Source organism: Bufo gargarizans, chromosome 3, assembly GCF_014858855.1.
Source record: "Bufo gargarizans isolate SCDJY-AF-19 chromosome 3, ASM1485885v1, whole genome shotgun sequence".
In the NCBI taxonomy this organism is placed as follows: domain Eukaryota; kingdom Metazoa; phylum Chordata; class Amphibia; order Anura; family Bufonidae; genus Bufo; species Bufo gargarizans.
In genome coordinates this window covers 358,121,632-358,265,810 of record NC_058082.1, presented here as the reverse complement: position 1 = coordinate 358,265,810, position 144,179 = coordinate 358,121,632, and the positions used below count along the sequence as shown (strand labels likewise).

The 144,179-nt window shown below is 46.8% G+C and overlaps 1 protein-coding gene across 2 annotated transcripts; it reads right to left on the bottom strand.

Moving 5' to 3' along the window:
- Positions 1 to 25,971: 25,971 nt before the first annotated feature.
- L3MBTL3 (L3MBTL histone methyl-lysine binding protein 3) lies at positions 25,972 to 132,195 on the bottom strand. Of its 2 annotated transcripts, none has more exons than XM_044287867.1 (22): positions 132,103 to 132,195; positions 130,717 to 130,819; positions 130,384 to 130,510; positions 130,243 to 130,303; positions 111,203 to 111,374; positions 97,972 to 98,026; positions 89,804 to 89,892; positions 82,745 to 82,849; positions 80,999 to 81,134; positions 78,899 to 78,990; positions 78,636 to 78,787; positions 77,453 to 77,529; positions 73,164 to 73,249; positions 72,721 to 72,831; positions 57,146 to 57,260; positions 47,615 to 47,714; positions 47,356 to 47,520; positions 44,713 to 44,808; positions 41,735 to 41,790; positions 40,122 to 40,288; positions 27,191 to 27,253; positions 25,972 to 26,394 (listed from the first exon to the last, which is right to left on the bottom strand). In XM_044287867.1, the coding sequence occupies exons 2-22, from the start codon at positions 130,804 to 130,806 to the stop codon at positions 26,266 to 26,268; spliced, it is 2,244 nt and encodes a 747-aa protein (XP_044143802.1). In that variant the 5' UTR covers positions 130,807 to 130,819; positions 132,103 to 132,195; the 3' UTR covers positions 25,972 to 26,265. The 2 variants fall into 2 exon arrangements, with proteins under 2 accessions (XP_044143802.1, XP_044143803.1); XM_044287868.1 differs by having other exon boundaries at positions 132,132 to 132,157.
- Positions 132,196 to 144,179: the final 11,984 nt, after the last annotated feature.

Genomic DNA, 144,179 nt, shown 5'->3' with positions numbered 1-144,179 from the left:
GGAGGGATAATATGTCGAGGTGTTAACTTGTCGCCCACCACATCAGAGGAGTGAGACAGAGCATCTGCCCTAATGTTCTTACAAGCCGGACGGAAATGGATCTCAAAATTAAAGCTGGCGAAGAACAGAGACCAACGCGCCTGACGGGGATTTAATCTCTGAGCAGACTGGAGATAAGCCAGGTTCTTGTGGTCCGTGAAGATGTACACAGGATGTGTGGCGCCCTCGAGTAAATGTCTCCATTCCTCCAGTGCCAATTTAATAGCCAGCAGTTCCCTGTCCCCAATGGAGTAATTTCTCTCTGCGGAAGAGAATGTTTTTTAAAAGAAGCCACAAGTTGAAGTCTTGCCCCGGGAAGACTTCTGGGTGAGGACAGCTCCGGCTCCCACCGAGGAGGCATCCACTTCAAGAGACAAAGGCTTGGTGGAATCTGGTCTAGAGAGAACCGGGTGCAGAGGCAAAGGCGGATTTCAGGGACTGGAAGGCTTCCTCGGCTTGGGAAGGCCAGGATTTGGGGTTAGCTCCTTTTCTTGAGAGGGCCACGATAGGAGCTACCAGAGTGGAATAGTGAGGGATGAATTGCCTGTAGTAATTCGCAAAGCCCAGAAATCTTTGTATGGCTCGGAGACCAGAGGGGCGTGGCCAATCCAGAACCGCCGAGAGCTTGGCTGGGTCCATTTGAAGTCCTTGGGCTGAGATAATGTATCCCAGGAAAGGCAGGGAGGTCCGTTCAAAAAGACATTTTTCAAGTTTGGCGTACAGGCGATTTCTCCTAAGACGAGTAAGAACTTGTTGCACATGGACCCGGTGTTGATCCAAATTGGAGGAAAAGATGAGGATATCATCCAGGTATACGACCACGCAGGTGTAAAGTAAGTCCCTGAAAATATCATTGCCGAATTCCTGGAAGACAGCAGGTGCGTTGCAGAGGCCGAAGGGCATCACCAAATACTCAAAATGGCCGTCCCTTGTGTTAAAGGCGGTCTTCCATTCGTCTCCCTCACGGATACGGATCAGATTATAGGCCCCTCGAAGGTCCAATTTTGTGAAGATCTTAGCCCCTCGGAGACGATCAAATAGCTCAGAGATTAGAGGTAGAGGGTAACGGTTCTTGATGGTAATTTTATTAAGACCTCTGTAGTCAATGCAGGGGCGGAGGGAGCCGCCTTTTTTTGTCACGAAGAAAAAACCGGCCCCAGCAGGAGAAGAAGATTTTCTTATGAATCCTTTCTGTAGGTTCTCACGTATATAGTCGGACATGGCAAGAGTCTCAGGAGGTGAGAGAGGATAAATTCTGCCCCGAGGTGGAGTAGAACCGGGTATCAGGTCGATCGGGCAATCATAGGATCGGTGAGGAGGAAGGACCTCAGCTTGTTTCTTGCAGAAGACATCCGCAAAGGAATGGTATGGCTTGGGCAGCCCAGAAGGCGGAGAAACTTGCGGGTTCTGTTTGACCAGAGCAGGCTTGAGACAGCGGTCCGAACAGGAGGAACCCCAACGCAGAATCTCACCGGTGGACCAATTCAGGACAGGACTATGACGTTGAAGCCACGGCAGACCCAGGAGGAGTTCGGAGGAACAGAAGGGAAGGACAAAGAACTCTAAAGTCTCGGTATGAAATAATCTGATGTCCATCTGCAGAGGCTGGGTACGGAACTGCACGGTGGCAGAGAGTCTCTCACCGTTAACAGTAGAGATGAAAAACGGCTTGGGTAGACGGATTACTGGAATACGGTACTTGTCAACCAAGGAGGCGTGAATGAAGTTGCCAGCTGAACCGGAATCCAAGAAGGCGGCTGCGGAGAAAGAGGACTTGGAAGAGATGATCAACTGCACGGGTATGATGAGACGTGGAGAGGAAGAATCCACACCTAGCAACGCCTCTCCCACGTTTACTAGGTGCGAGCGTTTCCCGAACGCGGTGGACGGAGAGGACAATCTCTAAGAAGGTGCTCGGTACTGGCACAGTACAGACACAGGTTCTCGTTTCTGCGGCGGCTTCGTTCTTGCGGAGTCAGGCGTGACCGATCCACCTGCATGGCTTCCACGGCGGAAAACCCAGTAGCGGGTTGAGGTGGACGCAGAAAAACGGGAGCCAGACGAGGAAAGCGATAAGCTTCTGACACCTCTCACCAGAATTTTGGACCACTCTTCCTTAGCAAACTGCTCCAGGTCGCTCTTATTGGAAGGGCGCCTTTTCCCAACAGCAATTTTAAGATCTAGATTTAGATCTGGACTCATTGCTGGCCACTTAAGAACTCTCCAGCGCTTTGTTTCTATCCATTTCTGGGTGCTTTTTGAGGTATGTTTGGGGTCATTGTCCTGCTGGAAGACCCAAGATCTCGGATGCAAACCCAGCTTTCTGACACTGGGCTCTACAGTGCGACCCAAAATCTGTTGGTAATCCTCAGATTTCATGATGCCTTGCACGCATTCAAGGCACCTAGTGCCAGAGGCAGCAAAGCAACTCCAAAACATTTACGAACCTCCACCATATTTCACTGTAGGTACTGTGTTCTTTTCTTTGTAGGCCTTATTCCATTTTCGGTAAACAGTAGTATGATGTGCTTTACCAAAAAGCTGTCCACAAGACGTTTTCCCAGAAAGATTTTGGCTTACTCATGTTCATTTTTGCAAAATGTAGTCTTGCTTTTTTATGTCTCTGTGTCAGCAGTGGGGTCCTCCTGGGTCTCCTGCCATAGTGTTTAATTTTATTTAAATATCGACGGATAGTTCGCGCTGACACTGATGCTCCCTGAGCCTGTAGGACAGCTTGAATATCTTTGGAACTTGTTTGGGGATGCTTATCCACCATCCGGACTATCCTGAGTTGACACCTTTCATCAATTTTTCTCTTCCGTCCATGCCCAGGGGGATTAGCTACAGTGTCATGGGTTGCAAACTTTTTGATAATGTTGCGCACTGTGGGCAAAGACAATCTAGATCTCTGGAGATGGACTTATAACCTTGAGATTGTTGATATTTTTCCACAATTTTGGTTCTTGAGTCCTCAGACAGTTCTCTTCTCCTCTTTCTGTTGTCTGTGCTTAATGTAGCGCACACAGACACACAATGCAAAGACTAAGTGAACTTCTCTCCTTTTTATCTGCTTTCATGTGTGATTTTTATATTGCCCACACCTGATACTTGCCCCAGGTGAGTTTAAAGGAGCATCACATGCTTGAAACAATCTTATTTATCCACAATTTTGAAAGGGTGCCAATAATTTTGTCCAGCCCATTTTTGGAGTTTGGTGTGATATTATGTCCAATTTGCTTTTTTTTCCTCCCTTTTTTGGTTTTGTTCCAATACACACAAAGGGAATAAACATGTGTATAGAAAAACATGTGTTACTGCAATACTTTTCTGTGAGAAATACTAAATTTTCTTGAAAAATTTCAGGGGTGCCAACATTTAAGGCCATGACTGTAGCCATACATGGCAGATAAGCCATGCTGTGAGGAGGGACGGGGAGGGCATATACACACAGCAAACCAAGGGTGTGCATCATCTATAGCATGGAAATACACTCATTGACAAAAAATAAATAATGCACCAACAAGGTTGGAATTGAATTAAACTTCATAAGTGTGAATGTAATGATGATATACAGTATGTAAATGATTACAATATTAGAATGATAGATTAGGTTTATCGAGGAAAACGTTTCAATTAAAAAAAGGCTCTAGCACCCCGTTGAGCCAACTCTAGCTTGGATACAAGATGACATATGGTTGGGCATGGAGAGATACATCTTCAGTGTGGTATCTTGTGGCACATTTGCCTACAGATGTTGCAGCTGGTCTTGTATATCCTGCACACTCTTAGATTGCTGAAGCTGGGTCCCAGTTTATCCCATAAATGCATAATTGACGATAAACCTACCTGGAGACCAGGAAGGCCAAGGAAGTGTTGCAATCTGGTTGAGACATTCCTGAGAAACCCTTGCTGTGTGTGAGTGAGCATTATCTTGCTGAAAAATGCCAGTTTGAAGCCCTGCCATGAGAGGCAACACATGTGGCTGCAGGATGTGCTCCCTAGAATCCCTGCAAAAAATGCACCAAAATAATACGCAACTGACAATACTAGCTAATTCCTAAGGCTGATGTTAAAAGCTGAGAACTTTGCCAATATCTTCCAGTCAGGAACTTATCGGAACCCCTCATGCACCACGTCACGGTGTCTCAGCACGCATGGGGTCCTACCACTCAACTGCCCGTGGTGTGTGAACAGGGTCTGAATCAGTGCTAGAAATCAACTCACAGCCAGGCTCTCACATGCCTCCATAGTGGTATCACCAATGCACTGTGAGGTAGGATAAAGCTGTGAGCCGCACCCACATATCACTGAGCTGGATTCGTCACTAAAGATGATACTGTTCCAGTCCACAGCAGTCCAGGTTTCCCGTTCATGACACCACTGCAAACAACAGTGATGTCGGCTGTCTGTCAATGGCAGGACACTGAAGTGCCTTCTGCTAAGCACCTAAAACCGGTCTGGTCAGAGACAAGGGTGGTATAATAAAGGTGCTACCTGTATCTGGATGGTGGACAATAAAGCTGTGGAAGCTGCTTGTGCTTGTGAGTGGATCAAACAATACTCTCTAGTGGTGGTCTGTCTAGCCCCTTCACTAAGTGTGTATGCCCTCATGTAACCACTGCTATCAACACCTCTCAACAGATAGGTCAGAATGGCCTAGATGGCAAGCAATTAGTCAAAATAACTATCCTGCTTCCCTCAGTCTAATGATGTGCCCCTTCTCAAAGTCGGTCAACTGAGCAAAATGTCTTCAAGTGCATTGTAGAGGGGTATCTAGCAGTAAACAATCTTTCACCAAGAAGTACACTACCCAAAAGTAGCCTCTGAGATACTTTTTATAGGGCATCAGGGGAAGCACTTTTATGCCATTTTGTGGCAAGACCCAGTATCTAATCAGACCTCACCTGTAATAATTTACCTATGTGCCTGAGACATAGGTGCATGCCCAGTTTTGCAGTAATCCATCATTTCTATCTGGGTGCAATAAGTGTAGATTTCAATGCACAACATGTTGGGAAGGTGTTAGGCACAGAAAAATATTTTCTTTTTCTTTTTTTGCAATAAGATATTGTGTATAGATATATTTCCGGCCTTCTGTATCTTTGCCAGACCTCCTCTTCTTCCTTTTCCTCCCACAACCTACCTGTTCAAGACAATGAGTTGCATCTGAGCAGCCTATAAAGTGATACACCTGAGTAGGAAAATAATGTTAGAAATGAACAGCAGCTGCTGCAAGAGCAAGCTTGTAGTTACTGCCCTGAAACTGTGGCTTGATTTGTGGTCTATTCCTACTCTTCCTGTGTTTTGAAATATTAGCAACAATTGTGGGAGCTTAATTTCTACTTTGTCACCTACTGTCTCCCACTTTTTGGTCAAAAAATGAAGCTGATGACAATGGGCAAATCAAAATAGATCCAAATAATAGAGAATCGGCTGCATGTAGGCCTTTTTTTCTCTTTAAATTAAGAATAAAAAAAAATAAAGCATTCTCCCAAACGGAAAGTGAATGGATCCCATTATAGTCAATGGGATCTGTTTTGCTTCATTCCTGTCAGTTATGTGCCGAATCTGGCACTTCCAATATTTTAGTTGTTCTGCTCCTATAACAGAGCAGAAGGATGGAAATTATGAACGCTGATATGAAAGAGACCTACAATTGTCATATAAATACCAATCCAGCCCACATGGGGAGGGAAGTTGAGTATAAATTAGTAATCATAATGAATAATAATAAATACATGCTCTGTAAAACAATAACTTTTACAAATGGGGGGCATAGCCAGCAGCCAAGATGGCAGGATTCATGTAAAAGGAGCTCCACGGCCAGCACCGCAGAACCAGAGAAATCCTGGCCAATATATAGCCATTACAGCCGACACAGACCCCTGATCGTGCCCTGCCGTACATAGAACCCAGTGCAGAATGGAGTCATCTAGTGGAGGCACGGAGGGAGCCCCGGTGAGAGAAGGGAACAGTGAGCCGCATTGGAGGTCTAGTTAGAGGACCTGCAGTGCACCCAGATGCACCAGACCAGTGAGGAGCAAAGGGGGGGGGGGAATATCAGGAGGCAGCGGGCAGGATATCTGAGGTAAAGGAGAGAATACCAGCCACACATGCTGGCCCTCTCGGTTTCCCGCCAGTCAGCCATTTTAACAGCAACTCCGCAGTGCTGGGGGAGGGGGAAGGAGCCCCGGCAGACACAGGCTCCTACTTCAGCAAAGTGCACAGCACCCCCCCTCACTATTTAACGCAGATACACTCTATTGCACAAATCATTAAAGAAGTGAATATAGACTGCCTGACAAGAAAACCAGATTGCTGCTTTGCATACAACAGCACAAGACAACTCCAGGGAGCATATCCTGAATTTGCCAGCAGATTTACTATAGTGAAATACACTGCACTTTCTAGAGCCCTGGAATCTGCCTCTTCTATTGCATGCCAGTTACTATTTTGATATAACAATGGGGCCACAAAAAACACAGCGCACCACTGAAAAACTGTGTGAATTCGCTAGACAACCAGATGAAGGTGCGCGGTCACCACTACCGCAGCAGAATGTGCACACCAGGGCAAGCACAGCATCGGAATTGCCAACTACTATAACTTCCCATGAGGAAGACCATGAAGAGCCCACTCTCAAGCAAGTATCCGCACAAGTCCTGGAAGCCATTACTGCATGTAAGACAAAGTTAAAATTGATCTGGGACTGCTACGCCAAGACCTGCATAACCTGAGACAAAGAGTCCAACACACTAAGGAGCGTATATCACACATTGAAGATGGTACTGCTACTGTTCCAAGATCCATATCTGACCTTAAAGAGGACCTTTCACCTGGAAAAACATTGTGAACTAAGTATCATGACATATACAGCGGCGCCCAGGGATCTCACTGTACTTACTATTATCCCTGGGCGCCGCTCCGTTCTCCCGTTATGTCCTCCAGTATGTTCAGGGATTTGGTTATAGTAGGCGGAGACTTAGGGGACTTGGTTATAGTAGGAGGAAACTGCCCTTGTTCTGCTGGGCGTCTCCTCCTCCTAGGCTGTAGCGCAGAGTTTTTTTTGCTCCCAGGCTGTGAGCTGTGCGCTGCGATTGGCCAGTGCTGCAGCATAGGAGGAGGATACGCCCAGCAGAACAAGGGCAGTCTCGTCCTACTATAACCAAGTGACCGAACATACTGGAGGACATAACGGGAGAACGGAGCGGCGCCCAGGGATTACAGTAAGTGCAGTGAGATCCCTGGGCGCCGCTGTATATGTCATGATACTTAGTTCACAATGTTTTTCCAGGTGAAAGGTCCTCTTTAATACCAAAGCGGAGCAGATGATCTAGAAAACAGGCATACACTAATATCATCGGTTTGCCTGAAAGAGCAGAAGGTAGCGCACCAGATGAGTTTATAGAAAAATGGATGAAGGAACTTTTTTCAGATGCAGATTTCTCCTCAGCATATGCGCTAGAAAGGGCCCACAAAGTACCAGCAAAACCTCCCCCACCTCGTCCCATGCTTGCCAAGTTTCTAAACTGCAAAGATAGGGACAGGCAAGCAATTAAATATGACAACGCCGGTATAAATGTACTTGTATGTATAAATAACACATTGTAACTGAAACACATAATGGATGTTATTCTATGCACATAATATACTTTTTGATACAATGATGTTTGATTTGTATCTGTGGCATGCCTTACTTGTTATACTTCAATAAAACTAGTAAAAAAAAATAAAAAATAAAAATAAAATAAAAAATATATATATATATATATATATATATATATATATATATGACAACGCCAGGGTATCCATCTTTTCATATTTTTCCATGGAGTTACAGAAACAGTGTGCTACCTTCATGGATGTCAAGAAGCGCCTGAGAGAAGCCAACATCCCGTACTCCATGGGCTACCCGGCAAGACTCAGAGTGGTCGACGACAACAGAGCGGTCTTTACCTCTCCTGGAGAAGTCTCTGAATAGCTGGCCTTATGGAGAAGATCCCCAAGACACTGAGACTCTTGGCATTATCTAGGGTCTGTTCAGACGGCATCAACAGACTGGTTTGGTTTACTTGATAAGTTCAGATATATTTCACTGCAGTTTCTTGATTACATCTAATCTTACACTAGCTAATGATATAGGACCTTAATGTCTATATACAATTACATAAATTGTTACACTAATACTGTAGATGCAGCCTGCATACTTCTGCCAATCATCATCGTGGGCAGAGGCATCCTGGTTTTACTGGCCTACAGTCTGGAGTAAGAACTACTCCAGACATACCACTACACCTGCAGTAGCACAAGGTCAGGAATTCTAGGTTGTTTTTCTGGTTTTACAATAACTATGTTTTATCGGTTTAATACAGTTATTTATGATACACCGTCACACGCTGATACGCCCACTGCACTATGGTCTACTCCTGATACAGAAGGGGCAGGAGAATTGGGTGTAGGAGCACCCACAATGTCCCGCAGAGGTGGTCCTGGGAGAGTACCAGTCCAATAAGTATACTAGCAGGTAGAACGGTGGTCTGTAATACTGGAGAATATCTTTGGGTACAGTATTGCACAATAAACCATAAAAGAAAATAAAACGATGTATAAAGGGTTAGATAAAAAAAAATGAAATATTCAGTGTGGGGTTAAAAACAATGCTAAAATCACCAACTGGTGTTGGGAAATATATACTTCTGTACATATATATATATATATATATATATATACAGGGAGTGCAGAATTATTAGGCAAGTTGTATTTTTGAGGATTAATTTTATTATTGAACAACAACCATGTTCTCAATGAACCCAAAAAACTCATTAATATCAAAGCTGAATATTTTTGGAAGTAGTTTTTAGTTTGTTTTTAGTTTTAGCTATTTTAGGGGGATATCTGTGTGTGCAGGTGACTATTACTGTACATAATTATTAGGCAACTTAACAAAAAACAAATATATACCCATTTCAATTATTTATTTTTACCAGTGAAACCAATATAACATCTCAACATTCACAAATATACATTTCTGACATTCAAAAACAAAACAAAAACAAATCAGTGACCAATATAGCCACCTTTCTTTGCAAGGACACTCAAAAGCCTGCCATCCATGGATTCTGTCAGTGTTTTGATCTGTTCACCATCAACATTGCGTGCAGCAGCAACCACAGCCTCCCAGACACTGTTCAGAGAGGTGTACTGTTTTCCCTCCTTGTAAATCTCACATTTGATGATGGACCACAGGTTCTCAATGGGGTTCAGATCAGGTGAACAAGGAGGCCATGTCATTAGATTTTCTTATTTTATACCCTTTCTTGCCAGCCACGTTGTGGAGTACTTGGACGCGTGTGATGGAGCATTGTCCTGCATGAAAATCATGTTTTTTTTTACCTTGCAGACTTCTTCCTGTACCACTGCTTGAAGAAGGTGTCTTCCAGAAACTGGCAGTAGGACTGGGAGTTGAGCTGGACTCCATCCTCAACCCAAAAAGGCCCCACAAGCTCATCTTTGATGATACCAGCCCAAACCAGTACTCCACCTCCACCTTGCTGGCGTCTGAGTCGGACTGGAGCTCTCTGCCCTTTACCAATCCAGCCATCTGGCCCATCAAGACTCACTCTCATTTCATCAGTCCATAAAACCTTAGAAAAATCAGTCTTGAGATATTTCTTGGCCCAGTCTTGAAGTTTCAGCTTGTGTGTCTTGTTCAGTGGTGGTCGTCTTTCAGCCTTTCTTACCTTGGCCATGTCTCTGAGTATTGCACACCTTGTGCTTTTGGGCACTCCAGTGATGTTGCAGCTCTGAAATATGGCCAAACTGGTGGCAAGTGGCATCTTGGCAGCTGCACGCTTGACTTTTCTCAGTTCATGGGCAGTTATTTTGCGCCTTGGTTTTTCCACACGCTTCTTGCGACCCTGTTGACTATTTTGAATGAAACGCTTGATTGTTCGATGATCACGCTTCAGAAGCTTTGCAATTTTAAGAGTGCTGCATCCCTCTGCAAGATATCTCACTATTTTTGACTTTTCTGAGCCTGTCAAGTCCTTCTTTTGACCCATTTTGCCAAAGGAAAGGAAGTTTCCTAATAATTATGCACACCTGATATAGGGTGTTGATGTCATTAGACCACACCCCTTCTCATTACAGAGATGCACATCACCTAATATGCTTAATTGGTAGTAGGCTTTCGAGCCTATACAGCTTGGAGTAAGACAACATGCATAAAGAGGATGATGTGGTCAAAATACTCATTTGCCTAATAATTCTGCACGTAGTGTATATAAATAAATAATAAGATTCTACTCACTTCACAGGGGGGAGTTTACTCGGATAAGCATAATACACCAGGACCGCCTCAAGATGGTGAAAGATGAAGGCAGCCACAGACAGGAAGCTTCTGTTCAACTTTCTTTATTCTAATGCAGGCATGTTCAACCTGCGGCCCTCCAGCTGTTGCAAAACTACAACTCCCATCATTCCCTGACAGCCTACAGCTATCATCCTACAGAAGGGCATCGTGGGAGTTGTAGTTTTACAACAGCTGGAGGGCCGCAGGTTGAGCAGCCCTGTTCTAATGTATAAAATCCAGCAGTTTGCCTGCTCCTGATGAAGGGACACCTGGTCCCGAAACACGTTGAGCTGGATTTCATACATTAGAATAAAGAAAGTTGAACAGAAGCTTCCTGTCTGTGGCTGCCTTCATCTTTCACCATCTTGAGGCGATCCTGGCAGGGAAGGGGTATAGGTTTACCGGTGTATTATGCTTATCTGAGTAGACATGATCTAAACATGATGTTAAACTCTTCTCTAGACCGCTTACTAGATACTAGAAAAAAGAGAGTTCGAGACCCCCAGGACCTAACGTCATCACGAGATATAACTCAAGTTTTAATAATATTAGAATGATCATGAAGAAACACTGGCCGATTATATGTAAAGATCCTATCATAGGCAAAGATCTGCCGAGTCACCCAACCATCACATACCGCCGAGCACGCACCTTGAAGAGCCTTCTGGCACCATCCTGCCCAAAAAATTCTGAGTCTAATCATGGAAACCATAAAATCAACAATGACCTACCATCTAGCAAAGACAAAATTGGATCACACAAGTGTGGCTCCAAGCGATGCAAATGTTGTGACACAATTCAAGATGGTATAGATGAAACAAAGATCAATAATAGTGGGGAAGTAATTAAACTCAAGTATTCAATGAATTGTGGCACAAGAAATGTGATCTATATGTTGGAGTGCCCTTGTGGCCTCCAATATATTGGCCGTACCACAAAAACCCTCAGAGAGAGACTTAATCAACACCGCTCAAATATTAACCAAGGTTATTTAAAACATAGTGTCTCCAAACATTTTTCTATCAAACACAATAATGATCCGAGTAAGTTGCTACTGACACCAATAGATTGGATCCCCTACTCATACGCCCAATTATGTAAGAAAGAAATGTTCTGGATCTTTCATTTTAATACTCTAGCCCCCTTTGGACTTAATGAGTCTCTTGAGTACTGTAATTACTGAAACCATCATCCTTAGTTCTCACCACTTCAGTGAGGTAGACGATAGATGAGGGCTCTAAACCACACCAAGAGATACCAATAAGGAATAACCAATAAGAGGCAAGTCTGTGTATATACATTAAAATTGGGATCTTAACTACCCAATCTTTTATTTCTTTCAGCACCTAGATACAGGACAATATACATGAAATCAATAGATCAATGAATTAATTTTATACTAAAAATGAGCAATGTAACCAATCAATTATGACTTTGTATATTCATCCGACTGAAAAAACATGGGATATTTTTACCTTTTATATTATATTAACTTATGGAGTTTCTTCTTAACATATTAATGTATCCTTGATTTTTAAACGTATACTAATGTCTTTGCAAATAGATTTCTATAAAAAAATATTTTACATATATATATATATATATATATATATATATATATATATATGAGATTTTTATTATATATAAAAAAAATATATATTTTTTTTCATATATTTTTTCATATTTATATACTAATATTTATTGTGGTATCAGTTTCACTGTATTCTCTACTTTTGATATAGATGCTTGGGGTACGCTATTCAAATACACCCCAAGGCAACTTACCAATCGGTAGTCTATACACCTCTTGTTATGATTTTTAAGGGATGAGGCATATCATTTAAAATCTTTTTATTGATATATAGAGAGTCCCATATAATATCTAATTTCAATCACTTGTCCCTTTATATGTTTTAATACATAGTGTATAATTCAAGTTTATGGTATCCTCTGTATATACATATCTTCCCCTTCCTGCATACAGAGGTGCGCTCCTGCTTGAAGCGCACCGCCTGGTTAAAGAATCCTAGCCACCTCCCTCTGCAGGAAGCCGATGTTGTGCGCTCCAGGCTGGAACGCATCATATCTCCAAAGGACCGTGGCCACTCCCCCCGACAGGAAACCAGAGCGGTGCGTTCCAGCTTGGAGCGCATCAGATGACAGCCGGCCACACAGGAAGAGTTTATTACCCAGCATGCAGGATGTAGGTGCGTTCCACAGTGGAACGCACAGTGAAATCGGGGCCCCAGTATTATAATCTGAGGGGGCAGACCCCTGACTGGAATAAGGATCCTTATGGCTAAACACTATGTTATAATAAATATAACCATTAAATCCCTGCATTATAACAAGATTCAATTAGAGCTTCCCAGTAACTCACTTCCTGTTCCGGCCCCGGAGGTCATGTGACCAGGAAGTTACTGCCCACAATGAGATGCCACATGGAATCAACCAAACGAATGATATGCAACATCCCTATTTAAATGTGAGTCTTTTCAGTGTTATGTTATGCTTATATTTGTGCTCTTGATAAAGGGGACTTAGTTGTAATCCCCGAAACGCGTCAAGCTTTCTATTGGAATAAAACAAGCATCCTTGGTTTGAAGCCCTCAAAATTCTTTACCATCACGAGGATGGGGTGTGTATCCATCTTACAGGCGACCTCGGCGAGGGAGGTAAGGAAGACAGGTGTCTTGAGTTTATCCTGTTCATCCTCCTCCCTGGTGAAGTAAGTCCCTTGACTCAACTTATTTCTGATTATAATACCATTTCATTATGGTTCTGTCATATCTTTCTTTATAGCTCTATTATAAACATCAATAGACACGCCATTTGAGCAGTGGTAGGCAACCTGTATATGGTGGTATATACATATATTTCTCTATTGCCACCCTCACAACACCGGTCACATGTAATTGGCGCCCCACTATATTGTTATATGTGTTTTCTTGCATATAGTACACTGCTAGTGTCCCTCTGCTGTGTTTCTTTTTAAGTGGGCAGCTGCCTCACACTGTGGCCAGTCTATCACAAGTTGATAATTTGACGTCAATTTCGAGTTCTCCTTTGGCGCTCTATTTTCCTTTCCCTGTCCCCATTCCCCATTCCATATATCCACTCCAAAAAAAAATTCTTTTATCTTCTACGCTTACTAGATACGGCAGACCCGGCAGATGCAGGGAGCCCCTCGTGACTCAACAGGTTCCTAACTGAATTTAGTGAATGGCTGGATCTCTGGAGATCTAAATACCCCAGGCTCCCTCTGCCACAGCAGAGGTCACAACTCCCTAACCCGAATAGATGCTAAATGTCCAATCTATATTATACTTACCTAGGGGGATATCAGATCACTCACCGATACTAGGTACTAGGTACCCTAATGCGTGGCACTCCTTAAGTAATGTATAGAATGTACATCCATCCATTTTGGCTGAATCTTTTAGGCTCGGCAGATGGGACTTCTTACCAGCTAAACAAGTTCTTGAAAATACATGCAGATGAACCCAATTTAGCCCTAGTATGGGATACCTTAAAGGCGTTTTTTCACGGTTCCCTACACTCCAGTATATCCTATATAAAAAAAAAAAAAAAAAAAAAAAAAAGACACTAAACGCTCAGAGTTGGAGCTGGAATCTCAATGCACTACACTGGAGCGGCAATATATCCAATATCTGACAGACACTAATAGGAATGCTTGGCTCAAAGTAGGCAGACAATATCTAGCAATACTTAAGGACAAAGCAGATAGGAAACAATTTTTTATGAAACAGGCAGCGTTTGAGCTGGGCAGTCAGCTAAAATACTGGCCAATTTAATCTGTCATAATTTAAACTATTATTATTTATTATTAAAGCGCCAATTATTCCATAGCGCTGTACATATGAGAAGAGGTATACATACATAATACAGACAATTGCACTAATCATAAACAAGACGAGTTACAAACTGGTACAGAAGGAGAGAGGGCCCTGCCCGTGAGGGCTTGCAATCTACATGGTATGGGAGAAGGACACAGTAGGTGCTCGTGAAGTTGGTCATGGCGGTATAGAGGCAGCAGGGTCACTGGTTGTAGGCTTGTATGAAGAGGTGGGTTTTCAGGTTTCTTTTGAAGGATTCCACTGTAGGTGAGAGTCTGATATGTTGGGGTAGCGAGTTCCAGAGTGTGGAGGATGCACAGGAGAAATCTTGGAGGCGATTGTGAGAAGAGGCGATAAGAGGAGAGGAGAGAAGGAGGTCTTGTGAGGATCGGAGATTGCATGTGGGGATGTATTCGGAAAGTAGCTCAGAGATGTAGGGAGGGGACAGGTTGTGGACGGCCTTGTATGTATTTGTTAGTACTTTGAAGTGAATTCTCTGGGCAATGGGGAGCCAGTGAAGGGATTGGCAGAGGGGAGAGGCAGACAAGTAACAGGGTGAGAGGTTGACTAGTCGGGCAGCAGAGTTAAGGATAGATTGGAGGGGTACGAAAGTGCTAGATGGACGGCCACAGAGGAGAATGTTGCAGTAGTCTAGGTGGGAGATGATGAGGGCATGTACAAGCATTTTCGCAGATTCAAAGTTAAGGAAAGCGCGGATGCGGGAGATGGAGGCAGCATGTGGTGGAAAGGGCTTGGATGTGCGGTCGGAAAGAGAGGGAAGAATCCAAGGTCACTCCAAGGCAGCGGACTTGGTTGACCAGGGAGAGTGTGCAGCCATTGATCGTGATAGATAGGTCTGTTGGGGGGTTGAGCAACATGGGGGAAAGATGATTAATTCTGTTTTATCCATGTTAAGTTTTAGAAAGCAAAAGGAGAAGGATGGTATAGAAGATAGACGTTGTGGGATTCTGGATAGTAAGGTGGTGATATCTGGACCAGAGAGGTAGATTTGTGTGTTGTCAGCATAATAGTGACACTGAAAGCCATGGGACTCTATGAGATGTCCCAGGACAAAAGTGTAGATAGAGAAGAGCAGGGGTCCTAGAACAGAGCCTTACGGTACACCAACAGAGAGTGAATGAGACGAGGCGGTGGTGCGAGAGTGGGAGACGTCCGGTCTGTGAGGTATGATCTGATCCAGGAGAGGGCCAGGTCAGTGATGCCAAGAGATGAGAGAGTTTGCAACAGAAGGGAGTGGTCAACAGTGTCGAAGGCAGAGGACAGGTCAAGGAGAAGGAGGACAGAGTAATGTTTTTGGGTTTTAGCTGTTAGTAGGTCATTGGTGACTTAGGGCAGTCTCAGTCAAGTGGTGGGGTCGGAAGCCAGATTGTAGCTGGTCAAAGAGGGAGCAGGAGGAGAGGTGAGAGGACAGTTCTGAATGGACATGTTGTTAAAGTAGCTTTCAGGCATACGGAAGAAATTATATGGCAAGCTTAGCAATGAAGAACTCTGCATTTCTTCACACTTTTACTCACTTCTACAAAGACTTATATAGATCCAGCATAACAGTATCTGAAATGGAGATGGCCACGTACTTAGAGGACATATCCCTCCCCAAACTTACTATAGCTCAACAAAATCAACTAGACCTACCAATTAGCTTGGAAGAAATAAAGCAAGCCATATCATACCTTAACAATGGGAAGTCTCCTGGCCCAGATGGCCTCCCAAAAGAGGTATATGCCAGGTATGCAGAGGTACTAGGCCCTCAATTGTTATCCATCCTCCGTTCGGCACTGGAATTGGGACACCTGCCAGAATCATCAATGGAAACTACTATTATACTTCTACTCAAACCAGATAAAAATCCTCTAGAATTCAGCTCCTATAGACCCATAGCACTGCTCAATGTAGATTACAAAATCCTGACCAGAATTCTAGTCACTCGCCTAAATCAGGTAATTCTGTTTTTGGTCCACCAGGACCAGACAGGATTCATGCCAGGGAAATCTACTACTGAAAATATTAGACGCGTTCAGGTAGTTATGCAGATTGGATACTCTCCGAATGCAGACTTGGCCTTGGCATCATTAGATGTGGCCAAGGCATTTTACTCCATAGAATGGACCTATTTGACTAACTGCCTGAGAGGATTTGGGTTTGGTCCACAGTTCCTCAGATGGATTGCTATCCTGTACAGCAACCCAGTAAGCAGGCTATTGATAAATGGGGAATTATTAGAAAACTTCCCTCTCTATAGAGGAACGAGACAGGGCTGCCCCCTGTTGCCGCTCTCGTTTGCCCTTGCGGTTGAGACACTAGCAATCAGGAATAGAAGCAGTAATAATATAACTGGAGTAACCATGTGAGAGAGAAACGTCTGTACAGAATGATATGATTTTATATTTATCTTCAACAGTTACATCCCTTAATAATGCCATGGCTCTGATAGACAAGTTTGGGGAATTCTCTGGTCTACGAATCAACTGGGAGAAATCAGTATACATGCCATTGGGCAGGGCAGATTGGACCAGTCCATTCCATGTGAAACGATTAAAGGTGGTAGATACAGTCAAGTACCTGGAAGTAAATATTACCCAAAAATATTCCCAGGCCCTGTCATTCAATATCCATCACTTAACTGAGCAGATCAGGAGCAAGCTTCAAACTTGAAAGACATTGCCCATCTCAGTAGCAGGGAGTAGGGCTGAAACGATTATTCGAATAACTCGATTAAATCGAGTCAAAAAATTCATCGATGCAGTTTCCCTGCATCGAGGAATCGTTTAGATCACGTGATCACGGAGCGGGAGTGAAATTAAGCGTCTCACTCACCGCTTCCGTGTCCTCCGGAGGCCAGAGAGGCAGGACTGAGCGGCCGGCACAGCTGAGGGAGGAGGAGGAGGGAGGAGGAGGAGGGAGTCTCTCCCTCCCCACTGTGCGCGGCTGCCGCTGAAGACCAAGTAGGAGGAGGAGGGGAGGGACTGAGTAGGAGGAGGAGGAGGAGGGGAGGGACTGAGTAGGAGGAGGAGGAGGAGGAGGAGGGGAGGGACTGTGGCCACTGCGCCACCAATGAATGTGCCGGCCATATCCCACAGGGTCCCCCTCCCCCCCCCCCCATCATTGGTGGCAGTGTCAGTTCCGATCGGAGCCCCAGCAGTGTAATGCTGGGGCTCCGATCGGTTACCATGGCAGCCAGGACGCTACTGAAGTCCTGGCTGCCATGGTATGTTAGTGAGCAGAGAGCAGCGCATTATACTCACGTGCGCTGTGGCCGGCGGTCGCTCCTTCTCATAGGTCTGTGCGGCGCATTGCTAATGCTGTAAGCATTAGCAATCCGCCGCACAGACAGAAGAAGGAGCGACCGGCGACCACAGCGCACGTGAGTATAATGCGCTGCTCTCTGCTCACTAACATACCATGGCAGCCAGGGCTTCAGTAGCGTGACTCCTGGCTGCCATGGTAACCGATCGGAGCCCCAGCATTACACTGCTGGGGCTCCGATCGGAACTGACACTGCCACCAATGATGGGGGGGAGGAGGGGGACCCTGTGGCCACTGCCACCAATGATTAATACTGGGGGGGGGGGAGGGGGGTTTGCGTTACCAGAGGGGGCAGGCAGATCAGAGGCTGGGGGGAGGGGGGGAGGCAGATCAGAGGCTGGGGGGAGGAGGGGGGAGGCAGATCAGAGGCTGGGGCAGGCAGATCAGAGGCTGGGGGGCAGGCAGATCAGAGGCTGGGGGGCAGGCAGATCAGAGGCTGGGGGGCAGGCAGATCAGAGGCTGGGGGGCAGGCAGATCAGAGGCTGGGGGGCAGGCAGATCAGAGGCTGGGGGGAGGCAGATCAGAGGCTGGGGGGGAGGCAGATCAGAGGCTGGGGGGGAGGCAGATCAGAGGCTGGGGGGGAGGCAGATCAGAGGCTGGGGGGGAGGCAGATCAGAGGCTGGGGGGGGAGGCAGATCAGAGGCTGGGGGGGAGGCAGATCAGAGGCTGGGGGGGAGGCAGCTCAGAGGCTGGGGGGGAGCCAGATCAGAGGCGGGGGGGGGGGAGCCAGATCAGAGGCGGGGGCAAGCAGATCAGAGGCTGGGGGGAGGCAGATGGAGAGAGAGTGGTTAATGGAGGCTGCAAGCACCACCTTGGCATGTATAAAGTTATTGGTTTAGAGAGGGGTTAATGAAGGCACCTCCAAGGTGCTTTCATTAACCTCTTCAGACCAATAACTTTATACATGCCTAATGCCAAGGTGCTTCCATTAACCCCTCCAAACCCAATGGGCATGTATAAAGTTATTGGTTTGGAGGGGTTAATGGAAGCACCTTGGCATTAGGCATGTATAAAGTTATTAACCCCTTCAAACCAATAACTTTATACATACCTAATTACGTACGTTATTTTAAGTAGCTTTTTCTTATTAGATTACTCGATGAATCGAGAAATATAATCGATAGAATACTCGATTACAAAAATATTCGTTTACTGCAGCCCTAGCAGGGAGCATTAACTTTATTAAAATGTTCATTCTTCCTAAGGCTCTGTATGCCCTTCAGCACTCAAAGTTGCACATACCTAAATCGGTATTTAGAGAGATAGATTCCCTCACTAGAGTTTTTATATGGGTCAGATCCCGCATTAAACTAAGCGGAAGTATGGCTCACCAATATCTGGTATACATCTGAAGGTTTACCCACCTCAAGTACTTTTTAAAGTGCTACCTAAATTGCTACAAACTATGTTCAGTCCTGGAAATACCCCCTAATTTCCAGAAACCGCTGCTCCTGCTGCATAGACTGGCACAAGTGGTCTGGAAAGAGGCTAAATTATTGACCCAATTTACGGCAATAGTCTCTGAAGTACCTCTGTGGGCTAACCAATCATTGCTGCATTTGCAGGTGGTTATGGGGGTGGATAGACGGCAGTCGGCAGAGGTCAAAACCCTTGGAGATTCGTTTTCATCCGACCATAGGCCCCTCCCTGAAAGTTTTTTCAACCATCCAAAATCACCCCAATGTATCCCCGTCCCCCTCTCCTATGTTCCCTCTCCTGGGGAATCCACAATTTCCCCCTGGGATGGAACATGGTCCCTTTCGTGGTCTGGTGAAATGCAACAAATTCAGGGCCCATCATTTGATCGCCTCGAATTCGTGGCTCTCACCTCTGATACTCCTGTCATTAACCCCTGGCAGTCCCATCAACTTCAACATTTCCTGGCCACTCTCCCGCCAGCAGAGTCATACGTCCGTGACAAGACGGACTTAGAGTCCTTGTGCGACCAATCTCGAGTGTACACTTCGCTGCCCTCTCCACCTGACCAATCTCCTCCCAACTATATCACTCAATGGGAAGCAGATTTAGATATAGAGTTGTCCTCGGATCAAAGGCAGAGGTTGTATACAGTGGCGGAAATAATTATTTGACCCCTCACTGATTTTGTAAGTTTGTCCAATGACAAAGAAATGAAAAGTCTCAGAACAGTATCATTTCAATGGTAGGTTTATTGTAACAGTGGCAGATAGCACATCAAAAGGAAAATCGAAAAAATAACTTTAAATAAAAGATAGCAACTGATTTGCATTTCATTGAGTGAAATAAGTATTTGAACCCCTACCAACCATTAAGAGTTCTGGCTCCCACAGAGTGGTTAGACACTTCTACTCAATTAGTCACCCTCATTAAGGACACCTGTCTTAACTAGTCACCTGTATAAAAGACACCTGTCCACAGAATCAATCAATCAAGCAGACTCCAAACTCTCCAACATGGGAAAGACCAAAGAGCTGTCCAAGGATGTCAGAGACAAAATTGTAGACCTGCACAAGGCTGGAATGGGCTACAAAACCATTAGCAAGAAGCTGGGAGAGAAGGTGACAACTGTTGGTGCGATTGTTCGAAAATGGAAGGAGCACAAAATGACCATCAATCGACCTCGCTCTGGGGCTCCACGCAAGATCTCACCTCGTGGGGTATCAATGGTTCTGAGAAAGGTGAAAAAGCATCCTAGAACTACACGGGAGGAGTTAGTTAATGACCTCAAATTAGCAGGGACCACAGTCACCAAGAAAACCATTGGAAACACATTACACCGCAATGGATTAAAATCCTGCAGGGCTCGCAAGGTCCCCCTGCTCAGGAAGGCACATGTGCAGGCCCGTCTGAAGTTTGCCAATGAACACCTGAATGATTCAGAGAGTGACTGGGAGAAGGTGCTGTGGTCTGATGAGACCAAAATAGAGCTCTTTGGCATTAACTCAACTCGCTGTGTTTGGAGGAGGAAAAATACTGCCTATGACCCCCAAAACACCGTCCCCACCGTCAAGCATGGGGGTGGAAACATTTTGCTTTGGGGGTGTTTTTCTGCTAAGGGCACAGGACAACTTATTCGCATAAACGGGAAAATGGACGGAGCCATGTATCGTGAAATCCTGAGCGACAACCTCCTTCCCTCTGCCAGGAAACTGAAAATGGGTCGTGGATGGGTGTTCCAGCACGACAATGACCCAAAACATACAGCAAAGGCAACAAAGGAGTGGCTCAAGAAGAAGCACATTAAGGTCATGGAGTGGCCTAGTCAGTCTCCGGACCTTAATCCAATCGAAAACCTATGGAGGGAGCTCAAGCTCAGAGTTGCACAGAGACAGCCTCGAAACCTTAGGGATTTAGAGATGATCTGCAAAGAGGAGTGGACCAACATTCCTCCTAAAATGTGCGCAAACTTGGTCATCAATTACAAGAAACGTTTGACCTCTGTGCTTGCAAACAAGGGTTTTTCCACCAAGTATTAAGTCTTTTTTTGTTAGAGGGTTCAAATACTTATTTCACTCAATGAAATGCAAATCAGTTGCTATCTTTTATTTAAAGTTATTTTTTCGATTTTCCTTTTGATGTGCTATCTGCCACTGTTACAATAAACCTACCATTGAAATGATACTGTTCTGAGACTTTTCATTTCTTTGTCATTGGACAAACTTACAAAATCAGTGAGGGGTCAAATAATTATTTCCTCCACTGTACATGCATCCACAAAACGTCAATTGCCAGCAATGTCCAAGAAGCTGGTTTCAAACTTATGTCCCGGTGGTATAGGGTTCCTACTAGACTTAACTCTATTTTCCCTGACAGTCTCGCCTATGTTGGCGTTGTCCTGCACACGTTCTGGAGCTGCCCTCATCTCTCGAGTTTCTGGGACTCCGTGTGGTTGATAACGTCTAAATTCACCTCATACACCCTCCCTAAGACACCTGCTTTCTTCCTGCTCCATCAGTGCGAGATTCCTCTCTCTACTTATAAAAGGTCTGTGGTAAAGCATCTGGTCAACGCCGCAAGGGCCTGTATCCCGGGTCTCTGGAGGCATCCGTCTGCTCCCTCTGTAGCCATGTGGATTAACAAAGTCCAGGAGACCATGAGAATGGAAGATCTCACCTCGACATTAAGACATACTGAGAAGAGGTTTACCAAGACCTGGAGTCACTGGTTGGAATTTTGCGACTCCACAGAATGTAAGGCACTCTTATCTCGTGTGTGAGTGCGTGGTCTGTTGCTAATTGTCTTACCCCCCCCCCCCCCCCTTCTTCTTTGCGTTTCTCATCCCTGTCCCCTCTTCCCTTTTACTTTGATTCGTCTGTCTGTGGTTCAGAACTGGGTTCAGTGATTATTTACCTGACCATTTGTTCTTTGCTACATGTTCACTTTTTCTATGTGAACTTTTGTTCATTATTTGCTCCATGGCTCGCCATGGCTTTGATAACTGAAAAATTTAAAATGCTAAATAAAGAATTTACAAAAAATAAATAAAAAACCCTTGGAGATATATACATACCAAGGAGTGTTAATGACATTTGAGGCATTATCTCAGAAATACAACATCCCCAGTACTCACTTCTGTTCATACTTACAACTTAGATAATCCATACAGAGCAAATTCCCGACCACTAACACCACGTTCTCTAAGTACCCACTCATAGGAATCGTCAAAACTCAAGGACCCAGAGGACTAGTATCAGTAATCTACTCACATTTAGTGCAAGCAAAGATCAGAGCAATTCCCTCACAGTCCTAGATAAATGGAAAAGACTGATACCCACACTTACAGAAGAATCCATAACAGATTTATTGGAATCACATTTACAAGTATCACCAGCAGTTAATAATAAACTGATTCAACTATACATCAGCCATCAAACATATCTCACACCAGACTATATAGAATGGGCAGAGCATCATCCACAGCATGTCCACGGTGTGGGGAAGTGGAGGAAGATTCCTGGCACATGATGTGGAGATGCAGCCCGATTGCCACACTCTGGGGGAAGGGACTGCTTTTCTTTCTAGCTTGCTGCCGGTCCAGGTGGCATGCACTCCTGAAGTGTGCCTGCTGGGAATATTGAGCTAAGATAACCGGGATCATTACATGACAATATTTTTGAGGGAGTCGCTATTTATGGCACGTAAATGTAAAGCTTTGAGATGGTACAACCACAATACACCGAACTTGTCCATGTGAAAATCACAGGATTGTGATGAGGGGTTGTGTTATTTTGTTTCCTTTTCCTCTATATAGTTCTCTAGAATAGATTCTCCTGCAGGTGGAAAGAGGATGGTCCAGACAAACCTGTTCTGAGGAATCTTCTGTAAGTCTACTAAATAACCGAAGAGAGTGATATTTAGGGCTCAAAGGTTCTAAGTTGCAGAGGACTGGGCATCTAGGAGGTAGTGTAGACGACCTCTAACCAGAAACTAATTGGGCACTGGATCTAAGTGAGAACATCTGACATCAGAATTCAGTCTCTCTCTCCTCACGATTGCATCTGGTTCTGGGAATAGTCTCTCTGTGGGACTACGATCCCTGGTAAAACCGGGATGCTTGTTGGATCTTGACGGAGATCTATTTCTCCTTTGCTGCTTCCTTCTGCCTTGAAAGGACTGCAGAAGGGATTTACCCATTTTTTGCCTGCAAGACCTTCCAAGAGCCTATCAAACTATCTCAAAAGAACCTACCTGGCTCATATGGGAGACGACAAAGATGCAATTTGAAAATATTGTTTGAGCCACTCAAGGTTTGAACCAGAGGGAGCGCAGACAGGTTCATGGCTTTAGAAGAAAACTTGACCTGCCAGGTGGCTGTATTGCATAGTAAATTGGCACCTGAAGTTGACTGCCTAAGGGAAGCCAGGATATTATCTCTAGGTACTCCAGAATCTACATCCCTTTCTATTTATAATAGGAAATGAAGTAGACATTTAGAGACCTTGCTAGTTGCAAGCACTACAGAACCATGAGAAGAGGTGGCACAGTAATGCTTTCTGAGAGTGCAGTCAGTGAGACTGTGAATAGGGTCCTGCATCATCAGATGGGACTAAAACACATCAATACCATTTTTCTATAGCCATGTCCACATTGCAAAAACCTCCAGTACAAAAAAACTGTGTGGATTCTGCATGTACATCTGAATACATGGCATAATGTGGAAGATGACAGTAATGTTTGTGGTTGCCCAATTTCCATTTCGTCAGTTGTGTTCCACTTGTGGGTCGCAAAATGGAGCTATTGAGGAGGGTAAATGCCATGGTCCAAATCAAAATAAATCTTAACAGACATTCTAAGGTTCATTGGGCCTTTGCATTGACAGAACACTGCACTTGTCATAATGAAGCTCTTCAGCGATCAAGTGTGATTACCTCATAAAAGGCCTCCTGGACTGCCATTGCACAGTTAAATTGGTTAGTCAGGTATAGAGCCATACACGACAGATAAGCCATGCTGCGTAGAGAGAAGGGTTGGCCAAAAGGCTTTATGGATCCGGAAATGGATTTTAATAGATAATATATTGGAAAAGTTATAAGAACAGAAATAGAATTTTATTTTGCAACATGGTTCTCTGCTAGAGTGTCATTCCCTCCCTTTTGTCCAGTTCCTGTCCCGCACTTTCACATCTGTGTTCTAGGTAATAAACTGCACCTGAACAGATAACTAAGGCCAAGCTCATACTTCAGTTATTTGGTCATTTATTTCTATCAGTTATTGTGAGCCAAAACCAGATTGGGGAGGGGGTAGGGGTGGCGATCAGCTGTTTGAGAAGGCCTTCTTGTTGCTTACTCTAGGCCAGTGATGCCACGACCATCGGTTCTCATGGTCTACTTGCAGCTCAGCCCCATTCACTTGAAAACCCTCAACCGCAAGGAAACAGTGTATTTGTTGTATGTACACCTGGACACAGCATACCATGAAATATAGCAGCAGTGATTGTGGGTGCTTACTTTCTGTTTTGTCAGCTTTTGGGCTGGGTTTTTGGGTTGTTCTGGCAGGGGAACAGCCTGCCGGATGTGTACTAACGCTAGCCCATGTGTGCCGCCGGAAGCCCTGCCCAGCCCCATTCACTATAATGGGGAAAGGCCTGAGGTCCAGCTGCAGCACGGCAAAGATGCCGAAAGGTGGCCGGACAAGAACTGCAGCACGGATGGATGGCAGCAACCATGGGCTAGCGTCAGTACTGATCTGGCGTGATTTGCCATTTTTGTCACATTGTGTCCCCAAAACATTTTTTTTATAAAATGTGATCAAAAAGTCATATGTACCCCAAAATGGTATTAATAAAAACTACAGCTTGCCCTGCCAAAAAAACAAGTCCTCACACAGCTTTGTAGATATATAAAAATATAAAAAGGTTGGGTGTCCTAATATAGTAATGCAAAGAAAATCTTAAATTTTTTAATATTTCAAAAGTTATTTTATTTAAGTAGTAAAACATGATAAAAGCTACATAAATTTGGTATCATCACATCATTTTTGGCACACTGTGAACACCATAATAAGAAAACCCCAAAAAACCTTGAATATGAGGGGTCTTTTTTCCAATTTCATCAGACAAAGGATTCCCCCCCCCCCCATTTTCAAATATAATATATAAATTAAGTGGTGCCATTAAAAAATACAAATTATGCCACGAAACTATGCCCCCAAATGGCTATGTGAACAGAAAGTTAAAAAAAAGTTGTGGCTATTGGAAGGTGGAAAAAATAAAAAAAATAAGAATTGGCCTGGTTATTAAGAGGTTAGAACGCCCATTGGTTATTATTGTTTGGGGTTCTGTTTAAAGGGGTTGTCCGGGTTCAGAGCCGAACCCGGACATACCCTTATTTTCACCCCGGCAGCCCTCCTGAGCCTGGCATCGGAGCATCTCATGCTCCGATGCGCTCCCGTGCCCTGCGCTAGATCGCGCAGGGCACAGGCTCTTGTGTTTTCAATAACACACTGCCGGGCGGTAACTTCCGCCCAGCAGTGTGTTCGGTGACGTCACCGGCTCTGAGGGGCGGGCTTTAGCTCTGCCCTAGCCGTTTTACTGGCTAGGGCAGAGCCAAATCCCGCCCATCAGTGCCGGTGACGTCACCGGGCTGCCTGTCAGCCCCATAGAGAGCCCGGTATGTCACCGGAACTCAGAAAAATGCCTTTGCCCTGCGCGATTTAGCGCAGGGCAAAGGAGAGCATCGGAGCATGAACTGCTCCGATGCTCATGTGAGGGGGGCTGCCGGGGTGAAAATGGAGGGATGTCCAGGTTCAGCTCTGAACCTGGACAACCCCTTTAAATCTAGAAAACCGGTTGCTTAAAATTAGTTACCCACTCTAGTCAATCCCTGAATAAGTTTCCAACCCAGGAAATAAAAAAATAAATAAAAAAAATGTATTCTTCAGTTTACAATAGAAATAGAGGACTTTGAAATAAAGACACAGAGGTGACAACAGAAACATTTTACTTCTTTGATGAGAAAACTGAAATTAACCCCTAGTGAACAAAAAACTAGGAATAAAAGCAGTAAGGCACCACAGCAGCAAATTCATCACGCTCTTCAATGCTAGAGGACTCCTAATCTGCACACTGATGAAGCAGGTTTCATAGCAATGGAGCAAACAAAGCGCACTGTCCAAATAACAGGGCTGATTGCAGTTCAGGACTGTTCAAGTCTTGCATAAAGGTGTATAATACAGGGTCGTCTTTTGTTAGTCTTGTTCTCACTGACCACTGTCTCATTAGTTCTGGGCTAAATTATGGAACATAAGAATAGAGTTGTAGATTTTTAGAGCAGGTCCTAATTTGAGTCCCAAGATCTTCACCAAGTCTGTCTGAGTAAGCAGGAGGAAGGCCTCGCCATCAATTTGCTGTAGGAATCCATAAAATATGAAATTGTGGTTAGAGAATGTTACAACATCAAGCGTTAAACATACAAGTGGCCCTGTCCATGTCATTATTAAAGAGGATCTCTAGTCCGAAAATGACCCACTGTTTAAATCAGGTTTTTATGTTAAAAATCAATCATTTACAGTGTTTTTCAGTGATGCCCATCTCTAAAACCGCCCAGAACAGCGCTATACACTGCCCATTTTTACCGGTGACATCATCGGGCTCACTGCTAGGCGGAATTGCCTGCCTAGCATACTGATATGAAGCCCGGTACGTCACTGGCTCACAACAAACAAACCTTGCCCTGTGTGATGCAACACAAGGCAAAGGGAAATTCGGGACAAGGGAATTCTCAGATGCTCCACTCCTACATGGTAAAGGAGTGAAGGGGCGCTTATGAGCTTATGTCCAAGTTCAGCCCTGAAGACAGACAACCCCTTTAACTCAAGGCATTTTCTATATATATATATATATATATATATATATATATATATATATATATATATATATATATATATACATACTCACACAGGCTCAGAGGCCATGTGATCACAAGGTAACGTGCCGATTGACAAACAGGCACCCACTATGATGACATCTAAGCAGTTAGAAAGAGGGACATGAGAAAAGCGTTACTAATGCATAGAATAAAAGGTGAACGGCATTATATAAAATGCAAAACACACTAGCAGAATTGCTGTGATTTTTTTCCAATGTTATCCCCAAAAATCTTAATCAGCGAGTTATATGCTCATTCATTGTGAAATATTATACCTCTTCTCTGAAGACAGATGCTTGTTCCATACAGCCTGGCAGCTGCTGGACAAACAGAGCAACCTGCAAAATAAAGAAAGAAGAGTAATGATGGCCTTGGCTATAGAGGCTGCGTTCACTGCTATTATGCACTCTCACACAAATTTATTTATCAAACAGGAATCGTATCCGCACAAAATGACATTTAAAATCAGGTTTATAGTCTAAATACATTTGTTTTAACCATTTGTGTTGGTGTTTAATTTTTATTATCTGTCCATGTTTTTTAAATCTTCCAATTTTCACACAGGCCACTAAAAAACAGTAACTCTAGGCTGACTCCTCCTGTTTTTGTAGTTTACTTTTTATCTTTTCAGTATAGAATGGAGCAGGATGAGCAGAATCCTTGCATTATCATTAGAGGGCGGCCATGTTAAAGGGGTTATACCATCTTAGACAAGGTAGGATATGCCCCCATTGTCTGATAGGTGCAGGTCCCAGAGGTGGAGAAACTGAGCGGTGATACTTGAGGAGGGCGCACTGCGCATACACAGCCACCCTCCATTCATTTCTATGGAGCAGCCAAATAGACTAGCACTGGCTCTGCTATTTCCGTCGACCCCATAGAAATGAATAGGAGCGGTGGCCGCGTACGAGTGGTGCGCTCCTATTCACTTCAAATGGGAGAGGCGGGGAGCTGCGCTTGGTGGCTGTGCCCCTGCTCCGTTCTCCTTGTAGGTGCAGGTCCCAGAGGTGGGACCCGCACCTATCAGACAATGGGGGAATATCCTAGCGATATGCCCCCATTGTCTAAGATGGGATAACCCCTATAACCACTTCAACTCCGCTAGCTAAAACCCCCTTAATGACCAGGCCACTTTTTACACTTCTGCACTACACTACTTTCACCGTTTATCGCTCGGTCATGCAACTTACCACCCAAATGAATTTTACCTCCTTTTCTTCTCACTAATAGAGCTTTCATTTGGTGGTATTTTATTGCTGCTGACATTTTTACTTTTTTGTTATTAATCAAAATGTAACGATTTTTTTGCAAAAAAATGACATTTTTCACTTTCAGCTGTAAAATTTTGCAAAAAAAAAACGACATCCATATATAATTTTTTTGCCACATTTATTGTTCTACATGTCTTTGATAAAAAAAAATGTTTTGGCAAAAAAAAAAAAAAAAAATATGGTTTGGGTAAAAGTTATAGCGTTTACAAACTATGGTACAAAAATTTGAATTTCCGCTTTTTGAAGCAGCTCTGACTTTCTGAGCACCTGTCATGTTTCCTGAGGTTCTACAATGCCCAAACAGTAGAAAAAACCCACAAATGACCCCATTTCGGAAAGTAGACACCCTAAGGTATTCGCTGATGGGCATAGTGAGTTCATAGAACTTTTTATTTTTTATCACAAGTTAGCGGAAAATGATGATTTTTTTTTATTTATTTTTTTCCTTACAAAGTCTCATATTCCACTAACTTGCGACAAAAAATTAAAAATTCTAGGAACTCGCCATGCTCCTCACGGAATACCTTGGGGTGTCTTCTTTCCAAAATGGGGTCACTTGTGGCGTAGTTATACTGCCCTGGCAATTTAGGGGCCCATATGTGTGAGAAGTAGTTTGCAATCAAAATCTGTAAAAACAAGATTTTTGTATAACTTACCAGTAAAATCTCTTTCTCGCTCTTTCCTTGGGGGACACAGAAGACCTTGGGTATAGCTCATCTCCCTAGGAGGCGTGACACTAAGAAAAAACTGTTAAGCCCCTCCTCCACAGCTATACCCTCAGCCTGGAGAGAAAGGCTGCCAGTTGCGTGTCCAAGTAGTGAGAAAAGGCAAAGCCCAAGAAGTGGAACCAACAAGCCAACTACCCAACGGGTAAAACAAACTCGGAAACTCGCCTAGATAAAAACAAAGAATGGGTGGGTGCTGTGTCCCCCAAGGAAAGAGCGAGAAAGAGATTTTACTGGTAAGTTATACAAAATCTCATTTTCTCGCCCAGTTTCCTTGGGGGACACAGAAGACCTTGGGACGTTCAATAGCAGTCCAAGAGGGGAGGGACTACAGCACCAAGGCGAAGCACCCGAAGGCATCAAGAAACCGCCGCCTGCAGACCAGGCAGCCCAAGACAGCATCCGCTGAAGCCCGAGTATGCACCCTGTAGAACTCGGTAAGGTGTGCAAGGAAGACCAGTGACCGCCTTGCACAAATGCATGGCCGAAGCCCAATGCCTCCGGCCCAGGGGACACCGACCGCTCTGGTGAAATGGACAGTGACACCAAAGGCAGAACCCTGCCCTTGTGCGGTAACCACAACAATAGCCACTCTGAGAAAGCGGAGGAAGCCACCCTGGAGGCCGCAACCCTTGCACGGACCTCCTAGAAACACAAGAGACCAAACGTCGACAAGAGCCGGAGATCTCCAAGCAAAAACGCAAGGCCCAAACAACGTCCAAACGGTGAAGTGTCCGTTCCCGGGGGCGGGAAGGGGAGGACGAATGCCTCGCGGAACCGAAAGACAAACACCACCTTCAGAAGGAAGGAAGAGACGGGATGGAGAACAGCCCTGTCCTATGGAAAGACAGAAGGCTCGGAACAAGAAGGACCGCCACTCAGGCACCCGTCAGAGACCCGACGGCTACGGAAACACAACCGCACAGGACAGAAGGAGTAGAGAGAACTACTGTAACAGCTCCAAAAGGAAAGATAGGAGCGCCAAGAACCCAGTATGTAGATCCCAGGGCGGTACCGGAGGGCAGTACAAAGGGAACCCAAGAGCCGCTCCATGGAAGAAGGTCTTGACAGGCCCAGAGGGCCGTGGAACGCTGAAAGAGGAGGGACAGCGCCGACACTTGAAGCAACAGGGTCCCAGTCCCAGGTCCAGGCCGGACTGGAGAAAGACAGAACCATGGAGAAAGAAAGGCAGAGAGGGGAAAACGCCCAGCTTCCCACAGAACCCCAGGTAAAAACCCTAAGTCCTACAACAGAACCTGGACGAAACACGGCCAGGAGCGAACACTAACGAGCCCGCTAGAGTCGCCTGGGCAAGCGGGTGAAAACCCAACGAGATCATGCGCAGACCAGTAACACGGCCAGAACGGAAGCCGTTCTACAGTCCCAGTGTGGGAGATCCAAGGGCAACCCTGACCGAATGGTAGTCCTCCCAAGTTACCGAGAAGGTAAATCCATGGCAGAACCATTGCCGAGAATGAAAAAAAAAAAACCTCAATCTGCACCCAGCTGGAGGACAGAACGCGGCAGACCCGGTAAATAGGCACACAGCTAGTACAGCCAGTGCGAACAAGGGAAACAGTACGAGGCCAAAAGGAACACCGGAACCATCCACATGAACAACCATGCTCTCCCCAGAGGGGAGGGCAGCGAAGGAAAGCCTCTGAAGCATGGCCGGGACAGAAGCCACATCGGAGTGAACTGTACCGAGCGGGAGCCAAACAGAGCCGGCGAGAAAAGGCAGTCGAGACAGAGGCCGGCATAACACCCTCCAACCGAAGTGAGGGGTGGGCAACAGGGAAGCCATAGGACAGCTCAAGAGCAGAACCCCGCTACACCGAGACGCCCGGTTCACCGCCCGCAGAAGGCGAATACCCTGAAGAACCCAAGATGGAGGTCCTCCGGACCTGGGTACGCGAGCACCCAAGAGAAGTTGGGTGACCTTCCCGAGAAGAGCGGCCCGAACCTGGTAACAGATCAGACTGAAGCGCAGAGGGCACCAACCGGAAGGACTCACACCACACCGCATCTGAAGAGGAGGAATGGTAGTAGGCGAGGGAACCGTAGTCCCGCCAGAGAAAACGCAGAATTCGAGGGACGCTGCAGACAGCACTCTCGACTATGTGACCAACAACGCAGGGAAACAATGCCGCGGGAGGACGAACGGGTACGCATCTAGGGACCACGAACACACCCCGGGCGGAAGGGACGAAAGGAATGAGTACCACCCAGCTTGGTGCAGTAGCGAACAAGTAGAGCTCGTCTACTTATATATAAGGTATATATATATATACCTTTGAACACATTGGGCATTCATTAGCTGTTTGTTGAACACCACCGTAGGCTCACACAGGTGGACAGAACGAGCTCTTTAGAGAGATAGCGCAAGGCTAGCTGCAAGCATCGTATCTCAAGAGAAAAAAGGTATGTTGCAGGAGAAAGGGAGGCATACGTACGAGTAGCCCCGTAAGCAGTGAGAAGACCAACCCACCCATGGGAGGAGAAGGCATACCCGGCCCAAACAACGGACAGAGCGCACAAGAAAGTCCGCTCACTGCAAAAAAATAGTCACTCAGCGAAGGATCAGCCAGAGTCCAAACGTACCAACGGAAGTGCAAGTGCAACCTGAAAGGCAGTCATGCACAAGACCAGCACGGCATGCAATGGAACGCAAGCAGTCCGCCCAGAAAAGGGGGGAAATGTACCTGGCCAACACAGCAGTCGGCAAGAGTGCAGAAGCCCGCCCCAAAAGGGGGGGATACCAAGGCCAGTACCTACTATGGAAAAGTAGGACATACCATATTCCGCCCAGAAGGGGGCCATGCCCATGGCCGCACATGTCCAGCAGAACGCAGGAAGGTACACTTAGGGAAAGGGGGCATGCACAGGGTTATTCTATCATTAAGTGATTGTGCAAAAATCCACCCAACACCGAATTTCGTGAGAGTGCACCACTCCGCCAATGAAGGGGGACGTGTACCAGTTCAGCACCGCATAAACACGGACAGCCGTGGATCGCGTGAGCGTGCAAAATGCCGCCCATGGAATAAGGGGTGGCCATGCACAAGACCAGCACAGATTCCATGGGAGTGCAAGCATTCCACCCAAGTTAGAGGGCATGCTCATGCCCAGAAATGGGGGTCATGCACATGGCCAGCATCGCATCCAGTGAGAGTGCGAGCACCCCGCCATGGATGGGGCCATGCACATGGCCAGCAACGCACTGGCGAGAGAACAAACACAGTCAGTGAGAGTGTACGTATGTCGCCTGAGGAAAGGAGACATGTCCAAGGCCAGCAGCGAATCCAGTGAGAGTGCGGCACACCGCCCACGGAAGGGGGGGGGTCATGCACATGGCCGGCAACGGATCCAGTGAGGTTCAGTGTTCCGCCTATGGAAGGGGAACGTGCACATGGCCGGCACCGTATCCGGGGAGAGTGCAGTATACCTCCTATGGAAGGGGTTCATACACATGGCCAGCACCGTAACCGGTGAGAGTGCAGTATTCCGCCTATGAAGGGGTTCATGCACATGGCCGGCAGCGAATCCAGTGAGTGCAACGTCCCGCCTGTGGAAGGGGGTCGTGCACATGGCCAGCACCGCATCCGGTGAGAGTGCAGCAGTCCGCCTAGAAAAAAGGGGGGGGGGTCATGCACAAGGCCAGGCCGCAGCCAAAGAGAGTGCAGTATTCCGCCTAGGAAGGAGGGCCATGCACCTGCAGCCACCAGAACTGGGTGACGCATACTGGCCAGAAAAATTTTATGCATGCACTTGGCCAGCGCCGTATCCCGTGAGAGGGCAAGAAAACGCCTGGGAGGGGGAACATGCCCTGGCCAGCGCCGCAGCCGGGGAGCGCGACATACCGCCTAAGAGAGGGGGGCATGCCTACAGACAGCATACCGAATGATGAGGCTGCCGCGTCCTGCGCAGCCCACAAGACCAGTTATTTAAAACAAAATTATAATTTTTTTTTTATATTTTTTTTATTATATTATATTATTATTATTATTTATTAATATTACAGCCTCCCTGAGGCAGAAAGGGGGGCAACCATACAGGGGCACAGGCCGTACGGGCCCATCAGGAGCCGGCCAGTACCCAAAGGGTTAACAGGCATCTGGCCTGTGGGGGGGGGCGGCGCTGCGAACTCTTGGAGGCGGGGGAACCTCCAGGCGGGAAGAATTCGCGCTTGGAGAGTTCCCGCCCCCCCCACAGAGGCCTGAATTTGCGGCCTAGCAGACCGTGAAGCCGGGGCCTAAATTTTACCGGCGCCCGGATGACCGGGCCGCAAGCATTTAAAGTACCGGCCGGCCTAAGCCGGCCGCGGGTGCCCACATACCGGCCGCGGGAGCCCACCCCGAGTGCCAGAATTGCGGTCGGCAGGCCGCGAAGCCTGACAAACTATGCAGCGCCCGGCCGGCCGGAATGCACCGACGGCCGGCCGGGGCCTGTTGGAGCACAGCTCTAGCCAATGCCGGCCGCGGGTGCCCACCCCGCGGCCGGAAGAATCAGGGACCCGAGAGGAGCGTGAGGTGCGGCCCAGCAGGCCGCGACGCCTGGGCCAAAATTTGCGGCGTCCGGCCGACCGGACCGAAGGTCGGCCGGGCCTAGTTGGAGCATAGCTCGCACATGTAACGCCGGCCGCGGGAGCCACCCCGTGGCCAGGAAGAGTCAGGGGCCCGGGAAGGAGCACCGGATGGTGCGGCCCAGCGGGCCGCGAACGTGGACTAAAGTTTTGCAGCTGCCCTGAGCACGCACCGGCAAGCGCCCCCTCTTTGCGCGGACCTCCATCCTGTAGTGAGGCTGCCGCGTCCCTTATGATCTATGGAGGGGAGAGAAGGAATGGGTGAGTGCTGTAGCAGATTGCCGCCTTGCGACACCCCAGGGACCAGCCTAGGTCCAGCCACCCAATAGCCACTCTGCTTGGATAGGCTAAAGTATGGGGTCAGTCACGCAGGAGACCGGGGTGGGGGGAGGGGGTCGTAGGGCTGGAGAAGCCACTCTCTCACCATAGCCGTCTTCACCCTCGGTCCGTTCCAGCAGGGTCGCCCCTTCAGCTACTGGCACCGTAGTGGCAGGACGCTGGAAGAGGGGCTTGGCGTGCGGGCGACCCTTGCGCTGGCGGGATGCAGGGGAGCTGGGCTGCCCTGGTCCACCTTGCCTTCTGTGGGGGAGGCAGCAGTGCGGATGACCGGCACTGGCGCAGCTCGACCCCGAGAGAAACAGAGAGGTCTAGTGCGACTCTGTTGTCCCTGATTGTCTGGAACAAAAAGAAAAGAAAAAGTAAAAATCAAAATTTAAACAAGGAGAAAACAGCCCTGCAGTAGCAGGGAGTGTCTTGCCTCCTTGGACACTAAGCAAAAACTGGCAGCCTTTCTCTCCAGGCTGAGGGTATAGCTGTGGAGGAGGGGCTTAACAGTTTTTTCTTAGTGTCACGCCTCCTAGGGAGATGAGCTATACCCAAGGTCTTCTGTGTCCCCCAAGGAAACTGGGCGAGAAAAATGACCGGTGAAATCCGAAAGGTGCACTTTGGAATGTGGGTCCCTTTGCCCACCTAGGCTGCAAAAAAGTGTCACACATCTGGTATCGCCGTACTCAGGAGAAGTTGGGGAATGTGTTTTGGGGTGTCATTTTACATATAACCATGCTGGGTGAGAGAAATATCTTGGCAAAAGACAACTTTTCCAATTTTTTTTTATACAAAGTTGGCATTTGACCAAGATATTTTTCTCACCCAGCATGGGTATATGTAAAATGACACCCCAAAACACATTGCCCAACTTCTCCCGAGTACGGCGATACCAGATGTGTGACACTTTTTTGCAGCCTAGATGCGCAAAGCGGCCCAAATTCCTTTTAGGAGGGTATTTTTAGACATTTATATCCCAGACTTCTTCTCACGCTTTAGGGCCCCTAAAAAGCCAGGGCAGTATAAATACCCCACATGTGACCCCACTTTGGAAAGAAGACCCCCCAAGATATTCAATGAGGGGCATGGCGAGTTCATAGAATATTTTTTTTTGTTGCATAAGTTAGCGGAAATCGTTTTTTTTTTTTTTTTTTCTCACAAAGTCTCACTTTCCGCTAACTTGGGATAAAAATGTCAATCTTTCATGGACTCAATATGCCCCTCACGGAATACCTTGGGGTGTCTTCTTTCCGAAATGGGGTCACATGTGGGGTATTTATACTGCCCTGGCTTTTTAGGGGCCCTAAAGCGTGAGAAGAAGTCTGGAATATAAATGTCTAAAAAATGTTACGCATTTGGATTCCGTGAGGGGTATGGTGAGTTCATGTGAGATTTTATTTTTTGGACACAAGTTAGTGGAAAATGAGACTTTGTAAGAAAAAACAAACCAAAAAAAAATATTTCCGCTAACTTGGGCCAAAAAAATGTCTGAATGGAGCCTTACAGGGGGTGATCAATGACAGGGGGGTGATCAGGGAGTGTATATGGGGTGATCACCTCATATACACTCCCTGATCACCCCCTGTCATTGATCACCCCTCTGTCATTGATCACCCCTCTGAAAGGCTCCATTCAGACGTCCATATGATTTTTACGGATCCACGGATCGGATCCGCAAAACACATACGGACGTCTGAATGGAGCCTTACAGGTGGGTGATCAATGACAAGGGGGTGATCACCCATATAGACTTCCTGATCACCCCCCTGTCATTGATCACCCCCCTGTAAGGCTCCATTCAGACGTCCGTATGATTTTTACGGATCCACGGATACATGGATCGGATCCGCAAAACGCATACGGACGTCTGAATGGAGCCTTACAGGGGGGTGATCAATGACAGGGGGGTGATCAATGACAGGGAAGTGATCAGGAAGTCTATATGCGTGATCACCCCCTTGTCATTGATCACCCCCCTGTAAGGCTCCATTCAGACGTCCGTATGCGTTTTGCGGATCCGATCCATGTATCCGTAAAAATCATACGGACGTCTGAATGGAGCCTTACAGGGGGGGTGATCAATGACAGGGGGGTGATCAGGAAGTCTATATGGGTGATCACCCCCTTGTCATTGATTACCCCCCTGTAAGGCTCTATTCAGACGTCCGTATGTGTTTTGTGGATACGATCCATGTATCCGTGGATCCGTAAAAATCATACGGACGTCTGAACGGAGCCTGACAGGGGGGTGATCAATGACAGGGGGGGTGATCAGGGAGTCTGTATGGGGTGATCAGTGGTTCATAAAGGGTTAATAAGTGACGGGGGGGGGGGGGGGGGGGGGGGTGTAGTGTAGTGTTTTGTGTTACTTTACTGAGCTACCTGTGTCCTCTGGTGGTCGATCCAAACAAAAGGGACCACCAGAGGACCAGGTAGCAGGTATATTAGACGCTGTTATCAAAACAGCATCTAATATACCTGTTAGGGGTTAAAAAAAAACATCTCCAGCCTGCCAGCGAGCGATCGCCGCTGGCAGGCTGGAGATCCACTCTCTTACCTTCCGTTCCTGTGAGTGCGCGCGTTCACAGGAAATCTCGGCTCTCGCGGGAGGACGCGTATATGCGTCCACCCAGAAGAGCAGGACCGCCGGCAGGACGCAATCCTGCGTACGGTGGTCCGGAGCTGGTTAAGCAACAAGCAAGAAATAATATATATTCTACACAGACACATAACGTCCTGGAGACTATAATAGAAATGTTGTAGACTGCTGCTGTACTGACAATAAGAAATGAAGACTGTGCCTTAAATATGGCAGTCAATGAAGAGGTTTATAAAAAACAAAAAAAAGGTACAAAGTGAAAAAATTACACACACACTGGATATAAAATTATATATATATATATATATATATATATATATATATATATATATACACACACATACATACACACACATATATACACACATATACACAGTACAGACCAAAAGTTTGGACGCCTTCTCATTCAAAGAGTTTTCTTTATTTTCATGACTATGAAAATTGTAGATTCACACTGAAGGCATCAAAACTATGAATTAACACATGTGGAATTATATACATAACAAAAAAGTGTGAAACAACTGAAAATATGTCATATTCTAGGTTCTTCAAAGTAGCCACCTTTTGCTTTGATTACTGTTTTGCACACTCTTGATGAGCTTCAAGAGGTAGTCACCTGAAATGGTCTTCCAACAGTCTTGAAGGAGTTCCCAGAGATGCTTAGCACTTGTTGGCCCTTTTGCCTTCACTTTGCGGTCCAGCTCACCAAACCATCTCGATTGGGTTCAGGTCCGGTGACTGTGGAGGCCAGGTCATCTGGCGCAGCACCCCATCACTCTCCTTCATGGTCAAATAGCCCTTACACAGCCTGGAGGTGTGTTTGGGGTCATTGTCCTGTTGAAAAATAAATGATGGTCCAACTAAACGCAAACCGGATGGAATAGCATGCCGCAGCAAGATGCTGTGGTAGCCATGCTGGTTCAGTATGCCTTCAATTTTGAATAAATCCCCAACAGTGTCACCAGCAAAGCACCCCCACAACATCACACCTCCTCCTCCATGCTTCACGGTGGGAACCAGGCATGTAGAGTCCATCACCTTTTCTGCGTCGCACAAAGACACGGTGGTCGGAACCAAAGATCTCAAATTTGGACTCATCAGACCAAAGCACAGATTTCCACTGGTCTAATGTCCATTCCTTGTGTTCTTTAGCCCAAACAAGTCTCTTCTGCTTGTTGCCTGTCCTTAGCAGTGGTTTCCTAGCAGATATTTTACCATGAAGGCCTGATTCACACAGTCTCCTCTTAACAGTTCTAGAGATGTGTCTGCTGCTAGAACTCTGTGTGGCATTGACCTGGTCTCTAATCTGAGCTGCTGTTCACGTGCGATTTCTGAGGCTGGTGACTCGGATGAACTTATCCTCCACAGCAGAGGTGACTCTTGGTCTTCCTTTCCTGGGGCTGTCCGCATGTGAGCCAGTTTCTTTGTAGCGCTTGATGGTTTTTGTGACTGCACTTGGGGACACTTTCAAAGTTTTCCCAATTTTTCAGACTGACTGACTTCATTTCTTAAAGTAATGATGGCCACTCGTTTTTCTTTACTTAGCTGCTTTTTTTTCTTGCCATAATACAAATTCTAACAGTCTATTCAGTAGGACTATAAGCTGTGTATCCACCTGACTTCTCCACAACGCAACTGATGGTCCCAACCCCATTTATAAGGCAATAAATCCCACTTATTAAACCTGACAGGGCACACCTGTGAAGTGAAAACCATTTCAGGTGACTACCTCTTGAAGCTCAAAGAGAATGCCAAGAGTGTGCAAAGCAGTAATCAAAGCAAAAGGTGGCTACTTTGAAGAACCTAGAATATGACATATTTTCAGTTGTTTCACACTTTTTTGTTATGTAGATAATTCCACATGTGTTAATTCATAGTTTTGATACCTTCAGTGTGAATCTACAATTTTCATAGTCAGCAAGATTAAGCATTTATGAAACCAACTGGGACACCAGCTTTGGCAATCTACAAATGTGCCGCAGGATACAGTACAGAACCTATCTGCCCCCATGCCCAACCGTATCTCATCTTGTATCGAGACTAAAAGGTGGCCCGACAGGGCACTAGAGCCTCCTTTCAATTGTACAGTTTTTCCCAATAAACGTATCTTTTTGCTCTAATATTATCACTTACATATATCATCACTACATTCACACATATAAAGTTGCATTTTATTTTGTCAAGGAGTGCATTATATATTATACATATATTTATTATTTGAGTGCTATTTAATGAAGGCACAAGCTTGTGTACCTTTGCTTGAGAAAGGCTCAGTTGTGAGCTGAAACGTTGCAATTGTTCCACATGGGTAAATAAAGACATCACGTTTTTTTTCAAGTCTTGGAGTGCTGTCCAATTTCATACGTATACACATACATAGATAGATAGATATAGATAGAGAGATATATATATATATATATATATATATATATATATATATATCTCTATCTATCTATCTCTATATCTATCTCACTGCTTGAGAAAGGTTCTGTGGAGTGCTGTGGAATTTTTGTAATATATATATATATATATATATATACATATATATATATATATATATACACACACATACATACATACACACACACATATACATACACACACGGTATATCTATCTCTAGCTAAATAATCAAATTAACCCCTTAGTGACCACCCATACGTGTTTTTACTGACGTAAACAAAGGTGTTTTTCGCTAAATGGCTGGCTTTAATCAATCATTACATGTACTTAATGGTGCATTAAAAACTATAAACTTGTCCTGCAAAAAATAAGACCTCATACAAGTACATTTATGAAAAAACAAAAAAGCTCTAGCTCTTGGAATGTAATTTTTTTTAAATGCGCTTGTCACTAAGGGGTTAAGGCCTCATGCACACTGCTGTTCCGTGCATTGCGGTCCTCACTGCACGGGCAACATCCGTACCACTAAAAAAAAATTGAAAAAGTTATATTTCTTGCGGTGCGGAGGCAGGGAGAGGAACCCCACGGAAGCACTCCGTAGTGCTTCTGTGCCTCCATTCCGCACCGCACCTCCGGATTGTGGACCGTTAAGTGTATATGAGGTCTAAGGGTGTTTTTCAATAGAATGGGCCTCATCTGCAATACAAAGCACAGCTTCTATGTAATGGATAGCGCTGTGCTTGGTAAGCTGTGATGAGATGCAGCGTTCACTGGATTCCTCTGATATTGATGACCTATCCCGATTATAGGGCATCTCTATTAAACACCCAGAAAACCCTTTGGCTTTGTAATCACTCCAAACGTGTCTACTTTAGTAAATACAACAATTCTGAGTTATATTTTTTAGAACTTTCTGCTGTTCTATTCCTCTGTTATGCCACCTGGTAGTTTATGCATATGTTGACCACTGGGTGTTGGCACTTGGGGATGTATCCCTTCCCTACACACTCGGACACTTTACAATCTGTGCTGAAAGTACAAGACTGTGCAAGGACATACCCCCTTTAACAAGAGATACAATAACACCCAGTTGTCAAATTATTCAGACATTTCTAGAAGAATAAAGGAATGACAAATATGCTCCAGAATTATTATGTTATGAGCCATACAAGCATTTACTAAAACAGACCAGTCAGGACTGAAATACGAGACATTTTTCTCTAAGCAATTGCTGGAACTTATTTAATTTCCAGCCTCATCTGCAAGAGTTGGAAGGGGGAAAACACATTTTAAAATAATCTTACTTCTTCAGCATTCCACTTTCTGACAGTCTTGGCAGTATATGCTGACACTTCGGGAAGAAGATGACATTGCTTTTCCCAGCACAGATGAATGCGATGGCTGGGATCAGAGGACAAGGATGTCATAAACACTGATTGATGAAGAGCTTGCTCAAGACTCAGCTCACAATCTAGGGAAAACCACATCACTCAGTACATGAAGAGATCTTAAAGGGGTTATCCAATTTTACAAGCAGCCCCCCCCCCCCCATGTGCCGGGCCTCCCAGAGGGAATATACTTACCCCGCTCCCTGCGCCGCTCCTGGTCCCCTCACCGCCGCTGCTGCTTCTCTCAGCACACGGTTGAAAACATCCCGTGTCGGGGGAAGCAACCAATGGCAGACGGGGACGAGCCTCTCTAGCGTCACCCACAATGCTACAGAGGCTTGTCCCCGTCTGCCATTGGCTGCTCCCCCCCCCCCCCCCCCCCCGACACCGGATGTTTTCATCCGTGTACAGAGAAGCAGCAGCGGCAGTGCGGGGACCAGGAGTGGTGCAGGGAGCGGGGTAAGTATATTCCCTCTGAGAGGCCTGACACATGGGGGGCTGTTTGTGAAATTGGATAACCCCTTTAAAAGTTACAAACTCTGTTATAACCTTAGCACATGTGCATTTGGCAAAAATCACCTAAATTATTAAGCAGTTGCATCAACGATCATTTCATCGTGCAAAAAAAGTATAGAAGATGTGCATTAAAAAAAACAAAAAAAAAACTGAGGAGCATTTGCAACTTTTTGAGCTTCTCAATACTTTTCTGAAGTGGCGGAAAAGGGGTGGGGCTTAGCGGTAGGGAGAGATTTGTAACCACAACACCACTTAAGCCAGTCACTGGATGCAACGGAGCATGTGACAATGCCTATAAAGCCGCCAGATATAAAACACTCCAAGCATGGACAAAGGGGAGGCAGTATTGAGGACTGGGGCAGCAGGGAGCAGGTAAGTATGAATTTTCTGTTCCAGGAGGCAGGCTGTGGGCATTAGATAAAAAGTAATTATTCCCGGACAGCCCCTTTAAGGGGTTAAAGACAAATACACTATACTGATGAATGTCACATGTGATTTTGTTATACGAAGGCTACTTTCCCACTTCCGTTTTGGCTTTCCGTTTGTGAGCTCCGTTCAGGGCTCCCACAAGCAGTCCAAAACGGATCAGTTTGCATTCTAATGCCTTCTGAATGGAAAAGGATCAGCTCAGAATGCATCAGTTCCGTCTCCATTCTGCGTTTTGGTGTCCGTCTGATGAAACTGAGCCAAACAGCACACAATGTAAGTCAATGGGGACGGATCCGTTTTCACTGACACCATAGAAAACTGATCTGTCCTCCATTGACTTTCAATGGTGTTCAAGACGGATCCGTCTTGGCTATGTTAAAGATAATACAAACGGATCCGTTCTGAACGAATGCAGACGGTTGTATTATCTGAACGGATCCATTATCTTAACGCGAGTGTGAAAGTAGCCTAATAAAAACTAAGACAAGCGCAACAAGAAAAACAACAAGTTGCAAAACTTGACTGTCGGCATGGAGTCCTAGCCTAAGGCTCTGACACTAGATACATATAATACAGATAGATACCTGTACCATCTGTTTCCTGTTTAATCAGCTGCAGACGGATATATGTGTGTGCACCCCTAGAAAAGAAAGTTATCAAATTAAACATGGCAATTATAACAAAGTAATGATCATCCAAATATAAACAGTAGGCTTCGGCGTCATTTAAAGTATAATTATAGAAAAACAATGTGAACTAAGTATACAGACATGGAGAGCGGCGCCTGGGGATCTCACTGCACTTGCTATTATCCCCGGGCGCCGCTCCGTTCTCCCGTTATGCCCTCCGGTATCTTCGCTCTGTAAGTTATAGTAGGCGGTGTCTGCCCTTGTCCTGTGGGAGTCTCCTTCTCCTAGGCTGCAGTGCTGGCCAATCGCAGCACAGAGCTCACAGCCTGGGAGAAAAAAAAACTCCAAATAAAAAATTTTTATTGAAAAAATTGTTTGGGGGAGAGTGACGCCAATAAAAACTACAATTTGTCCCGCAAAAGACAATTTATAGCTCTTGGAACGCAATGATTAAAATAGGAATAAAAACGCTTGGTCAGTAAGGCCCAAAACAGGCTGGTCACTAAGGGGTTAAAGGATACCTGTCATATTTTAACTCCAAATTAAAAATGTTCACATATGTAGTTACTACTGAGGTGATAATCCATAATCACTATATTTTTTCCTCACATACCCCATATTTAAGAAAATTCCTTCCATAGCAACCGTTTTTCACCAGACTTCAGTCTGCCTCTCCTCTAAAGATGGCCACTGATGCCCTCACCCTGAGGCTAAGCCCGCCTTCCCTCACTACCCAGAATGCATTGTGCTAGTCTAAGGAACTGCCTCAACTCAACCAATCTGAGTTGTCCACACTTCAACACGCCCTCTTCCTCCTGAGAGCCCATACATTTTAGCAAGTGGCTATATAGCTGCGTGCGATTTCAGCCTGGACAAATAAAAAGATCTCCATCCCTCTGTTCTGAGGAATCCGGACACTGCCACAGCAGCACAGCGCCGGGAGGGGAGGGGGGGACAGGGGAGCTTCCTCACCGTTAACCCCTTCCATACAGCGGTCCCTACGGACAGCCGCAAGAGGTAGGGGTTAAACAGCAGACATCCACTGATGTCGGCCGTTACAGTAGATTGTCAGCTGTATGTTACAGCTGACAATCTACTAAACCGCTCTGCCATCCTGTTCAATTGCAGGGGAGAGGGGGGCTGGGGGGGATGGACTGCCTCCCTGTCTGAAATAACAATTTTCTCTAGCTCGGCCATCCTGAAGGGGAGATCGGGGCACAGAAACACAGCAGCACGTCCCAATCTCAAAACTCACTGAGGGGATCGGAGCCGCGCTGCTGAACTTCAGTGCAGGGGTTTATGTATATTTCTTTTTTTTACACTTGTGGCTGGGTACCTGGTGTAATGCTTAGTAGAACGTGATTTACAGCTCTCTATGCAGGAAGTAACTTCTGGGTTCAGACGGAAGCGAGCACGCAGTGTACGGGACTTCTACATCCGTCTCCCAGCTTCTTCATACAGAAGACGGAGGAGGACACCTAACACTTTTAGCGACAAAGTTGAAATGCCGGAGGGAGGACCGAACATGCAGGAATTACATGGTAATTTAATACCTTGCCAAAAGTATAAACTAGGGCACTAATGTGAACGTAATGAGACAAATCCAATTATATAAAACAATAAAAATATGAAAGTTATCCTTTACAGAAGACCTGTCAGCACTCTTGAAATGTCTGTTTTAGTAAATACTTGCATTCTCACATAATTCTGGAACTGAATGTTGTGCAGTTCCTCTGTTATTTCTCCTATAACTTATGAATACAGGTACAGCTGGGTGTTACCTCCTACTGGTAATAACCACTTGTACCCTTATTCATACATTTCTATTAGGAATTATAAGGGAACAGCACAACAGAGTCATAACAATAAATTGTCCAGAATTATCATTTCATGTGGAATACAATTACATACTAAAACAGAAATGTCAGGAGTGGTGACAGGCCCTCTTTAAATACAGCATAACAGATAAAAAAGTTTCAGCATGCTTAGGTGTCAAACTCCATTCACAGGGACAATTTTGATTGCAGTTTAAAAAGGTGTTATCCTGCCATATATATTGATGACCGACCATCAGGATGGGTCATCAATTTCTGATCGGAGGGAAGGGGGGGGCAGACACTTGGCACCCCAGACAATCAGCTGTTTGAAATGGAGGGAGTACTTTTGATTACACTGAACGGTTGTAGCTTCCGAAACTACGGGCAGTGTAATGAACAGGAAGCAGCGCTGGCATGGAGTGCCACCTCCTCTTCAAACAGCTGATTAGTGGGGGTGCCAGGTGTCAGACCCTGCCGATCAGATACTGATAACCTATCCTGATGAGAGGTAAACAAGCTAGTTTAAAGCTAGTTTTACTCCGCTAGCCGCACATCATGTTCTTATGTACCCATGTAATCCAGAAGAAGATCAAGCTTAGGCCTCATGCACAAGGCTGTAGCAGTTTTTGCTGTCCACAAAACACTGACTTTTTGCAGAACAGTACGTCCTGCCCTCTGTAAGAACTGCCTATTCTTGTCGGCAAAACTGACAAGAACAGGACATTTTTTTTTTTTTTGTGGGGCTGCGGAACGGAAGTGCGGATGCTTTTTGCAGCCCCATTAAAATGAACGGGTCCACGTTCAATCCGCAAAATATGCAGATCAGATGCAGACCGAAACCACGGTCATGTGCATTAAGTACTAAATATTTAGTTGGTACAGTACGACATGACTGCAATTCTACCAGCTCATATGTGTAATGGCAGGTCCCGTATAGCCTACACGTATGATCTACATGGGATTGATTCCAGGTACAAATGATTTTTTCGATAAACCTGTAGTCCATATATACTAATGTATATAATCTACCTACATACATCTGTCTATCTATAACATCTCAGAGGTTGATATGTTTGTCCTTAAAATATAAAAAGGTTAAAAACATGTAACGCTCACTTTTTAATTGATGGCTTTGTGTCCGCTTCATCGTCTAGCCATTCTGCCATCTCCCACATGTTGCCTCTCCCCCACTGCTCATCTGTAGGAGACTTTCTGAACAAGTTGAAAGGAGAAACTGAATTTTAAATATAAATTAAATGCTAACACACTGCTGATACAGCCAATGAGGCTGGGTCTACATGTTGCAGCAGGCCAATTAACACGCGGCACAACTGAATGCATTTCCCATGGTTTTGCTAAGCAGTTTTTTTTACCATATTTTACTTAAAAAAAGGGTAGCTGGCCACTAGCACACTACTGCAACATTTAAACCCATGACATTTCTGTATACCGTCAATGAATTCCAATTATTCCAGCTGCCATAAAGCACACACACATTGCTATACTGATTATACAGATAATTTGGGCAGGAAGTGTGTGCCTCCAATATGGCAATATAGTCACCTTTAGCAGGGCTCCAGACTAAAAAAAATATCTCCTAACCTGAAAAATTTAGGATACCATAAAAAAGTATTGCGATACTCGATACCACGTGAAAAAATAAAACACCAAAAAAGCTGCATGCATTCCAGATTTTACGGAACGTCTGGACCATAATAGAACAGTCCTAACCAAATTTTTGTCGGGACAAGGTGACTAAAAAATGGCAAATTGCCCGTTTAAATTTTTTTTTTCTGTTAAGGTGTTTACCGCATAGGAGATATTTTTTAATATTTAATAGTTCACTTTTTCGGGCGTGGCGATATAAAATATATAAACAATAAAAAAAAATACATATGTATAATTGGAAAAAGGGGGCGATTTAAACTTATTTATTTTTTTACTTTTTATTTATTTAATAACCATTTCCCCCTTAGGGGCTAGAACCTGGGATCTTTCATCCCTTGTCCTATTCACCCTGATAGATCTCTATTAGGGTGAATAGGACTCTACACTCTCCCTGCTGCACACAGCAGCAGGGAGCAGACTATGGCAGCCAGGGCTTCAGCAGCGTCCTGGCTGTCATGGTAACCGATCGGAGCCCCAGGCTTACACTGCTGGGGCTCCAATCGGAACTGCCACTAATGATTATAATACTTGGGGGGGATGGGCACCTGAGGGGTTAATAGCGGCGGATCGCAGCGTGCAGTCATAGAGGCTGGGTGCCGGGTATCGGATATGTGTATTCATTGGTGGCGCAGTGGCCACAGCCCCTCCCCTCCTCCACCCTGCTATTAGCCATTGGTGGCAGCGGCACAGGGGGGAGGGACTGCCTCCTCCTCCCCTGTGCTGTTGAGAAGAACATGGCACATGCTGACAGCAGAATGTGCCATGTCAGTTCCTAGTGTGTGAGAGGGAGGGTCTAGGCGCAAATGGCGACAAGACTACAAAGTCTTGTCGCCATTTAGCAATTCTAACATTTTGTTCGCCATCTGGAGCCCTGTTTAGGGAAGTTTTTTACTTCCCGACACCCCTGCTAATCAGCTGGTTGAAGAGCTGCTGATCTATTTACCTGCTTGCCCCAGCAATTTCAGTGGGGAGCAGGTGTAATTACAAGTATGGTGTCCTCATTCACTTCCATGGGACAGTCTGTAGTATACACTTGAGCAGACAGAGATGTTCCTTAGAAGTGAATGGGGACACCATAGTTGTAATTACACTGTTCACCCTAGCAATTGCTGCGGCGAGCAGGTAAACAGAGCAGAGAAGGCAGCACTCGTATAAGCGCTGCCTTCTCTTCAAGCAGCTGATCGGCGCAAGTGGCAGGTGTCGGACCTTTCCCAATCGGATATTGATGACCTATGTTGAGGATAGGTCGTCAATAGTAAAAAGCGGACAACCTCTTCAATGACAACAGCATTTAAAAAACAGAAAAAAAACAAACAAAAAAAAACAAAACAGGATGATCTTCCCCCCACTGTTTGTTAGGGTCCATTCACACGTCCGTTATTTGTTTCCTGATCTGTTCCGTTTTTTGCTGAACAGATCTGGACCAGATCTGGACCCATTCATTTTCAATGGGTCCTGAAAAAAAACGGACAGCACAATGTCAGATTTTTTTTCAGGGCCCATTGAAAATGAATGGGTCCAGATCTGGTCCAGATCTGTTCAGCAAAAAACGGAACAGATCAGGAAAGAAACAACGGACGTGTGAATAGACCCCAAGTCTGCAGGATTTTTTGCATGTTCCTGAAACAAGCAAAACAATTCCTTCAGAGAACACGGGGTTAGTCTCTTGGTGATCTGCACCATTTTTGACTGGGAACAGACTAAGTGGAGGGGCTTGCGTAATTTAATAAGGTATTTGTCCTACTGCAGGCAGGGCACAGGAAACTCCTGATCCAGACAGTTGTGGAGTTGAGAAGAAAGAGGGGAGGACATGGCTGAGCTCTTGGGTCATAAAGAGATTTATGTTTAATAATAATTATAGTTTCAATATGATGCAAAACAGGATCAAAAGGAACTGAGGTAATTCTGAAGGAAAATGCTAGGATATTTTTTGTTCATTTTGTATTTTTAGTGTTTCTATAAAACATACCCATCATTTTCAAAAACTTGACATGTCATAGTGACATGTCGCAAGCTTTGATGATAGGCACCCTCCAAATATAACTAATTAATCTAAAATTAGATAAATGAGACATTTCCTTTAAAAATTACCTGGAATGTGGAGAATCAGGTGGAGGGTCAGAAACAGGGTTGGGTGTCCCTGATCTCCGAGCCTTTATTGTGTGGTGAGATAGTAGTGGTCGTTCTCCACTAAGACGATCTTGCAAGAAAATCTCTCTGTTGAGATTTACTTCTGAGTAAGGACATCCAACTGCACTATAATAGAACACAGCAAGAAGCAATACAATATTAAAAATACAGCAATGTATCTAGTTCATTATCCTCTTAGCCTATGCAGATGTGTACATACGTGTAATGGGTGCCATATTTTGGTCCTCGCACATGTCCAATACCTTTACATCCAGCAATGGGACAGCCTTGTCCAGGAGCTGGGGATGTGTCTGCAACACCTGGAAGGAAAATGGTTTTCCGAGATTATAAATTTGTTACTTTTTAAACGGAACTTTTCAAAATTTGTCTTATAAACACCCTCCAGAAAAAGTAACTTTTCACTGTAGATTTTTAAAGGGGTATTCCGGTAAAGTAACGTAATTTTTTTTTAAACTACATTAAGGCTGCAAGCTGTGACCCAACCAGTACCCACCTATACATATAACCAGAGCTTCAATTTACCTTGCAATCCATTTGTCTAGCTCCTGTGTGAGCCTGCAACACAGAGTATCATGGCGCCTGATCTTCCCTCACAAAACTACAATCCCCACAATGCCTAGCTTTCTGCTGGGAGTTTATGCTTGTTCATGAGTGCTGATGTTTATTGATTGGCTGCCATGCCATGCCCCCTTTACTCAGTAATCACCAGCACACTAAGGGAGCATTCACACGACCGTGTGAAGGCCGTGCCCGTATTGCGGACCCGCAATACACGGGCACCGTTCCGTGTGCATTCCGCATCACGGATGCAGACACATTCATTTCAACGGGTCCGCAAATCCGGAGATGCGGAACGGAAGCACGGAACTGAACCTTACGGAAGCACCACGGAGTGCTTTCTGAGGTTCCGTTCCGTGCTTCCGCACAGCAAAAAGATAGAGCTTGCTCGGAGGGATTGCAGACCCATTCAATAGGGACAATCCCTATACGGCTGCCACATGGCAGGTGCCCGTGCTTAGCTGACCGCAATTTGCGGTCCACAGCATGGGCACAGGTTTCACACGGTCGTGTGAATGCTCTCTAACACTCTCTTTATTTCACAAGACATTTAGCTAGAAACTGATGGCAACACACAGAGCATGCTCGACCTAACAAAGGCTGAGAACTACAGGTCGATGCCATGGTAATTTTTGAGGAAACACAGTGGGTAACAAAGGAAGAAAACTACTTTTATAGCTACTGAACGGTAAGTATGTTAAATTTACATTATATTAGGTAATTATTGATGATGAATTAGTCTAAAACATAAGTTATATTTATGGTAACTGGAATACCCCTTTCATTTAGATATTGTTAGCATACAATTGCATTTTAACCCCTTAGTGACATAGCTAATTTTAGAATTATGCCTCATTCACATGTCAGTGTTTTGGTCAGTAATTTCCGTAAGTGATTGTGAACCAACACCAGGATTGGCTCTACACTCGGACACGTGCAGATCTTATACCTTATGTCTGAGAAGGCTTCAATCCTGGTTTTGGTTCACAATCACTGACCAAAACACTGACGTGTCAATGAGGCATTAAGGACCAGTAACATTTTCGCCCCTCTGTGTTCCAGCAGTCATAACATTTTCATTTTTAATTCTATTTTTTTTTTGTTTGCTTTTTTTTAAACAAACATTGTGTGGAACATACAGTGTATTAACCCCTTCCTGCAAAATCACATACATGTACGTCGGGAATGTGGTGCCTTACCGCATTCCCACGTGCATGTACGTGATGGGATCGGATGGGTGCAGGGGCTACTGATAGCCGGGCCCCTGCTGCATCCGCCGGCATCGCTGTATGCGGTGATGCCGGCGGATTAACCCTTTCACATGCTGCGGTCAGCGCGCTAACCGGGGCACGTGCGGGGTTTACAGAGGGAAGGGGCTCCCTCTGACTCCATCAGCCCCCCGAGCTGCGCTGGCAGGGGGCCGGAAGACCAGGAGATCCAGCCTGAGGGCTGGGTCTCCTAGGCAACTGTCAGCGTCTTATTACAATACATAATGTATTGTACTGAATTGAAACAGGGATCAAACCCTATAAAAAGTGAAAAAAGTAATTTTTTTTATTATAAAAAAAGTTAAGAAAAAAAACACACCCTTTTCCTAAAATAAAGTAAAAAAAAATTGTAAAAATAAAGAAATAAATAAATAGGGAAAATAAGAAAAGTAGACAAATTAGATATTATGGCGTCTGTATCGACCAGCTCTATAAAAATGCCACATGACCTAACCCCTCAGGTGAACAGTCCAAAAAATAAAATTAAAAACTGTTAAAAAAAAAAGTCGTATTTACATCACTAAAAGTGCAACACCAAAGCGAATCAAAAAGGCGTATGCCACCCAGAAAAGTACCAATCTAACCGTCACCGCAATTCACATTATACCACAACCCGAATCGACAAACGAATGTCAAAATATGAAATTCGCTAATCCCTAATTATAATCAGTAAGTGTCATTAATGGGTATTGCTTATTATTTCACATGTGGCAATAAAATGTAATAAAATAATAATGTAAAAAAATATAACAGGTTTGTCAGTAGGGTCCTTGCTGTGCATTAAAAATGAAATGAAAAAAAAAAAAGAAAAATATAAAATAAAAAAAATGGTCACATCTTTATATGTTACTATGACTTCAGTTGTACACCATATGATATTCAGGAATAGTCATATGGAGTACAAATCAAATCATTAAAATAGATAGATGTGACCATTTTATTTTTTTAATTCTCTATTTATAACTTAATTTTTAGTGCACAGCAAGGACCCTACTGACAAACCTGTTATTTTTTACATTTTATTGCCACATGCAAAATAATACTCACTAATGACACTTACTGATTATAAGTCATTTCAGGTGGGAGTAAATGCCTACTACATGTCAATTGTTTATCTGTGAATATATATTTTACCTGACATTGGGTTAGGTTACTTTCACACAAGCGTTTTAGTTTTCCGGTATTGAGATCCGTCATAGGGACTCAATGCCGGAAAAAAACGCTTCCGTTTTGTCTCCATTCATTGTCCATGGGGACAGAACTGAATGCTCCAAAATGCATTCCATTCCGTTTAGTTGCGTTTCCATACCGGAGAGAAAACCGCAACATGTTGTAGTTTGCTTTCCATCCTGGGATGCAGAGCAAGACAGATCCGGCATGACCCCGAACACAAGTCAATGGGGGATGGATCAATTTTCTCTGCCACAATCGAAAATGGATCCGTCCTCCATTGACTTTCAATGGATTTCATGACGGATCCATCTTGGCTATGTTAAAGATAAAATAACCGGATCCGTTCATAATGGATGCAGATGGTTGTATTATCAGTAATTGAAGCGTTTTTTGCTGAACCCTGCCGGATCCAGAAAAAACGCTAGTGTGAAAGTAGCCTTAGTCAGTCAGTTTGAAAGAGGCCTAATCCATATCCGAAGAAGAGGTGAGGCACTGAACACACTTGTTCTTTCATTCACTGCTGAAGCCAGTGACTGGCTGCAGTGGTCACATGAGCATATGGTTACTGCCACAGACAAGTAAACAGAAGGCCAGTACGGAGTACCAGAGCCGCTGGAATGGCAGGGGAATAAAGTAATGCTACTTTTATGGTTTCATAAATTACACTTCCACTCCCCCATGCAATTTCTGGCTCCATTCAGACAAACTCTTTACGAAAGTATCAGTCGTGCACTTGTTTGTCACAGGGCCACGGACGGAATTTTACCCACTGGAAGTAAACAAAGCTCAATGACTACAAGCAGAATGAGGAATTTTTATGAAGTACATTACAAAATTGTTTAACTTTCAGTACTTGCTGAAATAAAAAAAAATAAAAAAAAAAAGGAGATTTTTGTATAACTTACCAGTAAAATCTTTCTCGCTCTTCATTGGGGGACACAGAGACCTTGGGGTATAGCTATGTCCTCTAGGAGGCGTTGACACTAGTAAAAGCTGTTGGCTCCTCCCCTGGCAGCTATACCCCCTCCAGCCTGGAGAGATAGCTTCAGTTTGTGAGAAGCAGTAGGAGAAGCAAGCTAAGAAAAAACATGGAACACCAACCATGGCAAAGGACCCAACGGGCTCAAACCATCAACTGCCACAACTGTGGCCAAACAACAATACTGGGTGGGTGCTGTGCCCCCCAATGAAGAGCGAGAAAGAGATTTTACTGGTAAGTTATACAAAAATCTCCTTTTCTCGCCCATATTCATTGGGGGACACAGAGACCTTGGGACGTCCAAGAGCAGTCCACAAGGGGGGGGGGGAAACACAGACCCATGGACCCAAGACCAAGCTTCCAGAGGCGGTGCCCGCCGATGCATAAGTATGCACCTGGCAAAATTTAGTGAATGTGCGGAAGGAGGGCAGAAGCCGCCCTGCACAACTGCGCGGCCGAACCTTGAATCATCCGAGCCCAAGAGCGCCCACCCCTCTTGTGAAAGGAGCCGCAACACTGAAGGGTGGAACCCTGCCCCGGGGACAGAATGTTTAAACAAATGTAGACGTGCAATTGACACCCTGGAGGCCGCCAATGCCATGCGAGGACCCTCCGGAAAGACGACAAAAAAAAAAAAAAAAAAAGATGAGCACGTACGCCGGAAGGAACTGGAGGCTGGCAAATAAACAGTCAGAGCCCTGACAACGGCCAATGACCCAACTCCCTTTCCCTAGGGTGTGAAGGGAAGGAACGCAGTGATGGAAGGACAGATTCTTCATTGAGATGAAAACCAGAGACCACCGTCGGGAGAAAGGAAGAACGGCCAAGGGAAGCTCTTATCCCTGTCAGAACCAGGACAGGTTCAAGGGGAGAATTCCGGAGTGCTGAAAAGACTAAGGTCTGATCCCAAGGCGGTAAAGGAGGACGGCATGGAGGAACCGTATGGCCATTCCCTGGAGGAAGGTATTGTGGACCCCGGGTGGGTCAGAGGACGCTGGAAAGGATACACAGTGCCGAACCTACCCAGCCAAGAACTAAAGTCCAAGCAAAAAACCCCGGATCCACCCCTGCTAAGGAGAAGCGCTCCACGGAAACGGAAGTGGTCCACCAATGTCCCCCCAAGCCGACCAGGCTTGTCGGGAGACTGAGAAGCTGCCTGAATGAGGCATGCCCAACCGCAAGCCAGGGAATCAGATTGGATAGTCAAAAGTAGAGACAATATGAGAATCATTGACGGAAGAATTCCGTTAGCGACCGCGTATCGACGGTGTAGCAATACCGCTTGATGGAAGCAAACAACCAAACCAAGATTAGAGAGAAAAAACTTCTGCCTCAAGGAGGAAGAATAGAGGGGGTGTTCCGTTCCAGGAACAAAACTCCATCAACAGACGTGACAGCACCCCCGCTCATCCTGGCGTGGTGAGTCTCATAGTCTAGCCACGGAATGTGCAGTGAAAAGATATGACTACATCGGACTTGCATGCCGACACCAGTCAAGTATCAAGAGAGGTAGTGGTACACACGGGTAGCGCACCCAGGACCAACGGTAGGATTCACCTGTAGAAGGAGGAATATAGGAAACGTCACAGCCCAACAGTCGGTCCGGAACAAGACCGGAAGAAAAAAGAAAAAAACCACAGAACCAATACCCTGCATCCATAGATGAGGGGAAGTAGCAACATAGGAACCACCAAGGTTTGCGGAATGGCCGTGAACCCCGAGCCAGAGAAGGAAGAATGGAAGGAGAAAGGGGGAAAGATGAAGCCCATTCCCCATCCGAGACCGGCAGTATACAGAAGTAGCCACCGGATGATAGCGGTGGTGCCATACTCCGCCTAAGGAGGAGCCTATGCAGCGTACGCCACCGAATACGGAGATAGAAGAATCCGTCAACTGACAAAGGAGCCGTACAGGAGGAGCCAGAGTACGCAATGGCTACTACAGGATCCCCATACCGTAGAGGAATCCGGTAGAAGCCACGGTACCATACTGCCCCAGGGAAGGAGAGCTAACTTTAAACGCTCCACCCGGGAAGGGCGCTGAACAGGAACAACCGCCAAGCAAGCGTCAGGGTAGAACCCCTACCTGATAGAATGCCCCACTGTAGCGACTGCGAACGCTAGTACCTGCACAGGCTGAACAGGCTGCAAAGCTAAACCAGAGTGCCAGCCCAAACACTACCCACATCAGGAATGGTGGAAAGAGTAAGGAGTCAGTGTAACACTTGACCCGTTGGCACGTAATCATCATATGTGTGCAATGGTGTACGCACCACTACTGATGCGGACAATACCATTACCGACTGGGACAATGGAATCCCATGGAGATGGGAGTCTCTAGGACACAAGTGATGTTAGTAAACACCCTGAGAAGACAGAGGAGTTATAATCATACCCAAAACCAGCTCCAAAGGAACACAATGAGGAATAGCCACCATATGCACTGGCGGGACTCATATAGCACTAGAGTAAGCGTACCGAGCACCTTCGAGTACCGACTGTTGCCACACCCCCTAATGAAATAAGCGCAGGCACCTAGAGTCGTGGCGCAGTTGAATTGCAGAATCTGAAGATGTACAGATACTCCCCCGCTAGTGATCACTAGCGAAAGAGGGTAAGGCAAGTAGTAAGAACAGTGACGCGCAACACTCCGCCTAAGGAAGGATAGTGCGACAGTCGGACCGTATCCAAACTGGTGCCACAGGAAAACACCCCACCTAAGAAGGGGGGTTAATACCCACGGCGAGAACTAGTGCATATGGCAATCCTGTACCCTGTGGGAGAGCAATTAGCACCCGAGTAAGGAGGTAATGTATACAGTACACCTTGTAACCAGTGAGAATGGAATCGCTCCACCTATGGAAGGAGCTAATGAGTACGGCAGGTACTGAAACCAGTGGAGGTACAATTCCACCACCTACAGAAGGGGAAATGCACTGAAAATAGTGTTATTGTACTCAGTCCACCTATGGCAGGGGACAATGTATAAAGGTCAAAACCGTATCATAGTAGTGCAATTATTCCGCCTAAGGAAGGGGGTAATGCCCACCACGAGTGCTACTGGCCACCGTAGACGCAATCTGAGGAGATTGTTTCGGATTCACGTCAGGGTCCGAATCAGTGATTCTCCTCACCCCCCCCTCCCTTGGATGGACCCACTCCCGTGAGAGAGGGTGCGCCTGAGCGTGACCCGGGGAGGAAGGGAGGGGGTGTGGAGATATCGAGGAGAAGATGACCTGCTGTGGTCCGCTTGCGCGCAGGTATACGCTTTAGAAAATCGCCCCTAGCAGTTGCGGACTGCGCAGGTGGGGGCTTATCAACCAAACTACCCGGGGGTGGATTGGGAACAGAGGTCCTGTATAAAAAAGGAACCTGCGGAGAATTATCAACCCAACAACCCTAGAGGGTGGATTGGGAATTTCCAGTTTTCTCCCACTGGAATCGCGCAGGTGGGGAATTATCAACCAAACGTTCTCCACAGTATGGCTCAGGTGGAGAATTATCGACCAAACGGCCCCGGAGGACGGATTGGGATCCCGCAGAGATCCATAACTGAATTGCGCAGGTGGAGAATTACGGGAATACTTCAGCTGTCCTCCATGTGAGTTGCGAAGGTGGAGAGTTAATCAACCAAACGACCCCAGAGGGTGGAATGGGAATTCCAGAGGTTCTCTGCCGTATTGAGCAGGTGGAGAATTATCAACCAAACGACCCCGGAGGGTGGATTGGGAATTGCGGAGGCTCTCCGCTGTATTGAACAGGTGGAGAATTATCAACCAAACGACCCCGGAGGGTGGAATGGGAATTCCAGAGGTTCTCCGCTGTATTGAGCAGGTGGAGAATTATCAACCAAACGACCCTGGAGGGTGGATTGGGAATTCAAGAGGTTCTCCGCTGTATCGAACAGGTGGAGAATTATCAACCAAACGACCCCGGAGGGTGGATTGGTAATTGCAGCGGTTCTCAACTGTATTGCACCGGTGGAAAATAAATCAACCAAGCTACCCCGGAGGGTGGGTTGGGAACTGTCAGAGGTCCTCCACTGGTTTACGCAGGTGGAGGATTATCACCCAAACGGCCCAAAGGGCGGAGTGGGAAACTAAGAGAGGTCGTCACATGTCCGGGATAGGGCACGGGCCCAGTTTGGTGCCGCACAGTCAGAGTGGACATGACTGAGGGGAGTAGGGCCTGAATGGATGTAGACGTTTGTTTTTAGCTTCATTTATAATTTTTTTTTTAAACTGGCCTGCCTAGCCTCAAGTGGATAAGAGGCAGGAAGGGGTTAACAGTGCAATAAGCAATTTGCCCAGGCCATCTAACCCCTGATAATCCGGTGCTGGCCCAACAGAAGTGGCTGGCCGGGAAGGGTTAAACCAAAGGACTTTAAGTCCAGGGGCGGTGCTGATGGGGGCGGGGCAGCGGCAGCTAGGCAGGAAGAATTTGCGCCAGCCCGCCACCCTCCCCCTCTGGGTCGCGGCCTAGCAGGTCGCAAAACCAGGGCCTAAAGTTCCGATGCTCGGCCACCCCGGACCCTCCCCCTCTGTACTGTAAGTCAGCTGGAGGGTGGAGGGACCTGGAGCGGAGCGCGACACATATTCCGCCGGAGAGACCGCACCGCGGCCGGGATGACAACAGGGGAAGGAAGAGCCTATAGGCCCCAAGTGAAGCCGGGGCCTAAATTTTCTGCGGCGCCCGGAGGACCGGGATGTTCACCCCGCGGCCAGAACTCGTGACAGCCGGAGGTCCATGCTAAGTAAGTCCCACGCGGCGCGACTACCGCAAGGGGTCAGACGTCCGCGATCGGCCAGAGGCATTAACCCTTTCGGATCTGCGCGCTTGACGCCTGCTCCCGAAAGAGTAATATGAAGGATACTGCCGCCAGAAATAGCCAGTGGAAGTCGGACTGCGCTCCAGTCTTTCGCTGGAGGTGCCCGGGGAGAAGATACATTAACCCTCTATGAGCCGGAAAGCAGTCGGCCTAGAGGGGAGTGAGAGGGGGACCGCGTGTCGTTGGTGGCGCACGGCGCCCGCCGGATTAACCCCTTCTCTCTTTAGGGGTTTGTGTCATAGCTGAATAAAGTCCCCTGGCCATTAACCTTAGGGCGACCCAGATTTTCAAAGATGGAGGGAGGGAGGGGGAAGAGGGCTTCATACTCACCTAGTCCCATGTACTCACCTCATCTTCATCCTCTTCTCTTCACCCTCCCAAGCAGGCCCATAAGGTTACCTTCTCCAGCAGGGTCACCTCCTCAGCAGCTGGCACCGGAGTGGCAGGAGTCTGGTATGGCGGGAGGGTCTTCTCTCTGGCGGACCTAGGTGACCCCTTGGCTGGCGGAATGCAGGGGAGCGAGGCTGCCCTGGTCCCCTTGTCTTCTGTGGGGGAGGCAGCAGTGCGGGACACTGGCACTGGCGCAACTCGACCCCGGGAGAACAGGGAGGCGAGGTGACCACTGTTGTCCCATCTGAAAAGGAAGGAAAAAAATAAACTAAAAATCTTCAGGAGATCCCTGCAGAGCAGGGAGGTCTTGCCTCCTATTGACACTAGAAAAAACTAAAGCTCTCTCTCCAGGCTGGAGGGGGTATAGCTGCCAGGGGAGGAGCCAACAGCTTTTACTAGTGTCAACGCCTCCTAGAGGACATAGCTATACCCCAAGGTCTCTGTGTCCCCCAATGAATATGGGCGAGAAAAAAAAAAAAAAAAAAAAGAGAAAGAAAACAAACATAAAAAATTAAGTTAAACCATCTCCTCTTACCTGGTGGTAACTGTAGAGGGTGTCCAGTCTTAGCACACCAACCAACTGGGTGAATGTCTGGACTGTCAGCATCCACCCAATAATCGTAAAGTGAACTCCAGCCATCAAAATGAAGCTAAAACGAAGATAAGCTTGTAAATTTGTGCCACATTGTAATCAATATCAAAGCCCTTATATTATGAAACACATCTGTGTCTCTGGTTGTAAACTTTTGGGAACATTTCCTTTTGAGGGTAAGATTAGGAACAAATTAATTAACATCATTAAGAACAAATTATTATTTATTATTAACCCCTTGAGGACCTCCGCCGTACTTGTACAAGTCTGGTCTTTGAACATGGCGCTCGTTAGCATGTGCAGCAGGCACAACAGCCGCCAGGTTTCTGCTATTTTAAATAGCAGACACCCGCGGCACATATATGCGATCAGCCATAAGGCTGTGACCATGGCATCAGAGCAGTCCGGAAGTGGAAGCCACGGTCTTCCGCAACAGCGTTCTCCAGTTGAGATCAGGGAACCTGTTACATTGTTCTAATAGACCAAAGCCTCAAGCAGGCTTCAGAGTCTATTAGAGGAATATACCAATACAGGCCACTAGGTGGAGGGACTGTATTGTTATATTGAAAATTAAGTGTTCAATGATGGCTATATAGCCATCAATGAACACAACGGGCAATCTAATGATTGCCAGTTATAGTCACCCAGGGTTTAAAAAGTTTTTACAAATATAAAAAATAAAATAAAATAAAATTAAAAAAAAGTTCAAATCACCCCCTTTCCTTAAAATATAAATACGTAACGAAAAAAATAAATAAAATAAACCAACTTCATGGGCACTGCCACGTGCAAAAATGCCTATACAATATTAATGCCATACGGCAAATGGCTTAACAGGAAAAAAAAAAAAAAAAAAAAAAAAAAAAAAAAAAAAAAACAACAACAGACAATTAGCCATTTTATGTTACTTCAACTCCCCAATAAAAATTTTTTTAATGAAAAAGTGATCAAAAAAAGTCACACACTCTTCAAATTAGTATCAATGAAAAGTACAGATCGCCCCGCAAAAAATGAGCCCTCACACAAAAAAAGTTATAAGGGTCAGAATATGGTGATGTTTTTTTTTTTCTCAAAGGTTTAAAAAAATAAAAATTCAGCATTAAAAATGCAAGAAAAATTATACTAGTGGGGTATCATTGTAACCGTACTGACCTAGAGAATGAAGATAACAGGTACATTTTACCGCATAGTGTACAGTGTAAAAAATAAAAATAAAAATCTAAAAAAACTAACAAAAAAACTGTCAGAATTGCATTCCCCCCCCCCCCCCTCACAATTCTACCTCATGGTATACAACCATAAATGGCGCCACTAGAAAGTACAACTTAATCCCCTGACTCGTACAGACCAATTTCAATGTTAACTTCTGATATTAAGATTCTGGCGAAAGTGTTAGCGAATCGTCTACAGTCTGTAATTTCCATTATTATTCATAGTGATCAGGCGGGTTTCATGCCGGACAAATCTACTTCGGTAAATCTTAGACGCCTTTTTCTTAATACTCAGAGAAGAGTTGACTTTGTCGGAGGGCGAGCCATCCTCTCACTGGACGCGGCTAAAGCCTTTGATAGTGTTGAATGGTGTTATCTGTGGGAGGTGTTGCGAGTCATGGGGTTTGGGAAAACCTTTATTTCCTGGGTTCGATTGTTATACAATGGCCCCACGGCTAGGATACGGGCGAATGGGGGAACATCAGAGTCATTCAGATTGGGTAGAGGAACCAGTCAGGGATGCCCATTATCTCCCCTTCTGTTTGCTATTGCAATTGAGCCGCTTGCCTGCGTGTTGCGCTCATCTGACAGGATTGTGGGGTTTCCCTGTGGGACTTGGGAGGAAAGGGTATCCCTTTACGCTGATGACATGTTAATCTATTTGGGCAATGTGGAACAGTCTTTAGGTCCAGTCATGACACTTATATGGGAGTTTGGTGATAGGTCTGGTCCCCGTATAAACTGGGATAAGTCCACTCTCTTACCGCTGGATGAATCTGCTATAACTCTTATCCCAGAATATTGTCCTATCTGAAATTGGGAGGAGCAACCTTCTTAAAATCATTCTTATGCCCAAACTCATGTATATACTGCATAACTCCCCGGTATGGATCCCTCGCAGAATATTCATAAAAATTGATAGATTGTTTAGGGATTTGATTTGGCGCTGCAACAGTTGAGGGGATGGGGGAGGACTCCTGGAGACATTGCCTCAGCCAGATTGGTGGCTTTATTGTAGAATAGCGGAATTATAGGTAAGATGTCGGGGCACCCCACACTTTTTATGATGCACAAGGTTTGGCAAAAACGCTGTTATCAGTAAGGGGGTTTTCGCAGTTTTTCCCTATTTGGCGAAATCCGCACCTTCCTGAACTATTCCAGTTAGGTGGCTTCTCACCCTGGGAGCGCAAAGGAGTGAGATATTTATGTCAACTTCAGAGTGCCGATGTTTTAAAGTCCTTTGAACAGTTGAGAACTGAATTTGGTCTCCCGCACACGGCCTTCTATCAATTTCTACAACTTCGTCATGCCTTTCAGACACAGGCTAAATCTGTGTCGTTGAAATGCACTATGGTCCCGTTGTTTCAGCAGCTTCTCACAAACAGCTCCTCGAGAGGTCTGATATCATCTACCTACAGGAACTTGTATGTGAAAGCACTGAAACAAGAGGGTTTAGCAGTCAAATATAAGTGGGAAAGGGAGGTCGGGCCGATCTCAGAGGAGCAGTGGAAATTGCTTTTGGCTCTCACTCCACAATTGTCAGTTTGTGAGGGGCAGAGTATGTCCCAGCTGTTTTTAATACACAGGGTGTATAGGACGCCAGAGTTTTTATGCTGGATAGGTGTTCAGGAGGATGCGGATTGTCCTAGATGTGGCAGGGGTCCTGCATCCTTGTTACACATGTTCTAGGATTGTGCGGAGCTCCGGAACTTTTGGTCCGCGGTTCTAGCCCTAATAAAAGATGCATATAATATTATGGTCCCGCCTGGACCAAGAGCATGTGTGGTCGGGATATTGGACATCAAAAATCGACATCACCGTCTGGGAGTACAGCGTCTGCTATTTCAGGCTAGGAAACTAATAGCTAGATATTGGCTTAGACCTCAATCTCCGACTAGGGGAGAATTTCTCAATAGAATGTCAGATATATTATGCTTGGAGAAAGGTGTGTATGTTAAAAGAAACTGTGTTGTGAAGTTTAACAAAATATGGGATAATTGGGAGAAATGCAGGGTACAGTGTCCGGTTTAGCCTCTCCTCGTAGTCGAATGGTGGGGTAGGTAGTGGCACAGGTCTTGTTTCTGCGTGCTTTCTATCTCCTATATCCTATTTTGCTCTGGATGTATGCTGTATGAAGGTGTGTGGTACTACGTACACCAAGGGATATGCCTTTGTTATGCTAATAGGTTGACCAATTTTGGAGTTCGGATCTGCTCCATCACTCAGGTAGGGGAGGGGGGTAGGGGGAGTTGGGTTTTAGGTGGGTAGGGAGGGATGGTTTCCCGTTTATAAATTATTGGATAGGAATTCCGGTTCTGTATCAGGTATTCTTTGTAACTGGATTACGTGCTTTTATGTACCTCTTGTACCATGGTTTATGTTACTTGGGATTCTCATAGGAGTACCTACCTAGTCTGTGTAATGCTATGGTATTTTTGTCATCAACTGTTGCATGTATGCTGTGCAGACTGTCTTCCTTTGTATTTTTGTGATAAAAAAATAAAATAAAAATAATAATAAAAATTATCTGATTCAAAAAAGAAAGTACAACTTGTCCCGCAAAAGAATAAGCCCTTATAAGGCTATGTGAACTGAAAAATAAAAAAGTTAGGACTATGGGACGGTAGGGAGTGAAAAACAAAAACGCAAAAATTGAAAATCTCAGAGTCCTCTAACGGTTAAAGTGCCATTCATTCCATGTCACTGTACATATGATAAGAGGGATACATACAATAAAAAGGTAGAATAAGCATGAACAAGACTAGTTACAAATTGGTATAGAAAGAGAGGACCCTGCCTATGAGGGCTGGGAGAAGGAAACAGAGGGTAAAACTGTTCATGGCGGTATAATGGCAGCAGGGTTGCTGTAGGTTGAAGGCTTGTCTAAAGAGGCAGGTTTTCAGGTTTGCTTTGAAGGTTTCCAAGGTAGGCGAGCGTCCGATATGCTGCGGTAGAAGGTTCCAGAGTACGGGGGTTGCATGAGAGAAATCTTGGAGGAAGATTGCGGGAAGAGGAGATGAGTAGAGTAGAGATTGAGGTCTCGTGAGGATCAGAGATTGCATGTAGGAAGGTACTGGGAGATCAGGTCACAGATGAATGGAGGGGACAGGTTGTGGATGGCCTTGTATGTCATAGTAAGTATTTTGTACTTGTTTCTCTGGGCAAAGGGGAGTCGGCAAAGGGTTTGGCAGAGAGAACAGACAGGAGAGTAACAGAGGGAGAGGTGGAATAGTCGGGTGGCACAGTTGAGGATAGATTGGAGGTGTGCGAGAGTGCTAGATGGAAGGCCACAGAGGAGGATGTTACAGTAGTCTAGGCAGGAGATAAGGGCACGTACAAGCATTTTTGCACACTCTGGATTGAGGAATGTGTGGATCCGAGAGATATTTTTCAGTTTGAGGCGGCAGGAGGTGGAAAGGGGTTGTATGTGTAGTTTAAAGGAAAGATCAAAATTGAAGGTTACTCCAAGACAGCAAACTTGGTTGACCGGAAGAGTGTGTAGCCATTGATTGTGATAGACAGGTCTGTTGGGGGGAATTGAGTGAGATGGGGGAAAGATGATAAAATGAGATTTTTGTAAAACTTACCAGTAAAATCTTTGTCGCTCTTCATTGGCGGACGCAGGAACCGTGGTATAGCCATGTCCTCTAGGAGGCGTTGACACTAGATAAAGCTGTTAGCTCCTCCCCTGGCAGCTATACCCCCTCCAACCTAGAGAGAGCTTTAGTTTGTGCACAAGCAGTAGGAGAAGCAAGCCAACCAAAGAAAAAACATGGAACACCAACCATGCCAAAAGATCCAACGGGGTTCAAACCAGCAACTGCCACAACTGTGGTCGAACAACAATACTGGGTGGGTGCTGTCTCCCCCCAATGAAGAGCGATAAAGAGATTTTACTGGTAAGTCTTACAAAAATCTAATTTTCTTTCCCATATTCATTGGGGGACACAGGAACCGTGGGACATCCAAAAGCAGTCCACAGGGAGGAAAAAAAAAAAAAAAAAAAAAAAAAGACCCATGGAAGCAAGCGTCCCTGCAGGCATCTAAGAAACTGCCGCCTGCAAGACCATGCGGCCCAAGGCAGCGTCCGCAGATGCATAAGTATGCACCTGGTAAAATTTTGTGAATGTGTGTAAGAAGGACAAAGTAGCAGCCTTACACAACTGTGCAGCCGAAGCGCGATTCCTCTGAGCTCAAGATGCGCCCACCGCTCTGGTGGAGTGAGCCGTGACACCTAAGGGTGGAAACTTGCCCTGGGCGTGGTATACGGTTGGACGATATCAAAAATATTCAGACGATAACGATATAAAAAAAATTATCGCGATAACGATATATATCGCGATACACTGTATGGGGGCAGCCACAGGGGGACGTTACACTGTATGAGGGGGACACAAGGGGATGTTATACTGTATGGGGGGGGGGGGAGGGACAAGGGGACGTGACGTTATACTGTATGGGGGCCAAAAGGAGACGTTATAATGGACTATGGGGCAGCAGCCAGCAGGAGACATTATACTGTATGGGTGGCCACAAGGAGATATGATGATGAAAGCAGCAGCCACAAGGAGACATTACAGTATGGGGGCAGCAGCGCAGCCACAAAGAGACATTACAGTATGGAGGCAGCTGGCAGCAGCCACAAAAAGAGACATTACATACAGTATGGGGCTTGTGGGGGGCAGCAGCCCCCCCCCCCCCCTCCAATGTCTTATGGACACCTGTGTGACTGACTTGCCACCTGCCTGCCAAGCTGCCACCACCATATTTCCTCCTTGTTCATCATGTCATGGGGGAGGTATTGGAGGGACTCATGATGGCTCACTGCGATTAGCATAGAGGCAGCAGCAGGCAGTGTAATAGGAGCCGACAGTGGAAGCTAGCCCCGCCCTGCCCCTCCCCGCCCTCCAACCAATCAGAGGAAACCAGCAGTCCAGCACTGACTCACAGCACAGGGGGAGTCGTTCAGGGACTCAGAATCGTCTGAGAGTCTATTAGTTAAAAGAATCGAATGAGTCAGAGACGTGTCACCGAGTCCCTGCCAGGCTTCCTGCTCTGCGGCTCCCTGTCTCCCGACAAGTCCGTCCGGGGGGTGGGGAGTGTGTACAGGGTGCATGTAGCAGAGCAGGAAGTCTGGCAGGGACTCGGTGACCCGATTCTTTTAACTAATAAACTCTCAGACGATTATCTGAGTCCCTGCAATAACTATACATTGTAAGTCCCTCCTGACCTTCGGTTCACTTGAGACTGAGCCGACTCAGCAGTCGCTGCTGTACTGCGCTGCTCAACTCAGCCTGGGGGGCGTCACCTGATTCCGACGTGAGACGTCGGTCGGTGGGCGGAGACAGCACATTCGGAGCAAGCAGGAGGAGCCGCTGCTGGAAGAAACTGGTAGATAATGATGGGGAACGCAGTTTTTAAAGCGATGACGTCACAAAATATACTGCGGTATTTAGGAAACAGCGATATCGCCATATTGCCGTTTTTTTAATACCGCGGTATATCGTGATACCGGTATATCGCCCAACCCTAGCGTGGTAAGCCTCCGCAATTGCAGCCCGAAGTCAACGTGCGATTGCCACCTTGGAGGCCGCCAATCCCTTGCAAGGACCCTCCGGAATGACAAAAAGGGAGTCCGTATGACGGAAGGGACTGGAGGCTGCTAAATAGTTCTTCAGAGCTCTGACAACGTCCAAATGGTGCAACTCCTTTTCCTTAGGGTGTGAAGGAGATGGACACAGTGAGGAAAGGAAAATTTCCTCGTTAATATGGAAGTCGGTGACCACCTTCGGAAGAAAAGAAGGGACGGGCCAGAGAACCACCTTGTTCTTATGAATAACCAGGAAGGGTTCTCTGCAAGAGAGCGCCGTCAACTCAGACACCCGTCTGATGCAAGCGATAGCGACAAGAAAAACTACCTTCCAGGACAGGAGTCTGAGAGAAATCTCCCACAAGAGCTCAAAAGGGGAAAGCCTGGAGCGCTGAGAGGACTAAATTCAGATCCCAAGGTGGTAAAGCAGGACAGTACGGAGGAACCGTATGTGCCACTCCCTGTAGAAAAGTCCTTACAGGCCCCAGGGGGGCCAGAGGGCGCTGGAAAAGGATAGAAAGCGCCGAGACCTGACCCTTCAAAGAACGAAGGGCCAGACCAAGGTCCAACCCTGATTGAAGAAAGGACAGGACCGTGGGGAGAGAAAAACTAAGTGGTGGAATATTTCGGCTTTCACAGAAACCCAGGAAGGACCTCCAGGTCCTGTAATAGATCCTGGGCGACGCAGGCTTCCTGGCCTTAATCATAGTGCGGATGACATCCGCCGACAACCATCTGCACGTTAGAATGTCGGTTTCAACGGCCACGCTGTCAAGCAAAGAGACCTTAAATGCTGATGAATCCCTGCGAAAGAAGGTCGTCTCAGAGGTAGTGACCAAGGGATGTCTCCTAAAAGGAGAACGGTGTTGGCGTACCACGCGCAACGAGGATAGTCGGAATGCCCTCCATCCTGACTTTCCGTAGAACCCTGGGTAGGAGGGGGAAGGGGGGGGAAAGGGGCGTCCACGCCACAAGCGTCCGGATCCCTTGCTCGGGAGAGGAAGGTGGGAAGTTTCTGATTGAGCCTTGAGGCCATCAAGTCCATGTCGGGGCAACTCCAACGTAGTCAGTTCTCCACGCCCAGGATGTAGATTGCTCAAATTGTCATTACATGAGCCTCCGCCCACCGCAAGATCTTGGCAGATTCCTGCATCACCGCAAGGCTGTGTCGTCCCCCCCCCCCCCCCCACCCGGTGGTTGATGTACGCCACCGCGGTGGCGTTGACTTACCGGACTCTGACGGGGCGACCCTTCAGGAGGTGGGTCCCGTGCCGGAGGGATAGAAGAATCTGCAACACGCCAGACCTGCAGGGTATTGCGAAGTTAGGTCACGGTTATGGGCAATCGAGGGTTACTCAGTTTGAAATAGAACCCTGGGCAGGCATGCGGCAGTGAAGGAGAGGCTGACACAAGTTCCTCTGGGGCACACTCTGCATGTAGGGACCAGGCCTGACAGTGGATGAGGTGCCCTGGATGTTGCAGGTGTTTTGAGTGCCTGGGGCAAGGTCCCTTTAAGGATCGTGACGCCAGTGCCTGTAACGGTGGCACACCGATTTATAGCAGTAGTAATTGAGGTACACAGATGGTATGGTGAACCAAACGTTGCTTTACTTGGAAACAGTCCAAACTTTGTACATACAGTTGATAATTATGCAGTGCAGGCTTATCTCAATACTGGCAGGTAATAGTCTTGCAAGATACTTGGAGGGTAAACAGTTAATGCTTCACAGACCAGGCTGCACTATCTCCACAGCTATTCTGTCTGACTGTATCCCAAGGCCCGAATGCCTAAATGCTGGCTTTAATCCTTGGTACTTAATCTTCCTGCCGTATTGACCCTTGCTCTTATTCTGTAGTACCTCTGCCCATCAGCTTACTTATCTGAGCTGGTTGTACTGGCTCTGCTGGGTTTGTAGGTGGCTGCAGGTTTCTCCCAGGAGGTCCATTCCTACTACTGGGGTTACTTCATCTGTGCTAGCTGGATTTGGGTTTTCCAGGCAGGCTGTATTTCTCCACTAGCCTCCTGGTGGCAACTAGAAACCAGGACTGTCTAGCTGCATGTCAGGAGGAGGCCCTCAGCCTATCTCTGGCTGGTGCCTTCTCACTTCTGTCTCCATAGACTCCTGACTATGACCTCACACCTCCCTGTCTGGGCCTGGACATTTATACTAGGTGCTTCCTATCTCCCTCTAGTGTCTAGGATGTCTAACTACACCCCAATAGGCCTGCTATGCATGTAACAGGGGAAACACATGTAAAAGCACATAGAAAATACATTAGAATGCATGGATAAACATAATACCACCGTCCCTTAGGAGTAGGAGTAACACGTGACCCAATTGACCCTTGTGTAGTGCCCACCCCTACCTAGTGGGACACTACAAATCGCCCTGAGCTCCAGGACATTGATCGGAAGCTTGGACTACGACCGAGACCATGTGCCTTGGACTGTCCTGGGAGGGAACACGCCTCCCCTACCCAGCAGACTGGCATCGGTGGTAACAACCGTCCAGGATATCGGAAGAAAAGACCTTCCCAGAACTGGAACCGACAGCCACCAACAAAGGGACGACCTCACCTGGGGAGAGAGGCTGATGGGATAGTCCAGGCTCTCGGACGATTTGTCCCAGGAGGACAGGATTGCTCTCTGGAACGTGCGAGAGTGGAACCGGGCAAAGGGAATTGCCTCGAAACAGGCGACCATCTTCTCTAAAGTCCTCATGCAGAGGTGAATGGACGGAAGCCTGCAATCGAGATGAATCCTCACCGAACGGTGCAAGGCCAGTCGCTTGTCTGGAGGAAGGCGAACCTGTGCCGCTTCCGTGTCCAGAAGCATACCCAGAAAGACCAGTTGTCTGGAGGGAATCAGAGATGACTTCTGCAGATTGACCAGCCACCCGAAACGTGCAAGGGCTTCCAGCGTGATCCGTACGGTGCTCGACGCCTGAGTGAAAGAGGGAGCCTTGATGAGGATGTCGTCCAGATAAGGCATAAGGAAGATGCCTCTGGAATGGAGCAGGGCGAGAAGAGGGGCCAGAATTTTTGTGAGGACTCGAGGCGCAGTTGCCAGCCCAAAGAGGAGCGTGACAAACTGGTAATGATAGTCTCCTACTGCAAACCTCAGGAAGCACTGGCGACTCTGTGCGATCACGACGTGGAGGTATGAATCCTGGATAGCTACAGCCAAAAGGAATTCCCCCTGCTCCAGAGAAGCAATTACGGAACGAAGGTATTCCATCCGAAACCGCTGAAGACAGAGGAACTTGTTCAGCAGTTTGAGGTCCAGGATTGGGCGCACAGAGCTCTCCTTTTTGGGGGGACCACAAAAGGTTCAAATAGAACCCCTTGAACCTCTCTGCTGGGGGAACAGGAGAGATGACTCACCGGTCTAGGAGGGACTGAATGGCCTGAGAGAAGGCGGCCGCCTGCTCGGGGTCCTGTGGAAGACGGGATTAAAAAAACCTGTCTGGGGGGGGGAAGAGACAGGAACTCTATCACGTATACCGAGGATACAATCTCGAGTGCCCAAGCGTGGGAGACGTGGGCCCGCAAGACGTCCTGGAAGAGGAGGAGGCGGCCCCCCAGGGTTGTGCCGAAAGGACACTTTTTTTGCGTCGATCTTGGGAAGTACCCCCCCCCCCCTACCCCCCCAGCGGAAGAGCTCATCGTGGGCTGGGAACTAGCGAATTGACGAAAGGGCCTACCAAGTGAGGAACCTGACCTATCGTGAGAGGCCCGCTTGGCTCTAGGCTGTGGGAGATGGGTGCTCTTGCCTCCCATGGCCTCAGAAATAATTTCGTCCAGCCGAGAACAGAAGAGACGGGTGCCGGCAAAGGAAAGTCCGACTAAAGAACGCTTGGAAGTCGCGTCCGCTGCCCACACCTTTAGCCAAAGCTCGCGGCGTAAGGTGCCTGCAAGCGCCGAAGAGCAGAGGAACGTCCCCGCCTGGGTGAACAGCTGCGCCAAGGATCGAAGATCCTGAGCAGGGACCTCGGATACTAAGTCCTGGTCTAGCTGGCTGCCCCACTCAGAGATCGCCTTTGCCATCCACGCATAGGCGAACACGGGCCTAAGGGCTGACCCTGTAGCTGCAAAGAGGGACTTTGTCAAGAATTAGATCAGACTATCTTCAGCAGACTGGAGGGAGAATCCATCGGCTATAGGAAACATAGAAAGTGTCGGCAGATAAGAACCATTTGGCCCATCTAGTCTGCCCAATATACTGAATACTATGAATAGCCCTTGGCCCTATCTTATATGAAGGATGGCCTTATGCCTATCCCATGCATGCTTGAACTCCTTCACTGTATTTGCAGCTACCACTTCTGCAGGAAGGCTATTCCATGCATCCACTACTCTCTCAGTAAAGTAATACTTCCTGATATTACTTTTAAACCTTTGCCCCTCTAATTTAAAACTATGTCCTCTTGTAGCAGTTTTTCTTCCTTTAAATATTCTCTCCTCTTTTACCTTGTTGGTTCCCTTTATGTATTTAAAAGTTTCTATCATTTCCCCTCTGTCTCGTCTTTCTTCCAAGCTATACATGTTAAGGTCCTTTAATCTTTCCTGCTAAGTTTTATCCTGCAATCCATGTGCTAGTTTAGTAGCTCTTCTCTGAACTCTCTCCAAAGTATCAATATCCTTCTGGAGATATGGTCTCCAGTACTGAGCACAATACTCCAAATGAGGTCTCACTAGTGCTCTGTAGAGCTGCATGAGCACCTCTGCAGCATGAGCACCTCCCTCTTTCTACCGGTGATGCCTCTCCCTATACACCCAAGCATTCTGCTAGCATTTCCTGCTGCTCTATGACATTGTCTGCCTGCCTTTAAGTCTTCTGAAATACTGACCCCTAAATCCTCAGATACTGAGGTTAGGACTGTACCACTGATTTTATATTCTGCTCTTGTTTTTGTTTTTTTTACACCCCAGGTGCATTATCTTGCACTTATCAACATTAAAATTTAGTTGCCAGATGTTTGACCATTCCTCTAGTTTTCCTAAATCCTTTTCCATTTGGTGTATCCCTCCAGGAACATCAACCCTGTTACAAAATCTTTGTGTCATCAGCAAAAAGACACACCTTACCATTGAGGCCTTCTTTAAATTTCGCTGATAAAGATATTAAACAATATGGGTCCCAGAACAGATCTCTGAGTGTAATGACCGGCGTCACACACAGGGAGGGAAAAGGGAAAGCCCTGCCCAAGGGAGAGGGAAAGGTGGTGACCCCTGACTCACCTTGCGGCTGGCACCTGACTGCCCTGACGTCCCTAGACAGGTTCCTCACCCGTGCGGCGATCACGTGCCTAAACCCTGGCTTTCCCTAAAATGAGCCCTAGATAGTGAACGGGCCGGTGGGATCGCTAGTCCGCACCACTGACACTAAGAAGGAAACACCAGGGAGAGGACAGACAATACAGACAAACACGTAAACCCAGGTGGGCGACCACAGCAGACCACAAAGGTCCAACAGGGATCCGGAGGGAAACGTTCTGGACCAACAACCAGAGAACGCAGCTCCAGTGGGTCAGTATAGAAGTCCAGGCAGGAAGCTCTATATCTGGCAACAAGAGAAGTGTGAGAGGGGAATATAAGGAGGTTGGGAGTGCTGGACAAGGAACAGCTGAGGAGAAGGAGCTACGGATCCCTGAGTGAGCCAAAAAGGGTTGCAAAGCAAACCCAGGAAGCTACCATAAGGAAACAGCCCTATCTTACATAGAGCGTGCATCCAACCGCTGCGACTTCCTGACCCCGGGTATAACGGAGTCAGGCGTGGTTCTTGACACCCTCGTGACACTGAGGTACCCCACTGGTAACAAGACCATGACTTCATTGACTACAACCCTCTGTTGTCTGTCCCTCAGCCACTGCCTAATCCATTTAACAATATGGGAGTCCAAGCACAAAGACTGCAATTTATTGATAAGCCTTCTATGTAGGACAGTATCACATACCTTACTAAAGTCTAGATAAGCGATGTCTACTGCACCTCCGCCATCTATTATTTTAGTCACCCAATCAAAAAACAAAACAAAAAAACAATAAGATTAGTTTGACATGATCTCCCTGAAGTAAACCCATAGTGTTTTTCATCTTTTAATCCATGGGATTTTAGATGTTCCACAATCCTCTCCTTTAGTATGGTTCCCATTAATTTCCTCACTATTGATGTCAGGCTTACAGGCCGAGTTCTCCTTACTACCTTTCTTGTGAATGGGCACAACATTTGCTGATTTTCAATCTTCTGGGACGACTCCTGTTACTAGTGATTTGTTAAATAAATCTGTTAATGGTTTTGCTAGTTCACCGCTCAACTCTTTTAATAGCTTTGGGTGTATCCCATCAGGCCCCTGTGACTTATTTGTATTAATTTTAGACAGCCGACTTAGAACCTCATGCATCAAAAGATTCATTAGTCTTCCTTCCTAACTGAGGTCCTTTTCCTTTGTAAAAACTGAACAGAAGTATTCATTGAGGCAGTCAGCTAGTTCTTTATCTACTTCCATATACCTTCCTTCTTTTGTTTTTAATTTATGTATCTGAAGAATGCCTTATCACCTTTTTTCACCGACTGAGCTAACTTCTCTTCTGCCTGTGCTTTAGAAGATCTTATAACTTGTTTGGCCTCTCTCTGCCTAATCTTATAAATTTCATCATCAGACCACAGTGGTCTCTTCCTTTTTTTTGCTTTTACTGACAAGCCTAATGCAATTATCTGTTGCCTTCAATAGTGCCACTTTTAAGTAGTCCCATTTCTCCTGGACTCCATTGAAATTGTTCCAATCTGATAGGAACTCGTATACTACTAAACTAATTTTAGAAAAGTCAGTTTTTCTAAAATCTAAAACTTTTGTTTTTGTGTGGTGTGACTTAGTCAATGTACTTATAGTAAACCACACTGACTGGTGATCACTAGATCCCAAGCTTTCCCCTACAGTAATATCAGATACCAAATTCCCATTTGTGAATACAAAAATCTAAAATCACTAGATCCCAAGCTTTCCCCTACAGTAATATCAGATACCAAATTCCCATTTGTGAATACAAAAATCTAAATATCCCAGTCATTACTCCCATTGAACCATGTCTCAGTAACAGCCACTAAATCTATATTCTCAGATGCCATTATGGACTCAAGTTCATTGATCTTATTCCCTAAACTGCGAGCATTTGTAGACAAGACTCTGAGCTTGTCATTTCTTAACCTATGTGCTACTGGCATCTTCTGGCATTGTTCCAGGGGCAGTTGGACTGCTGGATTATCATCCTTTGCCCCCCTTTCCTAGCTTAAATGCTCCTTAGTAAATACTTTGGAATAGCTGTATTTTTGGCAAGCCGTGCCACTGGTGGGTCGACCTTAGGAGGGGACATCCAGCTTTTTAGTGGTGGAAAAACGCATGTCTGGATGATCCCAAGCCTTGGAAACCACTGCCAAAAAATCATTATGGCGAGGAAACACCTTCGAGGCCTGTTTTGGACGGAAGAAGGATACCCCCTGTTGGTCAGTGGAGGGGGGGGGGGGGGGGGGAATCATCCTGCACCCAGGTGTCGCGGATGGCAGCAATGAGGCTATCCACAGTGGAGGCCAACTTGGAAGGCTGCTCCATATCAATGTCCAAATCAGAATCATCAACCTCTCCTTCGGACGGCACGTCCCCAGGAGAAGAAAAACCAGAGCAGGCATCACTTATATGTCCAGTCGCCATCTTCACCCTTCTTCTCCAGCAGGGTCACCCCCTTCAGTGATTGGCACCGTAGTGGCAGGACGCTGGAAGAGGGACTTGGATGGGTGACCCTTCTGCTGGAGGGATGCAGGGGAGCGAGGCTGTCCTGGTCCACCTTGTCTTCTTGTGGGGGAGGAGGCAGCGTGGCGGACCAACGCTGGCGTGCTCCCCCCGGGAGAACAGGGAGGTTAGGCGACCACTGTTTCCCACCTAAAAAAGAAAAAAGGAATTGACACTAGAAAAAACTGAAGCTCTCTCTCCAGGCTGGAGGGGGTATAGCTGCCAGGGGAGGAGCTAACAGCTTTTTACTAGTGTCAACGCCTCCTAGAGGACATAGCTATACCACATTCCTGTGTCCCCCAATGAATATGGGCGAGAAATTCTGTTTTATCCATGTTAAATTTAAAAAAGTGAGAGGAGGAGAAGTAGGCTATAGAAGATAGGCATTATGGGATTCTGGATAGTAGGGTGGTAATATCTGGAACAGAAGTAAATTTGCGTGTCGTCAGCATAGAAGTGATCTGAAAGCCATAGGACTCTATGAGCTGTCCCAGGCCGAAGGTGTAGTTTGAGAAGAGAAGGGGTCCTAGGACAGAGCCTTGAGGGGCACTGGCCAAGAGTGAAAGAGGTGCTATGTAAATGGGAGACACAAAATGTCCGGTCTGTAAGGTATGATGTGATACAAAGTCTGTAACGCCAAGAGATGCGAGAGCTTGAGTTAGAAGGGAGTGGTCCACTGTGTCAAAGGCAGAGGATAGGTCAAGAAGAAGAAAAACAAAGTAATGGCTTTTGGCTTTGGCAGTTAGCAGGTCATAGGCGACTTTGGTAAGGGTAGTTTCATAGAGTGGTGGGGTCAGAAGCCAGATTGTTAACGGTCAAATACGGAAAAGAGGAAGAGAGGAGAGGGGACAATTCAAGGTGGACATGTTGTTCAAGATCGATCTGTCAGAATCTGGGAATAAGCTGCTTTAAGTTTACATCTGGCGTTACCTTGATGCAATTTTCTTCTCTTTCAATAACAGTGCAAACTCGAATTAACATGGGATTCCTCTTGTCAACAGCCTCTAGTTTCATCTGTGGCTGGAACCCATGTGGTGGGCGCTGAAAACAAGAATGAAAAGACAAAGAAAACATTCAATGATTTAAAACAGTGGAACTGTTTCTGTGTACGAATTATGTGAAGCAAAATAAAAAGGTAAACAGCCCATAGGGTAAAATAGCAAATGGCTTTACTAACAGGACAGAATACAGAAAATTGGCAGACATTTTACTTTTTTTTTATATATAGCAGAGAAAACACACTAAGATCCAGTAAAATTATTACAGTGCCATTCTAGCAGACCAGAGCTCTAGGATATACCATAATAGCTGGACTAAAACAACAGGCAATGGTTTTCTTATTTTATAGAACACATATTCCAGCAAATATTTACCACTTTGAATGCCCTTGCTGGGGCTGCCTGAGCGCCAGTCTTCTCCAGATATGCTTCCCAGGTGAAGATTTTAGGATCTTTAAATTCTAAAGAGTGGAAAAACAGATCTTATGACTTACTCAGCACATCAGGGTAAATTCGTTCATAGACTTTAGAATTTTTGGTGCAGATTCCACACCGATAATATCCAACTATATCCTGGAAAACTAAAGGAAACTCCTCTAGAATTTTTTCTTATAATGAGTAACTTTGCTTTTTCCCCCCACCTTATAGGCAGTTTATTATTCTTCTGATACTTTAAACCATTTCATCCAAGTCTGGCAAGTCCAGTACTACGACTAAGGCAAGTGTAAGGCAAGTGCTGAAACAGTTGTATTCGAGGGGTTCTCTGGGCTTTTAATATTGATGACCTATCCTCAGGATAGGTCATCAATATCAGATTGGCAGGGGTCCGACACCTGGCACCCCCGCAGATCAGCTGTATGAAGGGAAGGCTTCCTGCTCTTTGCTACTATGTCTATGACAAGCAGGGAGAGAAGGGAAACCGCACGTGCGCACTGCGCGTACCTTCCCTTGATTCAACTGATTGGCAGGGGTGCCGGGTGTCGGACCCCCGCTGATCTGAATAGGACAGAGCTGCACATAGGCCATGTTACCAAAGAACATAACGTCACTAGCCTAGGAAGAGGCCATGGAGCTCTGTACTCTTGCCTTGAAAAAGGCTCTGGTGCCTTTTCAAAGAGCTGATTGTAGGGGTGCCAGGGTGAAGCTGCATGTAACATCAAGAAGAAACCTCACAGCCAGTTGACATCTCTCCACTTGTTTACTAACCACTGGTAGGGATACAGAAACTTTTCTTCATGTTGTGAACCCACTAACCAATCAGAGGATATGTGCCGATTCTTGCATAAAGGCAGCCATGAGTAGTAGGGGGCATTTACACAATGTGTCAGGTGTATTTTTCAAAAATATAAAAAGGGTATGAAGGTAACATTTTTATTTACAATTCAGGTTTTCAAGAGTGTGGAAATTATACTAGCAGCGAAAGGGTTAACTAATTCAGTTACAGTTTTTCCAACTACCTTCTCCCATTAGTAATGCACCATTATTAATAAATGCAGGCAATCGTGCCTGAATGTAACAAGAAGGCACCAAGTTTTCTTCAGAGAGCTCTATGTGTGTAAAAATACTAAATATGTACACACTAGATGCAAGGAGGCAGAAAATGCTTTCACATCCTCCCCAACTGAGACGAATAGACTAGAATGGCTTAACAGAGGCAGATTATACATGATACATCTGTCAGAAAAAAGTAACAGCAAATCATTCTTTGTCAAACAGCAGGCTTTTGAGAAGGGCAATCAGGCTGGCAAGCTCCTTGCGCACTTAGCGCGTGGCAGCAACATGTCCCCCCCAGTTATCAGAATTAGGGGCCCTGATGGGCTAGTGAAAGAGTCAGCAGATGGTATCCTAGAATGCTTTGAGAGCTTTTACACAGATCTACATGATTCCGTTGTGACTTACACAGCGCGCGAGATTGAGGAATACCTTCTTGAGGTGCCTCCCCCTCGGCTGAGTGATCTGGATAGAGGTGTCTTGGAGGAGGATATCACTTTGGATGAGATTAAACTAGCAATCACGGACCTCCCTTATGGGAAGGCCCCTGGCCCAGATGGCATCCCAATAGAAGTATACTCCAGATACACTGACATACTAGGCCCACAACTCCACAAATTATACAAGACCGCTCATACCCGTGGATGTTTGTCGGATTCTATGCATGACGCCACAATTGTGGTTATTCTGAAGCCCGATAAAGACCCGTTGGAATGCGACTCATACCGTTCTATTTCTCTTTTGAATCTAGATTATAAGATTTTCACTAGCGTTCTGGCAACTCGTCTCAATAGAGTGGTCACTTCAGTAGTGCACAGTGATCAGTCGGGCTTCATGCCGGGCAGGTCCACCTCTGACAACATCAGGAGGGCCCAAGTGATTGCACAGATAGGGGCGGCTGAGGGTGAGCACTGGGCTATGGCCTCCTTGGACACTGCCAAGGCCTTCGATTCGATTGAGTGGACATTTCTGCTTACTGTGTTGAAGAGCTTTGGCTTTGGTCCGAAATTCATTAGATGGATTGAGATATTATACATTATTAATAAATGGCCATCACTCTGGCTCCTTCCCACTGAATAGAGGCACGAGGCAGGGATGCCCTTTGTCGCCTCTGCTATTCGCGGTAGCTATAGAACATCTAGCTCTAAGAAAAGGGCAGGATCATATATACACGGGTGTCTCCATAGGTTGCAGGGTGGATAAAACTTTATGCGGGCGATTTGCTTCTGTTTATGTCTGACCCTGAGGCATCACTCCCTAGAGCAATCGAGATTATTGAACAGTTTGTTAGATTCTCGAGGTTGCGCATAAAATTGGACCAAATCAGCCATTATGCCTCTCTGGGATCACACTTGGCCTTCTCACTACCACAACCTGGTGGATCGTTTTAAGTACCTAGGGATAGTAATCACTAGAAATGCGCAACTATCATACACTTTGAACATTGAACCCCTGGTGGCTCTCTTTGTAGACAAATTATGGGCAGATTGAATCTAGTTAAAATGATATTACTTCCCAAAGGCCTATACATCCTAGCTCATGCTTGCGCTCCCATATCTGAGGGCTTTTTTGAACGTGTTCATGCCATGATTGCCTCATTTGTGTGGGGTGGAGCTAAAAAGAAACTCTCCTTGGCTGTGCTTCAGAGGCCTAAGATGCAAGGGGATGCCTCTCTCCCAGACTTCTTTCTCTACTTCTTGGCTGGTCAGCTGAAGTTCCTGAGGCCTTGGGTGTTATCAGCTGATTTGTCTCATGCTGAGTATTTTTTACAGGAATACTTGCATTTGGGTACTCTTTGGCCAGTCCTGGAGAATTCACACTGCCCTCGCGGTCGCCTGCTGCCCCTTCACAGGTTAGCACATCATCAAGTATGGCAGGCTTCTAAATTACATTAATATAAGGATTTACCTGACATCATCCCCTTGTAGGATAATTCCATGCTTGCCCATCTGAAACTGGTTGATGGAGCTGACATGTGGAGGCTTCACAGGGTCTACACACTGGAAGACCTGCATGAGGGTGGGCACTTACGGTCCTTCACGCAGATCCAAGATAAATTTGGTGTGCCCCACAATATGTTTTTCAGATACTTGCAATTAAAAACACGCCCTGCAGGCCCAGCTTAGAGAGGCAGGGAGGGATATCTCAAAATACCCTTTGATAGGAGTGATGAGATCGCAGGGTCCGAGAGGGATTATCTCCATCCTGTACACCCACTTGCTATGCAACCGTATGACAATGAACCCTCTAGCCATTGAGAACAAATGGAAGCTGTCCATACCCTCCCTGACGGAAGATATTTGGAGTGAGACGCTTCTTACTCCGACCAGGGTTTCACCCTCTATTAATAATAGATTGAGTCAGATGTTTATTCTGCATAGGAGCCACCTCACTCCAACCAGGCTACATAAGATGGGAAGGAATTCCCATAGTAGGTGCCACAGATGCTCGACAGATATGCCAAAATTCGGCACTATGTTTTAGGAATGCAGCTATATCCGCCACTTCTGGACTTCGGTCCTGGGAGTGCCATTTACAATGGTTCTTGTCGCAAACCCTTTCTGTCCCAAACTGTGTATACTGGATGAGGAGTCGTGGTCCCATTACAACAGAATATTTTTAGGGGAAGCATTATTCCTAGCCAGGAAAGCTATTGCGCTCCGATGGATAGGAGATAGACCACAGTCTCTGGGTCAGTGGAAGTCCCTAGTTAATCACGCAGTGTCCATGGAAAACATTGTCTTTAAACACAGGAAGTGTCCGCAAAAATTACAGAAAGTTTGGAGAGAGCGGTGTTCCTCCACGTTAACCTTGCAAAATTCACATATGTACTCAGCAATTGATAATCTAAGCTTGTGTTAAAGGAGATGTGATTAGATTCTTATCATTGCATGAAGCTGTATGCACCTACTCAGTCCTCTTCCACATGGTTGATTCAAACTGTATGCCCTGTATCTTGCCTAACTCTGTGCTTCTATCATGTTGTGTTATTACTGTGCATTATCCTACTTAATTCATACCTGCATGGTTAATCTTTAATAAAACGAGTAAAAAAAAAAAAAAAAAAAAAAAAAAAAATTATATATATATATATATATATATATATATATATATATATATATATATATATATTTTTTTTTTTTTTTGAAAATACTAAAAAATTAAAACATTACCTGGTGGGGGAGTCAGTGAAATACCAGCCTCCTGACAGTGCCCGACTGGTCTGATGTATGGACTGCTAGCATCACACCTAGGAAAGAGCAACTAATAAGAGCTATTCAAATATTTGTTTATTCAGATCTTACTATGACTTCCCGATCTGTGAAAGACTAAACAGGGAATTTCATACAATAAATTATAGATGTAGGTAACAAAGTTTCCTTAGTTCTTCTAAGGAAAACTTCAAAGATATAGTCAGCCTTCACATATTTTTTCTATGTCATGATTAAATCTAATTAAGGGCTCCTTCACACTTGCGGCAGGACGGATCAGTCAGGCTGGTCTCCCTGTCGGATCAGTCCTTCGGCTGTTTCGCCATATCGCCGCTCCGTCCCCATTGACTATAATGGGGACGGGGGCTGAGCTCCGGCGCAGCACGGCGAAAGCCGTCGGACTAAAAAGTCGGACATGCTCAGCCCCCGTCCCTATTATAGTCAATGGGGACGGAGCGGCGGTCCGGCGAAACAGCAGAAGGGCGGATCCGACAGGGAGACCAGCCTGCCGGATCCGTCCTGCCGCAAGTGTAAAGGAGCCCCAAGTCATTGGAAACAAACAGTGGGACACAAATTGACAAAACTGCATAGGATTAGGTATGCAGCAGAGAATGGTAACATTTTCCCTCCAGCCGCTAAGGCTACGTTCACATCTCCAGCAGGTACATCTGGTAGTCTGTTCCAGCAGATCAGATACCAGAGTAACCTTAGCTGGCACAGCAGGACATTGCCACACCAATGGATCCCCATTCGCTATAATGGGAACCAACAGGAATCCAGCAGGTTTCCGGCATAAATGCAGGTTTTCAGACAGAGAAATATGGCTGCAAACAGCGGTATTTGTCCAGCCGAAAGCCAGCATTTATTCTGGAAACCTACCAAATCTCCATCGTATCCGATTAGAGTCAAAGAGGATCCAGCAGTGTTCGGACATGTCTGATACGGTAACTCTGGTAGTTGCCGGAACAGACTAATAGATGTACCTGTCTGAGATATGAATATAGCATGAAATACCACAAACATGATGTGGATAGGCCAACAACCTCAGGACTGAGAATTAATTAAGACCTCATTATATATAATTATTAAAATATATTTGCAAGTAGGAAGTATATATATTATCACATAAATATGAAAACAATACCAGTAATCATAACTGTGATCCCAGCTGTCAAAGTGAATGAGCAATCTGTTCTCCACAATATCGGAAATTGTGGCCACACAAAGCAAGGAAGGATTCTTCCGATCCACAGCTTCCAATTTCATACCCACCCGGAACCCAGACGGAGTAACAGGCTGCAAGAAAAAATAAAAAAGATATAGAATGATACTAGTGTAACAAGTAGATTCCAGGAAAGGGTGAACAGATAAACGATGACGAGGACTATATTAAATTTGCCTTCTCACCGTGTTGTAACTTTTAAAGAATGTTTTTGGGGCAGCCTGAGCTTTACATTGTTTCAGATATGAGGGCCAGCTAAACTCTCCATCTTTGTAACCTAGAAACACAATTAATAACACCGACTGTTACCAAAACAAGAATGACAAATTAATAAATGTAAGCTAGCCAAAAACATAAAAAGATGAAGAAAATTAAAGAATGATTGCAACTGCATTATACACAAGATTGAGCCCTGAAAACTTTTCTGCTGCCAATGGATATTATCCTTGCAGGAGTCTCATTCAGGTTTTTAAGTAACCAAAATATAAAGTAATTGGAGATTCGAAAAAGCATATAAGTAAAGACGCCTTTACACGGGCCAATGAGGCAGGAAATTATCAGGAGTGAACCATTGATTCCCATAAATTGCCTACTTGTCACAGGAGGGGAGAGCTGAATTTGCAATAACCTTCTCTGCAGCGGGAGCAATCATTCCTTCCCATACATATTAGGCTACTTTCACACCTGCGTTCAGGTGTCCGCTCGTGAGCTCCGTTTGAAGGGGCTCACAAGCGGCCCTGAACGCAGCCGTCTGGCCCTAATGCATTCTCAGTGGAGGCGGATCCACTGAGAATGCATCTGTCTGCCAGCGCTCAGCCTCCGCTCAGTGAGCGGACACCTGAACGCTGCAAGCAGCGTTCGGGTGTCCGCCTGGCCGTGCGGAGGCGAGCGGATCCGTCCAGACTTATAATGGAAGTCAATGGGGACGGATCCGCTTGAAGATTACACCATATGGCTCAATCTTCAAGCGGATCCGTCCCCCATTGACTTTCAATGTAAAGTCTGAACGGATCCGCTCAGGCTACTTTCACGCTTAGAAATTTTTCTAAGTTATAATGCAGACAGATCCGTTCTGAACAGATGCAATCGTCTGCATTATAGGAGCAGATCCGTCTGATGAAACATCAGACGGACCCGCTCCGAACGCTAGTGTGAAAGTAGCCTTAATTGTTTCTGAGCAGATCACTGTTTACACAGAACAATGATTGAGTTGACGCTTCAGCATCTGCTCGCTAATCCGGTGATCAGCGGTAATTTTACACAGGGCAAATTATCAGGAAGAACGTTTTTAGGAATGCTCCTTCCCGATAATTGCCCAACTGTGAATAATGATACTTTTAGCGGTTGGTAGCAGCCTGCCTCACTAAGCTTAGGATTCATACTAACCTGGTCCCCTCTGCCCCAATGTGTCCATGTCTCATTCCCCACGGTGTTGACATCCGACGCAGCAATAGCATGGGCACATGCTTCACTGCTGCCAATGACTGGCCTCAGTGGTCATGTGCCACTTCTGGCCATGTCAATGCTAAAGCCAGTCATTGGCTGCAGTGGAACATGTGTGTATGCCTATAAAGCAGCCATATGTAAACACTCCATGGACCTAAATATGGACACACTGGAGCTAGTGTGGAGGACTGAAGCAGCATGGGCCAGGGAAGTGTGAATCCTCAGATTAATGAGGCAGGCTGCTACCAATTGCTAAAATCTAATTATTCATGAAGAACCCCTTTAAGTGCTGGGGCCCCTCTGTGTCCAGGACTATTACATGCAGAATTTATATTGATAGCAGAAAAAAAAAAAATCCATTAAACTGCCTTTTAGGGAAATACAGAGCTATCTGCTACAGTGGCACAGATTTAGTAATATTGTCTAATATTTAGAGTGTAAACTTAGACTAGACCATGGTGGCTCATGCTGAATGATACATTTGGTGCATCTTTAGATATGTTTTTCTAACTTTACACCACCTTATTTGCTTAACTTTCCCTAACCTTTTGATGCATTTTAAGCCATGGTCCATTCCCGTTAACCCGCTTCCCTTTCCTGCAAAGCCACAAGCCCCTTTGCTGAGTGAGGCACAAAAAAGTGTCTCTGGTGTAAACCATGCATGCTAGTTTTATGGAGCTAATTGTCAGAATTCTGGCACATTTAGCTTAGTAAATCCCCCCCCTGTTAATAGGACATGTACACATCCCTATGTACATTTCAAACAGGAAAAGTTGCTGACATTTTGTTTCAAGGTAGAGAAGCTGTTCAATCAAAAACAAACTGTTGCAGTCAGTCACCTTTTGGTGGCACAAGTTTATGTCCAGTTTTTTCACACCATCCCACAGGGTGTATATCCAAAGAATCAGCATTAACCCAAAAATCATAGCAGTCAGGATACCCATCAAAATGAAGTCTGTTTCGATAGCCTTGAACCTATAAGAAATTAAACATTTAGTAAATCTAACCTCTCTGAACCCAAAACCACATTCTTGGCAGTAATACGTTCCTATTACATAGAATGTACAGTGCCTCGAAAAAAATATTCACACCCCTTGAACTTTTCCACATTTTTTCTCGTTACACCCACAAACTTAAATGTATTCTGTATACATACATGGTTTTAAAACTTTTAATAAATTAAAATCTGGAAAGTGTGGGGTGTATTTGTATTCAACCACCTGTACTCAGATACCCCTAAATAAAATTCAGTGTGACCAATTGCCTTCAGAAGTCACCTAATTAGTAAATAGAGTCCACATGTGTGTAATGTATTCTCAGTATAACTACAGCTGTTCTGTGAAGGACACAGAGGTTTGTTAGAGAACATTAGTGATCAAACAGCATCATGAAAACCAAGGAACACACCAGGCAGGTCAGGGATAAAGTTGGAGAAGTGTAAAGCAGGGTTAGGTTATAAAAAGATATCCCAAGCTCTGAGCATCTCACAGAGCACTGTTCAATCCACCTTCCGAAAATGGAAGGAGTATGGCAATAAAATACATTTAAAGGGAATCTGTCACCTGGTTTGACCATATTAAGCGGTCACCATTGCCATGTTTAATAAAATATCTTATCTTCTGCAGTGTTTTTTTTTCTTATATTCATGCTTTAATTTTGCAAAAAAAAAAAAAAAGCGATCTTTGTATTATGCAAATTAACCCTGAAGGTGCTCCGAGGGGCGTTATTCTTCACCCTCTGAGCCCAGTAACGCCCACCTGCAATGCCTAGCCCGCCTTTATTTAGAGCCAAAGCACGCCTCCTCGTTATGCAGTATCGTCCCACACCCTAGTTTAACGGCGCCGCTCCCTCTGCTACGTCAACTAATTCATTCAAGCCACACACCTCGAATCTTCAATTCGTCCGGCTGAAATTTCGCGCAGGCACAGTACTGCTTATGCATGTGCGATCCAACCGCTCCTGAAGGCAACAGCCTCAAAAGTGTCACTGGGCATGTGTTAATTACCATGTAGATTGTAAGCCCTCACGGGCAGGGCCCTCTCTCCTTCTGTACCAGTTTGTAACCCGTCTTGTTTATGATTAGTGCAATTGTCTGTATTATGTATGTATACCTCTTCTAATATGTACAGCGCTATGGAATGAATGGCGCTTTAATAATAAAAAATAAAATAAAAAAAATAATCACCTTTAGAATGCTGCAATCATAAAAGGTGAAATTTTGCTCTGGGCATCAAGGCCCAAACACCCCCAATCATGAAAGAGTTAAAGGAATTTCTAGAAGCCAAACATTAATGGCCTATTCTTAGGATAAGCTATCATTGTTTAATTGGTAGATGCCCAACCCTGGAATCAATTCCAATCTGAAAAATAAAGGGGTTGCTTCAACATCATTGTCTAAGTGGACTACATTGTCTAAAGCTCATCTGTATAGGAGGCTGTCTGGTATGCAGCTTAGTCCATTCCCTTGAAGCTTACCAGGGTGAATCAAACATCAATGTTTTTGTCCAGAAAAACCTATATAACGTTCACATTATTACTGCAATAGACAACATGACATGCTGGCAGCTAAACTTAGTGGCTCTCACCTCTACAACAGTCTGGACACAGTACAAGGATGGATGTTCTGGATCTAGTCCTTCTAACTTTAATCCCAATTTAAAGCTATTCCGTGACTGAGGAAACGACTGATGCTGAAAGCAAAGGGAAAAAAAAAAAGTTAAAAAAGTGCTGCTAATAGGTAACAAAACATTGGCCCAGATTTACTAATCCTACAGATGGCAGAAGCCTAGACAGGCTGTCTAGACCTGCACCAGATTTATCACAGGGGCTCAGGCTGGATGAGAAATGTGGTGCAGAGATGGACACTTTTCTCTGACTCTGTACCAACCATTTACAATTTTGGCACATCTTAGGTCCCCCATTTCCAGTGTGGCCCACCCCCTTTCAGCTAAGCCCCAACAGCTTGTCAAATGGGATGGAAATACATAGAAATCCTAGATGAACTAAATTGCGCTTTTTTTAGACAGATATTTGTTGCAGACACATTGGTAAAACGAGATTTTTGTATAACTTACCAGTAAAATCTCTTTCTCGCTCTTTCCTTGGGGGACACAGAAGACCTTGGGTATAGCTCATCTCCATAGGAGGCGTGACACTAAGTGAAAACTGTTAAGCCCCTCCTCCACAGCTATACCCTCAGCCTGGAGAGAGAGGCTGCCAGTTGCGTGTCCAAGCAGTGAGAAAAGGCAAAGACCAACAAGGAACCAAAAAGCCAACTACCCAACGGGTAACAAAAACTCGGAAAACGCACAGAGAAAAAACAATGAATGGGTGGGTGCTGTGTCCCCCAAGGAAAGAGCGAGAAAGAGATTTTACTGGTAAGTTATACAAAAATCTCGTTTTCTCGCCCAGTTTCCTTGGGGGACACAGAAGACCTTGGGACGTTCAAAAGCAGTCCAAAAGGGGGAGGGACCACAGCACCAAGGTGAAGCACCCGAAAGGCATCAATGAACCGCCGCCTGTAAACCCAGGCGGGGTAAGGCAGCATCCGCCAGAGTATGCACCCTGTAAAACTCAGTAAGGCGTGCAAGGCAGACCTGTGGCCGCCGTGCCCAAATGCCCAGCCGAAGCCCAATGCCTCCGCCCAGGAGGCACCGACCGCTCTGGTGAAAGGAACGGTGACACCAAAGACAGAATCCTGCCCTAGGTGCGGTAACCTCAGCAACAGCCAATCTGATCAAGCGGAGGAAAAACACCCTGGAGTCTGTCAACCCTATGCACAGACCTCCTGGAAACCCAAGAGGCCGAACGTCTGCAAGAGTCGGAGATCTCCAAGTAAAAACGGCAAGGCCCAAACAACGTCCAAATAGGTGAGGTGTTGAAGCGAAAGGCAAACGCCACCTTCAGAAGGAAGGAAGGAAGAAACGGGATGCAGAACAGCCCTGTCCTGGAAAAGACAGAAAGCTCGTAACAAAAAAAGGGGCCATTCCGGCACCCGTCAGAGACACGACTGATACGGAAAACAACCGTACAGGACAGAAGGGATAGAGAGAACTCCTGTAACGGCTCCAAGGACAAGATTGGAGCGCCGAGAGCTCAGAATACAGTCCCCAGGGCGGTACCGAAGGACAGTACAGAGGAACCAAGAGCCACTCCGAGGAAGAAGGTCTTGGCAGGCCAGAGGGCCGGGAACGCTGGAAGAGGAAGAACAGCGCCGACACTTGACACCTCAAGGAAAAGACAGAACCTTGGGGAAAGAACTTCAGAGTGGGGAATGCACAGCTTCCCACAGAACCCCAGACAAAAAAACCCTAAGTCTTACGACAGATCCTGGACGAAACCCAGCCAGGAGTGGACAGTCGCCTGGCAAGCAGGCGAAAACCCAATGTGATCAGGCGCAGACCAGTAACACGGGCACAAGGGTCGACAAAACTAGCCCCGTCGGCCCTCGAACAACGTTGTCCCGTATCCACCCGAGTGGAGGAGCAGAGGACAGAGGGAAAGAACCCAAAGGATCCGCCAGACGCGAGGGGAAGGCAGGCTAAAGTCCATGCTGATGCAACCACGTTGTACAGTCCCGGTGAGGGAGATCAAAGGACAATCTGGACCGAGGTAGTCCCCCCAAGTTATCGAGAAAAGCAAGTCTACATCAGGACCATCGTCTTAGAACGGGCCACGCAATCTGCACTCAGTAGGGGGACAGAACGCGGTAGACTCGGTAAATAGGCACACAGCTAATACAGCCAGCGTGAACAAGGGAGACGGTACGAGGCCAAAAGGAACACCAGAACCATCCACATGAACAATCATGCTCTCCCCAGAGGGGAGGACAGTGAAAATACAGCCCCCGAAGGCTGGCGAGAAGCCACATCGGAGTGATTCGTATAGAGCGGGAGCCGAACAAAGCCGGCGAGATAAGGCCGTCGAGACAGAGGCCGACAAAACACCCTCCAACCGAAAGGAGGAGGAGTGGGCAACAGGGAAGCCATAGGACTCAAAAGCAGAACCCGCTACACTGTGAGACGCCCGGTCCACCGTCTCGCAGAAGGCGAATACCTTGAAGAACCCAAGGCGGAGGTCCCCGGACCTGGGCAATCCAGCACCCAAGAGAAGTCGGGTGACCTTCCCGAGAAGAGCAGCCCGAACCCGGTAGCAGATCAGACAGAAGCGTAGAGGCGCCAAGAGGACGGACTCATACCACACTGCATCCGAAGAGGAGGAAATTGCAGCAGGCAAGGGAACCGCAGTCCTGCCAGAGCCAACGAAGAATTCGAGAGGCGCTGCAGACAACAGCACTCTCGACCATGTGACCACTAGCGCAGGGAAGTAATGCCGCAGAAGGACGCATGGGCATGCATCTAGGACCCACGAACACTCCCTGGCAGCTCGGTGCAGCAGAGAGCAAAAGAGCCTGTCCGGTCAGGAGGACAGAATGAACTCCCTAGGGACTAGTGCAAGGCTGGCGGCAAGCATCGTCTCCCAAGAAACAAAGGTATGCCGCAGGAAGCAGGTGAGGCATACGTACGAGCAGCCCCGTAAGCAGCGAGAGGGCCAACCCACCTAGAAAAAAGGGGGGGCTCGTCCCAGAGTGCCACAGCATGTACAGAATTGCAAAGTGCAACCTGAAAGGGAGTTATGCACAAACCTAGCATAGCATGCGAAGGAACGCAATCAGTCCACCCTGAAAGGGGGGAAATTGTACCTGGCCAACAGCAGTCGGCAAGAGTGCAAAGACCCGTCCCAAAAGGGAGTGATGCCTAAGGCCGTACCTACTTCAGAGAAGCAGGACATTACCCTATAAACCAGCAGGAACGCAGGAGGTCCACCTAGCGAAAGGGGAACATGCACAGGGATATCCTAGCATTAAATGAGTGTGCAATAATACACCCAACACTGAACTCAGCGAGAGTGCAACTACTCTGCCAACGAAGGGGGACATGTACAAGTCCAGCACAGCCATATAAGGACAGCCGTGAATCTCATGAGCGTGCCAAATTCTGCCCTTGAAGTGAGAGGTGGTCACGCACAAGGCCAGCACCGTAACCAATGGAAGTGCAAGCGTTCCACCCATGTTAGAGGGCCATTCTCATGGCCAGCAATGTATCCGGTGAGAGTGTAGCACAACGCCCAGAAAAAGGGAGGGTAAAGCACATGGCCAGCATCTCATCCAGGGAGAGTGCGAGCACACCGCCATGCATGGGAGTCATACACATGGCCAGCAATGTACCGGCAAGAGACAAACACAGTCACTAAGGATGTGTGCATGTCGCCTGAGGAAGGAAGGCATGCCCCGGGCTGGCAGAGAATCCAGCAAGAGTGCGTACACCGCCTACGGAAGAGGGCCATGCATATGGCCGACAGCGGATCCAGCGAGAGTGCAAGCACCCTGCCATGTATGGGGTACATGCACGTGGCCAGCAACGTACCTGCGAGGAAACAACCAACGACAGAGGGATGTATGTATGCTGCCTGAGGGAAGGAGGCATACCTAAGGCCGGCAGGGAATCCAACAAGGGTGCAGCATACCGCCCAAGAAATGGCCGGCAGCGAAACCAGTGAGAGTGCAGCACAATAACATAGTACATAAGTACATCATAGCACATCAGCGAGAGTGCAGCATTCCGCCAATGGAAGGGGGACGTGCACATAGCCAGTACCGTATCCGGTGAGAGTGCAGTATTCCGCCTAAAAAAAGGGGGTCATGCACATGATCGGCAACAGATCCAGTGAGAGTGCTGCGTTCCGCCCAGGAAGGGGGTCACGCACATGGCCGGCAGCGAATCCAGTGAGTGCTGCGTTCCGCCCAGGAAGGGGGTCCCGCACATGGCCGGCAGCAAATCCAGAGAGTGCAGCGTTCCGCTTATGGAAGGGGGTCGTGCACATGGCCAGCACCGTATCCGGTGAAGGTGCAGTATTCCGCCTAAGAAGGGGGTCATGCACATGGCCAGCCAGGGAGAGTGCAGTAGCCCGCCTAGGAGGGGGGGGAATGCACATGGCAGGCACCATAACTGGAGAGACGATGAATGCTGCCTACAGAAGGTCCGAATGCACTTGGCCAGCGCCGTATCCTGGAAGAGGCAAGAAAAAACCGCCTAAAAGGGGAAATGCCCTAGCAGCGACGCAGGCTGGGAGCGCAACACCATGCCGCCTGAGGAAAGAGGTCATGCAGACATGCAGCATTACTGATGAGGCTGCAGCGTCCTGCGCAGCCCAATAGAAATCATGATCTATTATTAATTATTGCATCATTATAAAAATTTTTTTTTTTTTTTTTTTTTTTTTACATTTCATTTAAACCCAGCTTCTGAGGCTAAAGGGGAGCCACTATATAGGGGCCCTGAGAGAGGAGAAAAAAAAAGGGGGGCCAACTATACAGACCCATTTGTGGGAGCCGGCCTGCACCCAAAGGGTTAACAGGGATCCGGCCTGGAGGGCGGCGTGCGATCCCCTGAGGGCGGAGGAACCTCCAGGCGGGAAAAAAATCGCGCCTGGAGAAGTTCCCGCCCCCTCCACCAGAGACCGGAAAAGTGCGGCCTAGTAGGCCGCGAAGCCGGGGGCTAAATTTGCGGAGTCCGGCCCGTCATACCGCCGGGACCTGAGGCGGAATGGCGGTTCAAACCGGCCGCGGGAGCCCACCCCGCGGGCCGGTCGGGATTGCGGCCCAGCAGGCCGCGAAGCCTGGGACCAATTAGCGGAGCCCCGCCGACCGGCACCTGCTGGGGCATAGTCAAGCCTAATGCCGGCCGCGGGAGCCCACCCCGCCGGCCGAAAGAGACAGGGGCCCGGAGTGGCGGTTCTGCCGGCCGCGGAGCCCACCCGGCCGGCCGGAGAAGACAGGGGCCGGAACGTGGCATTGCCGGTCGCGGGAGCCCACCCCGCCACCAGAAGAGACAGGAGGGCCGGAATGGCGGCTCGCTGGCCGCGGGAGCCCACCCCGCCGGCCGGAAGAGTAAGGGGTCCTCCTTACTCCACTGCAGCGTCCTGCCCCTCCGGTAAGCCCAATGTGATTAGGCGAGATGGGGGGAAGCGCAGATGCCAGGGGGGGACCCAGAGACGGAGAGGTCAGGATATAGTCCCCTCACTAGCAGCATGTCCTATGAGGCCAGGAGAAAAGGGGAGCAGATTGCCGCACAGCAGCACCCCATGCCTATGTCCAGCAGGGGAAGGGTCCAGAGGCCCAGTATGGGGGTCAGGCACGCAGGAGACCATTGGGTGGGGGACGTAGGGCTGGAGAAGCCACTCTCTTACCACAGCCGTCTTCACCCTCGGTCCATTCCAGCAGGGTCGCCCCTTCAGCTACTGGCACCGTAGTGGCAGGACGCTGGAAGAGGGGCTTGGCGTGCGGGCGACCCTTGCGCTGGCGGGATGTAAGGGAGCTAGGCTGCCCTGATCCACCTTGCCTTCTGTGGGGGAGGCAGCAGTGCGGGTGACCGGCACTGGCGCAGCTCAACCCCGGGAGAAACAGAGAGGTCTAGTGCGTCTCTGTTGTCCCTGATGATCTGGAACAAAAAAGAAAGAAAAAAGTAAAAATCTAAAATTTAAACAAGGAGAAAACAGCCCTGCAGAGCAGGGAGTGTCTTGCCTCCTTGGACACTAAGCTAAAAACTGGCAGCCTCTCTCTCCAGGCTGAGGGTATAGCTGTGGAGGAGGGGCTTAACAGTTTTCACTTAGTGTCACGCCTCCTATGGAGATGAGCTATACCCAAGGTCTTCTGTGTCCCCCAAGGAAACTGGGCGAGAAATCTGGGCCCTTATTCTTATCAGTAATTTAGGAAAGACAAAATGAGAAATCACAAATCTAGATACCGATTACCAAACACAAATGCAGCAAGAAGAAAAATAAAGTATTTTCTTCTGTTGATTTTCTAAGTGCTTGATTCAATGTTAAAGCATTTAAGACTATGATTAATATTGGAGATTGTGGAGTAAAGTGAACACAAATATAAGGCTGCCCATACACATCTCTACCGTCTCCCCCATACACATGTATGTGTAGAGAACAAAAGGATTGGGCAAAAATATTCATGTTCCTTCTGAAGAGAGAGAGGAGTTCCCCACACACTTTAGAGTGTTAGCCAAACCCGCCAAGAACGGTGGGTTCAGCTAACAAAAGACTGTATGGGGGGCCTTACTCAAGGTGATGATCGAAACGATTGAGCGACGGACGAGTCGTTTCTTGGTGTAGTGAACATTTTAACAATGACCCTTCAGACGTGCGGATTATCGTTCACAAAATAGTAATTTCGAATGCGTATTCCATTGTTTGTAAAGCAAACAGTTGCAAAGACAAAGCGATAACTTGCGTGGCGTGCTGAAACACATCCACAGTGTAATCGTGCGTGCAGTGAATGATTCCTCTTTACATGTATGAAATCGTTAACATCCAATGATGATTTTTGTGCCCACACAAATGATCGAACCAATGAGAAATCTACCAATTGTCACCATCATTCATTGCTTTTACGCTGTTTCGAAACATGCAGTTTCGCTCGATTTTACGATAATTTACATGATAATTGGCCTGTGTAAAAGGTACCTTTAAGAGCTATTCCAATTATGATTTGTTGAATTTGTACTCACATACTCCGCTTACAAGCTTGCACTAATAAGCATACATGAGCTAATCTTGAGTCGTACAAATGCTACCTCTTTGAAGAGCTTTAGTGGCGCAGCTGGCATCTTCTCCTCTTCCAGGTATGAAACCCAGTTCCACAGCTTCTTCTTCTGTGCAGATGCTTAATTAGCAAAAAGAGAAATTGAAAACTAAAATATTATAAAACATGTGGGGGCCAATCTATGGCATTACTGGGAAACAAAGAGTAAGATTAAAAATAGCTTAACCTCTAAAGCACAAACACATATTATAGGAACTTATGGCTTGTTTTGTACCTTGGACTTATACAAGGTTCCTCCTATGTTAGGCTGTTCTGCCTATTTGCTCCTTTTTTCTGCCAGGAAAATTTTCATTATGGCATGGAATATAAAGAATCACCCTAACCTTAATCACTGGAAAACGAGATTTTGTAAAACTTACCAATAAAATCTCTCTTTCTCGCTCTTCATTGGGGATACAGAGACCGTGGGTATAGCTATGTCCTCTAGGAGGCGTTGACACTAGATCAGTGTTTCCCAACCAGTGTGCCTCCAGCTGTTACAAAACTACAACTCCCAGCATGCCTGCACAGCCAAATGCTGTCTGGGCATGCTGGGAGTTGTAGTTTTGCAACAGCTGGAGGCACACTGGTTGGGAAACACTGCACTAGATAAAGCTGTTAGCTCCTCCCCTCGCAGCTATACCCCCGCCAGCCTGGAGAGAGAGCTTTCAGTTTGTGAGAAGCAGTAGGAGAAGCAAGTAAATCAACGAAACAATGTGGAACAGCAACAAAGCCAAGAACCGAACCAGGTTCTAACCAGCAACAGCCACAACTGTGGCCGAACAACAATACTGGGTGGGTGCTGTGTCCCCCCCAAAGAAGAGAGAAAGATTTTACTGGTAAGTTTTACAAAGTCGTTTTCTCGCCCATATTCATTGGGGGACACAGACTACAGGGAGGGAAAAACCACAGACCCATGAAGTAAGCGCCCGTGCAGTCAACTAAGAACTGTCGCCTGCAAGACCACACGGCCCATGCAGTGACCATCGATGCACCTCGCAACTTCTTGCGAACATGTGCAAGGAGGACCGGAACCACCTTACATTACTGTGCAGCCAAAGCGCGATTCCTCCTAGCCCAAGAAGCGACAACCGCTTTGGGGGGAGTGAGCCGAGACACCTAAGGGTGGAACCCCGCTCCGAGCGCGGTAAGCTGCAGCACTGCCAGACCGGATCCAACGTGCAATCGCCCTTTGGGGACCGCCAATCCCCAGCGAGGACCCTCCTGAGAGAAAAAGGGGATCCGTACGCTGAGAGGGACTGGAGGCTGCTAATAATGAGTAGAACACTGACAACGTCCATAATGTAACTCCCTTCCGTAGGGCGCGAAGGAAAGGAACGTGCTATGGAAGTCAGAGACCACCTTCGGGAGAAGAAGGAATGCTGAGAAAACCATATTCAGATCCCAAGGCTGTAAGGACGACACAGAGGAACCATATGTGCTGCTCCTTGAAAGAAGATTCCCACGGGCACCAGGGAACCTGGAAGGCTGCCCAAGATGGAAGCGCCAACACCTGACCCATCAAGGAAACAGGGGCTAAACAAGGTCTAACCCTTAAAGTAGAAAGGAGAGAGAAAACCCCAAAGTGAGGGGGACGTCTTAGCTTCAGAGAAGCCTCAGAAGGACCTCCAGATCCCAGAATAGATACTGGCGATGCAGACTTCCTGTCCTGAATCATAGTGCGGAAGATATGTGCCGAAAATCCCTCTCCACGTTAGAACGGCAGTCTCAACAGCCACGCTGTCATTGAAAAAGTCATGTAAGACTGAACCCCTTGAAAGAAGGACATCTCTGAGTGGCAGTGACCAAGGGACGTCTCCAGAAGAACGAGGTCGGCGACTAGGATATGTCTGAATGTCCTCCGTCTGGACCTTCTGTAGAACCCTGAGAAGGAGGGGAAGAAACTCCCGCCAAGGAGAATCAGGACCTCCATGGCGGATGCTTCTGGAACTCTGACTCTGGAGAGAAGGCGGAAGCCCTTGTGCAGATACCGTTAGCACACCCGGACCAATGGAAGAGTCCCTGTAGGAGGAAGAATGTGGAGGGCGGCACAGCCCACCAGTTGGGACCAGATCGTATCTGGAATGGAAAGGCACCAAACGAATACTCCATGCAACGCAGGTGAGGGAAGGTAGCAACGTAGGAACTACCAAGGCATACGGGGTGACAATGAACCATAGAGGGAAAGACAGGAGAAGCAATAGGCTAGGTCTAAACCCCTACCCTGTAAGAGACCAGTAGCCAAAGTTCAAGCGGCCGTGCCAAAAGAACTCCGCCCGAGGAGGAAGCCAGGCAAGGGAAATCACACTGCAATGCCAGCCCCATATCCCAGCAGAGGAGGGAACACCCGTAGAAGCCACCGATCCGGTGCTAAAGAGTCTACCGTCTAGCGACGGCTGTGCAGTAAGAACCCAAGCATATAGGGAAAATAATACCGCTACCACAGTGGAAGCCAAAGATTGCCCCGGCAACGCAAAAAAACTGAGGGAGAGGCCCGATACTATCCGTAGAAACCACGTGCCACACTGCCCCAGTTACGTGGAGCTAACCCTAAAAATTCTACCTAGAAGGGCGCTGAACAGGCGCAACTGCCAAGCTAGCTACAGGATAGGACCCCTACCAGAGGGGGATGTCCCACAGCAGCGACCATGACCTCAAACATTAGCGACAAGCCGCACCTGTGGAGGAAAACAAGCTGTAGGAGCTAAATCAGAGTCGCCAGAATAACCACCACTGGGGAGTGATGGATAGAGAATACGGAGTCAGAGAAAAGAGTCGACCCGCTGGAACGTACTCACTAGGTAAGTGCAACAGGGTATGTATTACGTATTGATGCGGACAATATCAGGACTGACCGGAGCAACAGAGGCCCGTGGAGATGGGGGGGGGGGGGTCTGTAAGACCCGCAAGTGATGCTAGGAACCCCATGGAAGACAGAACTGGTGGCACCCATATAACACTAGGGTAAGAGTGTCGGGCGCCTGAGAGAACCAACTGTAGCCACGCCCTCTTGGAAATAAGCGAATGCACCTAGAGCCGTAGTGCCGCAGATGTTACTTCCCGCTAGTGGATCACTAGCGGAAGGGGGAAATGCGTCAGAAGCACGGTGATGTGCAACACTCCGCCTATGGAAGGATAGCGGACAGTCGGAACCGTATTCAATGGTAGAATAATTAGCTACCTAAGGAAGGTGAGCATACGGCAAGTACTGGTCAGTGGGAGGGAGAATACCCCACCTAAGAAGGGGGGCGAATGCCCACAGCGAGAACTAGCGCATATGGTGAGTCCTGTACCCCGTGGAGTGCAATAGTGCACCTAAAGGGGTAATGCATACAGCACATAATGTAACCATTGACATGTCATCGCGCCACCGATGGATCTGCATATGGCAGGTCCCAAATCCCAAGTCATTGTACTTAGTCCACCTATGGCAGGGGACAATGTATAAGGCACTGTATCCTGAAGTAGTGCAGTTACCCCACCAAAGGAAGTGGGTAATGCATACAATAGTACTGCTGGCCACCTAGACTCAATCTCTGGAAGATTGCTTCAGACTCATATCAGGATCCGAATCAGAGATTCTCCCCTCTTTCTGGACGGACCCGCCCCAGTGAGGGAGGGTGTGTCTGAGCATGATGTAGGGAGGAAGAGTAGGGGAGCGGAAATATTTGAGGAGAAACTTGTCCTTCTGCGGCTCGCTTGCGTCTAGACCTACCCTTCAGAATCACGCCCCTGGCAGTTGTGGACTGCGCAGGCGGGGACTTTTCAACCAAACCACCCGAGGGTGGAACGGAAACTCCCAGAAGTCTCTCCACCGGATTGGAAAGGCAGTGCATGATCAACCAAAGAACCCCCGAGGGTGGATGGGAGATTCCAGCGGACCCCACTGGATTGCGCAGGTGGAGAGTTATTAACCAACAACCACAAGGGTGGATTGGGAATCCTAGAGGTCCTCCACTGTATGGCGCAGGTGGAGAATGATCAACCAAACGGCCCCGTAGGAAGAAATGGGATCCTGCAGAGAACTTTCACCGAGTTGCGCCAGGTGGAGAATAATCAACCAAACAGCCCCTGAGGACGGATTGGGATCCTGCAGTGGTCCTTCACCGAGTTGCGCAGGTGTCACTGAAGGTGTACAGAAAACTAGAAGACAGAAAATGAAGATCCGACTGACTGGATCCAAAACTAAGGAACCAAAGGGTAAGCCCTGTAACAGCCCTGGCTCTCTCCCTTACTGCTCAGCCTATGCAAAAATCTCTATGGTAGATGATTGCATACCCTCGTTCCTCGACTGTATGACACCTGAACACCCTATAATAGTGAGGGGACACAACCACCGGCTCCCTACACTTAATACGGAGGGAGTCGGGGTCACCTAGGATCCAGCAAACAGGAAAACACAAATGAATGAACAAACTTATCTGTAGAAGAATCAGTAGTAGCATCCAGCATGCACACACTCCAAAAAGTTGTATAAACCGCAAAGTGATGCAGTATGGGAGGGTATTTAAAGGGATGCAATCAGTGCAACTAGATGACAGCTGAGAGAGGGAAACAAGATGACAAAACGAAAGCAAAACAAAAGAACCTCAAGCAGGAGGTTCTGAAGAACGTCTGTCAGAGCTTCTCAGATGTCTGGTGGTGACAGCAGGTGGAGAATCATCAACCAACGGCCCCGGATCCTGCGGTGGTCCGTCACTGGATTTCGCAGGTGGAGAATCATCAACCAAACGGCCCCGGAGGACGGATTGGGATCCTGCAGCGGTCCCTCACTGGATTGCCCATGTGGAAATTCATCACCAAACGGCCCCGGAGGACGGATTGGATCCTGCAGGGGTCAGTCACTGGATTGCGAATGTGGAGAATCATCAACCAAACAGCCTGGAGGCGGTATTGGGAACTATGCGAGTGTGGCTGAGGAGGGGGACCCGTATGGACAGACATGTTTATTATTATGATATTTTTTATTTATTTTTTTATAAAACTAGGAAGCCGGCCTCAATGACAAGAGGTAGTAAGGGGTTAAATCCTCCACTCATGTACAGTGTACTTAGGGGAAGGGCCCCAGATAATCAGGTGCCAGCCTAAGAATGGTGGGTGGCCATGAAGGGTTAAGGCAGTGGACAGGTGACTGGGGGAGAAGGGCTGGAAGAATTTGCGCCAGAGTGCGCACCCCCTCCCCCCAGGGACGAAGGCGGCGGCCCAGCAAGCCGCAGTGCGGCTTTTCAGAGATTGTCTGCCTGCCTCCCTCCCCCCCACCTAATGCTGCGCCGGCCGTGTCACAGATCGGCCGGAGTGAATAGGGGCGTTAACCCCTTCCGGAGCGCCGCGACGGCGTCCACTCCAAGGGGTGTAAATGTGGGAGGTGCCGGGGAGCGGCCGCATGTGTGACCGTCTGCCCTGCTGGCCGCCATATTTTTTTGAGCGGGCGGCAAAAACCGTGGCCGGTCGAACGCAGGGAAGTTAACCCCCTGCCGGAACGGCCGACGGCTTCCGCTCCAAGGACAGTAAATGAGGGAGGTGTCGGAGAGCCTCCACATGTGTGAACGGCTGCCCTGCTGGCCGCCATATTCTTTGAGCAGGGCGGCAAAACATTGCGGCCAGAGCACCAAAGCGGTGCCGGCCGAACGCAGGGTGGTTAACCCCCTCAGGAGCGACGCGCCTGGCATCCGCTCCCAAAGGGGTGGAGAAAAGGTAAATGCCGCCTTGTCGGTGAGCGGGACTGCGCTCTGCTCCCTGCATGTAAATAAGGAATTGGCATTAGGGTTACCTAGTCCACCTAATTTGGCGCCAGTAAGCATACCGCACCTATTAACCCCCTATGTCCTCCACTCAATCAACCAAACGGCCTGTGCCGGAGGGAAATGCTTCAGGGGTGTTGGGCTATGCTGAAGCCCTGTCTGGTCGCAGACTATCGCCACCAAGAGGGAGGGGGGACCAACCCAGAGGGTTAAATACTCACCTAGTCCTATGAGGTGGATCCAGGGAAGTCCGCCTACACTGGAAGAGTTTGAGCGGAAGGTGCATGACATGCTGATATTGGAAAAAGGGGTGTATGTGAAGAGAGGGTGTCCTCAGAAGTTTGATAAATTGTGGAGTGATTGGCTATCTCATACTCACGTGGTTATATAGGCTCTTGATGGTTCATGACTAGTTAACAGGGTGGGGAGGTGATAGGGAAGGGTGGGGGGGGGGGGGGGATGGGAGGGGATCTGGGATTGTTAGGACTTGTACAATTATTTGTCTCAATATTTGATTCTACATGTGTACATGCTATATACAGATACATGATATAAATGTGTGTTGGTATTTCCATGGACACTGCTGTATATCGATTCCACAAGGTGGATAAAGTAAGAAAAGACAATGTATTGTTTTTATAATATCCTGCATTTATTGGTTCAATAAAACCGATTTGATTCAAAATACTCACCTAGTCCCGTGAACTCACCTCTCTTCTGCCGCCATCTTCACCCCTCCTCTGGTCCAGCAGGGTCACTGGCACCGTAGTGGCAGGACGCTGGAAAGGGGAGCTTGGACGGGTGACCCCTTGGCTGGCGGTATGCAGGGGACCAAGGCTGCCCTGGTCCACCTTGTCTTCTATGGGGGAGGCAGCAGTGCGGGTGACCGGCACTGGCGCAACTTGACCCCGGGAGAACAGGGAGGCTAGGCGTCCACTGTTCTCCCATCTGAAAAAGAAGGAAAAAAATAAACCAAAACAAAAAATCTTCAGGAGATCCCTGCAGAGCAGGGAGGTCTTGCCTCCTATTGACACTAGAAAAAACTAAAGCTCCCTCTCCAGGCTGGAGGTGGTATAGCTACCAGGGGAGGAGCTAACAGCTTTATCTAGTGTCAACGCATCCTAGAGGACATAGCTATACCCATGGTCTCTGTGTCCCCCAATGAATATGGGCGAGAAAAATATTTGACAGCACTGGGATCTACGGCTTAATTGTCCCTGTAAAGCTAACCCCTTTGGTACACAACTCACTTTGGCCTTGATAATGGCCATGGATAGATTATAAAATGTTGCTTGCAAGTCAAATAGGGGGTTGAACAAGTGCCCATATTGTGTCTAGTATTTACTTTTCATGTATATTATAGAGTTTTAAAAGGTAAAAGGGGAAGTTGTGAGGTAAATGGGTAGTGACTGAGTCAAGGTTGGAGGCAATGTGTGCAATTTTGTCCACAAGTTAAATATGTAGAAGTCCAGCATTACGTGTTAAAACAGCAAATTTTCATTTAATCCATAGGTCCATGAACAAACCACTTACACGTTTCATGCTACAGTGCACTTACTAGCCATAATACATAGCATTAACAGTGCAGGATCGCAGAGTTATTTTTTTATTTAGATTGAAGCTTCTCTGTTTGCAAGTGAGTATATCATGTATGACTGGAGCAGAGGTCTGTTGTGCATCAGTATACCACAGAAATAACAGGTTGTAGTTACACCTGCTAACCACTGCAATGTTGACGGCGAACAGGTAAACAAACAAGGGAAGGCTATGCTAGCACATAGCGCAGCCTTCCCTACAACCAGCTGATCGGCTGGGGTGCCAGGTGTTAGTCCCCCACCAATCTGATATTGATGACCAATCCTGAGGATGGATCTCCAAAACTGAAATCACGGAAAACCCCTCCAAGTCCAATCAAGGGTTCTCTCCAAATGTTATTTCTATGGTATCTGGGATTTGTCTTTAGACTCAAAGGGGAGGACATTGGTAGTACGGCAAGTACAAAGCACCGCCTGGCTGTCAACCTCCTCAGTCATCCATAATATACTTACCTGCAAGTGAAGTGGGGAGGGTTCCACTTACCTCAGTCAGGCATGATATACTCACCTGCTAGCGAAGCTGGAGGACAATGCTTTTACTGTGTGTGGTAGGTAAGAATAAGTGCCTTGCTGCCCAAAATGCACAAGTGGTTTGTTTTGTACACATAGATTTTCAATAGTAATTTGAAGTTTTAACGTGGAGTGCTGCACTTTGTGGACACAACTTTAGGATCTGGAAGTGTCTGTGTACCCAAGCTGATACCACAATCTCCATAAATTAATGTGACCTGAACCACACTGGCTCTTTCTTATAACGTAAATTATAATTTGTAAAATAAAAAATAAATTAAAAAAAAGGATAAAAGCAGCACAATACACTCTACCTGCTTTTACTTGCTTGGCAGTCTTTCCTCTCTTCTGGTACACTCTCATTCTCTCCTATTGAAGAAAAAAACGAGATTTTTGTATAACTTACCAGTAAAATCTCTTTCTCGCTCTTCCTTGGGGGACACAGGAACTCTTGGGTATAGCTTATCTCCATAGGAGGCGTGACACTAAGTAAAAGACTGTTAAGCCCCTCCTCCAGCAGCTATACCCTCAGCCTGGAGAGAGAGACTTCCAGTTATGTGCCCAAGTAGTGCAAGACAAAGGCAAGGAGTAACCAAACCAATACCAACAAGTCAGAAAAAAGCACCCGAAGGCCAAAAAAAAAAAAAAACAATGGGCGGGTGCTGTGTCCCCCAAGGAAGAGCGAGAAAGAGATTTTACTGGTAAGTTATACAAAAATCTCGTTTTCTCGCCCAATTCCTTGGGGGACACAGGAACTCTTGGGACGTTCAAAAGCAGTCCACAAACAGGGAGGGACCACAATCAAAAGCGAACTAGGCACCGTAAACATTAAGGCACCGCCGCCTGCAAGACCAAGCGGCCCAAAGCAGCATCCGCCGAGGCATAAGTGTTCACCCTGTAAAACTTGGTGAACGTGTGCAAAGAAGACCAGGTGGCCGCCTTGCACAGTTGTTCAGCCGAGGCACGATTACGCTGAGCCCAGGAAGCCCCGACCGCTCTGGTAGAATGAGCGGTAACACCAAAGGGCGGATCCCTGCCCCGAGCACGGTAAGCCTCAATGATAGCCATCTTGAGAAAGCGGGCAACAACCACCTTAGACGCCACCAGCCCCCTGCGCGGACCCTCCGGAATCACAAACAGAGAATCCGAGCGTCGAAAGGGTCTGGTCACATCCAGGTAGATCCTGAGAGCCCGAACAACATCCAGACGGTGAAGCTCCCGCTCCCGGGGGTGCGACGGGGACGGACACAGAGAAGGAAGGACAATGTCCTCATTCAGGTGAAAGGCGGACACCACCTTCGGAAGAAATTCCGGAACAGGGCGGAGAACCACCTTGTCCTGGTGAAAAACCAAGAAGGGCTCCACGCAAGAAAGAGCCGCCAACTCAGACACACGCCGAAGAGACGTGATAGCGACGAGAAAGAAAACTTTGCAAGACAACAAGCGAGGGGAAACCTTGTGCAGAGGCTCGAAAGGGGAAGATTGGAGAGCCGCCAACACAACGTTGAGATCCCAAGCAGGAACAGGAGGGCGATAGGGGGGAGCACAGTGAGCAACCCCCTGAAGAAAGGTCTTAACCGGACCGAGCGGAGCCAGTGGACGCTGAAAAAGGACCGAAAGAGCCGAAATCTGACCCTTCAGGGTACTGAGACCCAAGCCCAGAACCAGACCAGATTGCAAAAAGGATAAAACCGTAGGAAGGGAAAACCTCAGAGGGGGAGTCCCCAAGGCCTCACAGAAAGCCAAATAGGCCCGCCAGGTACGATAATAAATCCTGGCCGAGGCCGGTTTTCGTGCACGAATCATGGTACGGACCACGTCAGCCGAAAACCCCCGCCGCGTCAGGACCGCGGTTTCAATAGCCACGCCGTCAAACGTAGCGACCCTAAATGCTGGTGGAAGATCGGCCCCTGAGAGAGGAGGTCTTCTCTGAGAGGCAGAGGCAAGGGAGCGTCTGCCAGAAGCAACATAAGGTCGGCGTACCACGGACGACGCGGCCAGTCCGGGGCGATTAGGATTGCTGGCGTGCCTTCCGCCGCAATCTTCCGAAGGACACGCGGAAGAAGAGGCAGGGGCGGAAACACGTAGAGGAGCGAAAACTCCGTCCAGGGGAGGACGAGCGCGTCCGCGCCGTAAGCGTCCGGATCTTTGGCCCTGGCCACGTAGATGGGAAGTTTGTAGTTGAATCTGGAGGCCATGAGATCCACGTCCGGACGACCCCAACGGAGACAAAGAGACTCGAAGACGTCGGGGTGCAGAGACCACTCCCCCGGGTCGATCGTCGTCCGACTGAGGAAATCCGCCGCCCAATTGTCCACCCCCGGAATGTAAATGGCCGAAAGGGCCGGAACATGAACCTCCGCCCAGCGAAGGATCAGAGACACCTCCCTCATCGCCGCCGTGCTGCGAGTGCCCCCCTGGTGATTTATGTACGCCACAGCCGTGGCATTGTCCGACTGGACCCGAACAGGGCGACCCTGAAGCAACGAAGTCCAGTGTCGGAGCGAGAAGAGGATGGCCCTCAGCTCCAGAACATTGATCGGCAGTCTGGACTCCGACGGAGACCAAGTGCCCTGGACGGACCGAGGAGGAAACACTCCCCCCCAACCCCGCAGACTGGCATCGGTGGTAATCACCAGCCAAGTCATTGGCAGGAAAGACTTCCCCTGAAGAGGGGTCCGCAGCCACCAGAGGAGAGAGGAACGAACCTGGGGGGAAAGGGGAAAATGCCGATCCAGACTCTCCTGGGACTTGTCCCAAGCGGACAGAATGGCCGTCTGAAAGATGCGGGAGTGGTACTGCGCATAAGGAATCGCCTCGAAGCAGGACACCATCTGACCCAGGACCCGCATGCTGAACCGGAAAGAAGGACGGCGGTGGGACAGAAGGCTCCGAACCGACCGATGGAGGAGCAGGCGCTTCTCCAACGGAAGTCGAACCACCGCTGAATCGGTATCCAGCAGCATCCCCAGAAAGACCAATTGCCGGGAAGGAACAAGAGAGGATTTGGGCAGGTTGATAACCCAACCGAACCGGCGCAAGGTCTGCAGCGAGAGATCCACGCTGGCTGAAGTCAGTGACAGAGAAGGCGCCTTGATTAGGAGGTCGTCTAGATATGGAAGCAGAAAAACTCCCCTGGAACGAAGTAAGGCGAGGACCGGGGCCAGGACCTTCGTGAAAACACGAGGGGCCGTCGCCAGCCCGAAGGGAAGGGCAACGAACTGGTAGTGTTCGGACCCCACTGCAAAACGCAGAAAGCACTGATGACACAGTGCGATTGGAATGTGAAGGTAGGCGTCTTGGATGTCGATGGAGGCCAGGAACTCCCCCTGTTCCAGAGAGGCCACCACCGACCTGAGAGACTCCATCCGGAAACGCTGAAGACGAAGGAAGCGGTTCAGCCGTTTTAGATCCAGAATGGGTCGCACCGAACCCTCCTTCTTGGGGACCACAAAAAGGTTCGAATAGAACCCCTTGAACCTGTCTCCCATAGGAACCGGGGTGATGACTCCTTTGTCTAGAAGAGTCTGAACGGCAGCAAAGAAATCGGCCGCCCCTCGGGAATCCCGGGGAACCCGAGAGCGAAAGAACCGAACTGGGGGAAGGGACGCAAGCTCGAGTTTGTACCCGGAAGACACAACCTCGAGAGCCCAGGCGTCGGAGACGTGCGCCTGCCAGAAGTCCCTGAACAGGAGGAGACGTCCCCCCACCCGGGTGGGTGGGGGCGCACCTTCAGGCGGGGGGCTGCTTGGTCGCGGGAGCGCGAGCAGGTTGAGATTTGCGCCAGGAGGGCTGGGTCCGAAAAAAGGGTTTCTTACGCCTGTCCTGGACAGGGTTAGCGGACGGACCAGAGGCGGAGCGAGGAGCGGAAGCCCTACGAGAAGACCTGAAACGGGAGAAGGTGGGACGACCACGAGTGGAGCTCCTAGCCTTGGATTGGGGAAGATGGGTACTCTTCCCCCCCGTGGCTTCCGAGATGATTTCATCCAAACGGGTTCCGAATAAACGAGCACCAGAGAAAGGAAGGCTAGTAAGAGACCGCTTTGACGCGGCGTCCGCCGACCAAACCTTTAACCAAAGCTCTCTCCTAGCCGACACGGCCAGAGCAGACGAACGGGCAATAAGAGCCCCTGCATCCAGGGATGCTTCACATACAAATTTTCCAGCCTGAACGATAAGTTGAGCCAGGGCACGGAGGTCTTGAATAGGGACGTCAGATTCAAGCTCCAGATCCAGCTGAGATGCCCATTCTGAAACCGCTTTACCCGCCCAAGCGGAAGCAAAGACTGGCCTAAGCGCGGATCCGGAGGCCGAAAATATACCCTTTGTAAGGGCCTCTATACGGCGATCTTCAGTGGATTGTAAGGAAGAACCATCTGCGACGGGAATAGCCGTGCTCTTGGACAAACGGGCCACAGGGGGGTCGACCTTAGGAGGAGACGCCCAGTTTGTGATGCAATCCGCCGGAAACGGATAACAAACATCTAACTTTTTTGGCGGGGTAAACCGTGCATCAGGACGGGCCCAGGCCTTAGAAACCACTGACGAAAAGTCAGCATGGAGGGGAAAAACCGCAGAAGCCTGCTTCTGGCGAAAAAAGGAAACACTGGTTTTCTCAGGATCAGGAGGATCATCGCGAATTTTAAAGGTATCACGGATACTGTTTATAAGGTGGCCCACAGCGGAAGCCAGCTTTGAAGGCAGCGCCGAATCCATATCCCAATCGGAATCAACCAGCTCCCCTTCAGAGGGCAAATCCTGCAAGGAGGAAGGGCCCGACTGAGAACGCACCCTTGGGGGGGATACCGAAGCATCCGAGGATGACCGGTGATCCGCCCTAGACCGCTTCTGGGATTGGCGGGCTCTAGAGGAATCGCCTGCAGAAAGAGACTCAGACGGGTCGGCCAGGACAGCGGACCCGGAGGGCCCAGCAGGGGAATCATCCGGCTGCGATAAGGGCAACACATCTGCAAGTCGGCCCACAACGCTAGTGAGACTAACCACAGCCTGGGAGAGGGATCTAGCCCAGTCAGGGGGATCCAAGAGGCCAGGGGGTGACACAACAGATGGCGGACCCTGCGATGGGTCTTTGCAAAGCGAGCAATGCGGGTCAGACTGCCCTTGAGGAAAGGGCGCCTTACATGCGGTGCAGGTATGATACCAAGGTCCCACCGGCACTAAGGGGTCAGACATGTTGGTAGGAGCAAGGAAAAAAACCCGAGTCCAGGCCAGGGGGCTACAGTGAGGAAGGGTCAACAGTCCTACCAGGTCACAGAAGGAAGGAAGCTGAACGGCAGCGGCAGCAGCAGAAGAACGGCGGTGTGCAATCAAAGCAATGGTCCGTCCTGCAGTGAGCTCCCAGAAGCACGCAGGCACGAGAGTGGGCGGGACCAAAGAGGCGCGGGAAGAAAGGCGTCCGGCCCCTGAATGAAGACCAAGCCAGCGCTGGGCCGGTCCGAAACTCCGCCCCCCAACGAAAAAATTATCGCGCGCGCGCGCGATTCAAATGCCGCGCCTAACCATTACAGGTCTCCCCAATGGCCCCCGCCGCAGCGGAAGCGAGGTAGGAAGCCCAAAGAGAAGGACCGGGTGTCGGCGTCCTGCCATGCAACGGCACAGCGGTCGCATACCCGGCCGCCCTCAAACAAGTCTCCCCCATGAGCGCCGCTCAGCTCTCCTGGGACTTGTCCCAGACTGTACAAAACAGGGCGCCAGGCCGCCGAATCGCGCCAACAGAACGCTAAACGAGGCCATCAGTAAAGGGGAGACCGGAGAGGAGAGGGGAGGGAGGGAGGGGGAGGGGAGCGGAACGGCTGCACTAGCCACCTCACCTGCGACGTCTTCACCCTCTAGTCCATCCAGCTGGGACGCCCCTTCAGCCACTGGCACAGAGTGACAGTAGCTGGAGAGGGGCTTGCAGGTGGGCGACCCAGTGCTGGCGGGATGCAGGGGAGCATGAGCTGCCCTGGTCCTCCTTTTCTTCTGTGGGGGAGGCAGCAGGGCGGATAACCGGCCCTGGTGCAGCTCAACCCCGGGAAAACAGAGAAGTCTACTGCGACTCTGTTGTCCCTGTGGAAATATCCAAGTGAAAAAAGTAAAATAAAAAATTAAAAACTCTAAAATCTTCACAAGACAACTCTGCAGTGCAGAGAGTGTCTTGCCTCCTTGACACTAAGCAAAAAACTGGAAGTCTCTCTCTCCAGGCTGAGGGTATAGCTGCTGGAGGAGGGGCTTAACAGTCTTTTACTTAGTGTCACGCCTCCTATGGAGATAAGCTATACCCAAGAGTTCCTGTGTCCCCCAAGGAATTGGGCGAGAAATTAGATTTACATATCCACAGATATGCACATCTATGTGCAGTATATATGCTTCTTTCAATTGCAGGCTATATATTCCATTCACTTCAGTATAGGGCACACTTCATCGCTGAAACATTTGATCAACTTTGCACATAATAAGTAGTGTTGAGCGAATGGAACTTTGGATTATAGATTCATTCTAACACTTCGTTTTAATGCTGTGCCGAATCCGAAGTCGGGTTTGGTACTGGATGGTACCTCAGTACCAAGCCCGACTTCAGATTGCTAATTTGAAATGTTTTTAAAGATTCAGAACTGAATACATTCACCATCATTCATTCGTCTTGAGCAACTTTGGGTGAAACTAAGTTTTGCCTCAAAGAAGGCAATACATTTTAATGCTGAACAGACAGGTCTCCGTCCAGCATTAAAATGAAGTGTTAGAATGAAATCGACTTAAGATCTATGATCCAAAGCTCGATTTTCTCAGCACTAGTGAGAAGTCCTTAAAAACATTGCTGCCAATGTTCATATAAAGCCACAAGTTTAAGTTTAACCCCTTCCAAGCTGTGCCATTTTCACCTCAAGGACTAAACCTAATTTTTTGTAAATCCGACATGTTACTTATCCAACTGATATTGAGAATGTTTTCTTGTGGCACAACATACCGTATTTTTCGCCGTATAAGACGCACCGGCGTATAAGACGCACCTAGGTTTTTGGGGAGGAAAATAAGAAAAAAAATATTTTGAACTAATTGTGGTCTGTGGGTGATGCACTGTTATGGGGATCTGTGGATGACGCACTGTTATGGGGGATCTGTGGGTGACACTTATAGGGGATCCTCTCTGGATGGCGCTGTTATGAGGATCTGTGTATGACAGTTATGGTGGGGATCTGTGGATGACACATATATAGCATCTTATGCTATGTGTCATCCACAGATCCCCTCCATAAGTGTGGGGGTCGCATTTGCTTTTATAATGGGGGTGGGGGTCGCATCTGCATTTATAATGACAGCGGGGCCCGTGCAGTGACTGTATTCTACTACACGGGCCCCGCTTACTGTACAATCATATCCCTAATACCGTAGTTAATTGTTGTGTGCACTGCATGTAAAAGCATAATGAGCGATGATGAGCGCTATTACTTACAATTAGAAGCGCTTGCCGTTCGGAGCAGGGAGGAGGGAGGAGGCAGGAGGCAGGCCGGGAGGACGGGCGCTGGCAGTGTGAGTCATCCGTCATGCGCCCACGCCGCCTGCTTCATTCATGAAGCAGGCGGCGCAGGCGCGTGACGTATGACTCACACTGCCAGCGCCCGTCCTCCCGGCCTGCCTCCTGCCTCCTCCCTCCTCCCTGCTCCGAACGGCAAGCGCTTCTAATTGTAAGTAATAGCGCTCATCATCGCTCATTATGCTTTTACATGCAGTGCACACAACAATTAACTACGGTATTAGGGATATGATTGTACAGTAAGCGGGGCCCGTGTAGTAGAATACAGTCACTGCACGGGCCCCGCTGTCATTATAAATGCAGACGCCGGCCCCCAGCCCCTCCTCCCTCACAGCTGATATACCCGCCGCACGGCATCGCGGCGGGTGTATCATTGAAAACTAAGCAAAATCGGCTACATTCGCCGTATAAGACGCACTGCTATTTCCCCCCCACTTTTGGGGGGGAAAAAGTGCGTCTTATACGGCGAAAAATACGGTACTTCATATCAGTGGTAAATTTGGGTCAATATGTTTTAACTTTATTTATAAATAAATAAAAATCCCAAATTTACGGAAAATTTGAAAGTTTCTAAGTTTTAATTTCTCTGCTTTCAAGACAGATAGTGATAGCATACAAAATAACATTCGCCAAATGTCTACCTTATGATGCTAGAAGGCTTAGAATTTTAGAAGCAACTTTTTACATTTTCAAGAAAATTTCCAAAATTGACTCTAAGGACCAATTTAGTTCTGAAACGACTTTGAGGGACTTTCATAATAGAAACCAGTCATTAAAGACCCCATTTTAGAAACAACACCCCTCAAATTATTCAAAACTGATTTCAGAAATGTAGTTAAACTTTAGATGTTCCACAGGAATTAAAGCAAAATGGAGGGGAAATTTAAACATTTCATTTTTTTGCAGATTTTCCATTTTAATACATTTTTTACTGTAACATAGCAAGGTTTAACAGTAAAACAAAATTCCATATTTATTACCCAGTTTCTGCAATATACAGAAACACTCACTGCTGTATGGACACAACACAGGGCTTAGAAAGGACGGAGCACCATATGGTTTTTATAGGGCAGATTTTGCTGGAATGGATTTTGGGTGCCATGGTCATATTTGAAGGGACCCTGAGGTACACCTACAGTATAAACACCCCAAAAGTGATCCCATTTTGGAAAACTAAACCCCTCAAGGAATTTTTAAGGTTTGTAGTGAGTGCTTTGACAAAACAGGTGTTTCAAAGAATTTAGTAACAGGTGTTTCAAAGAATTTAGAGGAGACACTTGGCTGTGAAAATGAAAAATGTTATTTCTCCATATTTTTCATTTTCATAAGGGGGTAACAGGAGAAAAAGCAACCCATTTTGGAAGCATTTTGACACCACAGGTATTTTGCAGAAATTAATCTGCAGCAGACTACCGGTATGCAAAATGAAAATCATCCACAGATATTGCATTTCAGTCCCCATTATGCAGTGCCCTGCTGGTGGTATCTGAGACACACCACGGCCCTTAAATTATTAGGCAGGTTCTGCTGGATACTTTTGCAGCACATATTTTGGTGGATTGGTTTATGGGTGCCATGTTGCTTTCAGTCAGCCTCTGGGTGCCAGTACAGCCATTTTCTGACAACCATACGTTCTTCATTTTTCTCTCGACAGAGCTGTGTGGGGGCTTATTTTTTGTGGGATGAGTTGCCATTATTATTTGGCTCTATTTTGGGGTACATACAAGTTTTTGATAGTTTTTTTATTTTGCTTTTTGGTAAGCAGGACAAAGAAAAGAAGGCAATTCTGCCATTGCTTTTTAGATTTTAGTATTTTTTCAATAAAGTGTGTCGCCATTTTCTGAGAACCATTGAAAAAAAAAAATTCTGGCGATGGTCTCATTCTTTGTGAAATGAGGCGATTTATAAGACTTTTATTGCTTCATATTATGTTGGCTGTTCTAGCAATTTTTTTTTTTTATCGCGTTCATCTGACATGGAAAATCATGATATTTTTATAAAGCAGTGGCAATACCTGATATGGCTAAATTATTCTTTATAATAGTAAATGGTTTGATGAGGGTTTATTTTTTATACTTGAAACTTAATTTTTTATAAAAATGTTATTTTTTATTTTTAGGCTACTCTCACACTTGGGGCAGGGTTATCCGGCAAGCGGTTCCGTTTCCGAAACTGCCTTCTGGATCTGGCAATCTGCATGCAAACGGACAGCATTTGTAGACTAATCCAGATGCGGATGAGTCTTACAAATGCATTGCAAGAACAGATCCGTCTCTCTGAATGTCATCCGGAGAAACAAATCTGTTATATATATTTTTTTAATTTTTACTGGTCTCCGCATGCGCAGACTGGAAGGACGGATCCGGCATTACGGTATTTTTTATGCCAGATCCGGCACTAATACATTTCAATGTAAATTAATGCCGGATCTGGCATTCCAGCAACTGATCCGGAATACTGGACGGATTTCCTCCGTCCAAAACGCCGTTCAGTGACTGAACTAAAGACATCCTGAACGGATTTCTCTCCATTCAGAATGAATGGGGATAAAACTGTTAGGACGGAACTCAAGGCTGGAAAAGAAAAACGCTAGTGTGAAAGTACCCTTAGTCTCACTAGGGGACTTCAACTTTTAAAAGGTCTGATGACTGGTTCAATGCAGTACACTAATGCAAAGAAAACTTTGGGACTGGGCCTCATAGGCTTCCGTAGCTGGCAGACCTTGAAAGCTGCATGGGAGGAAGCTGATGGGTTGAGTCAGGAAGCCCCCTATCTCTGTAAACCTATTAGATACTGTGGTCAGCAATGACTGTGGCATCTAAGGGTTTAAACCGTTTGCATCATAGTTATCACTGATGCTAGCAGTACAGCAGGCCCCTGTCCTGATTGAGCGAATATAGCTTCTGTGCCCACTTGATTCTGTGCCAAATATATATGCTGTATGTCTGGAAGGAGTTAATGACTCTCCATTTATACCACGTTTCAAATAATTATTCAAATTGGATTTAAGTGTCATAAAGATGCATTTTTTTGTTTTTCAATTGAACTCATGGAGGTATTGTGTCGCAGGGCTCTTTGGATCACTGAAATTTATCTCAAACACCTATGATAATTAGTTTGCCAGGTGAGCCAAATCAAAGGAAAACTACAACAAGGTTGTAACGTCAGCAAGGAGGTGTCAGAGTCAAGTTTGGGGCCGGAATCATAGGGAGAGAGATGGTAGGCCCTTTTTAGGGTTCCTTATAGATATCCTCATTGTGTTTCAATGCATTATTGTGCCGCTTTCCTGGGATGGATATTCATGAAAAAAACGAGTCATAAAGTCCTCGTCTCCAGCTCCTGAAGTCACGCTCCTGAAGTCTAGGGGGTAGCCCTTCCCTCACTCCGGGCTGTACCTCCCCTGCCCTAACCCCACCTCTAAGTAGTGTAACTGACACCCGGCTCAGTCGCCGGGACCGCGCTTGTACAAGTGGCGCATGCGCCGTCGGACTCGAACGCGATCCTGTAACTGAATCGCGCGTGAGGAAGAGAAGACAGGCAGGCATCGGGGACGGCGCATGTGCGATTCAGTTACAGGATCGCGCTCGAGTCCGACGGCTCATGCGCCGCCTGTATAAGCGCGGTCCCGGCGACTGAGCCGGGTGTCAGTTACACTACTTAGAGGCGGGGTTAGGGCAGGGGAGGTACAGCCCGGAGTGAGGGAAGGGCTACCCCCTTGACTTCAGGAGCGTGACTTCAGGAGCTGGAGACGAGGACTTTATAACTCGTTTTTTTCATGAATATCTATCCCAGGAAAGCGGCACAATAATGCATTGAAACACAATGAGGATATCTATACGGTACTGGTAATAGTTTATTATGTGAAATCCTGGTGAAATGTTCGCTTTAGGCCGAATGCACACGGCCGTTGTTCACGGCCGTCAGCGGTCCGTGGAACCGCGGCCTGGATTCCTCCTGAGAGCAGGAGCGCACGGCGTCATTGGTTGCTATGACACCGTGCGCTCCCTGCTGCCGCCACAGTACAGTAACACACTGGTATAGATCACACCAGTGTGTTACTGTATTGCGGCGGCAGCAGGGAGCGCACGGTGTCATAGCAACCAATGACGCCGTGCGCTCCTGCTCTCAGGAGGAATCCAGGCCGCGGTTCCACGGTCCGCTCATGGCCGTGTGCATTCGGCCTTAATGAATGACAATGCACCATCTCGTGCTGCAAAGAGGACCTCTGAGCCATTGGCTGCTATGGACATAAAAAAGTGAGAAACTCATGGTGTGGCCACCATCCTCCCCCGACTTCAATCCATTGTACTCTCCAAAAAGTTCAAAACATGCAAAAATTGTGAAGGTTATCTCAAAGAAGGGGTCCTATGCAGGGGTGCACCTAGCCTATCTGCTGCCCGAGGCAAAAACTGAAATGACTACCCCCCGCCCAATGCCAAATTCTCAACCTAACCCCTTTCCTCCAGCCTTACTGTTAAAGGCATACTTGGAAAACATTACAGTTGAATATGAAGATATGAACGCTTCCACAATGAAAGCATTCATTGCCCAAGGCCTTTCTGCTGCCCCCTACTTGTCCCTATCTGGTGCTTCCTGAGGAGATTGCCTCACCTCGACTCATTGGTGGTGCACCTCTGGTTCTATGTTAACGTGCAATATGGCCTGGTAACATGTTTTTTTAAATTGAAATAGCTTTTAATTTTAGTAAATTTGACCTCTTAATGCTGCAAATTCAACAAATAACCATTTTCATTTATTTACAACCTAATGCTCCTCTGGAATTCTGGGAGGAAAGGGATGCAAATGAGCTCTTAACAAGCTCTGTGTCTAATGCCACCAGAAGTAAGGCAGCTATGCTATAAGTCAATGTTCAGCTCTTTAACCAAGCCTTGAGACATGACTTGGATATTAAATAAGCCAGCACCTCATCTGCAGACAGCTGTTTTGGGGCGATTGCACCTCATCAGTGCAGTGGAGAGAGTACTGGCTTGACTGGGTGAGAGGCCTGTCAGGGTTAGGGGTGGTACTATCTCTCCTTAAGGAGAAAGCGCCTTCATCAGCGTGAGGAGACTTATAGGCCATACATGCTTGGATGCTCCTCTGGAATTCTGGGAGGAAAGGGATGCAAATGAGCTCTGAACAAGCTCTGCCTCTATAGCTGCCTTACATCTGGTGGCATTAGAGGCAGAGCTTATTCAGAGCTCATTTGCATCCCTTTCCTCCCTTTACAGCCTATAAAATGTTTGTAACTCTGTTGTGCATAATAATCTGGAGCATTTGCATGTTGAGTTTTTTAATTTGTGGAAAAAAAAATACTGTCATCATTGGGAAGTTTGTTCAATAAAATTTGATTTATACTCATTTGCATCGAATATTTAGGAAAATCTGAGAAAAATAGCATAGGTATAATAATTTGGAACGTGGTGTACATAGTATTAAACTAATATATGCTCAGATTCACAAGTTTCTTGCATCCATTAAAGGAACAACAACTAACCAATTTGAGACGATTACACAAAAACTGTAGGTAAAAATATTTTCAAAAGACTGACACTCCTGCAGAGAAAGTGCTTAGTCACTAGCCTTTCAACAGACTTTGTATAACTCAATAGTCCAGGACTGTATGGAAGAAATGTTGTAATATCTTTACAGAGAAGAATGCCTTTCTCTCCCTCTAGAAGCTGACTCTCACCCCTCCCATTTTCATAGACTTCTATGGGTATCTGTAATTTGATCCTTCGATGAACCGACAGTCCATCTTTGTCTATCAAGACAGATTTAGCAAATAATTCAGAGTGAAGAGCTTGATAAGCATAGAAAGAGGCATTTTTCTCTGATAACATTACAACATTTTTCTTATTTGTCTGTAATATTGAGTCATTCAGAGCTGGGGCTGCTATCAGCAGTGGATTTCCACTCCACCTAATTTATTAAATGCCTTAAAGAGCTGGTCACATAAGCAAACAGTTAAGTGCTGTGCAGACATGGTCCAAAAGAATTCCTCTCTTTACCTCATCTTCCTCAATTGGATCTTCCTCATCGCCTGAATCCATTAAAAGTTTTCTCTTCTTTCGCAACCTCTGAGGACGTTCGTTCTCTGTGCTGGTTACAGGACCTGCAGGTTCAGTCAGAGGAGTAGGGGTAGCTGATTGCACTTCTAAAGAGAAGCCCACTTTCTTTTCACTAAAGCAAATGAGAGATCATATTATAGAACAAATGATCCATTTTAGGGATTTACCCTAACAATTCAAACCATCAGAACTTCAAAGTAAATTGATGTGCAGTTCTGATCCCTCTGCTGTTTCTGCATCTCACAGACTTCAATTTGTGAAACTGTCGTTTCAGGTATAAGCTGCCGTGTGTGTACAAGAGGGATAACACTATTTCTGGCCCTTACACGACTTGTATGTGCCATTTTTAGCATTTTTCCTTCTGCAATCTGTTTGTACTTCTCAACCTTTTCAGACCTGTTGGGTGGAGAATAGCTTATCATCAGTCATAACTCAGGACATGGAAGAGGAATACCTGCTCCCTGTCTGTTGCACTCCCTCAGAAGAAGCAGCAATAATGGAATACATTACACAGCCAGACTGAGCAATTTAAGTGTCAAACCAGCAATGAAATAAGAAATCTTGTCATTCTTTCTGTGTCTATGTGCAGCAGCCTTTCCCTTCACCCTCTCCTCCTTCCCCTCCTCTATCCTTAGACTTCTATGTAATCTGATACTTCAGTGGGCAGACAGCCTTCACTGAAGACATAGCCAAGAAGTGAACTGACATATAGGCCTCTTTCACACTACAGTATGTCGATTTCAGTGTTTTGCGTTCCATTTTTAACGGATCCGTTGTTCCGTTTTTTTTTGTTCCATTGTGTTTCCGTTTCGTTGTTCCGTTTTTCCGTATGGCATATACAGTAATTACATAGAAAAAAATTGGGCTGGGCATAACATTTTCAATAGATGGTTCAGAAAAAAACGGAACGGATACGGAAGACATACGGATGCATTTCCGTATGTGTTCCGCTTTTTTTGCGTACTCATTGACTTGAATGGAGCCACGGAATGCGATTTGCGGGCAATAACAGGACATGTTCTATGTTTCAACGGAACTGAAAAAACCGAAATAGAATGCATACGGAGTACATTCAGTTTTTTTTGCGGAACCATTGAAATCAATGGCTTCGTATACGGAACGCAAAAAACGGCCCGCAAAACGGAAAAAAAAATGGTAGTGTGAAAGAGGCCTAAGAGAAGAGGAGGAGGAGCAGGAAAGAGCTGATAGAATGAAGCATCTTTCTCTGATAACATATTAGAAAGATTCTTTTGCTCACTTGTACCATTTATAAAAAAAATTAAAACGACAGTTACTCTTTAAAAGGGAACCTGGCACCATTAAAACCAGTCACCATTGTAAAAATAAATGTAAAAAAATAAATGTAATTTGCCAGCAGCTTGCTACAGTGCAGGAGGAGCTGAGCTGAGCAGATTGATATATAGTTTTGAGGGGAAAGATTCAGTATAACCTGCAATTTTCCTATTTACATTTCTGCTCATTCTGGGCTTTGAAGTCAAGGAGGTGGACCCATCAGTGATTGACACATTTCCATATGCACAGTCATACTTGAAGGCTAGGGATCAGTGACGTGAGCTTCGGATCCTAGATTTGAAGTCACTTCGTTTTAATGCTGTACTGAGATACGTCTCCGTACAGCATTAAAATGTTTGGGCTCCGGCGAGGCAAATTCGTTATCACTAAAGTCTCGCAGGACTTCAGTGAATAATTTCGGGATTAGATTTTTTTGAACTTGGGGGGGGGCGTGTCCGGATGTGGAGCTGAGCGGACGCTTACCGCGCTAGCTCCGTGACCTGTGGCATAAGAAGCGGCTCACAGCGCAGTACAGTGTACCCCCACACACTGTAATTTAACAGAGGGTATTGCCAACCCACCCAGCACCCGACAATATGGGCCGCAGCAAGAAAAATGAAGGCCCGCCGAGCAAAATCACGGCATTCAGGGCCGCAGGAGGAATCCAAGATGGCGCCCGCTCCCTGCACCATGAAGCGCCGGAGGCAAGTTACTCCACTGAGACACCAGCAAGGCGCACTAGAAGCGCTAGTAATGTCAGCCCACGAAGCGCAAGTAATGTTAGCCAACGAAACAACTCACCCTCCTCATCTCCTGTTAACTCCTCACCTCGTAAGCTGCAGCTTGATTCACTGCCTGCTAGTTATAGGCATACTTTACAAAGCTCAGCAGCTCCATCTACTGGTCAGAATATGTATCAGCACCCAAGTGAATGTAAATCACCATCTTCCCTCACTACTACTGATGGTCACTCTGTTCCTGTTACTGAGGCCACATTAAGATCCTTATTAGGTGACCTAAGGCATTCTATACAGAAGGACATTTCCTCTGCATTTTCAGCATTACAAAAAGATATAAGCCAGATCGGAGAAAGAACTTCCCATATTGAACAAAAGATGGAAGAATTCACCAACGCCCACAACCAGCTAGTGGACGCCCACAACGACGCAGATGATGAAATTTCTGCCCTAAAACTTAAACTAGCGGACCTTGAGGACCGTTCAAGACGCAACAACCTAAGATTTAGAGGAATCCCAGAAACCGTCGAACCTGACAAAATCAAGGACTTCCTCACAGATTTCTTTGTGGCCCTAATGCCAGAAGCGGAACAGAAAGATCTACTAATTGACAGGGCGCATAGGATCCCAAAACCTAAAAGCGCCCCTAACGCCGCTCCCAGAGACATCATCGCCAGACTGCACTTTTATCACTTCAAAGAATTAATCCTCAAGACGGCGAACTCAAAACAAGATCTCCCGGATCGTTTCAAAAATATATCAATATTCTCCGACCTCTCTGCAGTCACCTTAAACAGACGCCGAGAATTCTCAACCGCCACTAAAATCCTCAGAGACCACAACATCCCTTACAAATGGGGATACCCAGTGAAACTCCTAATCTTCAAGAATGGGACAACACACGTAATCACGTCTCCAAGCGACTCGATGAAGCTTCTCCAGAAATGGTCCCTAGCTACGGTGGACGAAGACACCATCTCACCGCAGAAGAAAAGACCCCCTACCCTGATCAAAGAGTGGACCTGAAACTTCTTCCTGCAAGAAAAGAGCACTCCTACCCTCCAGAAGGACATATCCTTTCTACTGTGCAGGGTCACTAGACTGCTATAAATGTTTTACATTTTGTGCCGCAGGTTCTCTACGGAGATAACTCACCTGCTTTTCTAACACCACCCCCAAATTACCTGGATAAATTTTGGTATCCAGTTGGTTCTCTTTGAACCGGACTTTGTTGTTTCTACTTGTTTTAGATAAAGTGACTTAATTTGGTTTTACTTTATCTAACCCCTCCTATCCATCCTCCCCTCTATTTCTTACTTCCCTTACTCCCTCACACCACTATTACCACTTAAGTGACAAGTGAAATTGTTCTTCCTGTATCTCTATGTGATTTATGCTGAGGAGCATCTGCGGTGTCTCATTAAGACTGCGCGCTCTTGCTCTACAGCATATTCTACAATTTACAGCTTTATCTAACCTGCAACTTTTCATTACTGGAGATGGTCATAAAAATCTCTTCACTCAATGTTAACGGACTAAATAGTCCAATTAAAAGATCATTACTTTGGAAAGAAGTACTTTCTCTCAAAAGTGATGTGATCTGTGTTCAAGAAACCCACCTGAATGAGTCTGATACATATAGGCTTAAACATAAGAAATTCACTAACCTATTTGTTTCACCGGCTGTGAACAAGAAAAGAGGAGTAGTCATTGCTATAAAGGACTCCCTCTCTTTTCAACTAATTCAAAGTATCAGTGACAGTGAGGGGAGATATGTTATTTTAGTGTGTAACATTAATAATGCTCTATATACACTAGTCTCCCTATATGCACCAAACACAAACCAACTCACATTTATAAAAGAAGTTTTAACGTCTGCCTTAGCCATTAAACAAGGATCACTGGTTGTATGCGGGGATTTTAATTTACCTCCTTCACCAATAATTGATAAATCTAACCATGTCACCTCTCAATCTCCCTCACAATTTGCACAATACTTGCTATCTGAGGATTTATATGATACATGGAGAGTCCTACACGCATCAGAACGTGACTATACTTTTTACTCTCATCCTCACAAACAATATTCAAGAATTGATTTGATACTAGTGGACAAATGGACTCTTCAAAATGTCACATCCTCTAATATAGGATCCATAACATGGTCCGACCATGCCCCAATATCTTGTCAAATTTCAGAACGTTTCAACCATCGCTCTTTTATTCCTTGGCGTATCAATAACTACCAAATATCCCTACCTTCTACTCAATCACAAATTACAGAAGCACTCCTGGAATATTTTAAACATAACTCTACTTCAGACGTCCAGCCCACCACAATATGGTGCGCCCATAAAGCCTTCATAAGAGGTCATCTCATTCGTATTTCATCTTATATAAAAAAGCAAAAACGCATACGTACAGAACAGTTATGCGCAGAGATAATACGGTTAGAAACTTTAAACAAAGCAAATCCTTCCCAAACTATTAGTAACCAACTCAGAGACCTAAGATTCGAACTTTACCAACTCTACCAAAATACATTTGAACACAATTTGAGACGGTCAAAAGCGAAATTTTATGCGCAAGGAAACAGAGCAAGTAAAGTACTAGCCTACAAAGTCAAATCCCAATTAAATAGGAAAAAACTACCATATGTATATAATTCCAATAAGGAAAAGGTAATTAACCCTCAAGGAATAGCTAACACTTTTGCCAACTACTACTGTAATCTATACAATCTTAAAGACCACAAACTAACTCCGCAACCAACTCCGGATTTAATCGATAAATTCCTAGCGGATATTTCATTGCCCAAACTCTCCCCAGTACAACTAGAACAGATCAACAAACCAATAGATATCAATGAAATACTGCACGTTATAAAATCATCCAAAAGTAATAAATCCACAGGCCCGGATGGACTATCCAATGAATATTTTAAAACCTTTGGAAATATTTTATCTCCTTTCCTTTTAAACACATTTACCCATATATTGTCCACCGGAAATATACCTCAAGAAATGCTCCAAGCTACTATTGTAGCTATACCCAAACCAGGGAAATCTCCCGATGTCCCAGAAAATTTCCGTCCGATCTCCCTTTTGAACGCCGACCTCAAACTTTACTCAAAACTACTAGCCAATAGATTATCGTTACTTATTCCCCATCTTATTCACCATGATCAAGTGGGTTTTGTCAAGTCAAGACAGACCCTAGATGGCACCAGACGTATAATTGACCTCATCTATTTTTCCAGGGCAAATCGGATGCCTTCTCTGCTTCTGTCTCTAGATGCGGAGAAGGCATTTGACCGAGTGCATTGGGGGTATTTGAGAGCAGTCCTAGCTAAGTTTGGCATACATGGGCAAATTAACAAAGCAATAAGTGCATTATACTCCAAACCATCCGCTAATGTCCTTATAAATGGAATGCTGTCTAATCAGTTCTGGATTAACAACGGAACAAGGCAGGGGTGCCCCCTATCTCCCATCATTTTCGCACTTGCTATTGAACCCCTAGCAGAAAGTATCAGGACCCATACACAAATAACAGGTATAAAAATTGGAGAAACAAACCACAAAATTGGTTTATTTGCAGACGACATAATACTGGCACTAACCAATCCAACAACATCCCTGCCTATTGTCATGCAAATATTAAAATCCTTTAGCTATATTTCATACTATAGCTTGAACGTAGCTAAATCTCAAGTCCTCAATCTAGGGCTAGAGGCTTCGGACCTTAATTCGCTGAAATCTAAATTCCCCTTTAAATGGAATTCTGAACATATCACTTACCTCGGAATTAAACTAACCCCATCACTCTCTGATCTCCTAACAGTAAACTATAACATCCTAAAAGAAAAAATCAAATTGGACCTAAACAAAATGAAAAATTGTGAAATTTCTTGGATGGGAAGAATAGCGGCCCTAAAAATGTTCATCATCCCACAAATACTATACCTATTCCGCAACCTCCCAATCTCTATTCCCATAAAAAACTTAAAAGAAATCCAAACACTACTTCTTAAATTTGTATGGCAAGATAAAAAACCAAGGATTCAGGCAGATGTAATGTATCTACCCATTGCCAAAGGAGGACTGGGATGCCCCTCTATAATCAAGTACTATAGGGCGTGTATTTTAGAACAACTGAGATACACTTGGTTAAACCAGACTAACAAGCACTGGGTCACAATCGAAAACTATATCATGGGTGTTAAAAACCCCCAATTATTTTTCTTCTCCAACTCCCTATTGGGAAACATTCGCATCCCAAATTTATGTCCCACAATTCAGGCCGCTTTTGAACTCTGGATCCTATTGACGACAAAACTAAAACTTATTAATGTCTCATTTACAGACATCCCCTTGGGGACATTGGAGAGATGTATCCCACACTTAAGGATCTCTAATTGGACCGACCTAAGGATTAAGAACCTAAGTCAACTCTACACCAATAAGACTTTAAACTCCTTTACAGACCTGGCAGGAAAATTTAAGGTTCCCCATAGAGATTTTTATAAGTATTTACAAATCAGACATTTTTTGTCTGGGGTAACCCTCCCCACTTCCTCTGACACTTGTAAAATAGTGGGAATCTTACGAAACCCTCTAAGTACCCTCAAGGCCCTATCTCTCAGCTATCACCTTATGGCGGAGAGATCGGACTCACCACTGACCCCTTTACTAAATAAATGGGAATCAAAATTAAGCTTGAAGATTTCCTCAGAACAATGGGAAACTGCATTCTCTATTATACGGGCTTCTTCTAAATGTATTAACCATCTTGAAAACTCCAGGAAAATGCTTTATAGATGGTACTATACACCCTACAGATTATCCAAGATGTACCCTCTATCATCCCATGTCTGCTGGAGATGTTCTGCAGCTGAAGCCGACATGGAACACATATGGTGGGAATGCGGAGACATCAAACCGGTCTGGAACTCAATTAATCGTATCCTTACTCAAATATGTAATATCCCAATCTCACTATCTATAGCTCAGGCCTTACTCTCCGTGGATTTAGACTTATTTCCTCATACTATTAGAGTAGTTGTTACTCATGTAATTGTGGCCACTAGAATGAAAATTGCCTACTTTTGGAAGAATCCAAACCCCCCTCCACTAGCGGAAATTATAAATGCTGTTAATAACAACTGTCTATGTGAGATGTTCAATGCTTCCATATCCAATAAACGAGCCAAGTTTAAACTTGCATGGGATTGTTGGCTTCACTCCAAATTTAACACAGTCCTAACAGATAGGTAAAGCTCAGATGTACTTAACACTCCTTGTCACTCCCCCCCCCTCCCCCCCCCCCTTACTCCTTTATATCCATTTCCTTTCCTCTATTCTCCCAATGTTACTTATAGTAATGTTTATATAACCTGCTCTGTTAATTATTATGTTAAAAATGATGACACCATACAGAGTATATTAGAAGATTTATAATGATTCTTAATGCTGCAGACAAAACATACATTTTGGGCTCTGTATGTGACACTTACCTGTTCTTTTTCTTCTGAAAACAATAAAAATTATGTTCAAAAAAAAAAAAAAGATTTTTTTGAACTTGAAAACTATTTTAAAACTTGGTCAGCTTCGGTTCCGAGGGACCATTTGGTACCGATGCCGACTTCAGATGCCTGTTTTAAAATGGTTTTCAAGTCAAGATCTAGGATCCATAGCTCACTTCGCTCACCCTATTAAAAGACAGTCGATCACTACTAGAAAATAATGAAAACTAGATGCTTTTCTAGAACTTTTTGACTTTGTCACCCAGTGTAAGCTGAAAGGAATAGAATTTGCACAAGTAAATAACTCACGTTACATTTTGTATTTATTATATAAATTTACAACTTTAGGGACAGATCTTCCAACTTTTTGGTTGCCATGGCAATTTACTGCTCCAGGCAGATGGTTAGTACGCCCTTTTTGGCCTACAATAACTTATGTGACCCATCTGTTGGCACTACACACACTTGCTCACAGTTCTCCCAAACACAGACACTGAAATAATCAGTGATCTGTACATGGTGATTGCAGAAACACAAAGCTCATGTATTACCCCGAGAAACCATTCATTGGACAATTTGCATGGTCATCATGTGCTCATGCATTAATATGTTCATATCACACAGAATGTACGTGCCCCCAAACATACCAGTAGTGGTAACAGGAGGAGTAACACCATATGCAGAGGTTGCAGGAAGATTTAAAGGGATTGTCCAGGATTACAGGATTAAAGAAATACGGCTGCTTTCTTCCAGAAACAGCAACACACCTCACCCCATGCTGTGTCTGCTACTGCAGCTCTGGGCCATTTGAAGTTGACGGAGCTGAGATGCAATGCCACAAACAATCTGTAGACAGGTGTGGTGCAATTTTTTTCTTAATTAAAAAAAAAAAAGCCATAATTTTATAATCCTGACAACTTCCTTTAACCCTTTCCTGACTCAGCGATTTTCAGTTTTTTACTCCCTGTCCTCCTGGAGCCATAAGTTTTTTATTTTTCTGTTCACATATCTATATGAGGACTTTTTTTTTTTGCGGGATAAGTTGCACTTTCTAATGGCACCATTTAATATTGCATACCATGTAGTGGGAAGCTGGAAAGAAATTCTAAAATGGGATGAAATTAGAGAGAAAAAACAAAACAAAACGCAATTCTGCCATACTTTTATGGGTTTCGTTAAGTCCCCCTGCGCCCCGTGGTCGTGGTGCACGTGGTCGCCCTGTTCGTGTGCGCCCCGTGGTCGTGGTGCAGCCCGTAAAATGTGGGCCGCAATGCACGAGCACAGTCCGTGGGGCAGCTGCAGCGGAGCCATTCACTTGAATGGGTCCGCGATCCGGCTGTTCCTCAAAAAGATAGGACATCTTTTTGCGGAACGGAAGTACGGGAGGAAACCCCACGGAAGCACTCCGTAGGGTTCCGTTCCATGCTTCCATTCCGTACCATTTCGCATCTCCGGATTTGCGGACCCATTCAAGTGAATAGGTCCGCATTCGTGAGGCGGAATGCCCACGGAACGGCACCCGTGTATTGCGGATTCGCAAACGCGGTCCGCAATACGGAAACGGGAAGCACACGTTCATGTGCAGGGGGCCTTATACCGTGCTCCCTATGTGGTAAAACTGACCTGTGTCCTTCATTCTCTGGATCAGTCCGATTACAGCGATACCATGTTTTTTGTTTGTTTGTTTGTTTGATTTTTTAAGAAAAACAGTAAAGTTTTTTTCCCCCATTAATTTGTTATATTTCCTTCTAATTTTTTCCGGGAGGATCCGTAGTTTTTATTGATACTATTTTGGAGTGTGTATAATGGGGGGCGAAGCAACACATTTAAAAAAATCAAATCGGACATTTTTATTTTTTCCATTACGCCATTCACTGTACGGGATAAATATTTTTATATTTTAGGCTACTTTCACACTAGCGTTCGGGGCTCCGCTTGCGAGTTCCGTTTGAGGGCTTTCACAAGCGGCCCCGAACGGATCCGTACAGCCCCAATGCATTCTGAGTGGATGCGGATCCGCTCAGAATGCATCAGTTTGGCACCGTTTGGCCTCCGCTCCGCTCAGCAGGCGGACACCCGAACGCAGCTTGTAGCGTTTTCGTGTCCGCCTGGCCGTGCGGAGCCAAACGGATCCGTCCAGACTTACAATGCAAGTCAATGGGGACGGATCCGTTTGACGTTGACACAATATGGTGCAATTTCAAACGGATCCGTCCCCCATTGACTTTCAATGTAAAGTCAGGAGTCCCTATTAATATACCATCAGATCGGAGTTTTCTCCGATCCGATGGTATATTTTAACTTGAAGCGTCCCCATCACCATGGGAACGCCTCTATGTTAGAATATACCATCGGATTTGAGTTACATCGTAAAACTCAGATCCGACAGTATATTCTAACACAGAGGCGTTCCCATGGTGATGGGGACGCTTCATGTTAGAATATACTGAGAACTGTGTACATGACTGCCCCCAGCAGACCCCCCCCTCCTCCTGTAATTAACTTATTGGTGGCCAGTGCGGCCCCCCCTCCCTCCCCAGTATTAATTGTAGCCAGTGCGGCCCCCCTCCCTCTATATTCATTCATCGGTGGCCAGTGCGGATTCCCAGTATTAAATATGACCAGTGCGGCCTCCCCCTCCCTCTATATTTATTGGTGGCCAGTGCGGATTCCAAGTATTATGACCAGTGCGGCCTCCCCTCCCCCCCTAATTAAAATCCCCCCCATCATTGGTGGCAGCGGAGAGTACCGATCAGAGTCCCAGTTTAAATCGCTGGGGCTCCGATCGGTTACCATGGCAGCCAAGACGCTATTGCAGTCTTGGCTGCCATGGTTACTTAGCAATAAATACAAGCATTATACTTACCTGAAGAGCTGCGATGTCTGACCGGCCGGGCGCTCCTCCTACTGGTAAGTGACAGGTCTGTGCTATAGGCAATGCGCCGCACAGACCTTTCACTTACCAGTAGGAGGAGCTCCCGGCCGGACACAGACATCGCAGCTCTTCAGGTAAGTATAATGCTTGTATTTATTGCTAAGTAACCATGGCAGCCAAGACTGCAATAGCGTCTTGGCTGCCATGGTAACCGATCGGAGCCCCAGCGATTTAAACTGGGACTCCGATCGGTACTCTCCGCTGCCACCAATGATGGGGGGGGGGGGGGGGTGATTTTAATTAGGGAAGGGAGGGGAGGGGGGGGGGGGGAAGAGAGGCCGCACTGGTCACAAAACTTGGAATCCGCACTGGCCGGCCACCAATGAATATAGAGGGAGGGGGAGGCCGCACTGGTCATATTTAATACTGGGGAGGGAGGGAGGGAAGGGGAGGCCGCACTGGTCATATTTAATACTGGGAATCCGCACTGGCCACCGATGAATATAGAGGGAGGGGGGCCGCACTGGTTACAATACTGGGGAGGGAGGGGGGGGGGGCCGCACTGGCCACCAATAAGTTAAATACAGGGGGGGGGGTCTGCCCCCTGCTGCCTGGCAGCATCATGTACACAGTTCTCAGTATATTCTAACTTGAAGCGTCCCCATCACCATGGGAACGCTTCTGTGTTTAGAATATACTGTCGGATCTGAGTTTTCCGAAGTGAAAAATCAGATCTGAAATAAACAGTTATGAAAACTGATCCGTTCTGAACGGATGCAAGCGTTTGCATTATAGGAGCGGATCCGTCTGTGCAGACACCAGACGGATCCGCTCCTAACGCAAGTGTGAAAGTAGCCTTAATAGTATGGGCATTTTGGGATACGACAACGCCAATAATTTTTTCTTTATTATATGGAAGAGCGGTGATTTGAATATATTATATATATTTTTAATGTATTTCAAAACTTAGTTTTTTTGCGTTTACTTTTTTTCACTTATTTTAAGTCTCCCTAGGAGACTAACATGAAGTAGTCTGATCGCTACTCAACTGCAATGATTTAACATTGCAGCCTATGGGAGATTCACTGTGTTTCTATGCGATAGGAACATTGCTCTGGAAGGCTTTAGAGACTTCAGAAGGCCAGAGGCTGCCATAGCAACCTGATGGCTCCCTTGATCTCAGCACGGGGGAGCTATCCTAGCGATATGCCACAAATGTCTAAGATGAGACAACCCCTTTAAATACAGTTTACATGTAAACCAGCACATTTATCAGAATAGTCCATGCAAGGAGATGAGAGACAGACTGAGAAGCTATGCCTCAGACGTTACTGTTAAGCACTATGTATGACTGCTTCCTCCTATTGCTGACTGGCTGAAGTGGTTACTCCATTTGACTGCTGAATGTATTCGGAGATGTGTGTCCTTGGCGACACAGCTTGCTTTTTATATATTAGGATTATTTTAACAGGTCACTAGTGTATTGAGAACAATGGCAGAGATGTTTTATTTTAAAAAAAAATCCAAGAATTCTGGACTTTTTTTTTAGCCAGTCTGATAAGGGGGCGTGATGCAACAATGGGCGCCAAGTGATAATAGCGTGCCAACCCAGATTTATCAACAAGCATCAGCCACTGTGATAAATCTGGTGCATCTTTAGACTGTCTAGCCTAAATTTACACTGTCTTAATATAAGACAGAATTAGTAAATGTAGCCCAGTGTACACATATTTGGCATATCAATGCATAGGAGAATTAGTGAAAACATTTTTGGGTAGCTACTGATTTAACGAACTGTGTTAGAACAGGTGAAAAGCCGGAATTAGTACTTACCGGTAATTCATTTTCCATGAGATCACCACGACGGCCATACAAGGAGATTGACCCCTGACCTCTGTAGGGGCAGGAAGCAGAGAAAGGTTTAAATGCTCCCCTCCCACCACCAAACACCAGTGCTTCCAAAATATCAGAGTAAAGGGTGGTGGATACACACGTGAAAGAATAAGCAAACAGGAGAAGATATTACATCATATCAACCCCCGCATAGACAATGGGGAGGGAAATACGGGCCGTCGTGGTGATCTCATGGAAAATGAATTACCGGTAAGTACTAATTCCGGCTTTCCATATCATCACCACGACGGCCATACAAGGAGGTATATCAAATATGAATCTATGGGTGGGACACAGACTGAAGGACTTTTTGTCAGAATGCCATATCAGTCTTTTTAAAGAGGTCCAACCTATAATGTTTGGCAAAGGTATGGATACTGGACCACGTGGCAGCCTTACAGATCTCCTCTAGGGAGACACCTGCTCTTTCTGCCTGAGAAGAAAACATTGCCCTGGTAGAGTGGGCTTTGATATTGCCCGGGCCCGAAAGATTCTGTAAGGAATAACAGGAAGTGATGGTAGCTTTGATCCATCTGGCAATGGAGGACTTGGAAACTTTCTGAGCCTTGTTTCTTCCTCCAAACTGGATAAAGAGGCAATCTGATTTCCTAAAGTTTTTAGTGGTCTCTAAATAATCCAGTACTGCCCGTCTGACATCGAGTGAATGAAGGGTAGATTCCCGATCATTGGATGGGTTGTCAAATAGGGAAGGAAGGGTGATCTCCTGGTCCTTATGAAATTTCAAGACTACCTTTGGTAGAAAACACGGGTCTAATTTTAGGACTATCCTGTCATCCAGGACCTGTAAGTAAGGCTCTCTAATTGAAAGAGCCTGTAATTCACTTATCCTTCTGGCTGAAGTGATGGCAACCAGGAATGCAGTCTTGTAGGATTTGTGCTTCAAGGAGCAGTCACTCAGGAGGTTCAAACGGAGGATGAGATAGTCCCCTAAGGACGATGTCCAGATCCCAGGAGGGTACATGAGGTCTTAGGGTCGGACGTAGCCTTGTTGTTGCCTTCATGAAGCGTTTTATCCACCTATGACCTGCCAGCTCTGTGTCGTAGAAGCAACTAAGAGCTGATATTTGTACCTTGAGTGTGGACGGTCTTAATCCCATGTCAAAACCTCTTTGTGGAAAATCCAGAATCATTTGGATGTTTGGGGCCGAGGTATTTGGTGAAGGCGAACCTGACCACGAGCAGAAACGCTTCCAGATCTTTAGGTAAATTGAAAAGGTCACCTTCTTCTTGGAAGCCTTTAGGGTTGAGATTACTGCATCTGATAGACCCTGACGCTTTAGGATCTGGGTCTCAGGATCCAGGCTGCTAGGTTGAGGAAGTCCGGGTGTAGGATCGGACCTTGGTGCAGTATGTCTCGTCTCTTTGGCAGGATCCAAGGGTCTTCGCTGGCAAGGTTCCACAGGATTGGGAACCAGCTCCTCTTTGGCCAGTAGGGTGTCACCAGTATGACTGCAGTACTGTCTTGTACGATCTTCTGTACCACCCTCGGTATTAAGGGAAGAGGAGGGAAAGCATAAAGGAGACCTCGGTTCCATCTGAAAGAGAAGGCGTCCAGAAACCTCGGGCTGTCTCTGGGGTGTAGGGAACAAAAAAACTGGCAACTTTGAGTTTACTCGAGTGGCAAAAAGATCTATTGTAGGACTCCCCCACTTGCCCACTATCATCCGGAAGACGTCCTCGTTTAAGGACCATTCCGAGTGATCTATTCTCGCCCGGCTTAGGTAGTCTGCCTCCACGTTTAGAGACCCCTTTAGGTGGACTGCAGATACTGACTGGACGTTCGCTTCGGCCCGGGCGAATATTTTTGTCGACAACTCCAGTAGGCTGCCCGAACCTGTGCCCCCCTGATGGTTTAAATATCTTATCACTGTCGTATTGTCTGACAGGACTCTTACGTGATGGCCCTGAAGATGAATCTTTGCCTGCTTTAGAGTTTTCCAGACTGCCATCAATTCTCGGAGATTTGATGACTGAAGGCTGAAAGATTTGGACCAGACTCCCTGGTAATAAGCTTCTCCGACCTTTGCTCCCCAACCGTACTGGCTTGCGTCTGTGGTGATCTGGGCATAGGGATTCCTTGACCACTGCACCCCCTTGGAGATTTTTAGCTTGTCCTTCCACCAAAGAAGGGAGGTCTTTACTCTTTGAGGGATGATCACCTTTTGGTCTAAGGAAGATTCTCTTCTGTCCCAAACCCTGAGGATCCACATCTGTAAGGTTCGAAAGTGGATCTGACACCACTGAACGGACGGAATGCAGGATGTGAGGATCCCCAGTAGACTCATTGAGTCTCTGATAGAATAGAGATTCCTTGAGCTGAAGATGGAGATCTTCCTCTGGATGTCCTGTATCTTGCTCTGAGGTAAGCAGGTTATCTGTTTCTGTGAATCCAGAATAACCCCCAGGAACTGGATCTTTGTTGTCGGATCTAACTGAGATTTTTTTATGTTGATCAGCCAACCCAGACCCTCTAGGGTTTGACGGAAGAAACTTAGATCTTTCAGCAGGAGATGAGCGGAGCTGTTTGAGATCAGGAAGTCGTCTAAGTACGGAAAAACCGTCAGACCTTTCTTTCTTAGATAAGCCACTACCTCGATCATTAGCTTTGTAAAAACTCGAGGGGCTGAAGATATGCCGAAGGGGAGAGAGGTAAATTGGTAATGAAGAATCTTGCCCTGATGGTCTTTGACCGCGAACCTTAAGAACTGCTGAGAGCTGGGATGTATTGGTACATGATAGTAGGCGTCGGTCAGATCGACCGAGCACATTACTGAGTTGCTCTGGAGCAAAGGGACTATAGATCTTAGGGTCTCCATCCTGAACTTCTGGTAGGTGATGTATCTGTTCAGGCGCTTTAAGTTTATTATGGTGCGGTAGGAACCTTCCTTCTTCTTCACTAGGAATAGGTTTGAGTAGAAACCCCCTCCCCTTTCGGATTGAGGTACTTCCGTCACTACCCCTTTTGCGAGTAATTCCCGGATGCCCACGTACATGGGATGATTGGAGTCTGGGATTGCCACCTTGGTGACTAGAAACCTCTTTGGGGGAGGATCCGAGAACTGTATTCTGTAACCCGACCTTACAATCCTCAGAGCCCAGGAATTTGAGGATATTTCCTCCCAGCGGGTAAAAAACATCCTCAATCTCCCCCCCACCCCGATGTCATTGGTTTCCATTTCCTCTTTGGGGGACAGAAGCGGGAGCCCTACCTTTCCCCCCCCTTGGGGTAACTATAACAGCCCGACTTGCCTTTACCGGTGTATTGACTACCCTGGTTGGAAGGGGCACGAAAGGGATACTTCCTTTTATAGACCTTTTCCTCCGGAAAACCCTTCTTTTTGTCGGAGGCCCTTTCTAGGATTTTCTCTAGTTCAGGTCCGAAGATATGCTCTCCAGAAAAAGGGGATACCGCATAGTCTGGACTTTGATACTTTGTCCCCCGACCAGCACTTCACCCACAAGGCACGGCGAGCTGCATTGGACAGACCCGCATCCTTTGCTGAAAACCGTACCGACTCCGCGGAGGCGTCTGCCAAAAAAGCTGTAGCGGATTTTAACAGGGGAATGGCGCTCACAAATTCATCTGTTGAGGGATCACTGGTGGCCCTATTCTCTAACTCAGAGAGCCAGATGAACATAGATCTAGCGACTGATGTGGCTGCTATGTTCGATTTAAGCGTGAGCATAGCTGCTTCCCAGGATCTTCTCAGCAGGCCGTCGGCCTTTCTATCCAGAGGGTCTCTGAGCTGAGAAGCATCCTCGAATGGAAGGCTGGTTTTCTTATTGACCCTAGCTACCTGGGCGTCAATCAGGAATGGTATTAAATGTTCTAGCTTCTTCCTGATCAAAGAGAAGCCGGTTTTGGAAAGATCTGGCGACACCTAGCCGCTTCTCCGGATCTGCCCATTCATCCAAAATCATCCCTTTGATGTTTTCGTTAATGGGGAAGACTCTGGATTTCTTTATCCTGAGGCCCCCAAACATTTCATCCTGTACTGATGGCGTAGAAGCCACTTCCTCTACTCCCATGGTAGCTCTGACGGCTTTTAAGAGCTCGGGCATATCTTCAGAGGAAAAATAAAATTTTCTTCTGTTTTCAGAAAAATCCCGCTCAGAGAGCTTGTCTTCATCCTCCATATGTTTAGAGGAGGAAGCTGAACCCCCATAAACCTCAGAGTCGGATGAGACGTCATCGTCCGGTTTGTGGCGTTTAGCGGCGGGCTCTGGGACCACAGGACAGGGCTGCTCCACAGGTTTCTCTCTTTGAAGAGAGAAAAAGGTCACAAAAGAAGACTTAATCTCTTCCTGCATCATGGACCTAATCTCGTCCATGAGGGACGGTTGTTCCTCCCGGACAACTTTAGCAATGCAGTCCCTGCATAGTTTCTTAGGATAGTCATCAGGAAGTCGTTTGAGGCAAGAAACGCACTTTAATGACTTTTTGGGTTTTCTCAGAGGATCTTTTGCAGTCTGGAAAAGCCAAGAGAACCCTCATTAATAATAAGCCCTGGTGAGAGAGGAAGAAAAAAAACTCTCCCCTATGGGGAACTTACAGACGGTAGAGTAGAGGCCTCTGTATGGTCCGATGCAGACATCCTGAACACAGCCCAGAATAGGGAATGTACTCACTGCAGGACGAGAATCTATTTGAATTCTCCCGCCTCCTGAGACCGGCCCCCTCCGTCCGCGTCACTTCCGGAAACGTCCGGCTACCCGGAAGTGACGAATTTATATAGCGCCGCCCGGCGCTGGGCGCACAGCCGGCATGGTTTCAATGAACCAGCGGGCGTTCCGTGCACCGGGAGCAGGCCCCAGATGAAACCGGAGGCGAGTCTCTCCCTCCCCCCCCCCCCCTGTCCGGCGTTGGTACGGGACCACGGGCTGACAGGAGGGGGCCCCGCTGAAGCAGGTACGCGACTCCCACTTCTGGATCTTCATCTCCACGGCAGCTGCCTGCGGAGACCTTTCTCCGCCCCTGTCCTCTGTAGGGACAGGAAACACTGGTGTTTGGTGGTGGGAGGGGAGCATTTAAACCTTTCTCTGCTTCCTGCCCCTACCGAGGTCAGGGGTCAATCTCCTTGTATGGCCGTCGTGGTGATGATATGGAAATATACATTTAAATTGTCATTGTACTTTCACACAACTTTGCAAAAAACAATGGTGCAGGTGAACATAAGAAACTTTGTAATATATCTCATCAGAGAAAAATGCCTTGTTCTAGAGTTACCCCAGCTACCCCCTTATCTGAAACGGACTCTCTCTCTGAAATTTATAAGAAATTTGTCTTGTGAGACCAAGACTGGATGCCTGGTCACTGAGGTATTAAATAACATCATCCAGCTGTTACCTCGAGCTCTAGCAACAGTACTACATAGCCCTGTCTATTATGTAGTGGAAGGAGGTGGTAACTGCAGTGCTGCTCCCATTCACCTCAATGGGAGCAGCGCTGTGACTACACAGCTCCATCCACTACCCAATGGACAAAGCTGTGTAGCGCCAGAGCTAAAAGCCAACAGCTGATTGCAGGGGGTGCAGGGTGTCACATACCTGCCGATCCATATCAAAATCCTGGACAACTTCTTTAAAAAGGGGTATTCCCATCTCAAACAATGGGGGAATATCGCTATGATATATTCCCATTGTCTAATAGGTGCGGGTCCCACCTCTGCAACCCGCACCTACACCGAGAATGGAGCCCTGAAAGTGGTGGAGGGTGCACTGCGCATGTGCAGCCGCCCTCCATTCTTTTTTATGGGTCTGCCGAAAACAGCCAAGCGCTGGCTTGACTATTTCCATCCCATATAAATGAATGGGAGCAATGGCTGCACAAGTGCGGTGCGCTCTCATTCACTTCTATGGGGATAGCGCTTAGTGGTCCTTCAGCCACCACCTTCCCTGCTCCGTTCTCTATATGGCTAACTTGTGTGCCCACAAAACACGGATACCAGCCGCATGTGTCCCACACTTTCCCATTCCGCACATCTTGCTCTATGCTAAAAATGCCTACTCTTTTCCGCAAAATGGAATAGGACACGTTCTATCTTTTTTTGCGGGACGGAGGAAAGGACATTTTTTACACCCCCATTAAAATAAATCCCCATTTTTTTTGTGGACCAAAAATACGGTTGTGTGCATGGGCCCTTAGTGATGAGATTTGAGAATTTTAAAATTTGCTGCTACCATGTTATTTATTTTATTTTGGACAACCTGTTTAAAGGGGTTGTCCTAAAATATTAACTTATCACCTATCCGTAGAATAATGGGTGGATAAGTACCTGATTGGTGGGGATCTGATGGCTGGGACCCCCAGCAAAGACAAAAATGGGGGTCCCAAGTCCCTCCAAATGACTGGAGTGGCTGGTCAAGCATATGTAGTGCTGCTTCATGCATTCTCTAAAGGTCTGCCGGAGATGTCAGAGTACAGTACTATATCTGGTAATACCTTAGAGAATGAATGGAGCGGCAGCCGTTCCATTAATTTAGGGGAACTGGATCCCATTCTCGCAATTAGTGGTGGTCCCAGCAGTCAGACGCCCATTCAGTTGGTTATCCCAATGCTTTGGACAGGGGATAACAAATGTAAATACCTGGAAGAATATGCAACCTCAAAGTGAGAAAACTGCATCTACAAACTTACTCGTCCTCTACCATTTCCTTTTTCTCCACGTTATGAGGTTTTTCTTCACTTTTTTTCATTTCTGAGGAAATTAAAGAGTCAGTGATTCATCATATATCGTCGACGAAGCTCCAATCACAAAAGATCATAACCAATCCATACCTTGTTCAGGGATAGTGCAAGTGGATCTCTGAACAGATTTCCCTGTACCCTGGATATTGGCGGAAGAGTCCAATGTCTTGTCAGAATCTGTAATGATCTCCAAAGTCCCAAACTCACTGAGGCGGAACTAGAAACATAAACCAACCATTTTACCAGACACATCAAAGGGGGAGTTGTGCAGTGGGGGAGTGCCGGGAGTCGGATCCCCACAGAACTGATATGGATGACCTATTCTGAGGATAGATCATCAATATCTTTGCACAACCCCTTTAAGCATGAGGGGAGGAATATCAGAAGATTAAATGACCAAAGAAGGTTTATGAGGTTTCTGACCTGTAGTTGACTTCCAGGAAGAGTAGCAATGCCGTTGCTCCAATCCAGAGCATTCATCAGGTCAAAGTCTGAAGCAGATCCCAGAGACATTTCCCTTTACCACCTGAAGACAGACAGACAGACAGACAGACAGACAATCTGTTATACAAACTATAGCATGTTAGGATATGTCCACATGTGGCAGATTTGTTGCCCCATTCATCTGAATGGGGTTTGCAGAAATCCATGCACATGCACCACTTTCACATTCAGTCAGCGTTTGCTCAGTGTATGATCAGTGATTTCCATCTTCCCATCTGTGATTGTGAGCTTTCAGGGCTGATAGCGGGGGGGGGGGGGGAACTTCAGAAAATAAATAAAGGCAGTCTGGACTCCTTGTGTGCAGTACTACACATGTATGATAGCAGATAACAGTCCAGAATTGTGGTGACAGATGCCCATTAGTGAGGGCTGGTCACTGTATCTGGCAGCATAGTTTTGCAGCCCCTCTGCACATAATCAGTGCCGTTAATTTCAGCCCCCCGATACTACTGAAATGTCAGGTGGGCTGTCTCCATCAGCCATTGTCAACGGAAGGTCTCAGCCACTGACTGACACTATAGACACCTCACAATTCAGTAGTATCAGGCTCCAAAAAGTAACAGCACCGACCCCGGGCAAATGAAGAATGCCAGAACAGAAAACGGGCTGGAGTCAGTGAAAATACAGCTACAAACGTCTGCCGCCAGTTCAAAAGTGACAACCAATATGGCTGCCAACACTTTTGCAAAATGGCAACCAAAACAACTGAGCAAAACAGACATAATTACCAAAGTTATAATAAAAAATATATAATAAATGACAGTCTTTTGAGGAAAATCTTTAGCCTGAGAACAAAGTGAACTTTCACTATTACAACTGGCCTCCCTCCCCTCTGCTGGAAAATGCTGATAGACAAGATACTTCCTAATTAGATAAAAGTGAAGCCTTGGTGCCCATTGCCTTTATTAATAACCCCCCGCCCCTAACGCCTGTATCGCCTCAGCCCACGTACACTTTATATAACTACTTCACAGGCTGCAGTGACCATTACTGGCCACTAGAGGGGCGCGAAGTCCCTCAGGTGAGAAGATGAAGGAACGGAGTTCCAATAGTGAACTAGTCCTCCATAAATGCAGCCCAGACATGGCTGCAGTCCCCGAAAGCAGCACCTAAGTCACTCTGCATCACCCACACAGGCAGAACGTCCCTCACTACAGAATGTCTGCCGCTAAGTCACAGCAGAGCTCGCCCGCTCTGCTCTCCGGGACAAACTAGTCATTTGCTCTGAGGAAAAACTCGTATCTGCCGCCCGCGCCGGCAAAATATATTTTCTCCTATATTTTCTAAGTGCAAAGTAAAACTCCCCTTTCACTTTGCAGGGCATCACTCCTCACCACTCCTCTGTCCCAGAGCCGCCTCTTCCACCATAAAATGGCGACAAGGGGCGGCCCTAGGTAGTACCCGCCTTCCCGGCTCTTATTTCCAAGGCAACGACTCCAGAGCCCTCTGCTTCCAAACCAGCCGGGCCTCTCCCTCCCCCGGGAGCTTGTGGTGACGCCCCGGTGCTCGGCGCTGACCGCGCAGGCCCCCTCACCTGTGGTGTCAAATGGGGACTGTGGCCCCAAAATGTAAAGAACTTTTTTTTAAAACCACTGAGCACCCCAAAAACCACCCTCCATAGCGACTGGCTGGAAAAATAGGAAAGACATGAAGCAACAGCAGAACAGCTTAGTCACCAAACACTGTACTGGGGTGGCCTTAAAAGGGTTCAAAGTGAGAAAATGAGCTTTAACCCCTTAAGGACCGCACCAATTTTCACTTTAGCATTTTTAATTTTTTTTGGCTTGCCACTACGGGCTTCCCAAAATGAAGAATGTGGCACCGCCAGGGGTGGACTGGCGATAGACCCTACAGGAAAATTCTCGGGGGGCCACCAGAGCCCCTCTCATGGCCAGAATCATATCAATCTGATGCTCTCAGCACTAATCAAAGAGGAACTTTCACTTTTTTTTACATGGAGAATACCCTCAGCTGATTTTTTGGGGATTTTTTCTTTTTTTCTGGTCTGCCCCAGACGAAGGGTCTTTCAAAAAATGAAAAATGCTGGCAGCATCAGTGGAGAGTACTCCCCTTGTAAAGGTACTCAGTTAAAAAAAAAAAAAAACTGTGAAAGGTCCTCTTTAGGGCTCATGCACACGACTGTATGTATTTTGCTGTCCGCAAAAAATACGGATGATGTCCGTGTGCATTCTGTAATTTGCGGAATGGAACAGCTGGCCCCTAATAGAACAGTACTGTCCTTTTCCGTAATGCGGACAATAATAGAACATGTTCTATTCCTTTTGCGAAACGGACCTACGAAAACAGAATGTACACGGAGTAACTTCCGTTATTTTTTGTGGACCCAAGTAATGGTTCCGCATACAGTCCGCAAAAAAACAAAACGGAATGGAAAGAAAATGCGTTTGTATGCATGAGCCCTTATTGGTAGGAGAATCAAATACTTATGCATCTGACCGTCAGCCGCAAGTGTCCCCCTTGTATTCAACTGTATTGGCCTCCTCAGGACAGAGATACAGTTGAATACTGTGGCTGGGTCAGTATTTGTGCTGCACTGTGGTATCTGGTTCTGCTGAGGCAGTATATTGTGCTGCTCTGTGGTATTTGGTTCTGCTGGAGCAGTATATTGTGCTGCACTGTGGTGTTTGGTTCTGTTGGGGCAGTATATTGTGCTGCACTGTGGTATTTGGTTCTGCTGGGGCAGTATATTGTGCTGCACTGTGGTGTTTGGTTCTGTTGGGGCAGTATATTGTGCTGCACTTTGGTATTTGGTTTTGCTGGGGCGGTATATTGTGCTGCACTGTGGTATTTGGTGCTGTTAGGACAGTATATTGTTCTACACTGTGGTATTTGGTTGTGCCGGGTCAGTATATTGTTCTGCACTGTGGTATTTGGTTCTGCTGGGGCAGTATATTGTGCTGCACTGTGGTATTTGGTGCTGTTAGGGCAGTATATTGTGCTGCACTGTGGTATTTGGTTCTGCTGGGGCAGTATACTGTGCTGCACTGTGGTATTTGGTTCTGTTGGGGCAGTATATTGTGCTGCACTGTGGTAGATTCTGCCGGGTCAGTATATTGTGCTGCACTGTGGTATTTGGTGCTGTTAGGGCAGTATATTGTTCTGCACTGTGGTATTTGGTTCTGCTGGGGCAGTATATTGTGCTGCACTGTGGTATTTGGTTCTGCTGGGGCAGTATATTGTGCTGCACTGTGGTATTTGGTTCTGTTGGGGCATTATATTGTGCTGCACTGTGGTATTTGGTTCTGTTGGGGCAGTATATTGTGCTGCACTGTGGTAGATTCTGCCGGGTCAGTATATTGTGCTGCACTGTGGTATTTGGTGCTGTTAGGGCAGTATATTGTTCTGCACTGTGGTATTTGGTTCTGCTGGGGCAGTATATTGTTCTGCATTGTGGTATTTGGTTCTGCCGGGTCAGTATATTGTGCTGCACTGAGGTATTTGGTCCTGCTGGGGCAGTATATTGTGCTGCACTGTGGTATTTGGTTCTTCTGGGGCAGTATATTGTTCTGCATTGTGGTATTTGGTTCTGCCGGGTCAGTATATTGTGCTGCACTGAGGTATTTGGTCCTGCTGGGGCAGTGTTTTGTGCTGCACTGTGGTATTTGGTTCTGCTGGGGCAGTATATTGTGCTGCACTGTGGTATTTGGTCCTGCTGGGGCAGTGTTTTGTGCTGCACTGTGGTATTTGGTCTTGCTGGGGCAGTGTTTTGTGCTGCACTGTGGTATTTGGTCCTGCTGGGGCAGTGGTTTGTGCTGCACTGTGGTATTTGGTCCTGCTGGGGCAGTATTGTGCTGCACTGTGGTATTTGGTCCTGCTGGGGAAGTATATTGTGCTGCACTGTGGTATTTGGTTCTGTTGGGGCAGTATATTGTTCTGCACTGTGGTATTTGGTTCTGCTGGGGCGGTATATTGTGCTGCATTGTGGTATTTGGTCCTGCTAGGGCAGTATATTGTGCTGCACTGTGGTATTTGGTTCTGCTGGGGCGGTATATTGTGCTGCATTGTGGTATTTGGTTCTGCCGGGTCAGTATATTGTGCTGCACTGAGGTATTTGGTCCTGCTGGGGCAGTGTTTTGTGCTGCACTGTGGTATTTGGTTCTGCTGGGGCAGTATATTGTGCTGCACTGTGGTATTTGGTCCTGCTGGGGCAGTGTTTTGTGCTGCACTGTGGTATTTGGTCCTGCTGGGGCAGTGTTTTGTGCTGCACTGTGGTATTTGGTCTTGCTGGGGCAGTGTTTTGTGCTGCACTGTGGTATTTGGTCCTGCTGGGGCAGTATATTGTGCTGCACTGTGGTATTTGGTCCTGCTGGGGCAGTATATTGTGCTGCACTGTGGTATTTGGTTCTGTTGGGGCAGTATATTGTTCTGCATTGTGGTATTTGGTCCTGCTGGGGCGGTATATTGTGCTGCACTGAGGTATTTGGTCCTGCTAGGGCAGTATATTGTGCTGCACTGTGGTATTTGGTTCTGCTGGGGCGGTATATTGTGCTGCATTGTGGTATTTGGTCCTGCTGGGGCAGTATATTGTGCTGCACTGTGGTATTTGGTTCTTCTGGGGCAGTATATTGTTCTGCATTGTGGTATTTGGTTCTGCCGGGTCAGTATATTGTGCTGCACTGAGGTATTTGGTCCTGCTAGGGCAGTATATTGTGCTGCACTGTGGTATTTGGTTCTGCTGGGGTGGTATATTGTGCTGCATTGTGGTATTTGGTCCTGCTGGGGCAGTATATTGTGCTGCACTGTGGTATTTGGTTCTTCTGGGGCAGTATATTGTTCTGCATTGTGGTATTTGGTCCTGCTGGGGCAGTGTTTTGTGCTGCACTGTAGTATTTGGTCCTGCTGGGGCAGTGTTTTGTGCTGCACTGTGGTATTTGTTCCTGCTGGGGCAGTGTTTTGTGCTGCACTGTGGTATTTGGTCCTGCTGGGGCAGTGTTTTGTGCTGCACTGTGGTATTTGGTCCTGCTGGGGCAGTGTTTTGTGCTGCACTGTGGTATTTGGTCCTGCTGGGGCAGTGTTTTGTGCTGCACTGTGGTATTTGGTTATGCTGGGGCAGTGTTTTGTGCTGCACTGTGGTATTTGGTCCTGCTGGGGCAGTATATTGTGCTGCACTGTGGTATTTGGTCCTGCTGGGGCAGTATATTGTGCTGCACTGTGGTATTTGGTTCTGTTGGGGCAGTATATTGTTCTGCATTGTGGTATTTGGTTCTGCCGGGTCAATATATTGTGCTGCACTGAGGTATTTGGTCCTGCTGGGGCAGTATATTGTGCTGCACTGTGGTATTTGGTTCTGCTGGGGCGGTATATTGTGCTGCATTGTGGTATTTGGTTCTGCCGGGTCAGTATATTGTGCTGCACTGAGGTATTTGGTCCTGCTGGGGCAGTGTTTTGTGCTGCACTGTGGTATTTGGTTCTGCTGGGGCAGTATATTGTGCTGCACTGTGGTATTTGGTCCTGCTGGGGCAGTGTTTTGTGCTGCACTGTGGTATTTGGTCCTGCTGGGGCAGTATATTGTGCTGCACTGTGGTATTTGGTCCTGCTGGGGCAGTATATTGTGCTGCACTGTGGTATTTGGTTCTGTTGGGGCAGTATATTGTTCTGCATTGTGGTATTTGGTTCTGCCGGGTCAGTATATTGTGCTGCACTGAGGTATTTGGTCCTGCTAGGGCAGTATATTGTGCTGCACTGTGGTATTTGGTTCTGCTGGGGTGGTATATTGTGCTGCATTGTGGTATTTGGTCCTGCTGGGGCAGTATATTGTGCTGCACTGTGGTATTTGGTTCTTCTGGGGCAGTATATTGTTCTGCATTGTGGTATTTGGTCCTGCTGGGGCAGTGTTTTGTGCTGCACTGTGGTATTTGGTCCTGCTGGGGCAGTGTTTTGTGCTGCACTGTGGTATTTGGTCCTGCTGGGGCAGTGTTTTGTGCTGCACTGTGGTATTTGGTCCTGCTGGGGCAGTGTTTTGTGCTGCACTGTGGTATTTGGTCCTGCTGGGGCAGTGTTTTGTGCTGCACTGTGGTATTTGGTCCTGCTGGGGCAGTGTTTTGTGCTGCACTGTGGTATTTGGTCCTGCTGGGGCAGTGTTTTGTGCTGCACTGTGGTATTTGGTTATGCTGGGGCAGTGTTTTGTGCTGCACTGTGGTATTTGGTCCTGCTGGGGCAGTATATTGTGCTGCACTGTGGTATTTGGTCCTGCTGGGGCAGTATATTGTGCTGCACTGTGGTATTTGGTTCTGTTGGGGCAGTATATTGTTCTGCATTGTGGTATTTGGTTCTGCCGGGTCAATATATTGTGCTGCACTGAGGTATTTGGTCCTGCTAGGGCAGTATATTGTGCTGCACTGTGGTATTTGGTTCTGCTGGGGCGGTATATTGTGCTGCATTGTGGTATTTGGTTCTGCCGGGTCAGTATATTGTGCTGCACTGAGGTATTTGGTCCTGCTGGGGCAGTGTTTTGTGCTGCACTGTGGTATTTGGTTCTGCTGGGGCAGTATATGTGCTGCACTGTGGTATTTGGTTCTGCTGGGGCAGTATATTGTGCTGCACTGTGGTATTTGGTCCTGCTGGGGCAGTGTTTTGTGCTGCACTGTGGTATTTGGTCCTGCTGGGGCAGTGTTTTGTGCTGCACTGTGGTATTTGGTCCTGCTGGGGCAGTGTTTTGTGCTGCACTGTGGTATTTGGTCCTGCTGGGGCAGTGTTTTGTGCTGCACTGTGGTATTTGGTCCTGCTGGGGCAGTATATTGTGCTGCACTGTGGTATTTGGTCCTACTGGGGCAGTGTTTTGTGCTGCACTGTGGTATTTGGTCCTGCTGGGGCAGTGTTTTGTGCTGCACCATAATACTGTTGACCGCACATGCTTCTGTTGTCCCTGCCTACATGTGTTGCTCCACGTTCTATCACTCTGGGCCCGCCTACAACATGGGGCCACTTTTAGTTTTTTTCCAGGGCCACTTTAAGTTCCCAGATAACTGGGCAAGCACTGTCAGCTATTTCCAGAACTCCCATAGAAGTAAATGTAGAGCGCACCACGTATACACCACCACCTCTCCATTCACCTGTATGGGAGTTCCGGAAAGAGCCGAGCCAGTCCTTCACTTTGGGGAGCCCGTTCTGAAGGTAGGAGTGGGTCCCAGAGGTGGAACCCGCACCTATCTCACATTGGTGAACATATCCTAGTGGTATGACTTCAATGTCTGAGATAGGAATACCCCTTTAATGCTTATTTTTTGCAGACAAATTGTATTTTGTAATGGCACCATTTAATTTACCTTATCTATTAGGCCTCTTTCACACAAGCGTGTCCGGATGCGTCCCGGTGCATTGCGGCAAACCCGCGCAAGTAGGTACGCAATTGCAGTCAGTTTTGACTGCAATTGCGTTCCGATGTTCAGTTTTTATCGCGCTGCTGCAATGTGTTTTGCACGCGCATGATAAAAGACCGACTGTCGTACCCAGACCCGAACTTCTTCACAGAAGTTCAGGTTTGGGTTAGTTGTTGTGTAGATTGTATTATTTCCCCTTATAATATGGTTATAAGGGAAAATAGTAGAATTCTGAATACAGAATGCATAGTACAATAGTGCTGGAGGGGTTAAAAAATAATAATAATTTCACTCACCTTAATCTACTTGTTCGCGCAGCCGACATCTCTTCTGTCTTCATCTGTGAGGAATAGGACCTTTGATGACGTCACTACGTTCATCACATGATCTTTTACCATGGTGATGGATCATGTGATGGACCATGTGATGAACGGTGACAGGTTCCCTTTAATAAGACCCCTAATCAGACCTCCATATTAATGTCCCCCAATCAGACCTCAGATCAGACCTACATGTTAATGTCCCCCAATCAGATCTCCATATTAATGTCCCCAATCAGACCTCCATATTAATCCCTTAGTGACCAAGCACATTTAAAAAAAAATTGCATTCCAAGAGCTAGAACTTTTCTGTTTTTTCAAAAATGTACTTGTATGAGGTCTTATTTTTTGCAGGACAAGTTATAGTTTTTAATGCACCATTTTAAGTACATGTAATGATTGATTAAAGCCAGCCATTTAGCGAAAAACCCCTTTGTTTACGTCAGTAAAAACACGTATGGGTGGTCACTAAGGGGTTGTCCCCGATCAGACCTCCATGTTAATGTCCCGCAGAGACGACCTCCATATTAATGTCCCCCAATCAGACCTCCATATTAATGTCCCCAGATCAGACCTCCATGTTAATAAGTCCCCCAGACCCCAGATCAGACCTTTATATTAATGTCCCTCAATCAGACCCCAGATCAGATATCCATATTAATGTCCCCCAATCAGACCTGAGATCAGATCTCCAAGGTAATAAGTTCCCCAATCAGACCCCAGATCAGACCTTCATATTAATGTCCCCCAGTCAGACCTCCATATTAATGTCCCCCAATCAGACCCCAGATCAGATCTCCAAGGTAATAAGTTCCCCAATCAGACCCCAGATCAGACCTTCATATTAATGTCCCCCAGTCAGACCTCCATATTAATGTCCCCAGATCAGACCTCCATGTTAATAAGTCCCCCAGACCCCAGATCAGACCTTTATATTAATGTCCCTCAATCAGACCCCAGATCAGATATCCATAATAATGTCCCCCAATCAGACCTGAGATCAGATCTCCAAGGTAATAAGTTCCCCAATCAGACCCCAGATCAGACCTTCATATTAATGTCCCCCAGTCAGACCTCCATATTAATGTCCCCCAATCAGACCCCAGATCAGATCTCCATATTAATGTCCCCCAATCAGACCTGAGATCTCCAAGGTAATAAGTCTTCCAATCTGACCTCAGATCAGAGCCCAATGTGAATCACCCCCATTTAGACCTCAGTTCCGACCCCGATGCTCAGATCAGAGAAAGAAATAACACAACTTGCCCCTCCTGCTTTGGCCGCCGCCGCTGCTCCTGTCATCCAGCTCTCTTCCTGTCCTTCCTGCCACTCGCTGTGCTGTGACCTGATGCCGCACAGCATGAGCGCTCATAAGATACGCTGACGTTTTCCCCCCATTGGTGCATCTTATAGGGTGACAAAATAACGTCTACTTTGTCTCATCTTTTCAGTTTCACAACAGTCATTTTCACAGTGTTGCAGAAAATTAGGAAGAATTGGAGAGTGGGAACCCTGTTGCACAAATAGAAATACGATTTATATTTGAGTTTGATATGTTGGTCCCTAATGCTACTTGCACATGTTTGTATGCAAAAAATCCACAAGAAATCTGCATGATTTATTGTGGTTTAGGTCACTTTTTTGTGTGCGGATTTTCCGTTTATGTTAAGGTGTGGAATCGCGCAAACAATTAACAAGCTGCAAATTTCTAAATCCACACAACAGGTCATTTCCTCATGGAACCAAAGTGTACATGAGCGTACATTTGTCAAATCTCATTTACTGTATTACACTTCTACAGACAGCAGAGGGCCCCAGTGCAAAGAATATGTCTGGCCCCCCTTCCCACAGTGCTTTGTGGCAAGGGGCAGGGGTGCACCTAGCCTTTCTGCTGCCAGAGGCAAAAATTGACATGGCGCCCCCCACCCCATGCCAAATTCTCAACCTAACCCCTTCTCTCCAGCCCTACTGTTAAAGACATATTTGGAAACCATAATATATAGCGCTACAAACATGCAGCAACATACAGCACACATACCTCTTACATCCAGTAATGTCTCCTCTAATGTAGGTGTTCTCTTTCCTCATCTTCTCCTTTTAGACCAGACCAGCATGATGACATCTTTCAGCCATCTCTCGTGTCTGCAGAGTTTATTAATAATATGTGTGGTAAGGTGAACAGAAAAGTGTATGGTAAAGTCTTGGAAGGGGTGTATATCCCACCCAGCTTCCTCATCTGGGTGAGGTAAATAAAATCCAGGATAGGTTTTCCCCTAGCCTGAGGGATCCCAGCTGAAGCCAACTGGGATCATCAAGGGGAAATAAAGCACAGTCCAGGCTGTCAGTCTGAGGAGAGGAATGCCTGGAGAAAGCCTGGGAAGCTGGCTGCCCTGCTGGCTAGAGAAGCTGAGTTCTGTGTGTGTACTGTGCTCAATAGGTGAGCTAGGATCTTCACTGTATTAGCCAGGGCCCAGATGGGCAGGTGTTTATTTCAGTTTGATTTATGTTATGTGGTGCTGGACCTTCACCTTACCCAGTGAATTATAACTGGGGTTGCCTGTATTGCCGGAGTGTGATAAATAAAGCAGCATTTGGACTTTAACCCTGTGGTCTGCAAGAGAATCTGTCATCGCCGCCCCAGCCTGAGAGTGTAACCCCTTACAATTGGTGTCGGATGTGGGCAAGCGTCCCTGCTGAAAAAGGCAACAGTCGGTTGCTAAGGGCAACGGCGTGACAGTAAATGATTTAATGTCCTGGGTGAAAGCTGCTGCAGCTTTGCAAATTGTACCCAATACCATGGAGAAAATGATGAAGCAGCTGGTTAAGGCTAACCTAAGGCAACAACAGCCCATGGAGCAACAGCAGAGGTTGCATGCAGAGGATAAAAAGAGACACAAAGAAGCCTTACGTGTCCAACAACAGGCTAATGCGCAGCAACAACAGGCCATGGCACAGCAGCAAGAAACTAATCGTTTGTTGATGGAGCAGATTGCTGCAATGAGAGACTGCTGTAACTCCAGCCCCACAAGTGGAGGTAAGCCCCCAGAGACTTTGAATGTGAGGAGGGTTGTGCAGCGGGCCTTGCAAAAACTGACACTTGATGATGATATTGAGGCCTACCTGACCGTATTTGAGAGGGTGGCGGAAAGAGAGAGGCTGCCAATAGCAGAGTGGGCAAAGGTCCATGCGCCCTTTTTGTCCGGCGAACTACAAAAGGCCTACTAGGACCTCAGGGAGCAGGATGTCCGGGACTATGTCAAATAAAAAATGGAGATCCTGGCTCGTTTGGGCGTTTCACCAGCGGTTCGTGCCCGGAGGGTCCACACGTGGAGCTGCACCATGGACAAACCTACCCGATCTCAGATGTTTGACCTCCTCCATCTTGTATGGAAGTGGCTGGAACCTGAGACTTTAGAGCCCTCCCAGTGGAGCTGCAACGGTGGGTCGGACATGGAGACCCCAAAACTGCGGATCAGCTCGTAAACCTGGTGGAAAGGTTCCTGTCGACTGAGGACTACCTCCCCGGAGTGCCCAACCTGTGTCATCTGTGGGTAAAAGAGTTCCGGCTGTTGGTGGTGTGTGGAAGGGTGCAAGAGGGAATAAGGCTCTAGAGGTTGGGCATAAGGCTGAGTCTCCCGGGCAGTCCGGACGCGGAGAGGTTTTCTCACCTAGAAGACCTGGGGCGACCCAGTGCTGGAGGTGCCGTGAGTGGGGACACATTGCTGCCTATTGCCCTCTGACCTCAGAGCCCATGGAATGTGCCAGGAGCTGGAGACAGTCGCTGTATGCGGTGCCAGTGTGTGCGGCCTCCCCAGGACTAGAGACTGAGCCGCAGATGTGTACCCTGGTGATAAATGACTGCTCTGTTGGACTCCGGTAGTCTGGTCACCTTAGTGCATGCCAGCTTCGTGGCTGGTAATTGTGTGCCGGACAAAAGAGTAAGTGTGCTGTGCATTGATGGGGATGCAAAATCATACCCGGTGGCTTGCGTTAAGCTGGAGACTCCGGCTGGGACTGTATCCTATGAAGTCGGGGTCGTAAAAAGACTTATGCATGATATGATATTGGGCCAGGATTTCCCCTTGTTTTGGAAGTTCTGGGAGAAGAGAAACCTTCCTGAAGAATCTATGCCGTCTCCTTTAAATAATCATTGCTATGAGGGGCCCATTGAATCCAACGGTTTAAAGGAAAAGACCATTCAAAACAATGGTGCCGATAAGGTGCAAAATGAAGATGTCATGGTAACTGAAATGTCTGATGAAAATATGGGGTTATGTGACGTACCTGATAATGACACTTTTCCATTGCAGGTGTTAGCTGGTGAAGATGAAGCTTCCCCAACTGGGGAAAATGTGTTGGACTTAGGGGTGTCTCGGGGTAACTTTGGTACAGAGCAGTTGAGAGACCCCACTCTCATGAGTGCTCACGAAAATGTTACCGTGATAGATGGTGTACCACAGGTACCAGAAGCTGACCAAAAATTTCTGCATTTTGCCATGAATGGAAACCTGCTGCATTGAGTTATTAAATGCAACAATGAAATTGTGGAGCAGTGTCACGGCTGGTGGTGGGGGAAACCGTCAGCCGTGCGGTGCCAGGAGATGGTAGGGTTACCCCTTTGCCGGGACCACAGAGTTAGGGAGCAGGTAACCTCCTATTGCGTCCCTAACGCTGACCCTGTCTCCTGTCAGTATGAGCCGACCTTGGTGGTAGGAGGGCTCATACGCCGGAACCTAAGAGTCCCTGCAAGCCCTCAAGTCGGCCCTGAACTAGGGGACAGAGTAAGACGACCTGCTCCTCCTAGACACGGAGGAGCAGGAGTCTCAACGGCCAAGCAACACAGGGGATACAAAAACAGCTATGGCAGTGGCAGTCAAATGGAACCAACTCATCACTCACCTGCCACAGACAACACAACCAGGAACCCATGTGCAGGTGCTGTAAGTACAAGACAACAACGGACACAGCACACACCAGACATCACACAGGAACCCTGGACCATAGCTGCAATAACACAAAACCCCACACACAACTAGATAACACCTTGTAACAAAGGTTTTAAACTTATGACCGGAAGGGTGGCCCTTACAAGAAGGATGGAATCCACAGGAGGCTGCTTCAGCCAAGCATGACTGAAAGCAACCTACTGAGCTGTGCTCCAGACACAGGCTTTATAGGGCAAAGTGACCACACCCACGGTCAACCACACCCAGTGACACAACACACACACTGGGAAGGAAGTTAACCTTTCCAACACACAGAAGGGAAAATACACATACAGGGGAAGTGACCAACCTGATCACCCTGTGGCTGTTGCCGCTGGCAACGACATGGGTAGCAGCCATCATGGGAGACAGCCCGAAGGCCGAGACACTGCCACCACATGTACATAATACCAAACGTTGCCACGGGCAGCCACAGTGAAAGGACGATGTCCGTGCGCACCAAACAACAACATGTGCACACTAGACATACAAACAAAGTGCATCCACACACACACACACAACTCCCCGGGAACCGCACACATAGCTGTTGTCCGCGGCAACCGCACTGAGGCCAACTACAATATGCCTCAGCTGCGGTTGAAACAACCACAGCCGCGGGCAACTGTATGCGGCTCCCAAGGAGTCACGACCATAACCGTGGCCGTGACAAGCAGCTTCTGGTGCCAAAACCCTATAGACGTATGGTACTAGATCTTGCACATAACCACGTACTTGGG

Excerpts from the sequence above, each read along its gene's own strand:
- L3MBTL3 (XM_044287867.1), bottom strand. The coding sequence starts at position 130,806 with ATGTCTCTGGGATCTGCTTCAGACTTTGACCTGATGAATGCTCTGGAT. Across the intron at positions 111,375-130,242 it reads AAGGAAATGGTAGAGGACGA|TGAAAAGAAAGTGGGCTTCT; the intron begins GTAAGTTTGTAG and ends CATTTGCTTTAG. Across the intron at positions 26,395-27,190 it reads CATCTGTCTTCAGAGAAGAG|CAAATTGATGGCGAGGCCTT; the intron begins GTATAATATTTC and ends GGATTCCTACAG.